Consider the following 139,231-nt stretch of genomic DNA (forward strand, 5'->3'; position numbering starts at 1 on the left):
GTTCTTCGGCTTGCAAGCCACCCCCTTTTTCCTCCAAACATAACGATGGTCATTATGGCCAAACAGTTCTATTTTTGTTTCATCAGACCAGAGGACATTTCTCCAAAAAGTATGATCTTTGTCCCCATGTGCAGTTGCAAACCGTAGTCTGGCTTTTTTATGATGGTTTTGGAGCAGTGGCTTCTTCCTTGCTGAGCGGCCTTTCAGGTTATGCCGATATAGGACTTGTTTTACTGTGCATATAGATACTTTTGTACCTGTTTTCTCCAGCATCTTCACAAGGTCCTTTTGCTGCTGTTCTGGGATTGATTTGCACTTTTCGCATCAAAGTACATTCATCTCTAGGAGACAGAACGCGTCTCCTTCCTGAGCGGTATGACGGCTGCGTGGTCCCATGGTGTTTATACTTGCGTACTATTGTTTGTACAGATGAACGTGGTACTTTCAGGTGTTTGGAAATTGCTCTCAAGGATGAACCAGACTTGTGGAGGTCTTTTTTTTTCTGAGGTCTTGGCTGATTTCTTTTGATTTTCCCATGATGTCAAGCAAAGAGGCACTGAGTTTGAAGGTAGGCCTTGAAATACATCCACAGGTGGACCTTCAATTGACTCAAATTATGTAAATTAGCCTATCAGAAGCTTCTAAAGCCATGACATCATTTTCTGGAATTTTCCAAGCTGTTTAATGGCACAGTCAATTTAGTGTATGTAAACTTCTGACCCACTGGAATTGTGGTACAGTGCATTATAAGTGAAATAATCTGTCTGTAAACAATTGTTGGAAAAATTACTTGTCATGTACAAAGTAATGTCCTAACCGACTTGCCAAAACTATAGTTTGTTAACAAGAAATGTGTGGAGTGGTTGAAAAACGAGTTTTAATGACTCCAATCTAAGTGTATGTAAACTTCCCGACTTCAACTGTATGTATCGATATTTGTGCTACTTAAGCCAAAGCCATGTAAATGTGACAGTGTCTTAGATTTTTGTATGAAAGTTTGGATTAAACTTTGTCATTAGTTGTATGTCCTTCCTTTGGGGAGCCATTTCTTTAGTGTCGTCATAATAGCATGTAAATGTAGGGGTTTTGTTCTACCACAAGGTAACGCTGTTGGATAATTAAATCGGTTCAAAATGGCAGATTGTTTTTTGTTGTAACTCTTCACACATTATTACAGACTGTATTTGATGTTATTCATATCTGAGAGTTGAGCGGTCAATGAAAAATATAAATTATACTCCATAATTTGGCTGATAAATGTAACCGGAACCTCAGTGGCCCATGAGCAGGTGTAGTGCTTGTCAGACTACAGTATAGTACTATTTTCTTCGCAACATAGTAGAAAGTTGATAGTTAATTTCCAAAATCGGAGACACAACAGTCTCCGTTTTAATATGCTGCAATATTAAATAATATCAGATCGGTGGATATGCAAATTTACGATATACGATATTAATCTGTTAAAACGCTCACTTGTAGTAGCAGTTAATACATGAATAAATAGTGGTATGACTTACATAAACCCTCTGATTTTATGCTATCTCCTCATTGTGGAATTTTCTGTTAAACTTAAATCAAACATGTTCTGTGTTATCCTGGGTGCCAATCTGTAGTGATGGGCATTCTGAGTCTTTTCGGTGAGCCGGATCATTTTTGCTCCGTTCACCTGTCGAAGATCTGTCTAAATACAGATCTTCGTTTAGAAATCTCTCCCCACTATTTGTTGTTCATACAGTGAGGATTTACCATCTTCAGATAATGTAAAACAAAGTGGTATCTGATCAAATGTGGATGTTGGATATTTAAATTTATCAGCAGCATCAGGAATTGGAATAACAAAATAAGTTTATTTACGGCTTGCTTTATGTTTTACCATTTGATTTGGGGATGAGATTCATTTTTTTCTGAAGTAGCTAGTTAACCCTACTTGGCCAATTTCTGCCAGCGAGTATTCCACTATGAGCGAGTTCGTTTAACATTGTCAGTTGCCCTGGATGGGCGGATGTTGCATATTTTAGACCATTCCATTGGTGGTTAAGCAACATCTCAACCGACCCGATGCACCAGGGCATGCAAGACGAACTCGCCCACTGACATTCAAACTACGTACGCAACCGGCTAGTGGAGGAGAGCTCGAGCTTCGAGGACTTGTCAGCAGTGCATCTGGAATATTACAAAATAGACAATATTAAAGTTTAGGTGAGTAACAGTTAATGTCACTTTCTCTTTAAGATATTAATTTATCGTTTCTATTCAATTATTGGAATGCAAGAACACTAGCCACACCTAGAAATACTATTGAGTGGCTTGTTTATGAAATGGTCCTGACATGGCTAGCTGGCAAATCCACATGCTAGCTAATGCTAAAGTAATGTAGCTAGTTTGCCGCTGGTAGCAGCTATGATACAAGCCATGACATTTTATCAGGTCTTTGCCATCCGTCCGATTTTCTGATTATACAGGCACATCAAAGGTAACGTTAGGTAATTAATTAAATTAAATCATGAGTATTTCTTAATCAATTGAACCGTTGATGCCATTCGAAATAAGGGTATGTGGAATTAGTGCTGTAGCTAATATGGTTTTGATTACTTAAGAAAAAACACACACACATGTATAGCTCATTTATATGTTGTGGGGGTTGCCTAAAAAGTAAAATATTGTAGCGAACGGTGGACCAAAAATCGAACCCTGGTCACTGGTGTGAAAGGCAACGCATCGCGTCAATAGTGACGTCACTTGGTAGGAATTATAACTGCTGACTCAACACTGCCAAACGGGAAGGCACGTTCCGGTTCTTCGTATGCTTAGCCCCCCTTACAAGTCCGGGCCGTGTGTTCCGATGGCCTCACAGCAGTCATCCCACTTTTGACACGAACGGCAAGGCATCGAACCCGGATCGCTGGCGTGAAAGCCAGACACCCGAGTTGCGTCAATATACAACTCTCTTAGTTGGAATTGTACCGTGGCTCATATAGCAGGATCACTATAATACAATTGCGGTGTCCAGGATTTGTTCCTCTGTGTGTTTATATTGTATCTAGCCAGGATGCTGTGTTTAAAGTATATTTGACTTTTGATTAAAAACCTACTAAAAGGGTGTTTACCACATGAGTGCCTCAATGTACATGAAAATAAGTAAATGCACTCTTTCAGTGTCCAGGATGTTTGCTTCTAGGAAGGAAGCCCCGGGATGCTGTGTTTAACGTGATATCACGATCGGTCTTAGGTAGATTTATGATGGACAATAAACCACTTAAAACAGTTGATTAATCACCGACTTTAAACTCTTCTGATAGTGTAGTCAGGTAATTCTCATTAAACCCGTTTTAACCCTGGCAGTAGTTGAATTACACTGAACTAAAATATAAACGCAACAATTTGAAAGATTTGTATGAGTTTTTTTAAATTTGTTTATTTTTAATTGAACCTTTAACTAGCCAAGTCAGTTAGAACAAATTCTTATTTACAAGGACGGCCTACCTACCGTTCATATAAGGAAATAAATCAACTGAAATAAATAAATTTTAGGCCCTAATCTATGGATTTCATGTGACTGGGAATACAGATATGCATGTGTTGGTCACAGATACCTTTTTAAAAAAGGTAGGGGCATGGATCAGAAAACCAGTCAGTATCTGGTGTGACCACCATTTGCCTCATGCAGTGTGACACATCTCCTTCATATAGAGTTGATCAGGTTGTTTATTATGGCCTGTGGAATGTTGTCCCACTCCTCTTCAATGGCTGTGCGAAGTTGCTGGATATTGGCGGGAACTGGAACACGCTATCGTACACGTCAATCCAGAGCATCCCAAACATGCTCAACAGGTGACATGTCTGGTGGGTATAGCAATAGTGTAATGAGCCTTACGACATAGGGCCGTGCGTTATCATGCTGAAACATGAGGCGATGGTGGCGAATGAATGGCATGACAATTGCCCTCAGGATCTCATCACGTTATCTCTGTGCATTCAAATTGCCATCGAAAAATGCAATTGTGTTTGTTGGCTGTAGCTTATGCCTGCCCATACCATAACCCCACTGACACCATGGGGAACTCTGTTCACAACGTTGACATCAGCAAACCACTCGCTCACACAATGCCATGCACACTGTCTGCCATCTGCCTGGTACAGTTGAAACTGGGATTCATCCGTGAAGAGCACACTTCTCCACCGTGCTAATGAACATCGAAGGTGAGCATTTGCCCACTGAAGTCGGTTTCGATGCCGAACTGCAGTCAGGTCAAGACCCTCTTGAGGGCGACAAGCATGCAAATTAACTTCCCTGAGATGGTTTCAGACAATTTTTGCGAAAATTCTTAGGTTGTGCAAACCCACAGTTCCATCATCTGTCTGGGTGGCTGGTCTCAGACGATCCCGCAGGTAAAGAAGACGGATGTGGAGATCCTGTGCTGGTGTGGTTACACGTGGTCTGCGGTTGTGAGGCCGGTTGGACGTACTGCCAAATTCTCTAAAACGACATTGGTGGCAGCTTATAGTAGAGAAATTAGCATTCAATTCTCTGGCAACAGCTCTGGTGCACATTCCTGCAGTCAACATGCCAATCCCTCAAAATGTGAGACATCTGTGGCATTTTGTGTGGCAAAATTGCACATTTTAGAGTGGCCTTTTATTGCCCCCAGCACAAGGTGCACCTGTGTGATTGTGTTGTTTAATCAGCTTCTTGATATGCCACACCTGTCAGGTGGATGGATTATCTTGGCAAAGGAGAAATTTTCACTAACGGGTATAAACAAATGTGATTTGAATTTAAGAGAAATAAGCTTTTTGTGCATATGGAACATTTCTGGGATCTTTTATTTCCGTACATGGGACCAACAGTTTACATGTTGCATTTATATTTATTCAGTGTAGAAAACCATGATGCATCTTCAACTATCATTCTGAAGACTAAGATGTCTAGTGTCTGATTTAAAATACATTTTACATTTTAACCCCAAATTCTCATTACCGAAATGCGTCCAGATGAAATTCTCAGGTAATTTTTATATACCTGCGTTGGTGGTTGTGGAGGTTGTGGTAAAATGCATAATATCTGATCAAGTGCCAGTTTCGTGAGGGTCACCCACAGCTCTGACTGGTGTTAGGCGGTACTGTCAGCAACTGATATGAGATGATACTGATATGAGTAAATGATGCAGGTAGCTGCTAAAGTCATAAACAGGAATTTAAACAAGACTTAAATAAGTGTTGATACAACATGTATAGGTTATTAATACTACAAGGGCCCAGAGTTTCCCACAGTTAGCCTACTTCTACTTTCCCTACTGAATCTCCTTTTGTAATCCTTTTGTAGCAATCTACTTTTGTAACAGTTCTGAATGGGTTGAGAAAAGACCTGACTGACAAGCTAGCCCTCCCCTTGGTTCACGCCCCTTGGCTAGTTTGGCTTGGTAGCCCTTGATTGGTCGATGAGGAGGCGTTGAAGGAGATTGAAAGACCTATTGGTTGCTGGAGCAGAACTGGTATAGGGTGAAGTTGCCCCTAGATGCTGATCTGGGGTCAGTTTTGCATTTCCCCCACTATTGGTTAAGGTTAGTATCGAGGAAGGGAAGCTTATCCTAGATCTGTATCTAGGGCAGGGATGGGTAACTTCAGCCCTCGGGGGCCGGAGTGGTGTCACACTTTTTCTCCATCCCCTAGCACGCACAGCTGATTAAACTAATTACTCTCTGAACTGAAGTTGATTATTGGAGTCAGGTGTGTTAGCTGGGGCTGGGGCAAAAGTGTAACACCAATCAGAAACTTCACTCCGGAGCAGTGAAACAGAGAGCAGTTAATATCGAGTTATAGTGAGTTAACGGGAACTGGATATCTCATATGACAAATGCCCCTTAAATTGTTAAGGATAACCTTTCTATTTGAAAACTTATATTCTCAACACCGAGTCATTTAGGACACAGAGTTCCATATACATTGAACTGAAACTGAACAGTAGCCCTATTCCTGTCATGTGAGATTTTCCCCTCTATAGATATAACTAGGGACTGTACACACAGTATAGTGAACAGGTTACTTCATGGGTTATGACAGGTCTACTTTGAACAATTTGAACAATTATTTTGAACTTTGGTTCATGCCCTACTCATGCTTGGGTCACCCAGGCACAGTGAAATCTGATAGCACTGACTCTCTTTTTAGGTCACACACTCTGGGCTCTATTTTAACAAACCTAGGCCTAACGCAATGGTAAATCTTAGTGCTGGCGGTAGCGTTATAGGTTTGGGGGTGTGGCAGAAATATTTTCGCTATTTTCACAATCGGAATTATGGGTGCGGTAGTGCGAAAGGACTGGGTTTTGATACATAAATTCGTTGTAGGTGTGTGTAGACTTGACCCCCCCCCTCACTGGCCAATCAGAATGTGCTTCAGGGCTAAATATGTGGTTGCTTCAAGTTGTGTATACAGTCTTTTATGTATTGCATTGCCATCAACTCCAATAAGAATGTTAGTCCGTTACTGCATAGTTTGTTAAATAGGCCTACATAGCCTAGAGAAACTAAATGTATCTCATCTTTCCTAAATAAGTTGAACATGTTTGCGGTCTACATTGTAGGAAGCCTAATTACATGGCTTCAATAAATGGGTTTGGTTGTTTAGCAACAAAACCGACGTGTGTGTGTGTGCGCGCAACTATGGGGCAAAGCAGATGGGGTTGGCTTAGAATGTAAATGATATTTAGTCTCCAATGTTTATTGAAAACAGAAATGCATTTGCACAATGACCACTTGTTGTCTCTCAAATACATTGTTACAGTTGTTGGTTAGCTAGCTTATGAATTGTAGCCATATTAGCATTGCCATGAAATCAGTCAAAACACCTCAAAACAAGACATGGTATCAAGAACAAGATGAAACTAGCTGAAACGAGCCACGTACGATTCCCCACATGGCAGTTTCTTGTCATTGTTGGTAGCCATCTGGCCGTCCAGAATCACAACAACTCTGACTTCTGCCCCATTGAAGCGTGTGCATTGTTTTCGTGACGTTTTCAGCTAGCCCATCTATATGGAAATATACTGAACAAAAATATAAACGCATCATGTAAAGTGTTGGTCCCACGTTTCATGAGCTGAAATAAGATCCCAGAAATGTTTCACACGCACAAAAAGCTTATTTCGCTCAAATTGTGTGCCCAAATTTGTTTACATCCCAGTTACTGAGAATTTCTTCTTTGCCACGATAATCCATCCACCTGGCAGGTGTGGCAAATCAAGAAGCTGATCAAACAGCATTATCATTACACAGGTGCACCTTGTGCTAGGGACAATAAAAGGCCACTATAAAATGTGCAGTATTGTCATGCAATGCTACAGATACAGAACGTTTTGAGAGAGTGTGCAATTGGCATGCTGACTGCAAGAGTGTCCACCAGAGCTGTTGCCAGATAATTGAATGTTCATTTCTCTACCATAAGCCACCTCCAACGTTGTTTTAGAGAATTTGGCAGTACGTCCAACCGGCCTCACAACTGCAGACCACATGTAACCACGCCAGCCCAGGACCTCCACATCCGGCTTCTTCACCTGCGGGATCGTTTGAGACCAGCCATCTGGACAGCTGATGAAACTCAATAGTTTTTCTGAATGTGATGAAGCCTTTTTGTGGGGAAAAACTCATTCTGATTGGCTGGGCTTAGCAACCCAATGGGTGGGCCTATGCCCTCCCAGGCCCATCCATGGCTGCGCCCCTGCCCAGTCTTGTGAAATCCATAGATTAGGGCCTAATTTATTTATTTCAATTGACTGATTTCCTTATATGAACTGGAACTGTAAAATTGTTGAAATTGTTGCATGTTGCGTTTTTATATTTTTCTTCAGTATATATTGTTAAACATAGCATTCACACTGATATAGGGGCTAGACCCACTGTAAATTACATTATGTCTGCCATGTCTGAGCCATGGACTTGTCAAACGTTGTCAATAAGCAAGATTCAATTCACTATTGACAAGGCTTAGAAGAGTGAATAATTCTAATCAAAACGAAACAACTTGTTTTAAATAGGCTATGTTGAAATACAGTTACAGGCACTATAATTGCTCCCTGTGGGCATATAATATTAAAGGAAAAAATCTACCCAAAAAATCTACCCAAAACCACTATTCCTATAGTTTCCAGTGTTAAATAATACTAATCGAAGCTTTACATGGCGTAGCCTAGTTAAAATGCATTAGGGTCTTGCAGGGCCAATAGGTTGATGTGCTTTCTATCTATGTTCAGCTGTATTAGGCAACAGTTGGTTATTATGGTATGTATTAAAAAGCTGTGTAATATAATCTAGCAATGTATGTCATTACTTTATTACTCTCATTTTGAGAAGATTTTTTAACATCTCAGAATAGGACGCTGCCCCTTTAAGACAACAGCCTTTAAAAAGAGATACTGATCTGGCTACAGTATGCTCGCCAAGATTAATGCTAAGTGTCTTTTTGTAGTTTTCTTTGTGCAGACTATCAACAGTAGTTTGCATATTACTAGGATGTTCACAATTGAACGTTTACTTGTAAATCAATTTCCCTAAATTCAGAAAGTAGATTGATGAGAGCTTATTTTTACTCTCGACAGCTCATATGTGCTGTGTAAACGCATCAATTTAGCTATGTACTTCTCGAGAAGTTGTGACTCGCGAGGAGCGTTGTTGAATGAACGTCCAATCATATTGCTCAAATACAAATAGCATGACTTTTTTGCGTGTAGTCTTTAATGATTTTCAATAAATTAGTAAGCTGACAACGTCATGAAAACGATGCACACGCTTCAATGGGGCAGAAGTCTGTGAGTTGTTGTGATTCTGGATGGCCAGATGGCTACCAACAATGACAAACTGCCATGTGGGGAATCGTACGTGACTCGTTTCAAATAGTTTAATCTTGCTCTTGATACCATGTCTTATTTTGAGTTGTTTTGACTGATTTCAGGTCAATTCTAATATGGCTTAAATTCACTAGCTAGCTAAACAACAACTGTAACAATGTATTTGAGAGGAAACAAGTGCTCATTGTGCAAGTGTATTTATGTTTTCAATAAACATTGGAGATGAAATATAGTTGACAAGTTGTCAACAATCTAAGCCAACCCTGTCTGTTTTTCCCCATAGTTGCGCACACGTCGGTTTTGTTGCTAAATAACCAACCGGTCTATGGCAGACAATGACACAGCAGGTAGATGTTGAACTGGTACGCCAAATTACACTGAGAAGTTACTGGCTCCTGGGTGGATGAAACCCACAACAGCAGTGTCATCTGCGTATTTAAAGAATTTGTGGGCTGGATCAGAGGATTGACAATTGTTTGTGTACAGGATAGGCTAAAGTACGCAACTTGCGGGGCTCCAGTATTCACCGTTTTAGATGTGGAGATGGCTGAGTTAAATTTAACATGTTAGTTACGGTTCACAAGGAAACTGTTAATCAAGTTGATCAGTACAACTCATATTCAACTCATATTCACCAGCTTATCCACCGGTAGGTGGGATTGGATGTTATTGAACGCGCTACTGAAGTCAATGAATACCACTTTAACTAGGCTATTTGCCTGTTCTAAGTGTTTGTAAATGCTGTTCAGCATGACCAGTAACATATCAACACCCCTGGTTTGGATTTAATTGAGACACCAGAGAGATGTTTTTGTAATTATTAAAACAAAAAAATTCATAGGTACAGATTACAGGGCATAAGTCATCATTTTCTTTTGGCCTGTTTTTTTTTTACGTACTGGGACAATCAGCAGTTTTTTCCATGAATCTGGAATTATCCCACTTTCCAGTGACTACTTTCTGCTGCGATGTAAAATCACACATCAAACCTGCAATAGAAACTGTTCAAATAATTAGCAGAGACAAAGTCATTATCAACGGTCATGCAATGTCTCTTTGGTTTGCAACCCGTGTTGGTTTGTAGCTTTTGCCAGGCTTTCTTACTGTCATTGTCCTTAAAAAAGTTTTCTAATTTGTCTTTGTATGCTGCCTTGAACTCCTTGATATTGCTTTTGAGTCTTCTCTGAATATTTTTCCTTTGCTCTTTACTGTTTTGTTTTGTACACTTTGTACAAAATAATAAAACGCAGAACTACAGGATGTTTCTTAACATAACTCTTTATTAACTAGCTACAACTACATGTTAGCCTATCTCCAACCACGATCAACTGCCCATGACCTAACCGTCTGGGTGGTCTTAACCAATCACCGCACAGTATGATACGGCGGTAAAATGCATCCAATTATAATTCAGTATGTATTCACATATGAATATTACATCCCCCTTCTTTTAAACAAAATACAAATGTTTTACATATTCTAAGCTTTTCTTTTGGATACATGCTCTGTAGTTTGAACTCAAGGTAAGTAACCATTTATATTGCATAATACACCAACTGAATCAACATAGACTCTGAAACAATGATCCAACTTTTCAAACAAGGGATTCTCAGCAACTCAGCTTTCACTGTAGAAATGACATCTTAACATTTGAAACAAATACAATACCAAAGCATGTCAAGTGAACTTTCAATAACAAGTTTACAGTCTGGAACGCTTTTAGGGCAGCGATCCGCCTACACCCTTTGACATTTCACAGGTCGAGGACAGCTCTGGGCTTGACCTCTCTTCCTGACCTTGTGCGATATGATGTTGAGCATGCTTCTGTGTCAGTCAACAGCTCTTGTGGTGTTGCAGGTAAGTGTGGTGTATGTTGTGCTGTGTGTGTGTTTAGTCCATCACGTTCTCTTTCAGGGGAACAGTTCATCTCATCAGTGTGTTGTTCTTTTGTGTTCAGTAAGTGACGACGATTGCGGCGGTACACTGCTCCTTCTGCTGTGCGGACGTGATATGAACGTTCAGTGTCAGCTGGCTGGATGACGACTGCTGGTTTCCAGAGGCCATGCTCCTGGATTCTAACTGACTCTCCGTCGATCAGTGGTGGCAGTGGTCTAGCTGACCTGTCGTAGTATCGCTTTTGTTCTTGGTGTCTCTGTGCACGTTTTTCATGCATTTCCTTGTAGCTGACAACCTCAGGTTGCAGCTGCTGGTTGGTGCTGGGAAGGGTTGAGCGAAGTCTGCGGCTCATCAACAGCTGGGCTGGTGATTTGAAGTTGTCAACTGGAGTGTTGCGGTATTCAAGGAGACTGAGGTAGGGGTCTCTCTTGTCTGCTTTTGCTTTGTCCATGAGTGATTTAGCAATCTGCACAGATTTTTCAGCAAGGCCATTACTTTGAGGGTAATGTGGGCTTGTGGTGACATGTGTGAACTCCCATGCTTTTGTGAAGGATTCAAACTCATTTGATTTGTAACAGGGCCCATTGTCAGATATTAAAGTCTCTACAATGCCATGCCTGGCGAAGGCTGCTTTCAGCTTGTGTATCACAGCTGCAGATGTGGTGCTGTGAAGCTTGTCGAGTTCGAAGTATCTGCTGTAGTAGTCCACTGTTACGATGTAGTCCTCGTTGTTCCAGGTGAACAGATCGGTTGCCACAACCTGCCAGGGTCGGTCTGGGATACAGTGAGGTAACATTGGCTCTTTGGTGTTTGAGGGGCGTCTTTCAAGACAGATGGTGCATCTACCAACAATGTCCTCTATTTGTTTGCACATTCCAGGCCAAAACAAAATGTCCCGTGCTCTCTGTTTGCACTTTTCCATGCCCATGTGTCCAGCATGGATCTTTGTCAAAATCTCTTCTCTGAGACTGGTAGGAATAATGATTTTCTCTCCTTTGAAAATGATTCCGTTGATCTGTGATAGTTCATCACGATGGTTCCAGAATTCTGAGACTCTCTGAGGGCATTTTCTCCTCTCCTCAGGCCATCCATCCTGTATGACTTTCCTCAGCTGTGTGAGTTGTGAGTCCTTTTCTGTTTCTGCTTGGATCTCCTTCAGTTTCGTGTCACTAACTGGTAAGTTGCTGTACACAGTGTGCACTTGCATGTCCATGCCCTCACTGAGGCTGCTGTCCTTGTAGGTAAGAAACTTCCTGGAGAGTGTGTCTGCGACAGGGATGTCTTTGCCTGGACGGTGAGTGATTGTGAAGTCGTATTTTTGTAGTTGAAGGATCATTCTCTGTAGCCTTGGCGGGGCTGCAGCTAGTGGTTTCCTCATGATTGACTCAAGGGGCTTGTGGTCGGATTCCACAATGACTTGTCGTCCATATACGTACTGATGGAAACGTTTACATCCGAACAGAATGGCATAGAGCTCCTTTTCGATTTGAGCGTAGTTGATTTCACAGTCTGTGAGAGATTTGGAAGCGTAGCCGATGGGCTTTCCTTCTTGCAGTAGCACTGCACCTAGTCCATACTTCGACGCGTCCACTTGGAGTCTGAGCTCTTTGTTGGGGTCGTAGTAGGCAAGGATTGGTCCTGGTTCTCTCGTGATCAAGTCTTTCACATTCTGGAAAGCAATGTCGTGTTGCTTGTCCCAAAGAAACTCACTGGACTGCTTTAGCAGTTGACGCAGGGGTGCATTAGCATTGGAGAGGCTGGGTGCGAACTTGGCTAAGTAGTTGACCATGCCAAGCACTGTTTCCAGCTCTGCACGGTTCTTTGGTGGCTCCATTTCTTTTATGGCTGAGATCTTCTGTGGATCTGGCTTGATTCCATTCGCTGTGAGAAGATGACCGAAGTAGCTGACCTCTGTAGCGCTGACTGTGCTCTTCTCGGGGTTGAGCCGGACTCCTCTCTCGCGGGACCTTTGCAGCATCGCGCGGAGGTTTCGGTCGTGCTCCTCTTTGGTTCGACCATAAACAAGGATGTCGTCCACAATTGCCACAACTCCGTCGAGGCCTTCATATACTTCGTCAATCTTTCGCTGAAACTCGTCTTGGGCTGAGATAATCCCAAAAGGCAGGCGACGGAACCTGTAGCGTCCAAACGGTGTGTTGAATGTTGTGAGCTTAGATGACTCTTCTGTGAGCTTGATAGCCCAGTAGCCTGATCTAGCGTCCATGACACTGAAGTAGTGTGCTCCCGCTAGCTTGTGCGTGATACCATCTAGCGTCGGTAAAGGGTAATGGGGCCGTTTGATAGCCTTGTTCAAGTCTCTTGGGTCGAGGCATACTCGGAGCTTGCCTGTGCGTGGTTTCTCCACCACCACTAACGCGTTTACCCAGTCAGTCGGTTCTGTAACCTTGGTGACTATGTCAGATTGCTCCATGCTCTCCAACTCTTTCTTCAGACGGGCACGGAGAGCAAGGGGAATCTTTCTCGGTGGGTAGACCACAGGGGTTGCGTCTGGGTCAAGGTGAATGGTACATTCTCCTGGGAATAATCCTATTCCTGTAAAGACATCAGCAAACTCCTCCAGTACATTTTCTGTCTCTACTGGTGCTGTTACTGATAAAACTAGCTTGATGAGGTCCATGTCTAAACATGCTTTAAGACCTAGCACTGCAGGTGCTCTAGTGTCAACAACGTAAAAGTCCAACATCATGTCACTTTCCTTGTATTTGCATTTGAAAGTGCATGTGCCTTTTACTGGGAGCTGTTCACCACCATAACCATTCAGTCTGCGCATGGTGGGCTGTAGCTCGCACTCAGATGTCAAGCTGCGGTACTTATTCAGAGGAATAATGTTTACTTGTGCACCAGTGTCTAGTTTGAACTTTAGCTTTGTGCCTTGTGTTCCTATCTCAATGTCAGCAAAGGCTTGCTCTGTCTCTGATATGTGACTTTTCTGTGTCACTGAATCAATAAACAGTTCATCATCATTTGACTCTTTGATTGACATTTCATCTTCACTCACTGTGTGTACTGTTTTTCCACGGTAAGCTCTGCACACTTTTGCAAAGTGATTCCATTTACCACATTTAGTACACTGTTTGCCTTTAGCTGGGCAATTTCCTTGTTCGCCATGCACTTTGTATCCACAATATCCACATGTTTTGGGGCGTTTTGAGTCTGTGTCGCTCTGTTTTGGAGTTATGTCTCTCTCCGTTCTGAAACGCTCTCTCTGGGCACCGGAGGTGTGCTTTGATGTCTGCCTGACTGCGTGCACTGCTTGTTCACGTGATGCGCTCGTGCTGCGGCGCGAAATGGTTTTCATCTGAGCCTGTGCTAGCTCGTGAGATCTGGCTATGTCGATAGCTTTGTCCAGCGTTAGCTCAGACCCAACATTCAAAAGTTTCTCTCTCACTCGCGGTGAGTGTATTCCAAATACAATACGGTCCCTGACCATCTCATCCTTGTTTGCATAATCACAGTCTTTCACAAGCAGACGCAGCTCAGTCACAAACTGTTCAAAAGACTCGCTAGCTCCCTGTACTTTCTCATGGAATTTGTACCTATCGAAAATTGTATTAGTCTTCGGCACAACATATGCTTCAAAACGATCGTAGTATGTTTTCAGTACCTTTGATTCAGCCTCGGTAAGTGTCCATGTGTTGTAAATATCTCTCCCTTTTTCACCGATCCAGAGGAGCAGGTAGCTACATTTTTCCTCTTCTCCTCTTTCCTTCAGGGGACCCGTGAACATTAGCTCCACATGCTGTTTGTACTTACGCCATGCATCGGGTAAGTTTGTAGACTCCCAGTCCATTCGAGGTGAAGGAACTCCAGAAAAATCCATCTTTTAAGACCATTTACTCTGACACCATGTTTTGTTTTGTACACTTTGTACAAAATAATAAAACGCAGAACTACAGGATGTTTCTTAACATAACTCTTTATTAACTAGCTACAACTACATGTTAGCCTATCTCCAACCACGATCAACTGCCCATGACCTAACCGTCTGGGTGGTCTTAACCAATCACCGCACAGTATGATACGGCGGTAAAATGCATCCAATTATAATTCAGTATGTATTCACATATGAATAAACACTTGCTTTTTCTTATTGAGGAGCTCTTTTAATTCCCAAGTCACCCACGGTTTATTATTGGGGAAAATGTTGACTTTCTTTTGGGGAATAGCGAGATCCTCACAGAAATGGATGTACTCCAAGACAGCCTCTTCCAGGTCGTCGGCGCTGTCCGTCAGGGCGGCCCAGTCAGTGGCGGTCCCGCCCAGTCAGGAGTCCAGCTTTTAATCTCCACCTATTTAGCTGCAGTCGCGGTTTGTAGACTGGGATGAGCCGAACCATGTTATGAGCCGAATCCTCGAGATTGGGTAGTGTCTTGGAGGAATACGCACCTGGGATGTTACCATAACAGAGGTCCAGACAGGCTTAAATTCGGGTAGGACATGTAAAATATTGCTGGTATGATGGTAAATGTTCAGATTGACTGCACATGTTAAAGTCTCCCGTGATCATCTTTACTGCGTCAGGTGACCGTTTCAGCCTGGGATACAAGGTCATGGATCATGTCGGCAGCTGTGGGCTATGTAAACAAACAGTCGGGCTTGATTTATTTCCTGTGGCAGGTAGTATAGCTGTAGGTTAAGAGCAAGGAGTTCAATGTCTTTAGTACAGACCTGGTGCTTCGTTGTGATATGGGCTGAATTACAGTATTTCTTGTTGATGAACTCCTCTGCCTTTCCTCTTACCGGAGTTGATGCTTCGGTCCATTCTAATGATTGTGTAGCCGTCCAGCTCCACTGCAGAGTCGGGTTCCTGTTCCATAAGCCAGGTCTCAGACAGATCAGGCAGGATTGTCGGTACTCGGAAAGGTATTGCCTGTAGGTCGTCAGTAGGCTTGGACGGTATACCGTATACTGGGGTATTTGGAAATAGCCACGGGATGGTTTTCAATACTGTTGAAATTATTTTTTCAATGTTTTTTTTTTTTTCAATCAATTTTCATTTTTGTAGCTACTTTTTAAGCAAATCCCTGTAGGTAACTTGTGCAATACGTTAGGAGATAAAGCAGATCACATTCTTCATTTCACCTGTCACATTATTTTACGTTATGAAACGTATTGTTGTTCCCCAGTCGAGCCAGTCACATGTTTGTTTGTAAATAGCACAACGTGAGAAAGCGGGAGCAGGTGAGTCTAGCTGTGTATTGACAGTTATCACATTTTATATTGAAAGTCCATTGTAGTGTAAACTTGCAGCCAAGGGTCGGAGATTAAGCAGGATATCTTGTGTATGATATCTGCGGTTGCGGCTCGCTATATCCATTGATGGTTAGGTCGACAGCTTGATTGGTGCATTTCACTTAAAACATATTTTTTTTAAACTAACAACAAAAGTACTGCTATTTGCCTCATTATTAGCTATCTGATTTCATACCACTAAAAACTTGGTTGATTGGGGTGGATCGCAACTTTTAAAACACATTAAATAAACAAGCACGAAAATGACAAGCACAAATGACCGTGTCTCTGCAAGAGGAGCCCCCATACATAATATGTTTTATAAACATCATGGAAGGATCATACAGATTGCATTCACTCACTGTTTTGCTGCTCCTAAATGTGATCTTTTAATAAAGCTTTGGTGATTTAATATTTATTTAAAGCAGTCTCACAACCAAATCCTTTGTTGATAGGCTGCTATTTGGGAATGCATTGGGCATGACAAAAAAACCCGGCTACGCTGAAATGAAAAACCAAGCAATCTGTGTTATTGTTAAGACCTGCTTTTGGTTGGACTCAACTTTTGTGCTGCATGCAATTGTCACTTTTGTGCTTGCTTTAACGACATACCTCAAATATTGCCACCCCTCCCACCTCAGCACAAGTGGGCTGATGTGAGACAGGTAAATTGCCAAACCTGGCATAATGGATGGAAAATGCCAGTGTGCCAGTTTTTACATGACAAAATTGCAAACCAAAAAATGGAGTCCTTGATGTTCAATTTCACACACATCTTGGATACAACTATGATTACAGATCTCAGGTACAGATCTACCATGTTATAATATGACAGAACAGTAGGGTCAGCATTTCTCACGAGGCAGTTGACTGTTAAAAAGAACGACATCCATGTTTTGTACAGGTCCATGTTATGGGTATGTTTTTAAATGAGATGTTCATGTTAGGGGAAGGTGTATATTTGTGCTTCTTGTTTATTAATTGTACTTCTTTCCCCTCAGACTACCAACACCAATGCAATGCTGCTCCTCAGACACTGTCGATGCCTAACCAGAGTTGGCCTTCTCAAGACTCAAAGGTAGTCAGAAAATAAGCTGCATTTGTTACCTTTCATAAAACATATCACTAACTGCATTGCCATTCTGGCAGACCTGGCATCTGCCTTGTCTCCTTATTGCTATAGTCCACTTTAATGACCTGTTTATGTCTTGCCTAGTCAAAGGTCTGAGTCGGAACAGCCACTAAAAAGATCTTACATGTCTTAAAAAAAATGTTTTTTATACACCAGCCACCCAGGGCTGTCAGCCAGCAAAGTGCAAGGCAGGGCCAGTATGTCATTTTCACTACGGCTAACTGCGTCCCAAATGTCATGCTATTCCTTAGCATTCGGAAATTATTCAGAACCTTGACTTTTTAAACATTTTGTTAAGTTACAGCCTTATTCTAAAATGGATTAAATTGTTTTTTTCCCTTCATCAGTCTACACAGAATAACCCATAATGATAAAGCAAAAACCGTCTTTTAGAAATTTTTGCACATTTCTAAAAAATTATATTTAAAAGATATAACATTTACATAAGTATTCAGACCCTTTACTCAGTACTTTGTTGAAGCACCTTTGGCAGCGATTACAGCCTCGTGTCCTCTTGGGTATTACATTTTTACATTTACATTTAAGTCATTTAGCAGACGCTCTTATCCAGAGCGACTTACAAAATGGTGCATTCACCTTATGATATCCAGTGGAACAACCACTTTACAATAGTGCATCTAAATTTTTTAAAGGGGGGGGGTTAGAAGGATTACTTTATCCTATCCTAGGTATTCCTTAAAGAGGTGGGGTTTCAGGTGTCTCCGGAAGGTGGTGATTGACTCCGCTGTCCTGGCGTCGTGAGGGAGCTTGTTCCACCATTGGGGTGCCAGAGCAGCGAACAGTTTTGACTGGGCTGAGCGGGAACTGTGCTTCCTCAGAGGTAGGGGGCCAGCAGGCCAGTGGTGGATGAACGCAGTGCCCTTGTTTGGGTGTAGGGCCTGATCAGAGCCTGAAGGTATGGAGGTGCCGTTCCCTTCACAGCTCCGTAGGCAATCACCATGGTCTTGTAGCGGATGCGAGCTTCAACTGGAAGCCAGTGGAGAGAGCGGAGGAGCGGGGTGACGTGAGAGAACTTGGGAAGGTTGAACACCAGACGGGCTGCGGCGTTCTGGATGAGTTGTAGGGGTTTAATGGCACAGGCAGGGAGCCCAGCCAACAGCGAGTTGCAGTAATCCAGACGGGAGATGACAAGTGCCTGGATTAGGACCTGCGCCGCTTCCTGTGTGAGGCAGGGTCGTACTCTGCGAATGTTGTAGAGCATGAACCTACAGGATCGGGTCACCGCCTTGATGTTAGTGGAGAACGACAGGGTGTTGCCAAGGTTCTTAGCACTCTGGGAGGAGGACACAAGGGAGTTGTCAACCGTGATGGCTAGATCATGGAACGGGCAGTCCTTCCCCGGGAGGAAGAGCAGCTCCGTCTTGCCGAGGTTCAGCTTGAGCTGGTGATCCGTCATCCACACTGATATGTCTGACAGACATGCAGAGATGCGATTCGCCGCCTGGTTATCAGAAGGGGGAAAGGAGAAGATTAATTGTGTGTCGTCTGCATAGCAATGATAGGAGAGACCATGTGAGGATATGACAGAGCCAAGTGACTTGGTGTATAGCGAGAATAGGAGAGGGCCTAGAACAGAGCCCTGGGGGACACCAGTGGTGAGAGCGCATGGTGCGGAGACAGATTCTCGCCACGCCACCTGGTAGGAGCGACCTGTCAGGTAGGACGCAATCCAAGCGTGGGCCGCGCCGGAGATGCCCAACTCGGAGAGGGTGGAGAGGAGGATCTGATGGTTCACAGTATCAAAGGCAGCAGATAGGTCTAGAAGGATGAGAGCAGAGGAGAGAGAGTTAGCTTTAGCAGTGCGGAGAGCCTCCGTGACACAGAGAAGAGCAGTCTCAGTTGAATGCCCAGTCTTGAAACCTGACTGATTAGGATCAAGAAGGTCATTCTGAGAGAGATAGCAGGAGAGCTGGCCAAGGACGGCACGTTCAAGAGTTTTGGAGAGAAAAGAAAGAAGGGATACTGGTCTGTAGTTGTTGACATCGGAGGGATCGAGTGTAGGCTTTTTCAGAAGGGGTGCAACTCTCGCTCTCTTGAAGACGGAAGGGACGTAGCCAGCGGTCAAGGATGAGTTGATGAGCGAGGTGAGGAAGGGGAGAAGGTCTCCGGAAATGGTCTGGAGAAGAGAGGAGGGGATAGGGTCAAGTGGGCAGGTTGTTGGGCGGCCGGCCGTCACAAGACGCAAGATTTCATCTGGAGAGAGAGGGGAGAAAGAGGTCAAAGCACAGGGTAGGGCAGTGTGAGCAGGACCAGCGGTGTCGTTTGACTTAGCAAACGAGGATCGGATATCGTCAACCTTCTTTTCAAAATGGTTGACGAAGTCATCCGCAGAGAGAGGGAGGAGGGGGGGGAAGGAGGATTCAGGAGGGAGGAGAAGGTAGCAAAGAGCTTCCTAGGGTTAGAGGCAGATGCTTGGAATTTAGAGTGGTAGAAAGTGGCTTTAGCAGCAGAGACAGAAGAGGAGAATGTAGAGAGGAGTGAGTGAAAGGATGCCAGGTCCGCAGGGAGGCGAGTTTTCCTCCATTTCCGCTCGGCTGCCCGGAGCCTTGTTCTGTGAGCTCGTAGTGAGTCGTCGAGCCACGGAGCAGGAGGGGAGGACCGAGCCGGCCTGGAGGATAGGGGACAGAGAAAATCAAAGGATGCAGAAAGGGAGGAGAGGAGGGTTGAGGAGGCAGAATCAGGAGATAGGTTGGAGAAGGTTTGAGCAGAGGGAAGAGATGATAGGATGGAAGAGGAGAGAGTAGCGGGAGAGAGAGAGCGAAGGTTGGGACGGCGCAATAATGGTATGACACTATAAGCTTGGCACACCTGTATTTGGGGAGTTTCTCCCCATTCTTCTCTGCAGATCCTCTCAAGCTCTGTCAGGTTGAATGGCGAGCGTCGCTGCACAGCTATTTTTATGTCTCTCCGAAGATGTTCGATCGGGTTCAAGTCCGGGCTCTGGTTGGGTCACTCAAGGACATTCAGAGACTTGTCCTGAAGCCACTCCTGCGTTGTCTTGGCTGTGTGCTTAGGGTTGTTGTCCTGTTGAAAGGTGAACCTTCTCCCCAGTCTGAGGTCCTGAGCACTCTGGAACATGTTTTCCTCAAGGATCTCTCTGTACTTTGCTCCGTTCATCATTCTCTCGATCTTGACTAGTCTCCCAGTCCCTGCCACTGAAAAACATCCACACAGCATGATGCTGCCACCACCATGCTTCACCGTAGGGATGGTGCCACGTTTCCTCCCGACGTGACTCTTGGCATTCAGCCCAAAGAATTCAATCTTGGTTTCATCAGACCAGAGAATCTGGTTTCTCAAGGTCTGCGAGTCCTTTAGGTGCCTTTTGGCAAACACCAAATGGGCTGTCATGTGCCTTTTACTGAGGAGTGGCTTCCGTCTGGCCACTCTACCATAAATGCCTGATTGGTGGAGTGCTGCAGAGATTGTTGTCCTTCTGGAAGGTTCTCCCATCTCCACAGAGGAACTCTGGAGCTCTGTCAGAGTGATCTCTGTCTACAAAATGTAGAAAATGTCAAGGGGTCTAAATACTTTCCAAATGTACTGTACATAGTGCACTACTTTTGACCAGGACCCAAAGTAAAAAGTAATCAAAGGTAGTGCACTAAATAGGAATGCGGCCCTAGTGTCAGAAGCTGGGTTAATGATTTCCAAGCAGGAGCAGAGATAATCAATTACCTCCTTATCAAACGAGCTTCTGAAATACAGATTTGTCTCCCCCTTTATTTGTTTAGTTAGTCTTATTGCTTATTGATATGAACTGTAACCAGTTTGCCTGACCTCTAACATCTTTAAGGAGTGGAGTCTCCTAGGAGAGGCCTCTGTCTGGCTTATCAGGTGAAATCTGGACCATAGAAACCATTTTAACAAGTCAGTTAAGTCTAATGGGCCGAAACCTTTTAGAATAGCCCTCTGGTCCATGAATAGAAAAAGCTTTTGTCAGTTGCATAGTTATGCCTTATCTTACAGCAGGATCTACTCAAGTATATTTGCACTGCCTACCATAACTTGTCCTTTGTATGGACATGGGTGTAACTATCTGTAACATGAATGCATTCAGTACATGAGTAAATTGCTAGGTGTGTCTCAAATGACTCCCTATATAGTGCACTGCTTTTGGCCAGAGCCATTTGGGATGCACCCCTAGTGTTTGTCTGATTGTGACACTGATCTGTGTGTCTCCTACAGGGTGCAGTTGTTGCAGGGTGTGGCCCTTCCTGTGGCAGTGTGTAGCAGTCACAGGGGGCATAAGTCAGGGCAGTACCAACGCAGCCATGGCCCCAACTGGAGACATGCCCTGGCAGGGCTGCTGGCTGGGACAGGGGCTGTACTGGCCTATGGCCTCCACCACAGCCAGGTGAGAGGGACAGTCTGCGTACTAATAGCAGGTGTGATGGAAGTTGTGGTGCATTTATGCTATGATACTGTTGGAGAAATCTATCCTTTAACAGCATTTATAGTTTTTCAAGGCTGTATATCGTTTTGTTACCTGTTTTGTAGCATGAATAATGTCAAATTACTTTTCGGTATGTTTCTACTCCTTTTTTTTCTGTAGCTGATATTTGGCTGTTATTTGTCTTCTCTCCAGACTGAGCAGGCAGCCACCACTATAGTCCAGCCCATAGCCCCAGCCTCCTCTCTGCCCATCTACACCCAGGACGAGGTCACCAAACACCGCTCTGTTGAGGAGGGCGTCTGGGTCACCTACAAGGGCAGTGTCTATGACATCACAGAGTTTGTGTCCATGCACCCTGGTGGTGATAAGATCCTGCTAGCAGCAGGTGGGGCTCTGGAGCCCTTCTGGGCGCTGTACGCCGTTCACAGCCAAGACCACGTGCTGGAGATCCTGTCTGAGTATAAGGTGGGTGAGCTGTGTGTGGTCTGTTATCTGGTCTGCGCAAGTGTGAATAATTCTAATTTTGCTACGACAGCATATCTTCCGATAACCAATTCTTATTATGAAACCTTTGTTGCAATTGACTCTTATGTTATTTAGATAAAAACAATAAAATGTATACAGTGCCTTCAGAAAGTTTTCAGACCCCTTGACTTTTTCCACATTTTGTTACATTACAGCCTTATTCTAAAATGGATTTTAAAAAATTAACAAATCCTCAGCAACCTACACACACTACCCCATAATGACGAAGCAAAACTGTTATTTTTTTTTTGTTGCAAATGTATTAAATTAAAAACGCATACCTAATTTACATAAGTATTCAGACCCTTTGCTATGAGACTTGAAATTGAGCTCAGGTGAATCCTGTTTCCATTGATCATCCTTGAGATGCTTCTACAACTTGGAGTCCCCCTGTGGCAAATTCAATTGATTGGACATAATTTGGAAAGGCACATACCTGTCTAAATAATGTCCCACAGTTGACAGTGCATGTCAGAGCAAAAAACAAGCCATGAGGCTGAAGGGATTGCCCGTAGAGCTCCAAGACACGATTGTGTCAAGGCACAGATCTGGGGAAGGGTACCAAAACATTTCTGCAGCATTGAAGGTCCCCAAGAACACAGTAGCCTCCATCATTCTTAAATGGAAGGAGTTTTGAACCACCATGACTCTTCCTAGAGCTGGCCACATGGCCAAACTGAACAATCGGGGGAGAAGGGCCCTGGTCAGGGAGGTGACCAAGAACCTGATGGTCACTCTGACAGAGCTCCTGTGTTCCTCTTGGAATTTCCCAAAAGGCACCTAAAGACTCTCAGACCATGAGAAACAAGATTCTCTGGTCTGATGAAACCAAGATTGAACTCTTTGGCCTGAATGCCAAGCGTCACATCTGGAGGAAACCTGGCACCATCCCTACGGTGAAGCGTGGTGGTAGCATCATGCTGTGGGGATGTTTTCTGTGGCAGAGACTGGGAAACTAGTCAGGATTGAGGGAAAGATGAACGGAGCAAAGTACAAAGAGATCCTTGATGAAAACCTGCTCCAGAGTTCTCAGGACCTCAGACTGGGGTATAGGTTCACTTTCCAACAGGACAAGGACCCTAAGCACACAGCCAAGACAACGCAGGAGTGGCTTCGGGACAAGTCTCAATGTCCTTGAGTGGTCCGGCCAGAGCCCGGACCTGAACTCAATCTAACATCTCTGGAGAGACCTGAAAACAGCCGTGCAGCAACTCTCCCCATCCAACCTGACAGAGCTTTAGAGGATCTGTAGAGAAGAATGGGAGAAACTCCCCAAATACAAATGTGCCAAGCTTGTAGTGTCATACCCAAGATGACTCTAGTCTGTAATCGCTGCCAAAGGTGCTTCAAGAAAGTACTGAGTAAAGGATCAGAATACTTATGTGAATGTGATATTTCAGTTTATTTAATAAATTAACAAACATTTCTAAAATCCTATTTTTGCTTTGTCATTATGGGGTATTGTGTGTAGATTGAGGAAAAAATAAACAATTTTAATCAATTTTAGAATAAGGCTGTAACCTAACAACATTTGGAAAAAGTCAAGGGGTCTGGATACTTTCTGAAGGTGTTGTGTGTGTACTTTTTTTTTTTTTTTACTTGTACTTTAAAAAAAAATTTTTAAAGGTGGGTGAGCTGAGTGCGGAGGACCGGCGGATGCAACAAAGCGTGAAATCCACGGACCCCTACTCCACCGACCCGGAGCGGCACCCTGCCCTGCGCATCAACAGCCTCAAGCCCTTCAATGCCGAGCCCCCAGCCGAAATCCTCTCCGACAACTACATCACCCCTTCAGCCATCTTCTTTAAGAGGAACCACCTGCCTGTGCCACAAGTAGACCCAAAATCCTACCGGCTGCAGGTGGAGGGTGTGCCTGGTGGAGCACCTCTGAGCCTCTCTCTGGAGGAGCTGAAGACATGCTTCCCCAAACACACAGTCACGGCCACGCTGCAGTGTGCTGGCAACCGCCGCTCGGAGATGAACAAAGTCAAGCAGGTGAAAGGGCTTAACTGGGGCATCGCTGCGATAAGTAATGCTACGTGGAGCGGCGCCAGGCTGAAGGATGTGCTGCTGGCAGCTGGCTACATGCCAGAGGTGGTCCGGCAGACATCCCACGTTCAATTTGAAGGCCTTGACAGTGACGTGACCGGCACCACCTACGGGGCATCTATCCCGCTCAACAAGGCGGTCAGTGAAGAGGGCGACGTGCTGCTGGCATACCAGATGAATGGAGAAGACCTACCTGCTGACCACGGCTATCCCGTACGGGTGGTGGTGCCGGGAACGGTGGGCGCCCGCAATGTCAAGTGGCTGGGAAAGATCATAGTGAGTGAGGAGGAGAGCAGCAGCCACTGGCAGCAGAATGACTACAAGGGCTTCTCCCCCGCCACTGACTGGGACACGGTGGATTTCAAGTCGGCCCCAGCCATCCAGGAGCTGCCCATCCAGTCGGCCATCACCCAGCCAGCGGAGGGAGCCGTGGTGGAACGCAGCGCAGAGGAGGTGACGGTGAAGGGCTACGCTTGGAGCGGGGGTGGCCGGGAGGTGGTGCGTGTCGATGTGTCTCTGGATGGGGGGCGGACCTGGCAAGTGGCGCAGCTACAGAGCAGTGAGAAGGGGCAGGTCCCGGCCCCCTCGCCACCACCCGGCAGAGCCTGGGCCTGGAAGCTGTGGGAGCTGACAGCCCCGCTGCCCCCCGCGGCCCAGGAACTGGAGATTGTGTGCAAGGCGGTGGACAACAGCTACAACATGCAGCCAGACTCAGTGGCACCTATCTGGAACCTGAGGGGAGTTTTGAGTAACGCCTGGCACAGGGTGAAAGTCACAGTCAAGGAGGATGAGGAAGAGCAGAAACTGTTGTGATTTAGGGGGTTGTGTTCAAGTCTTACAGAGTGTAGAGAGAAACAGCTGATGATGTTTTAACCTGCCCATCTCCAGACAGACGGCGTGTAACACGCTAAAGCTCTGGGGGAACTGAAACTAAAAACCCCTCTGTTGACTTGTTGCGCCGCAAAACAGCTAATTCTGTTCAGTGGAGATGGAAAAAATAAAAATCGGCATTCATCTGTGTGCAGCTAATGTTGAGCGCTTAAAGAACATTGTGGCCAGGTGGGTTAAAAAGAATCCCAAATGCACCACAAAACAAGTTAACAGAAGCAAATCTGTTGGTGTCAACAGTTGCTCAAGGACAAGCAAAAACACCTTGCCAGTGCTGTCCTTTTCATATCCTAAAATCGATTCACTAACTTCTTTGGCTTGGATGACAAGCTTGCTTCCATTTCATGATTTTATATGGGTGTCATTTGCAGGATCCAGAGAATATTCTAATTCTTTGATTTGCATTGTCTTAATCCATATTGATTATAGCAATTGATAAATTGTCTATCGTATAACTAATTATTCATTGTGTAAGATCAAAAGCACTTTGATCTTGTAAGTTTCAGCTAGTGTTATCTGCTGCATTAAGCAAGGTACCATATTGTTTTGATTTTCACAGAAGTTCTCAGTTATATTTTTGAGAGAAATTGTTTTGCACGCAATGTATGCATTTAAATGAATCAGCAATACTGCTTTTGTCAAGTGTGATAAAGCATATTTCTCCACCTATCTGGTTACATGCTACATGATTGATTAGGAGCTTTAAATGAACATGTAATAAAAAAACGTATTTAGAAATAACACAATGTTAAATATTAAACTTACACTACATGACCAAAAGTGTGTTCGTCGAACATCTCATTCCAAAACAATGGGCATTAATATGGAGTTGGTCCCCCCCCCTTTACTGCTATAACAGCCTCCACTCTTCTGGGAAGGCTTTCCACTAGATGTTGGAACATTGCTGCAGGGATTTGCTTCCATTCAGCCACGAGCATTAGTGAGGTTGGGCACTGATGTTGGGCGATTAGGCCTGGCTCGCAGTCGACGTTTCAATTCATCCCAAAGGTGTTCGATGGGGTTGAGGTCAGGGCTCGTGCAGGCCATTTAAGTTCTTCCACAAAGACACTCTAATGTACTTGTCCTTTTGCTCAGTTGTGTACCGGGGCCTCCCACTCCTCTTTCTATTCTCGTTAGAGACCGTTTGCGCTGTTCTGTGAAGGGAGTAGTACACAGTGTTGTACGAGACCTTCAGTTTCTTGGCAATTTCTCGCATGGAATAGCCTTCATTTCTCAGAACAAGAATAGACTGACGAGTTTCAGAAGAAAGTTCTTTGTTTCTGGCCATTTTAAGCCTGTAATCGAACCCACAAATGCTGATGCTCCAGATACTCAAGTAGTCTAAAGAAGACCCGTTTTATTATTTCTTTAATCGGAACGACAGTTTTCAGCTGTGCTAACATAATTGCAAAAGGGTTTTCTAATGATCAATTAGCCTTTAAAATTATAAACTTGGATTAGCTAACACAATGTGCCATTGGAACACAGGTGTGATGGCTGCTGATAATGGGCCTCTGTATGCCAATGTAGATATTCCATACAAAATCTGCTGTTTCCAGCTACAATAGTCATTTACAACATTAACAATATCTACACTGTATTTCTGATAAATGTGATGTTATTTTAATGGACAAAAAATGTGCTTTTCTTTCAAAAACAATGACATTTCTAAGTGACCCCAAACTTTTGAACGGTAGTGTACATATTACCTTGACTAACCAGTGCCCCCGCACATTGGGTACCGGTACAGTCAATGTACACTGCTCAAAAAAATAAAGGGAACACTTAAACAACACAATGTAACTCCAAGTCAATCACGCTTCTGTGAAATCAAACTGTCCACTTAGGAAGCAAGACTGATTGACAATACATTTCACATGCTGTTGTGCAAATGGAATAGACAACAGGTGGAAATTATAGGCAATTAGCAAGACACCCCCAATAAAGGAGTGGTTCTGCAGGTGGGGACCACAGACCACTTCTCAGTTCCTATGCTTCCTGGTTGATGTTTTGGTCACTTTTGAATGCTGGCGGTGCTTTCACTCTAGTGGTAGCATGAGACGGAGTCTACAACCCACACAAGTGGCTCAGGTAGTGCAGCTCATCCAGGATGACACATCAATGCAAGCTGTGGCAAGAAGGTTTGCTGTGTCTGTCAGCATCGTGTCCAGAGCATGGAGGCGCTACCAGGAAACAGGCCAGTACATCAGGAGATGTGGAGGAGGCCGTAGAAGGGCAACAACCCAGCAGCAGGACCGCTACCTCCGCCTTTGTGCAAGGAGGAGCAGGAGAAGCACTGCCAGAGCCCTGCAAAATGACCTCCAGCAGGCCACAAATGTGCATGTGTCTGCTCAAACGGTCAGAAACAGACTCCATGAGGGTGGTATGAGGGCCCGACGTCCACAGGTGGGGGTTGTGCTTACAGTCCAACACCGTGCAGGACGTTTGGCATTTGCCCGAGAACACCAAGATTGGCAAATTTGCCACTGGCGCCCTGTGCTCTTCACAGATGAAAGCAGGTTCACACTGAGCATGTGACAGACGTGACAGAATCTGGAGACGCCATGGAGAACGTTCTGCTGTCTGCAACATCCTCCAGCATGACCGGTTTGGCGGTGGGTCAGTCATGGTGTGGGGTGGCATTTCTTTGGGGGGCCGCACAGCCCTCCATGTGCTCGCCAGAGGTAGCCTGACTGCCATTAGGTACCGAGATGAGCTCCTCAGACCCCTTGTGAGACCATATGCTGGTGCGGTTGGCCCTGGGTTCCTCCTAATGCAAGACAATGCTAAACCTCATGGGGCTGGAGTGTGTCAGCAGTTCCTGCAAGAGGAAGGCATTGATGCTATGGACTGGCCCGCCCGTTCCCCAGACCTGAATCCAATTGAGCACATCTGGGACATCATGTCTCGCTCCATCCACCAACGCCACGTTGCACCACAGACTGTCCAGGAGTTGGCGGATGCTTTAGTCCAGGTCTGGGAGGAGATCCCTCAGGAGACCATCCGCCACCTCATCAGGAGCATGCCCAGGCGTTGTAGGGAGGTCATACAGGCACGTGGAGGCCACACACACTACTGAACCTCATTTTGACTTGTTTTAAGGACATTACATCAAAGTTGGATCAGCCTGTAGTGTGGTTTTCCACTTTCATTTTGAGTGTGACTCCAAATCCAGACCTCCATGGGTTGATAAATTGGATTTCCATTGATTATTTTTGTGTGATTTTGTTGTCAGCACATTCAACTATGTAAAGAAAAAAGTATTTAATAAGATTATTTCTTTCATTCAGATCTAGGATGTGTTGTTTAAGTGTTCCCTTTATTTTTTTGAGCAGTATATATGGCCTCGCTAATGTTATTTTACTGCTGCTCTTTTAAAAAAGTAATACATATATATATATATATTATATTTTTTACTTATCTATTTTTCTTAACTGCATTGTTGGTTAAAGGCTTGTAAGTAAGTATTTCACTTTAAGGTCTACCTGTTGTTTTCGGCGCATAACATTTGACAAATAATATTTGACTACATAGAAATTGTGCTGGCAGAGCAATATCATTATTATGTTTATCAGATACAGAACACTTGACCAGAAATCTGCATGTTTTTGCACATGCTATTTATTTTTTATAGTAGGATGAATAAATACAGGAATTAAGCAAATCAATAGATGTTTTTGCATGGGGGCATCTGGTTGTGAACCCATTGCTCTAACTCACGGCTGGTCAACTGATGGCCCGCGCCCCTCCTTTTGAAGGCCCATGGATCAATTTCCAAAATGTTTGTGCATCAGCAGTTTTTCTCTTGTTATGTCAGTCACTGACATTCACTCAATTAGCGAACGTCAGCAAAAACAACATTTTAGGGCCCCCAAAAGGCTAGGGTCGGCTCTGACTGCGTGGATGTGGGTATGCAGACCCACTCATGATAAGTTCAGATTTTTTGTAGCACCCACTCCCATCAAAGTTGCCCATCCCTTCTCTAACTTCTTCACTTTAATGGCTGTTGCAAACTATGCTCCAGACAGAACATGCACCATCACACACATTTACCAGAATCTAACATCGTGCCCAGGGAAGAGAGAGCCGGCTGGTGGACAAAATGACTCAATCTTAATTGAAAGGAGTAGCTTTTCTGCTTGCATGACCTCAAGTACTCACATCACCACAAACACTCCCCGTGAAGCCTGGACCATGCCAAAACCACACAAAGCCTCCTCTCCACCCGGTTTCTCCACTGTTTGCAGCTTGTAAAGCTGATGACAGTGATTTGGAGGAGGTACAGTATATGTTAGAGTGGATCTTAATGATGGCTGACAACTTCTCTATCCCAGTAGGCCCCATTATACCTGTGCCACCCCATAACTCCACTGGCACCAGCATAACTCTATTCCAGCATGGCACACGACAATAAAATAGACTAGCATGCCTCTTTCCATCCCCACACACTGTTTTCACACCTCTGTCTTGTTAGGCTATTGTACAACTAACTGATGTGTGCTTCAGTAAATAGACATGGGAGCCAGCTACACTCTTAGAAAAAAGGGTTCAAAAAGGGTTCTTCGGCTGTCCCCATAGGAGAACCCTTTTTGGTTACTAGGAGAACCCTTTTTTGGGTTCCACGTAGAACCCTTTTGGGTTCCATGTAGAACCCTCTGTGGAAAGGGTCCTTCATGGAACCCAAAAGGGTTCTACCTGGAACCAAAAAGGGTTCTTCAAAGGGTCCCCCATTGGGGACAGCCAAAGAACCCTTTCAGGTTTTTCTTTTTTTTTTCTTCAATTTTACCGCTACTCAAACTATCCTATGGCGCTAGCGGTTAGGCTCAGAGAACCTGCTGCAAACATCAGTTGCACCATCCAGAAAATGGCTGCTCTTTGTCTTTGTCTTCCACACCCTCTCCCTGCCCTGGCCTGTGAAAGCACAGTTGAAAGGATTAAGGACAGATGTTGTACTATCAGACTGGAGATTGTAAGTATGGACCCAGTGTGTGCCAGCTCTAACATTCCCGCTACACACACACACTCAAGGGGAAGAGAAGCAAGGATATGCATTTCAGGTACCAAGACTAGATACATGCTTGTTTGGTGTTTTAACCACTGTGTGGTTGAAGGAAAATGTATTAAAATATATTTATTTGGTAGCTGAGAAAGCAAACCCGATTCAATGTGATTCACTTCCTTGTTAATCATGGATGGGCATTCACACAGAACCCCCATAGCCATCAAACAGATACATGAGATAAATGTCCCTACAAACAGCTGTAGAATGCAATTATGATTGAGTTGATGACATTGTACTTAGGTTCACCCTGCACATACTCAATAAGTATGACTCTTTCTCTTGGAAGCCTACAGGCTGGCCAAACAGATACATTGTGAATAGATCTCTTTGTTAAGTGTAGTTTTCCAATCTATTTAGCATGATGCTTTCTTGACTAGACGTTACACAAAATTAAAAAGGCAGTAAGGCACATTTCCACATATGACCAAATTCTAAGTTTTTGCTTACCGTTTCATACACATCTACAGTGTCTTCAGAAAGTATTCACACCCCTTGATTTTTCAAAATGTTGTGTTACAGTCTGAAATTTAAATGGATTCAATTGACATATCTTGGTCACTGGCTTACACACAATACCCCATAATGTCAACGTGGAATTATGTTTTTCTCAAAAAATGCAATTGAAAACAAAATGAAAAGGTGAAATATGTTGAGTCAATATGAATTCAATCCCTTTGTTATGGCAAGCCTAAATAAATTCAGGAGTAAAAATGTGCTTAACAAGTCACATAATAAATGGCATTTAACATGATTTTTTTTAACGATTACTGAAATTTAATTGTTCAGGTTTTTGGACCAATCACGGCTTGACTGCTCTCAAAGCGGATTTTTGACCACATAGATGAAAGGGGACAGTGTTTTGAGTGTAATTGCATGCACATTTAGACATTTCGATAGTTTGCATAGAAAATAGATTGCCTGCTAGGGTGCGTTGCCATTTAACTATCTTGTGTCGATAAAAACAGCTGGACGTAATAACGTCACACATTTTCCCAAAAACCTAGTGTCTATATTTTTTTACTGGTTGATGTTTCCATTACCCATTTAGGCAAATTGTGTAATAAATTGGCAACAGCACTATGGCCTCCCACCTATCTGTTTCATGTCTCAGGTAGCCCGTGAAAGCCAGCATGGATAGAATGTAATAATTGAGTAATATTTGTCATATTCTCAAAACTCTCATATGTCTAACATATCGCCAAGAATCTAGGCTAGGAAAGTCAGGACAAAATAGATTTTGCAGGCAGTAGGCTAAGCATTCACATCACGTGCCCCGCATACCTTCGGCAATCATCATTTATTGTAAAAACTACGTTTCCATCATAATTTGTCGCATTAATGAAAGTTCGACAAAATAAAAATCCACCTGTCAAACGATAATTTTTTTTATGTTTAGAAAATGTCTCCTATATCTGCCGTTTCCATTACATATGTCACAATAATATTTTGGGTGGCGGCATTGCTTTTGTCCAATAAATCTGGGTCAATGGACACCTGAATAAACCTTGGTCAATGGACACCTGAATAAACCTTGGTCAATGGAAACCTGCCTATAGTGTTTGATCGTGCAGTGATGTTTCACCTCCCTCGCGTGCGCCATCTAATGCATGTTCGATTTTTGAACCAGATTTGACTCCATACAGTTGCTTCATAGATCAATGGTTGTGAGTTCTAATCTCACATGGGGCAGATATCATTTTTTTCTGTCCAAATCCTTTATTTACAATATTCATCCCATGCCCACACACATCTCATTCTGAAAAGTGAAAGCATACCTGTGAGAGGGGTCCCCCTGGTAGTAGTTGTAGGTTTTTATACAGTACCCAAAACCAATCTGTGAATTAATTTGACCATTGGAAAAATAGTTACTGAGCAAATACTGCAATGGGGGTTGGATTGAACTGAGCCCTTCATCTTCATTTTCAAGGTGATGATTGGACTTTTCTTTCCAACACAATACCGCAATAAAAGTCCACATTTCACCCTTTTTTTGTGTCCCATTGGGGATTTGAATTTACAACACAAGTGGAAATAAAGGCAATACACATAATTGTATTATCAGACAGTGCCAGTGGACTTCTGGTAAATATGTTTTAGTGAGCAATGTTGGGATCAGGTACAACTATGTTTACCCACCTCCAAAATGAATATTTATGAGCAATTCCCCTCCCATCCACAACTTCTCACCTGAATACATTTTTTGAAAATTTGAAAGGGTTGGGTAAAGGCTGAAATTTGGGTTGAGATAGTTACCCTTTAAACATTGTATGTTTGAACTACAGACTTCTGTTGTACTATTAGATTGGTCTATTCTTCTGCATCTATTGATACCAACCATTCGTCTGTGTGATTAACAGGGGCTGAACTAGAGCGGTGTTTGTGAGACAAGGACAGATCCCGAAGGGGCCTGGGGCTGGGTCTTTTACAAAAACGTCTGTAGAGTCCGAATGGTTTGAGCTACAAACTATAAAACGCCATATATGAAAAACTGAGCCTCATGTTTTTCTCTATGACGCTCACAAGCTACACAAGAGTCGTTACAAGGTAAGGAGTTCTTCTACATAGAAGTGCATAGGAAATCCCTTGACATAGTGACTTTAAAACTGTAATAAGCAAACATAGTTAATGTCACACACTCCAAACTCTACACAGTTGTTACTGACTAGTTGGACATTAATTTCCCCATGAGCAAACAATTTCTGTACTTATAGCATTCATTTAAATTCATTTTTATTTTTATTTTTATTAGGTTGCTTTGGCTGACCTTTTTTAAAAATGTACATGTGTCAATAAACTCATGGATTAAACTGTTTATGTCAAATTGTTTTGTGTTCAACATGTAGCCCTGTATTCCTGAAAATAATATGGTAAAACACCTCACTGTGAGGCTAAATATAAGGGCTGGACAACAAGTCAGATAAATGAAAAGACGATTTCTGCTTGGGTCTCGGGACTGATAGGGTTAACAAGACCATTGCCAAATAAGGCGCGCTGTCACTTGGTTTGCGTTCAGTAAGTATTTACTTTCTGGAACGTTCAATTAAACAAAAACGGTTCTGTACTGAACGACCATTTGAGAAACGGGGAGGGGTTGGTTTGTGGGTTGAGGAGCAGTGTCAGCATGGCCACTGCCCTTTAAATTAATCGCTCTTTGCTTGAATTCATACCTCGCCAGTCGCCACCAGTGGTCGCTGCACCCACCAAACTACAGCAAATGTACAGTACCTTAAAGTCTGTTCAAGAACGTATAAGAACGTTTTGGGGAAATGTGTAATTCAGTACAAACCGTTCTGCAAAGTAGCAAACGTTGAAGTGAACTGAACGCACCTCTGCTTTTATAGTAAGCCTTCAGTTGGTACCACCAAGCACATCTAGAAGGGAATGCATTTCAAACCGAACCCCTCCCTTGAGCTGATGTAGTGCCTCTTCATCACGATTTCAATGTTAGAGTTGAGCCACTAGGGGCAAAAATAGCTATATTTACCTCTAAAAGACCAAAATATATCACTTTTGCAACTAGCTGTCAAAATGAAGACAAGAATTGATGTATTTCACTATAACTAAGCCTAAAACATCTGTATTTTGATGAGAGAATTTTTTTTTTCTTCATGAAAGCTATTCTTTAAAAGGGGTTAGATGCCCAAAACACGTCGGCGTTAGGGTGGAACTCATTGGGTTAAGCTGCAGAACTGATTTCTGAAACGCAAACCTTAGTACACCCTTGAAAAGTGTGTGGGGGTTTTAACATTATTGTAGCATATACTCCTAATGATGACAAGGTGGAGGAGGATGAAATGCTACATAAAAAGGGTCTCCAAAGCTGTCCAGTCAGAATGAGAAACTAACGACTGAGACTATTGTTTTTGATGTTGCACTTACTGTATATTAGCACATTTTTGCATTCTCACACTCTGGCTTCAAACCAGTGCACTGTATTTCTGGCGCTGAGGTAGTTCTGTGGTTTGGTCAGCAGTATATGTCAATGGCACCTTGTTGAATGCTGAGGAATGTGCAGCTGTGCAGTGCAGCTATGGTGTGGACTTCAATTCAGCATTTCTCCAGTGTCTATTTAAGCCCTCAGGGCACCAGGACTGTGTGAAAATCTATGCAGGACCGACCATGACCTTGTTAACATAAATGTATCAAACATCGCAAAATCAAAACAGTTATGATGGATAATAATGGAAGACTTACTACCCTTGCATAGGTCAAATGATTGACGTTGAATATGGGCTTGCTTGCGCAGCTACTTGAAAGGAACACTTGATCAAATGTGGTCTATAAAGGCCTATTACCCCACGTACTTTCTATTCAAGGCATAATGACAAAGTTTAACATTCATTCATTAACTATTTTATATTCACTTGACAAAGTCTTGGAATGTGCTTGATAGGCCTATGCCATCACTATCACATCCTGATCCTACTGCTGCAAGGTTATATTTTAACCACCACATAGTGACTGACACCTGGCTGACACAGCTGCTTGGGCTTGGGCATTACTGTATTATGGAAAAGCTTTGCTTAGTGACCAATTGTGCAGTGTTACAACTCCTTTCTGCCATTGACGTGGTAAATATTAGCCTACATGTGGTGAGCACTGTCAGGAATTGATGTGAAACGTTGCCATTTTCTCTCATGCCTTGACGCTTGTAGCTCCCTGCGGTGTCCCTGTGGAGGAAACAATTATCAGGATCTTACAACAACAACAAAAAATCAACAATGTAGGCCTAAGTCACATTTGGCGTTGCTGGAAACGTAGAAACAATCCCATAGGTACTGGGGAAATATAGGCCTATAGGCTGAAGTCTCCCACCTATGCGTCCTTCATGAGAAGGAGGAGGCACATGGGAGTGTGTGAGAGTGTCAAAAAATGGTCGACAGCTGCATCATTTTACTGTTTCAAAGTGAATCTCTCTTTTGTCCGTTGCTCTTGGCCAATTCCTCAGAGATGGGTCATCAAAGTGGGTTGGGGCTGACTCAATCGGCACTTGAGTTATAAAACTCCAGAACACACGGAAGAAAACCAGTAGAGTAAAGTTTTGGGAGAGTAACGGATAACAGTGAAGGACAAATCATTTTTTCTCCCTAAAGATGTTTGATAAATATATATTTCTCTAAGTATGTAAGACAAGAGCGTCCGGCAAAGTCTGTTACGAACCTCATATTTGCTTGGCTTTCCTAACATTTACAGCTGTTTTTCCTGTGTAGAACTTTGGCGAAATGGGTGACCTTCAGCAGATGACAGTGCTCATGGCTATAATGCAGTGCGTAATGACAGGAGTGATGGACAGGAGGATGGAGGTCACTGAAGCAACGGTAGGAATTTACCAGCTTCTTTCAAATGTATTATAATATACACTATATATACAAAAGTATGTGGACACCCCTTCAAATTAGTGGATTCGGCTATTTCAGCCACACCTGTTGTTGACTGGTTTATCAAATCGAGAACACAGCCATGCAATTTCCATAGACAAACATTTGCAGTAGAATGGCCTTACTGAAGAGCTCAGTGACTTTCAACATGGCACCAGAATAGGATTCCACCTTTCTAACAAGTCAGTTAGTCAAATTTCTACCCTGCTAGAGCTGCCCCGGTCAACTGTAAGTGCTGACATTGTGAAGTGGAAACGTCTAGGAGCAACAATTGCTCAGTCGCAAAGTCATAGGTCAAACAAGCTCACAAAACGGGACCCCTGTCCTCGGTTGCAACACTCACTACCGAGTTCCAAACTGCCTCTGGAAGCAACGTCAGCACAAGAACTGTTCGCCTGGAGCTTCATGAAATGGGTTTCCATGGCTGAGCAGCCACACACAAGCCACATCTGGCAGTCCAACGGACTGGTTTGGCGGATGCCAGGAGAACGATACCTGCCCCAATGCATAGTCCGGGGTTGTTTTTCATGATTCGGGCTAGGCCCCATAGTTCCAGTGGAGGGAAATCTAACACTATAGCATACAATGACATTCTAGACGATTCTGTGCTTCCAACTTTGTGGAAACAGTTTGGGGAAGGCCCTTTCCTGTTTCAGCATGACAATGCCCCCGTGCACAAAGCGAGGCCCATACAGAAATGGTTTGTCAAGATCGGTGTGGAAGAACTTGGCTGGCCTGCACAGAGCCCTGACCTCAACCCCACCGAACACCTTTGGGATGAATTGGAACACTGACTGCGAGCCACACCTAATGGCCCAATATCATACCCTGATGAAGACAGCTTTGCTGTCGAAACGTTGGTTATTAGGTTATTCAATTTTTGCATCTGAGCTCTTAGAGTGTGCGGCTTTCCCTTATTTTCTAGTTTTCTACTCCGCTAGCCAGCACCTCGCCTTTATAGGTGTGCGTTTCTTTTTTCCAATATCAGTGCCCAACATCACTAATGCACTTGTGGCTGAATGGAAGCAAGTCCCCGCAGCAATGTTCCAACATCTAATGGAAAGCCTTCCCAGAAGAGTGGAGGCTTTTATAGCAGTGTATCTATCTTTCTCCATTATTTTAATTGCAGTGCAACTTCTGAATACTGTGCATTATTGTCATAATATAATACAAACTTTATCTGAACTGGACCATGTATATACCAATTGTATGATGCAAAGTGCCATATGTACAACCTGTGGCTTTTACAGTCTTTCTGGTAGACTGCAACTGAATCAGCATTGGTTTCTGTTGTGGCTGTTGTCATTCACAATGTTACAGGTGAATAATATCACTTTTAAACTTCTAAAGTTAACCCTTGTAACCCACTGTGATTATTGTGTTACCAGGAATACCTGATGAAGTATGGCTATCTGCACACTTCACTGGATCCTCAGAACCAGGGCTTCCAGAAAGAAGATGTAATTGAGGCACTCAGGTAAAGTAGATCCACAGCAACACAAACTACAATCTATGAACACAACAACAACTTACACGTGTAATTCTTCATGGCAATGTGTGATTCCTCTTCCCCCAACACAACAAATCTGAACACACTTATTCTAAATGCCCCTTTATCAATACAGATCCAAACACAGCTCTATTGTATAGCCTTTTGCAAGTCACATTGATACATTTACTACAATCAATGCAATTCTTTAGCATAACATTTCCCATTGGAAGGAAATGTTTCCTTGCCTTACATTTACACTACACACATGCTGTATCTGCTATTGGAGCTTTCAGTCCTTCCTTTCCCTAGGGTGTTCCAGAGGGTGACAGACCTGCCTGTCACTGGAGTGATTGACAAGGCCACCCTAGAGATGATGAGACAGTCTCGCTGTGGCATAGAGGACCCCTTCAATCAGAAAACCCTCAAGTACAGAGTGCTGGGTGAGTGAAAACATGTGGACAGGATATTGTATGCGGGGTGGGATGGACCAGTGTTTCCCAGATGGTTGGTTGGGACTTAAAACTTTGGGAGACACTATGCACATTAAATGATAATAATAATCCTCATCTAATAAAAATAATCTTCACTTACACACTTGTAGTTTCTCGTCTAGACGTGTTTGTAGTAAAATGCATGTTTTTGGCTCTACTGTAGGCTACTGGCGCAAGAGAAGCCTGACCTGGCGCATCTACAACTACACTCCAGACATGCCGAAGAGTGAGACAAAGAGGGCCATCCGCTCTGCATTTAAGTATTGGAGCGATGTGGCTCCCCTGAGCTGCCGCGAGGTTGAGTATGGACGAGCCGACATCAGAATCTCATTCCACGCGAAAGATGCCACTTGTGCCGTGCCTTTTGACGGGAGGGGTGAGTCTGCCTATGGGCCGGATACAATTGGGTTGGAGTTACAATAGCCTAACACACACACAGTAGGAGTAACCCTAATTGCCATTGGAATATAAAATAATATAAAATATTTTAAATCTGTAGGTCACGTGCTGGCCCATGCTGAACACCCACAGTCAGGGATTGTTCATTTTGACGAGGATGAATTTTGGACCGAGGGCATGTTCTACGGCACTAACCTGCGTATCATCGCTGCCCATGAGATAGGCCACGCCCTGGGCTTAGGCCACTCACAATACAGAAGTGCTCTGATGGCCCCTCTTTACACTGGTTACCGTAGCAACTTCCGTCTGCATCCCGACGACGTAAAAGGCATCCAAGCTATGTATGGTGAGTGGAGCCTGAGTTTGACCTGAGGATTTTCTGACCTGCTGGCTTTCCATACACAGTAGTACCTCCTTATCAGAATACTTTATTATTACAATAGGGCTCAAATGTCACATATAATGCTTTTATCCTCTAAGTCTTATCCCTTCCACCAATTATGTCTGTTTTAGGTAAACGTGGTGCAAGTGTTCCAGTTGAGCCCACAGTGACACTCCTCACAGACAGCCTCCCTGATGCTGAGGGAGACATCCCAGACCCCTGCACTGCCAGGCTAGATGCCATCATGTTGGGTAAGCTGTCTGCGCACAATACTGGCCAGTGATATACAGTCAGGGAAAAAAGTATTTGATCCCCTGCTGATTTTGTACGTTTGCCCACTGACAAAGAAATGATCAGTCTATAATTTTAACGTTAGGTTTGTTTGAACAGTGAGAGACAGAATAACAACAAACATATCCAGAAAAACGCATGTCAAAAATGTTATAAATTGATTTGCATTTTAATGAGGGAAATAAGTATTTGACACCCTCTCAATCAGAAAGATTTCTGGCTCCCAGGTGTCTTTTATACAGTTAACGAGCTGAGATTAGGAGCACAATCTTAAAGGGAGTGCTCCTAATCTCAGTTTGTTACCTGTATAAAAGACACCTGTCCACAGAAGCAATCAATCAATCAATCAGATTTCGAACTCTCCACCATGGCCAAGACCAAAGAGCTCCCCAAGGATGTCAGGGACAAGATTGTAGACCTACACAAGGCTGGAATGGGCTACAAGACCATCGCCAAGCAGCTTGGTGAGAAGGTGACAACAGTTGGTGCGATTATTCGCAAGTGGAAGAAACACAAAAGAACTGTCAATCTCCCTCGGCCTGGGGCTCCATGCAAGATCTCACCTTGTGGAGTTGCAATGATCATGAGAACGGTGAGGAATCAGCCCAGAACTACACGTGAGGATCTTGTCAATGATCTCAAGGCAGCTGGGACCATAGTCACCAAGAAAACAATTGGTAACACTACGCCGTGAAGGACTGAAATCCTGCGCGCCCGCAAGGTCCCCCTGCTCAAGAAAGCACATATACATGCCTGTCTGAAGTTTGCCAGTGAACATCTGAATGATTCAGAGGACAACTGGGTGAAAGTGCTGTGGTCAGATGAGACCAAAATGGAGCTCTTTGGCATCAACTCAACTCGCCGTGTTTGGAGGAGGAGGAATGCTGCCTATGACCCCAAGAACACCATCCCCACCGTCAAACATGGAGGTGGAAACATTATGCTTTGGGGGTGTTATTCTGCTAAGGGGACAGGACAACTTCACCGCATCAAAGGGACGATGGACGGGGCCATGTACCGTGAAATCTTGGGTGAGAACCTCCTTCCCTCAGCCAGGGCATTGAAAACTAACCTTATTTTACTCCCTTCATTGGAACTGAAGATGGGATATGACAGGTTGACATCACACTCTGATTGGACCTTCAGTGTTTTATTTCATGCCCCTCTTTCTCATCAGGTCCATGGAGGAAGACATTTGCATTCAGTGGTGATTATGCATGGACGGTCTCTGACATGGGGCACAATGCACCCATGAAGATCGATCGGCTGTGGATTGGACTGCCTGGGAACCTGAACGCAGCCGTTTACTCTCAGAGAACCAACAAAACATACTTTTTTAAAGGTACAATATTTTCTCGACTTTAAAATGTATTATGTTTTTGATTAACAAATAGGTAAAGTGAGATGATTTTTAAAGAAAGACATAGTATGAACTGTGTAATACTTGTGTTAAATGACTTGACAGTGATCCGGCCCAGAATGTGTGAATGTGTTACTGTTAATCTCACTTCATTTCAGCCTACTCACCAAAACTGGTTCTGACCACAGGTGATCAAGTGTGGAGATACACCAGTTTTCTCCTGGACTACGGGTATCCCAAAGAGCTGAAACGCCTCCCACCTAATATTGATTCCGCTTTGTACTTAGAGAAGAATAAGAAGCTGGTGTTTTTTAAGGTAGTTGAACACAACACAGCACAATTATATCAATACTTTTTAACAAGTAAACTCAACATTGTTAAAAATGACAACTGAGCTTTATGGTTTCAGTAAGTTGTGATAATAGATTAATGATAACAACTGAAGCCGTAGCATTTTTACCACCGCTTGAATGTGATGAATATGCCAAATAACCACCTTAAAAAAATGTTTGTACTAATCATCTTTGTCCTCTGTTGTCCGTCTCCTCAGGGTACAGGGTACTGGCAGTGGGATGAGCTGCGTTCCAGTAACCTCAACGTGTACCCCAAACCCTTGTCTAACCTCTTCAATGGGGTGCCCTCCAGCCCTGATGCTGCCTTTACCTGGACCAATGGAAAGATCTACTTCTTCAAGAGAGACAAGTACTGGCGTGTGAACAGTCTACTGAGCGTAGACAAAGGCTATCCACTCAGCAAGAGTGAGCGCTGGATGCACTGTTAGGAGCAAGACACTAGAGGGAAGCAGACACCATAAGCCTTGATAGGGTGCTCGTGTGACGTGTGCTCTATTGACAGTTCAGGGAACCACAACAGCAACCACACTGTGATAACATTGTGTTCACACTGTGAGGTGTCTGGAATCCATATAAACATATGGCCATGTACTGGTACATGATTTCAAGTGAGGATTGAGTTAGGTACAGTCAAAGTACATTAAACTGAAATGTTATATCAAATTAATTCTTTTTGAAACACAATAACTTTTATCAGGTTGAGTATTGAGTGTTGTCCCACATAAGTAAAATGCATTTCTTGTTCTGGAGCAGTAACCTGCTGGGTTTGTTCATATCTTTATGGCCTAGCTCTCTGTTTCCATGAAACACAAGCAGGACCTCCAGCTGTATTAATCTGCTCTTTTCTTCCAACAGCCCAAACGTGTTAGGCTTAGATCAGACTGTGTGTGTGCGTGTGTGTGCGTGTGTGTGTGTGTGTGTGTGTGTGTGTGTGTGTGTGTGTGTGTGTGTGTGTGTGTGTGTGTGTATTTGTTATGATCTTAGGGGGCATTCCAGGGGGGGGCATTTTCTCCCTCACCACAGATGTGGATTGGATTATTCAGTTGTTGTGTGTCCTCTTTTCAGTATGTGTACTGATTTCAACGGTGTTCCAGTTAGAAACTTCTCGTTTTCTTTTGACGTTTCACTTGCAGATACTGTGGGCGGGTCTGAAAAAGTATTTGTGAGTTCATTGTCGTCATGTTATGCATTTCTAGGACTATGGTGTGTATATGTTATCACTGCCCACAAAGAGAAACATGATATCATTGGTGTTCAGACACCAGCTTTCACAGGTCTACATTTTATAACTGGTTTATAATTGTGTACTAATGTTGCTGTTGAACCTCATCATGCTTATTGATGTGGCTCATACAAGCTCAAGGGAATTCACATTTCAGTGTATAGGCCTAACATTTGAAAATAAAAATTGTACTCTGAACAAAAATATAAATGCAACATGCAACAATTTCAAAGATTTTACTGAGTTATAGTTCATGTAAGGAAATCAGTCAATTGAAATACATTCATTAGGCCCTAATCTATGGATTCCACATGACTGGGAATACAGATATGCATTTGTTGGTCACAGATACCTTAAAAAAAAGGTAGGGGCGTGGATCAGAAAAGTGTCATGTGTGACCACCATTTTCCTCATGCAACACGACACATCTCCTTCACATAGCATTGATCAGGCTATTGATTGTGGCCTGTGGAATGTTTTCCCACTCCTCTTCAATGGCTGTGCGAAGGTGCTGGATATTGGCAGGAACTGGAACACACTGTCGTACACATCGATCCAGAGCATCCCAAACATGCTCAATGGGTGACATGTCTGGTGAGTATGCACACCATAGAAGAACTGGGACATTTTCAGCTACCAGGAATTGTGTACAGATCCTTACGACATGGGGCTGTGCACTATCATGCTGAAACATGAGGTGATGGCGGCGGATGAATGGCACGACAATGGGCCTGAGGATCTCGTCCTGGTATCTCTGTGCATTCAAATTGCCATCGATAAAATGCTATTGTGTTTGTTGTCTGTAGCTTATGCCTGCCCATACCATATCCCCACCGCCGTCATGGGGCACTGTGTTCACATCAGCAAACCGCTCACCCACATGACGCCATACACGCCGTCTGCTCGGTATAGTTGAAACCGGGATTCATCCATGAAGAGCACACTTCTCCAGCGTGCCAGTGGCCATCGAAGGTGAGCATTTGCCCACTGCAGTCGATTACGACGGCAAACTGCAGTCAGGCCAAGACCCTGGTGAGGACAACGAGCAGATGAGCTTCCCTGAGACGGTTTCCGACAGTTTATGCAGAAATTGTTTTGGTTGTGCAAACCCACAGTTTCATCAGATGTCCGAATGGCTGGTCTCAGACGATCCCACAGGAGAAGAAGCCGGATGTTGAGGTCCTGGGCTGGCGTGGTTACAGGTGGTCTGCGGTTGTGAGGCCGGTTGCAGGCACTGCCAAATTCTCTAAAACGACATTGGTAGAGGAATTAACATTAAATTATCTGGCAACAGCTCTGGTGGACATTCCTGCAGTCAGCATGCCAATTGCACACTCCCTCAAAACTTGAGACATCTGTGGCATTGTGTTGTGTGACAAAACTGCACATTTTAGAGTGGCCTTTAATTGTCCCCAGCACAAGATGAATCTGTGTAATGATCATGCTGTTTAATCAGCTTGTTGATATGCCACACCTGTCAGGTGGATGATTATATTGGCAAATGAGAAATGCTCAGTAACAGGGATGTAAACAAATTTGTGGACAACATTTGAGAGAAAAAAGCTTTTTGTGAGTATGGCAAATGTCTGGGATCTCGAGTGGCACGTAAGGCACTGCATCTCAGTGCTAGAGGCATCACTACAGACACCCTGGTTCGAATCCAGGCTGTATCACAACCGGCCGTGATTGGGAGTCCCATAGGGCGGCGCACAATTGGCCCAGCGTTGTCCGGGTTTGGCCGGTGTAGGCTGTCAATGTAAATAAGAATGTGTTCTTAAATGACTTGCTTAGTTAAATTGAAGAAAAAAAATTCAGCTCATGAAACATGGGACCAGCTCTTTAAAAAATAGTTTTTCGTTCAGAATATATGTATGCAATTACTTTTTTCATCTAAGACAGTTGTGCAAATTAGTCATGACAGTCAACAATAAAACAGGCATTGTTTCCTTTATGATGTAAACCTACTCTGATCTCATTGCAATGGCTAATGAACAACAGAGACACCAAGATTAGTGAAATACTTGAGGTCATTGTAGCCTATGACGAGAGCCATGTGCTTTCATGCATGATACTTGTGGGCTGCTAAAGTTCGGAGCTGCCACAGCAACACCACTGCTTAAACCAATCAGGGAGCAGGAAATCACCCCCATTTGTTGCCTTCAAGACCCTCTGTGTTTCTGATTCCAAGGCAGAATTTGGCAACTGATGTTGCTAGGTGACCAGTGAGGGAAAATAGAGCCATTTAGCCTCAGACAAATGACTCAGACAGCTTTTGTTTTTAAACTAATTTAATGGTTTATCTTTCAATTTCCTATTGACAATTCTGTACAGATTCAGAATAGTTGAGTACTGAGTGAGAGTAGGCCTACTGTCCCTCTAAAATTCTAAAACAAAAGTAAATTACAATTTTAAAAACACTGATAATTCCTTAGTAACCTAGAGTACAGCAAATGTATGCTAAAATATTTTCCATAGCACATTCCTTCAATGTTATTGTTCATATACATTACTGAATACAGGTACTACACAGGTAAAACTGCCTAGAAATTGTAATGAAAACAAGCCACTGCTCAAAAATAACTGGCATAACCAAGTATGGTTTAAAACAACATTGTATAGTATTGCAGTATTGCTACCGCTAAAAATGGCACTGCAGTTCCAATGAAAACAAACGTAAATGTCACTTGTAACAGTTGCCCATGTAATCTCTATTGTATTTAGGCACAAAATGGCTGCCGTGTATCTCTCTGGACCTGAACCTTCTACACTCAACTATACAGGCAGTTACTTCGAAAAAGGGACAAGTAAACAGTAATGCACACACCTTAACATTACAAATGCACACACACTCACACAGACAGAAAACACTGGTCAGAGAAATGTGTCTCGAAATGTCCTCTTCTTTGTCCCGTCACAGTGCCTTGTCAACATCAGCTGGTGTCCTGTTCTGTGAGGCGGTTGACCCGAGTTTACACACCACTGGTTCATTTCAAGTCATTAAAGCACAGTTAACTCCAATTATAAAAGTTGAAATCACTCGGGGAGGTAGCTCTCGCAAAAACAAGTCTGTTTTCATCAGTCAAGTGATTTCTCCTACATGTAATCAAACAATCACATAATGGCACCAGAGAAAGTATACGACCTCAGAAGTCAGATGAGATCATTTCTGCTCCTTCTTCTTCTTCCGACTGTGTACTCTGCTCTGTCCTAACCCCATAGCATTTCAGTTCTCACTCTCTGTTTGTTTCTCTCTAGCAGAAGTGGCCTTCAGACTTTTCACATGTACCTGCCACCGCTCAGAGCAGACAACACAGGGAAAGGCCACACAGGCCCAGTCTATTGAAAGAGTGATTACAGCACACATCAAACGGGGGGCCAAACACCAACCACTCTCAGGGAACAGCTCACAGATGGAGGAACCATTACATCGCCTTCCAGTCTGCCATTCCAAACGAGGTACAGTACAGTACACTGGAGGTGTGCTTTGATCTTCACTTGGACAGCATTCAAGGCCCTTTTCCAAGTCAATGTAAGGAACGTCCATTATTCAATAGACTCTCACATTGCCTGAAAGAGTAGTCTGTAGGGTCAACAGTACACTACATAGGGAGGAGGACTGTGGTGGAGGGACAAGAAACAAGTGGTCGTCCCCTGTTTGTCCCTCGGTGCATCAGACCCTGTTGACAGGTGTGGTGACGGTGAGGGGTACGGTGGAGCTTGTCTCGTTGTCAAAGTCGATTATTGTGTGGTTGGTAGTGCCCAGGCTGCTGAGGGAGTTGCCTGTGCCCATCTGTCTGTCCCTAAGACTCTGCAGGTAGCTCTGAGAGAAGGAATAAAGGAGAGAGGGGAAGAAGAGAGGAGAGAGGGAATATAATCAGAATCAACCCGGGTTCTACATGTTGGAATTCAAATAGAATAGAGTGTGTATGTGTCAGAGGAGGCTGGTGGGAGGAGCTATAGGAGGACAGGCTCATTGTAATGTCTGGAATGGAATACATGGAACTGTATCAAACACATCAAACATATGGAAACAACATTTTTGACTCTGTTGCATTTATTCCATTCCAGCTATTACAATGAGCCCATCCTCCTATAGCTCCTCCCACCAGCCTCCTCTGGAGTTTGTGTGTGTGTGTGTGTGTGTGTGTGTAGAGAGAGAGACTGACCGGTGCCAGTAGGTCTCCGGCATAGCGTTTGACAGGGGTGGGCTTGCGACGGTATGTGCCCTCCTGCCCACTGTTCTGCTGGCGCTTCTTGACATCTTTCTGTCTGATCCGCATCAACTGGACCCGTTTCTGCCTCCTGCTGATGATGACTGAAACGAGAGAGATAAGAGAGAGATATGAGCCAGAGGAGAGCCAGAGGAGAGCCAGAGGAGAGCCAGAGGAGAGCCAGAGGAGAGCCAGAGGAGAGCCAGAGGAGAGAGGTGTGTTTACTCAGTGAATCATTTCTTAGTAATTCTACAGAGCACACGAGAGCTTTAGGGGAACATTTGACATTCTTAAATCACATGAAATGTAATATAAACAGCTGACTTGGGAGACAATCTGTTTTGTGTCAATACCAGGACAATGTTCTCTAACACCATAAAACCACTGTAGCAGTGAAGAGAACATAATATAACCCATAGTCCATATTGAGATATACAGATGCATCATACTCTACAAACAGCTTCCTCTACCTCCCATGCTTACCACAGAGATCCTATACATTACGTCTATATGGAATTCTATGATGCTTACCCTCAGTGTGTGAGAACCCCACGGCTGTCAGCTTCCACTGCACCAGCACCCCCATGAAGCTGAGTGCCGGCCAGATACCCATGATCACCCAGCTGTACCAGCAGAGCGACGGCGCCGGTGACAGCCTCAAGCACTGATACGCGTGTCTGGCCAGCGCCAGCATCTCCACAAAGTAGTCGGCGCACACCGTCATAATGGCCGCCCCGAACACAGACGTAGACAACACGGTGAAGAGCTTCTGCCACTGTAGGGTGAGCACGGCGAACAGCATACCCGTGCCCAGCAGCACCCCTAGGGGCACCCAGACGGTGGTGGGTGTGTAGAACTGGTGGGTGACCAGCAGGGTGGCGAGGGCAAGTAGCAGGCCCAGTAACAGACCCGTCATGAAGAGACCCACGGAGCGCACCAGCATGGTGACCAGGCCACACAGCAGGCCGATGCCGAGGCCGATACCCGCCGAGGCCTCCACACTCAGCTGGGTGTCCAGCACCCGCTCCTTGTGGCACAGCAGGAAGATTATGACAGAGCCGAACATCAGGCCCGACAGGAACATGACTGCCTTGAAGCAGCGATATCCTGGGAGAGAAGAGAGGTGAAGAGGGAAAGGTGAGGGACAGAGTAGAGAGAGGGAATGGTGAGGGAGAGATGAGAGGGGAGAGGGGTAGAGAGGGAATGGTGAGAGAGAGTGGAAAGGGGTAGAGAGGGAGAGAGGAGAGGGGTTGAGAGAGGGGTGAAAAGAAAACAATACTTATTTAAAGTTGTACTTCACTTCAATAGGGGGAGATTCAATAGCCTGAGGAATCTAACAGTAAAGAAATATGCAGGTGATAAGTTAGGACTTAAAGATAAAGTTAAATTGCAGAGGCTAGGGCACTCAGAATATCAACTGTAAGCAATGTAATGCCGTATAAATGACCCTACAGTTAAAACTAAAAAGAGAGGCGGTATGGAGGAGAAAGAAGCAATTGTGGTTATTAAGTTGGATTTGGTGAGAAAAATATAATGAATAAATAAAGTGTGTTTTTACTCTATTTGTTATCATTTAAGGCCAGACACCACACCCTAATATGATTATTGTTTTGCTGTAGATTGCAGGAAAATCCTGGGGAGAACCCTGCTGTATAACACATTAGCAGACATATGATACGTCTGAATACACATTCCCTATCCCCTGCTCTAGTACATTATTTGCGTCCCAAATGGCACCCTATTCCCCACATATGGCTCTGTTCAAAAGTTGTGCACCATGGCCTTGGTCAAAAGTAGTGCACTATATAAGGAATGGGGTTCCATTTGGGATGCAGCCCTTGTTATTGAAGATTTATTTTATTCGTTGACGTGACGTGGTTGGGGTACGACTTGTGGCCTTGACCCCGTGGTGACCTTACCAATGAAGCAGTAGATGATGCCGAACAGGCAGCACATGGAGCAGATGACGGCAGGGATGAGCTCATACTTCCTCTCGATCTCCAGGCTGCAGGCGTTCACCTCGGCCAGGCCATCCCCTTCAGCCACGTCAGGGTCTGTCATCCTGGGGCTCCCTCCGACCGACCAGACCACCGGGGAGACAAGGAGGTGGTGGTGGTTGAAGGTTGGGACTGAAGGATAAGGAGTGGTGCTGTTATCTGAAGTTCATCAGAACAACTTGGGCGCCTGTAACATGAAAGATAAATATCTGAGTAAGTCATAGATCATCACAGGCCATCACAATGGGTTAACTCACAATGCAATAAAGTGGCTTACAGTATTTATTTGTCTCTGTTAAGACTTTAGGGCACAGTACTGGCAAAGAGGACTGAGAAGGCATCTTGGCTCAACTTTAAAATCTAGGGCTAGGTTAACAAACACTGCCTTACCCACAAAATAGAGAACACAAAGTGGTGAGTTGCGAGACTCCATTGATGCTTAACATGGTGCATGTAGGACACTCTAGAACCCCCCTCCGCCTCACCCCTCCACCCCTGATTCAGACCTCTGACCCCTCACCCCCGCCAGTGTTCCCCGAGGCTTCAGGAGAAGTGTGAAATCTGCCGGCCATCTGTGACTTCTCCCTGGTGACTCTGCATATAGGCCTGCCAGACACTCCATATGCTGCTAGCCCAGCCCCCCATGATAACCCACAGTACTGTATACCACACATACACCCTGTTGCCATGACTACAGTATCATGGGAGTACATAAACATGGACAACCACATACTACAGAGACATCCTGTAGTACATAATGAAAGAAAACTGTACCAAAAACGCCTATAGACACCAGTACCGAGTATTGGAACGTCCTATAGAATATTGAATTATTGCAGTGTCTGTCTACTCTACTGTATTTTTGTAATTATGACCATTCTAATCAACATAGCAGCAGATGTCCAGTGTCGACTCAAGTCCACTCAAACACCATCATTTTCAGTGAGCATATTCAACACTGATTTCATATCGGCAGCAAACACCCACTCAAGTTTACTGGGGTCCAAGTTTTATTTTTTTTTTTACAACTCTCCTAAATTGAACTTGGGGTGTCAATGTCAGGTATTTAAAATAGGCTATGTAGTAAAAAGGTCTGGGTGAAAGTAAATGACTATACTAAAAGTAGGGCTACTACGGACATCGAGTGGTGCTAGTGAAGGGTTAATCAGGCAGCCCCACTCCCCTCCCAGTGTGCCTGTTGGGGAGGATGTGTAGGGCTCATTGCTCAGGGTGGGCTGCTGGCCAGCCTTCTTTATGATCTCACCCCAGTTCTGATCCGATTACAGCAAACTCACGTTTCCAGGCTCAGGAGAAAAACAGTAACAGAGCTGGGTGCCTGCTCTCCTGATCTGCTCTTTCACTTCTCAGTCCCCCCCCTCCCTCCATTCTCCCAAACTTCTGCTTTTAAACTCCTCTTCCCACCCACCCCTCTCCCTCTCCCTCTCTGTCTGAGATACATTATGACCTGGACATGACTTGACATGGAAAAAATGAGGGCCCGTTGGAAAGTAGCTCTCTGGTTCCCTCTCTTTTTCCAGAGCTAGAGGAAGAGTTCTCACTTCATTCACTCAGTCCTTCACATGTCTGCCTCTCTGTCTCGGCCAGATAGTCCCCTCTGTTCTGTCTCACTTGTTTTCAAAAGGCCAAGGACAACTCAAGACAAATGATCTAGCCATCAGAGCTCTACAGTCCCACTGGTCTGCTGTGTCTGTGGCACGACTTTCCAAGTAGGTCTGAGAGGATGAAGCCAGGACAATGAATGCTTTAGAATGAGACTGAAATCTGATATACAGAAGTCATACAGTATTTAGGCTAATAATGTGCGGTGCAGTATCACCCTTATTGAAAGCATGAGGGCATTTCACCTTGAGGCTATAGTATGGACTTCTCTTTCATCATATTCAGTTATGATGACATGGATGGATTTGTGGCATTACCTCCAACCTGCCCTAGTCAAAGTTAACACACTAACAGGAACTTTTATTGAAGTTCATGCCAAAAAAATATCCTCTGATTGTGCAAGACAGAACTTTTGCAAACTATTAAATATATCTGTTTACAGTCAAAATTCTACTCAAACTTCACCATTCAGCTGGACCAAAAACAGGAATAGGAGAAAGTTTGAAGAGCAAGGGAAAGCTAAGATAACTGCTCACCTCTGAAGGCATTAAAAAGTGACTGCGAGGGTGTTGTGGGTAATCCATCAAGTTGCACAACTTGTTCATCCGACCGCACACACACCAACTCTCTCCCACGTCCATGTGTCTGTCCCCACATTGTCCCTGTGTGAGTCACAATGGTGGCCAGTGTGTGTGTGAGGCCTGGAGTCCGTGCCGTTCAGGGAGAATGGTGCCATTATGGGGCGGCACAAAGGCTATAAAACCCCAGCATTGACCTCTACTGGCACACACAGCAAAGCATGCTGGGAGATAGGGCATATCACATAGAGGTGGAGGGACCCCGGGAAAGGAGGTGGTGTCTGAGTGTGTATGTGTGTGTGCCATGGCATTGAGCGTGTGGGTGGATGAAGGATCCCACTGGGCACACACTGGTTGAATCAACGTTGTTTTCACGTCATTTCAATGAAATTAAGTTGAACCAACGTGGAATAGACGTTGAATTCACATCTGTGCCCAGTGGGATAAAGGGGTCTAGCTGGTAGCTGTCCAGAAGGCTGATATTGTCACCCATTCTCACCAGATAAGGAGGAAGTGACGTGGCTCCATGTTTTATCTCGGAGCTCAAGGCACAGAAGTAGAAGTTGAGAAATAGTCTCTTTCGATACATTTTGATGAAGTACATCTTGAATGACCTCATTCCAATATGACATTGTGTGTGTTGTCTTGACAACAGGTATAATAAGGTTGCTGCTAGTGCTGTATATGTAAATATAGTCACACTTATAGATGACTGAGTATGTTGGTATGAAATGACCTTGGAACAAATTGCTTTAGAATGTTGCCTAACACACTTACTTCACAAACATCATGGATGGATGGATGGATGGAGGGAGGGGTGGGCTGGAGGGAGGGAGGGAGGGGTGGGCTGGAGGGAGGGAGCTCAAGCCTCAACAGCTGAGAGACGGGCAGAGCCATGCCCAGGTTCCCCACATAGCTAATTTGGGTGGGTTTCATTAACCACTGATGGGGGTGCAGGGGTGTGAGAGAGGTCAGGGATTCCAAGGGTGCTCTGGCTTTAAGGCAGAGGGCAGCTGAGAACTAAACGTTATACAGCCCAGCTGTATGGTGGCACAGCTTGGCACAGGGGGGTATGCGAGACTGCCATTTGCCATGGTTTCCCCCTGACTGGGCATGATGCCTGTTGATCTACAGATCCGGCCCCCACCCTTATAGCTGCAGCTATAAAACTAATTCTCCATGATTCCAAATGCCAAACACCGTGCCCAATGTGTCCTGCTCGTTGGGCATGGTGGAGACTGGAGAATAGTATGGACATGATAGGACCAACCTACTCCATGGTGTCCACCTTGTGCCAACTGTGGTTGCCTATTAACCATAAGAGAAACACTCTCTCATTGGCAGGAAGCTGTGGCCAAGAGGAGAAAGTGGAGATCAGTGGCGGGGCTGTGCTGGAGGTGACTTTTCCCTCAGGGCGAGGAAGCAGAGCAGGAAAGTTAGAGTTGGATTTGGAGGCTGAAGCGTCAACACCGACACTCTTATTTTCTGGTTTAATCCAACATAACAGGCTAAAAAAAAAAAAACTTGCTGATATCGTGTTGAATGCCTATTAGAACATGATGATGACAATGGGTTCTGCTACAACTGTGGGTTATGATCTCTAAACAAGTCAAATAAAACACTCCACCCTCAGTCCACATGTTCAAAATGATCTCACAACTGGATTGTGTTTATATGAGCCTTTCATCATGGATTCAGATGCACTCACTCATGCTCTAATATGTGAAACATTATGATATCAACATTCACAACTGAGAGAGAATGCTCTCTGGCTGGCAACTTGAACAGAACTTGTGTACAGATAAAGCCAATTTTTTATGTGGTCAAATAGGTGAAACACGCTTTCTGGATAGATTTACCAATCCTCCTGAACTTGAATAACACCTCTCACTGACCTGTCCAAACCATTACCAACCAAACCTGGTCCTTAAATACTTGTAATTAAATCAAATAGACATCATCAAATACATGTTGATATATGGTGCAATGAGACATCTTCCATTTTGTTTCTTATGAAGTAAAATTGCTGCACTTAATAGACCTTGTCGTTACTAAATAGACCTTGTCGTTACTAAATAGACCTTGTTAGTTATTGAGGAATGCTAATCAGATTAAAAGCAGTCCTGAAGAGTGTTATGTAAATGGCTGTTTTGAGCAGGGAGAGAAAAACTGAAAAACCTGCTGCATTTGGGAGCTCATTTGACTGGGAAATGAAGGGACAAGACTCGTTTGTCATCTCAGCTCATCTCAAAAACAGGGAGCAAATGAGATGCACTCCACATGATATGTGACAGTGTTTGAAAGTGGTCTACTGAGAGACAGCCTCCCTTTCATCTCTTAAAAGGCAAATAATTGACACTATGTTCTATTGAGGAAGAACATAAATACCATGGTTACAAGTCATTAAGTGCATTTCAACAGATTTATTATCATGACTAGACCACTATGGTAAAATCACAAATCTTTGATAACCTTTACTCATCCATGCTGACTAACGAAGGAAATGATGAATCTGAAGATGAAACGAGGATAGAATGATCTACCAGTCATAAAGACATCCTTAATTATTTTTGTATTTTTATTTAACTAGGCAAGTCAGTTAAGAACACATTCTTATTTACAATGACGGACTACACACAGGCCAAACCCGGGCGACGCTGGGCCAATTGTGTGCCGCCCTATTGGACTCCCAATGACAGCCAGTTGTGATACAGCCTGGAATCGAGCCAGGGTGTCTGTAGTGACGCCTCTAGCACTGAGATGCAGTGCCTTAGACCACTATGCCACTCGGGAGCCCTCAAACCTCATCTACACTCCTTTCACATCCAGACATTTTTATTAAGTTGGTGATAAAGTCACAGCTCTCCACCATTCTCTCTCTCAGCCTGTCTCTGTATCATTTCTCCTCTAAATCTCTGACCAGTCCCTCTCAAACAACACTTTGTTCCTCAAGAGTGAATGAGGCGGAGGGGGGACCTGCAATGATTTTGGCACTGCCGCACCGTCTCCCACTCCCCTCCCTCCATGCCTCCAGTCTTTCTTTAGCCAGGCTTGGACCGAGAGCAGAGAGCAGAGAGCTTTCGGTCCAAGTTCTGGACCAGGCTCTGGACCCTACTGTGCTCTTTAAAGAGAGCGAGGGAGGGAGGGAGGGAGGGAGGGAGGGAGGGATAATGTAGTCTGTAACCCCTTCAGAGAGCAGTAATTACAGAGTGAGAATATATAGAAAGTGATTTGAGGGGCAGTAAGTTTACGACAAAGCCTAACACTGACATGAACTCTAAGACCATACACAATGACCTTTCTAACATGTGCAGATGTGCCAAAATAACAAACCTCTAAAGTAATCATAAAAGATAATACATCACTATCAAACCCCCCAAACCATCTACCTCCCAATCGCCACGTAGGAAAAGTTATGGTCACGTTTCTCCTTTAAACTCCAATGTAGTTTATAGGCCTACATTTCTTCACTTACAGACACGCAAACAACTGTCTCTGATGGCAAGCACACATGTTTTATATTATGTCTGAATGAGTATCCAGGAAACCCACTATTTAGCATACTGTATATCCTTTTAAATATTGTAATAGTTTTATCAGTCTCAGAAAGAGATCCTATTCTCCCTCAAGCCCTTCCACTCCATGCCTGCCTTTGTGAAAGGCCCAAACAATGGAGGCCTTTCAATTCTGATTGTAGAGAGTTCCTTACAAAAAAGGAGAAAAAAACAGTAAGTAGAAGAACAGAGAAACAATGAGAAGCCTTTTCGAGAGGCAGTCACGTGTATGATACACATGTAGACACACACCCCTATTTCCATGCACACTCACACAACAGACACACAAACGTCACACACACACACTCATGCAAATATAACAACTCCAATCCACACATTATAATCATCCCCACCATGCACATCGACAATTCCGTGTTTGTACAAATAGGGATGCTTTTTTTCTAGAGACTGGCAATGTCAATGTAGTTCAGAGAGCCAGAAATGCCACCGACCTCCTTAATAATCCTTAATAATTGCATTCAGTTGTTAAAATAGCCTACAACAAAATAAATGGGCTGGATAGTAAATGTAGTCTGTGGTGGAAAAAGTAGCCAATTATCATACTTGAGTAAAAGGTACCTTAAAAGAAAATGACTCAAGTAAAAGTGAGTCACATGGTAAAATACTACTTGAGTAAAAGTTAAAGTATTTGCTTTTAAATATACTTAAGTATTAAAGGTATAAATTATTTCAAATTCCTTATATTAAGCAAACCAGATGGCACAATGTGTCACAGTTGTCTTCGTCTTCAGAAGAAATAGAGAAGTCCTCATCTGACAAAGTAGACCAATACGCAGCGGAGGTCGCGTTCATCTTTGAATTTAATTAATCAATAACGTGAACACTATACAAAACAAGAAACAACGACAGTGCAACAGTTTTGCAGGCTATACAAACACAGTGCAAAAACAACTACCCACAAAGACAAACACACCCTATTATATAGGACTCCCAAACGAAGGCAACTCTACACACCTGCCTTCAATTGGGAGTCCCATCCCAATTAACTATACATAGAAAACGAACCTAGAACCTATACCCACAACTAACTAACTAAACATAGAAATACATAAACACAGAGCAGTGCCCAAAACCCCCGGAATACATAAATAAAACGACCTACTACCTACACCACCACCCCAAACCATATAAAACAAATACCCTCTGCCACATCCTGACCAAACTACAACAACACATAACCCTTAACTGGTCAGGACGTGACACAATGTGTTCATTTTTTAATTACATATAGCCATGGACACACTGCAACACTCAGACATCATTTACAAATGAAGCGTTTGTGTTTAGTGAGTCCGCCAGATCAGAGGCAGTAGAGATGACCAGGGATGTTCTCTTGATAAGTGTGTGAATTGGACCATTTTCTTGTCATGCTAAGCATTCCAAATGTAACGAGTACTTTTGGGTGTCAGGGAAAATGCATGGAGTAAAAAGTACATTATTTTCTTTAGGAATGTAGTGAAGTAAAAGTTGTCAAAAATATAAATAGTAAAGTAAAGTACAGATACCCCCAAAAACCACTTATGTAGTACTTTGAAGTAATTTTACTTAAGTACTTTACACCACTGAATGTAGTATACTTATCATTACACAGAGTTAAAGAGTGATGGCGGGTCTTTATGAGAGAAAACATCGAATGCAAGAATTAGGTCTACACGTTACACGGTTTAGAACTAGCAGACTATAAGAAACAAATTGGACATATAGTGTCATTACAAAGCCAGACTAGGCTATACAGGGAGTGGAGTGTGATGGAGTCACTATGAACACAAAAACAAAGGACTGGATGCCTAGCCTCACCTACAGTGCCTTCAGAAAGTATTCACACCCCTTGTTTTCTTCCACATTTTGTTGTGTTACAGCCTGAATTTCAAATAGATTAAATTCAGATTTTGTGCCACTGATCTACACACAATAAATACCCCACGATGACAAAATTGTATTTTGTTAGAAATTTTTACAAATGAATACAAAATTAGACGCTGAAATGTCTTGACTTTGAATGATTACCCCATCTCTGAGCCCCACACATACAATTATCTGCAAGGTCTCTCAGTCGAGTAGGGAATTTCATGCACAGATTTAACCACAAAGACCAGGGACGTTTTCCAATGCCTCGCTAAGAAGGGCACCTATTTGGTATATAGGTTTTTTAAAAAGCAGACACTGAATATCCCTTTGAGCATGGTGAAGTAATTAATTACGCTTTGGATGGTGTATCAATACAATCCTTCCTAACTCAGTTGCAGGGGGGGTAAGGAAACCACTCAGGGATTTAACCATGAGGCCAATGGTGATTTTAAAACAGTTACAGAGTTTAATGGCCATGGTAGGAGAAAATTGAGGATGGATCAACTACATTGTAGTTACTCCACAATACTAACCTAAATTACAGAGTAAAAAGGAAGTCTGTACAGAATAAAAATATTACAAAACATGCACCCCATCTACAACAACGCACTAAAGTAAAACTACAAAAACTGTGGGAAAGAAAATGTACTTTATTTCCTGTATACAAAGCGTTATATTTGGGGCAAATCCAACACAGTTCCACTCTTCATATTTTCAAGCATGGTGGCTTCATCATCTTGGGACTACGGAGTTTTTTGATAAAAAGAAACGGAATAGAGCTAAGCACAGGCAAAATCCTAGAGTAAAACCTGGTTCAGTCTGCTTTCCAACAGACACTGGAGACAAACTCACCTTTCAGCAGGACAATAATCTAAAACTCAAGGCCGAATATACACTGGAGTTGCTTACCAAGATGACATTGAATGTTCCTGAGTGGCCTAGTTACAGTTTTGACTTAAATCTACTTGAAAATCTATGGCAAGACTTGAAAATGGCTGTCTAACAATGATCAACAACCAACTTGACAGAGCTTGAAGCGTTTCTGCCACTTCAAGGTCATCTCTGTCATTTACAGCAGCGCAGAGCAGTTCTTCCATTCCACCCAACATCTGTCTGGTGCCAGGGTATACGTGTACCTCCTTAAGGTCTCTCCCATCCTAAAATACCTCCTTCGTGTACACTTCTAGGATTCTCTGGCATCCCCTAAGCCAGGGGAAAACTACATCACCCAATACTTTGAGTTTCTCTATGAATGGATGTTTGTGGATCTCCAAGACCCCAAAAACCCCTACTATTCCTTTTGGATGCTCAGCTCAGGCAATGAGACAGCAGAACTATTCCACACCCAAATACTTTGACTGCCCTTACTAGACTAATGCTACAGGAGAAGACTCTCTCCATCTCCCGGCCTAACCCACAACAAGCATCTCCTCTTGCCAACAGGGTTCATCATAGACTCTATTTCCAGGGTCTTTTAACTGAGGGGGCTCATTTGTGTGAGATCCTCATGTGTTCAGTGTATAAATACACTACCAGTGCAGGACCAACACAGTACAGTACATTGGAGTATAGACTACTCCAAGGCAGTAGTAGTATGCCTAAATCAGTCCTTGGCTTGTAGAGCAATGCCTGACAACCATGGGATATGATGGAAATCAGGATAGTAACTCATTCAGTCAATTTAATCCATTTTGAATTCAGGCTGTAACACAACAAAATGTGGAATAAGTAAAGGGGTATGAATACTTTCTGAAGGCACTGTGCTTTTAACAAAGTTAGCCTTGTTCTTCTGAGCTCATGTCCTATGAACTAGCTACTTGAAGGTCTGTGACACAAAGAAACTAGACAGTGAGACGGATTGAGTAGACTATGTTGGGATTATTGAGACACTTCAGAATGTGACTTGGTATTATAATCAATTAAATGCATCTGGTAATAAACATTTCATGACGAATATTGTTATCATGATAGACTGTCCTTTTCTGTATAGACAAGGAAGTATGCTCTGTGCATTCAGTTTTACTGTAACGAATTTAACATTGCAGACATAGATACAGCAATAACATTACAGGGGCCAAAGAAACTGGGATATCCAGACCAGGTCTATGAAGAGAGGTCCCTGGAAATGATAATAAATAAAAAGATAGAGCATCTATCAATCACAGGACTTCTCCTGAAATAGCCTGATGTAGAGAACACATGAGAAAGGCTTGTCAGATCATGGAAAGTTAAACTTCAACAAAACTTCCCGTTCTAAATTATCTCAAAACTGTCAGCACAGCAAAAAAGGCCCAGATTTCGAACTGCATTACAGATCAACAGGACAGGGAGCATGCCTCGGAGTCTGATGGTATACATGCCTCGGAGGCTGATCCTCATTGATGGTATACACAGCTGCCCAAGCTTTGCAACAGCAGTCTTATTTACACACGACCCATCGTTGCCCCCTCGCTCCTCCTACAGATGAAGAGACGCTAAGCTAAAGTTGAGACCTTTCAACTCTGACAGGTCACATTGTTGGCTGGACCATACGAGTCTTGGCAGGGTTGACCTCTGCTACCACAGCTGAGGGTCTCTTTTTTATTTCACATTTATTTAACCAGGTAGGCCAGTTGAGAACAAGTTAACATTTACAACTGCGACCTGGCCAAGATAAAGCAAAGCAGTGCGACACAAACAACACAGAGTTACACATGGAATAAGCAAAGGTACAGTCAATAACACAAAGAAAATCTATATACAGTGTGTACAAATGGATTAAGGAGGTAAGGTAATAAATAGGCCATAGTAGCGAAGTAATTACAATTTAGCAAATTAACACTGGAGTGATAGATGTGCAAGTAGAAATACTGGTGTGCAAAAAAGAAAAAAGTAAATAAAAACAATATGGGGACGAGGTAGGTAGATTGGATGGGCTATTTACAGATGGACTGTGTACAGCTGCAGCGATCGGTAAGCTGCTCAGATAGCTGATGCTTAAAGTTAAAGTCTCCAACTTCAGCGATTTTTGCAATTTGTTCAAGTCATTGGCAGCAAAGAACTGTAAGGAAAGGCGGCCAAAGGAGGTGTTGGCTTTGGGGATGACCAGTGAGATATACCTGCTGGAGCAGTGCTACGAGTGGGTGCTGTTATGGTGACCAGTGAGCTGAGATAAGGTGGAGCTTAACCTAGCAAAGGCTTATAGATGACCTGGAGCCAGTGTGTCTGGCCACGAATATGTAGCGAGGGCCAGCCGACGAGAGCATACAGGTCGCAGTGGTGGGTAGTATATGGGGCTTTGGTGACAAAACGGATGGCACTGTGATAGACTGCATCCAGTTTGCTGAGTAGTGTTGGAGGCTATTATGTAAATGACATCGCCAAAGTCGAGGATCGGTACTATAGTCAGTTTTACGAGGGTATGTTTGGCAGCGTGAGTGAAAGATGCTTTGTTTGCGAAATAGGAAGCCGATTCTAGATTTAATTTTGGATTGGAGATGTTTAATATGAGTCTGGAAGGAGAGTTTACAGTCTAGCCAGACACCTAGGTATTTGTAGTTGTCCACATATTCTAAGTCAGAACCATCCAGAGTATTGATGCTAGTCGGGCGGGCGGGTGTGGGCAGCGATCGGTTGAAAAGCATGCATTTAGTTTTACTAGCGTTTAAGAGCAGTTGGAGGCCATGGAAGGAGTGTTGTATGGCATTGAAGCTCGTTTGGAGGTTTGTTAACATAGTGTCCAAAGAAGGGCCAGTTCTATACAGAATGGTGTCATCTGCGTAGAAGTGGATCAAGGAATCACCAGCAGCAAGAGCGACATCGTTGATATATACAGAGAAAAGAGTCAGCCCGAGAATTGAACCCTGTGGCACCCCCATAGAGACTGCCAGAGTTCCGGAAAACAGGCCCTCCGATTTGACACACATCTAAGAAGTAGTTGGTGAACCAGGCGAGGCAGTCATTTGATTAACCAAGGCTGTTGAGTCTGCCGATAAGAACACGGTGATTGACAGAGTCGAAAGCCTTGGCCAGGTCGATGAAGACGGCTGCACAGTACTGTCTTTTATCGATGGCGGTTATGATATTGTTTAATAACTTGAGCGTGGCTGAGGTGCACCCATGACCAGCTCGGAAACCCGAAGTGTACAGCGGAGAAAGTACGTGGGATTCGAAATGGTCAGTGATCTGTTTGTTAACTTGGCTTTCGAAGACTTTAGAAAGGCAGGGCAGGATGAATATAGGTCTGTAACAGTTTGGGTCTAGAGTGTCACCCTCTTTGAAGAGGGGGAGGACCGAGGCAGCTTTCCAATCTTTAGGGATCTCGGATGATACGAAAGACAGGTTGAACAGACTGGTAATAGGGGTTGTAACAATGGTGGCGGATCATTTTAGAAAGAGAGGGTCCAGATTGTCTAGCCCCTGTACGGGTCCAGGTTTTGCAGCTCTTTCAGAACATCTGCTATCTGGATTTGGGTGAAGGAGAAGCTGGGGAGGCTTGGGCAAGTAGCTGCGGGGGATGCGGAGCTGTTGGCCGGGGTTGGGATAGCCGGGAGGAAAGCATGGCCAGCCGTAGAGAAATGCTTATTGAAATTCTCGATTATTGTGGATTTATCGGTGGTGACAGTGTTTCCTAGCCTCAGTGCAGTGGGCAGCTGGGAGGAGGTGCTCTTATTCTCCATGGACTGAACAGTGTCCCAAAACTTTTTGGAGTTAGAGCTACAGGATGCAAATTTCTGTTTGAAAAAGCTAGCCTTTGCTTTCCTAACTGACTGCGTGTATTGGTTCCTGACTTCCCTGAAAAGTTGCATATCGCGGGGACTATTCGATGCTAGTGCAGTCCGCCACAGGATGTTTTTGTGCTGGTCGAGGGCAGTCAGGTCTGGAGTGAACCAAGGGCTTGTCACGTCCTGACCAGCAGAGGGAGTAGTTGTGTAGTATTTTGGTCAGGACGTGGCAGAAGAAGTCTGTGTATGTGTTTTCTAGTATGTCTGTTTCTTTGTTGGTCTGTGTGGCTCCCGATCAGGAACAGCTGGTTATCGTTGTTCCTGATTGGGAGTCATATATTAGGAGTGTGTTATTCACCTGGGGTTTGTGGGTTGTTGTTTTTCGCACTGCTAGATTCTGTATAGCCTGTGAAACTGTCACCTGTCGTTCTTCGTTTTCTTGTTTTCTGTGTTCACTTTATTCTAATTAAATATAAAGATGAGCATTCATATCCCGTCTGCGTTTTGGTCATCCATTCCCAACGACAGTCGTTACAGAACAACCCACCAAACAAAGACCAAGCAGCAGAGGAAGGAGCAGCAGGTGGAGTATATGGACTATAGAGAGAGATGGACTTGGGAACAGATTCTGGCCGGAGAGGGCCCGTGGAAGAAGGCTGGGGAGGACCGGGAACGCTACCGGGGAACACGACTGGCGAGGAAGCCGGAGAGGCACCCCCAATAATGTTTTGGGGGGGGCACACGGGTAGTTTGGCTGGGCCAAGGAAGAGCCATAAGCCAGCTACCCGTGATTATATGGAGGAGCGGATGGAGTGGAGGGCGCCGTGTTTTGCTGAGGTGTGCACAATCTCGCCCATACGCACACACAGTCCAGTGCGAGCTATTCCAGCCCCTCACAGATGCCGTGCTAGAGTGGGCATCCAGCCTGGTAGGAGGATGCTTGCGCAGCGCGTCTGGTCGCCGGTACGCCTCCTAGGACCAGGCTACCCTACGCCCGCACTACGCACAGTAACCATCAAGCCCCTGCACAGCCCAGTTCGCCCTGTACTAGCACCCCGCTCGTACAGGGCTGCTAGTTCCACCCAGCCAGGACGGGTTGGGCAGGAGGTGCGAGCAAGACCACCTGTGCGCCTCCTTGGCCCAGTCTGTCCGGTTCCCGCCTCTCGTGCTGACCCGGAAGTGAGTACCTCCAGTCTGGCATGACCAGTACCAGCACCATGAATCAAGCTTCCCATGAGTCAGCCTAGTCCTATTCAGCCTGTTCCCGCTCCTCGCACTAGCCCTGAGGTGCGTGTCCCCAGGCTGGTACCTCCACTACCAGCCCCACGCATCAGGCTTCCAGTGCGTCAGACCAGGCCAGAGTGTCCGGCAACAGTGCCTCGTCCAGAGTGTCCGGCAGCAGTGCCTCGTCCAGAGTGTCCGGCAGCAGTGCCTCGTCCAGAGTGTCCGGCAACAGTGCCTTGTCAAGAGTGTCCGGAACCAGGGGAGACGGCCCACTGTCCTGAACCAGGGGAGACGGCCCACTGTCCTGAACCAGGGGAGACGGCCCACTGTCCTGAACCAGGGGAGACGGCCCACTGTCCTGAACCAGGGGAGACGGCCCACTGTCCGGAACCAGGGGAGACGGTCCACTGTCCGGAACCAGGGGAGACGGCCCACTGTCCTGAACCAGGGGAGACGGCCCACTGTCCTGAACCAGGGGAGACGGCCCACTGTCTGGAACCAGGGGAGACGGCCCACTGTCTGGAACCAGGGGAGACGGCCCACTGTCCGGAACCAGGGGAGACGGCCCACTGTCCGGAACCAGGGGAGACGGCCCACTGTCCGGAACCGGTTGAGTCTGCCCACTGTCCGAAACCGGTTGAGTCTGCCCACTGTCCGGAACCGGTTGAGTCTGCCTGCGACCCGGAACCGGTTGAGTCTGCCTGCGACCCGGAACCGGTTGAGTCTGCCTGCGACCCGGAACCGGTTGAGTCTGCCTGCGACCCGGAACCTGTTGAGTCTGCCTGCGACCCGGAACCAAGTGAGTCTGTCAGCAATCCGGAACCAAGTGAGTCTATTTACGATCCGGAATTGAATAAGTGTATATTTAACTGTGAACTAAATGAGTCTGCCTACAGTCTGGAGGGCAGTAGGCCGGAACCAGAGCCACCTCCAGGATAGGTGGGTTGGGGAGGGGGGGTGTAGCACTAGTGCCGTCGTTGACGGCAGCCACCCTCCCTTCCTTCCCTTTTTGTTTAGGGGGTATTATTTTTGTTGTGGTATTGGGGATTTTTGTGGGGGGGGGGTACTGTCACGTCCTGACCAGCAGAGGGAGTAGTTGTGTAGTATTTTGGTCAGGACGTGGCAGAAGACGTCTGTGTATGTGTTTTCTAGTATGTCTGTTTCTTTGTTGGTCTGTGTGGCTCCCGATCAGGAACAGCTGGTTATCGTTGTTCCTGATTGGGAGTCATATATTAGGAGTGTGTTTTTCACTTGTTGTTTTTCGCACTGCTAGATTCTGTATAGCCTGTGAAACTGTCACCTGTCGTTCTTCGTTTTCTTGTTTTCTGTGTTCACTTTATTCTAATTAAATATAAAGATGAGCATTCATATCCCGTCTGCGTTTTGGTCATCCATTCCCAACGACAGTCGTTACAGGGCTATATCTGTTCTTAGTTCTACATTTTTTGAAAGGGGCATGCTTATTTTTTGGGGGCGGCAGGGTAGCCTAGTGGTTAGAGCGTTGGGCTAGTAACCAAAGGTTACAAGTTCGAATCTCCGAGCTGACAAGGTAAAAATTTGTCGTTCTGCCCCTGAACAAGGCAGTTAACCCACTGTTCCTAGGCCATCATTGAAAATATGAATTTGTTCTTAACTGACTTGCCTAGTTAAATAAAGGTAAAATAATAAAAAAAAATTTAAATGTAAGATGGTGAGGAAATTACTTTTAAAGAACGACCAGGCATCCTCTACTGATGGGATGAGGTCAATATCCTTCCAGGATACCTGGGCCTGGTCGATTAGAAAGGCCCCTCTAATGGGGGCGTGGAGTGTACAGTCAGTAAAGACAATAGAGTAGAAGACTATTCAACTCACTATGACACCACCAGTAGAAGTGTTTCCACAATAAGACCTGACGCCCATGACTATTATGGATAATATACACACTGTCATCATGGGTCAGGGCTACATTAAGGCCATACAAGGGTGTCTCACCTCTCCTTTCCACCCTGACCCTATTTCAACCCTGGTACTTAGCAGGGTTGACAGTTGACACCATTCGGGTTGAAAATCTCATCAACCAGTTTGTCTTTGAGTCACCCTGAGTTGAAAATGGCTATTGGTGAACACCCTGGGATGGAGTTCCAATTTACCTCTCAGATCTACAGGTGGTGAGTGAAAGTAGACAATGAAAGGAAAGTAGTTCAGAATGATTAGTTTTCTAACCAGACAGAACTAGGCAGTTACAATACCCCTGGAGACTGAGGGTTATTGGTGCCACCGAGGCTGCCTCCTAAGGTCAAGAACAAGGCTCCTGATTGGAGGGACGATGAGTGCTTCAGTACTAATTGAAAAACAGAATAACACAGTACACTACAGACCCTCAAGGACTAGGAGTTAAGTAACACACCCCAGCATTGACCGCCTGCTCTTTCCCCCTCATATGCCTCTCTCTCCCTTAGCAGGGAAGGGCCCCATCACGGCATTTTCCCAGGGTGGTTTAGGCAAAGCCATCTGGCCCTAGCTAGCCGACTGGCTTGGGTGTAGGAGGGGGAAGAGCATTGAGGGGGGTGTAACTAGAGATCACTCCTTTGCCACAGAGGGACACAAGCTATCATTACTACTACCCCCCCCCCCAAAAAAAAAACAAGGCACACCCCCACCAGTAAACACACTGGGCCACAAGGCCAAGGTTCTTTCATGTCCTGTCTGAGACTATGGTGGAGGAAAAATGGATGAAAACAAATAGAAAAAAAGGAATATGTGAAAATAACTAAGCATGTTTACAATGGGTGTTGTTTGTATGTAGTTGTATAGCTGTCAAGGACAAAACACAGAACAACGCTTATCTGGTCAATAGGATCAAGGAGTGCACATGTCTGACTATGATAACAATCGTTAACGATAACAATCAATGCATTTCAGGCTTTTCTCCATAAAATGGCTAATTGCCTAAGTTGTTTACATTGTTATCTTCTGTATAGTAACCCAATAGGTTCTACTATAATTATCTTGAAACAGAGCCCACACATTCATTTACTGGAGAGTGACATCAAAATGATATGATAAATTACTGAATGAATAAATTAAAAAAGTTTAGCCTATACTTACTCTATGGAATTCATTATTAAAATCGTGTTTTTGCCTTCAAAACGGTGTACTAGTCACTAACACAAGTTTATGAGCATCCCACCCTGACTTTTTCAAACAGCAGCTCTTCTACAGGAATTAACGTTACATTGATTGTTCAATTTCATTGAGTGATTCAGTTACATTGTATCTTTCTCTTGTTTGAAGGAGCCTAAAGATCATAAATAGTGTTGTCTGCGGTGCGAATATAATCCTTCATAGCCAATGATATGGCTGTAATTTACATGCTGTAAAGGTTCATCATTTATTTACACACTGTACAGAAGAACACTTACCGACTGCGTTCGGCTACGTGGATCTGTTTTCCGTGAAAACTGTCAGGCATGAACACAACGGAAAACAACAGAAAATCGAAGCAGCAGTGGAAAAACCGGTTCCAATGCACATAGGCTATAGTCACAGTGAGCAAAAAAAGTTTTCCCTTCAATGTTTTAAGCACAAAAGTAGGTTATTGAAAATGAATCAGCCTCGCGTTCTCGTCATCTTCAAAAACGGTCTAAAATTATAAATCGTTCTTTGCAGTCTCAACGGAGGAACTTAAGTGAGTTATTTCGGTTGATAACATGTATTTCTAAGTTCCACGGCATTGTATTAAAAATCAGTTTGTCAGTTGGCTAGTTAGTCATGTCTGACAGAAGCTAGTTGCAGCAAGCCAAAATGTTTGTCCTCCAACCCTTTTCTTTTACACGCCTCCTCTTTCCCTCTTTCTGGCGTAGACTGTTGTTGATACCCAAGGGGTTTTAGTTCTCTCGAGTTCTAAACTCATAAAAAAAGAGTAGGCCTATTATTTTTCTCCGTGAGAGTCCAACCTTTCTCCCTCTCTCCCACTCCCTCCCTCTCTCCCTCTCTCTCTCTCTCTCTCTCTCTCTTCCCCTCCCTCCCTCTCTCTCTCTCTCTCTCTCTCCCCCTCTCTCTCTCTCTCCCCCTCCCTCCCTCTCTCTCTCTCTCTCTCTCTCTCCATCTCCCTCTCCCCCTCTCTCTCTCTCTCTCTCTCCCCCTCCCTCTCTCCCCCTCCCTCTCTCTCCCTCTCTCCCTCTCTCTCCCCCTCCCTCCCTCTCTCCCTCTCCCCCTCTCTCTCTCTCCCTCCCTCCCTCCCTCCCTCCCTCCCTCTCTCTCTCTCTCTCCATCTCCCCTCTCCCTCTCTCGCTCGCTCTCCCTCTCTCTCTCTCCCTCCCTCTCCCCTCCCTCTCTCTCTCTTCCTCTCCCCCTCCCTCCCTCTCTCTCTCTCTCTCCCTCCCTCCCTCCCTCCCTCCCTCTCTCTCTCTCTCTCTCTCTCTCTCTCTCTCTCTCTCTCTCTCTCTCTCTCTCTCTCCCTCCAACTTTCAGCCAACAGCTGAAAACGCTTGACATCATAGCCAACAGACCATCTGTTATTGTTGCCCGGTTGAATTCAAATTTGGGACTGGAAGGGCAAGGTAGGGGAACGATGTTTGGATGGGACTGAGTTGGTCTTCTATAATAATAATAATAATAATAATAATAATAATAATAGATTAAGTGTAATAACATAGTTAGGCCTACTGCACTGTGTGTGTGTATGAAATGTTACATTTCGTATGGTATATATTAATTTTGGATGTCCAGTACCCATTCTGTATGATATGCTACGAATTACAATTCGTATTATATGTTACGAATTTTCTAAACGTACAATGTTACACATTTGAAAAACATACAATATGTTAAGAATTTGCTAAATGTATGATATGTTACAAATTCTAGCTAGGTGGCTAACATTAGCTAGCTCGCTAACTTTAGCTAGGCTAGTGGTTAGTGTTACGGTTAAGGTTAGGGTTAAGTCTAGGAGATAGGTTAAAGGGTTAAGGTTAGGGGAAGGGTTAGGCGAGGGTTAGCTAACACGCTAAGTAGTCGCAAAGTAGCTAAAAAGTAGTTGAAAAGTTGCTAATCAGCAAAAATAATGAAGTTGTCTGTGATGAGAGTCAAACACCCACCCATCCACCCAACTTTTGTTTTTGCCTTAAGTAACCATCTGTCTTATGTAACCATACCAAATGTAACATATCATACTAAATGGAGTGTCACGGATTTACGTACAGAATAATACTAAATGCTCCGTGACCAGGTTCCAAGCCAAAAAGACATTAGGAACAGGCAGGGGACCTGGTGCACCCGAATGGTGTCACCCGATTAGCCATCGGGTGCACCCGATGACACTTTGTATTCTTCTCTCTCAGCTCTGTACAGTCCTGGGGTTACTGTGGATTTGTAACCATCTGCCATGAAAGACATGCAGCATGGCCAGACGTGGTCTATAGTGGGTTGATGGTGTCGGAGCAGTTGGTTAGTGTTTTGTAGACGATACACATGGCACACATATGGGTACACAAGAAGAAGTGGGATTTGATGTGTTCATGTTTACAAGGCAATCTGTTTGACTGGAGGTGCAAAGGCTTTGAACTGCCTATAAAACTACAGTTTTTCTGTACTGCAGCACAGGGAGGTGCTGCAGTACAAAAGAGTAAATCAGTCCATGAGGGAACAGAAGATAGAAAGAGAATTTATAGAAAGAGAATCAGAGAACTGTGGTAGACAATATGCCCACTTCTTGAAAATATCCTTCACAAAATGTCCTCTTGTATATCTCTACACAGTCTTATAGACACATTTTTTTTTTCTTCTTTTAAAAAAATAATATTTTACCCCTTTTTCATGGTATCCAATTGGTAGTAGTTACTGTCTTGTCTCATCGCTGCAACTCCCGTACGGACTCAGGAGAGGCGAAGGTCAAGAGCCATGCATCCTCCGAAACACAACCCAACCAAGCCGCACTGCTTCTTGACACAACGCACATCCAACCCAGAAGCCAGCCACACCAATGTCAGAGGAAACACCATACACCTGGCGACCTGGTCAGCGTGCACTGCACCCAGCCCACCACAGGAGTTGCTAGTGCGCGATGAGACAAGGATATCCCTGTCTGCCAAATCCTCCCTAACCCGGACAATTGTGCGTTGCCCCATGAGCCTCCCGGTCACAGCCGGCTGCGACAGAGCCTGGGCTCAAACCCAGAATCTCTGGTGGCACAGCTAGCACTGCGATGCAGTGCCTTAGACCACTGCACCACCCAGGAGGCCCTAGACATGTCTTTTGACATTACAACTTGAAATATGTTTGTTTATTCACACACTCCCTCCCGTAAAGCGTAACATTTTAAAACAAAGTTAATTCTACCATCTAGTATGCTACTCTACAGTTTCTTTATATCCCTCATTGCAAAAACAAAAACCTGGAAATCATAACTCTTTGATCTGTCAGTCAATTTTTTATATCTGGGTCACTATTCTTGTAACAGGACACACACACACTTGTCGTGTTTGTACAGGCCCAGATCACTGCTGTGCTTCTCCCTCTCCCATCCCGGCTCTGGGTCTGTGGGATTGGGGTCTGACCGGATGCTAGCGACAGGAAGTGGCTAACACGCTCCAGATGTGGGGACCAGGGGGACCACCCCCGCCGAACTGGGAAAGGTGGTAGACAACAGGCCCTGATTGTAAACATACTGGGATTCCTGTGAACCCAACCACTTTCTCCCTTCTCTCGTCCTTACAGAAACAGGGTCTCGTCCTTACAGAAACAGGGTCTGGGGAAATAGAGATAGGTAAGTTGACGGGTAGAACCCTGAAGAAGACAGAAATTAAGTCTACGGTACAGCAGACTTCTTTTGCTCATTTGAGATAATAGTAGGGGTGATAGTAATGTGTGGGGGATACATTTTATTTGTCACATGCTTCATAAACAACAGGCGTAGACTAACAATGAAATGCTTATTTACGTGCCCTTCCCAACAATAAAGAGAGAAAGAAAAGATAAATAATAGAAAAGTGAAACCTAATAAAACAAGTAATAATAAATACACAATGAGTAATGATAACTTAGCTATATACAGTTGAAGTCGGAAGATTACATACACTTAGGTTGCAGTCATTAAAACTCGTTTTTCAACCACTCCACAAATTTCTTGTTAACAAACTATAGCTTTGGCAAGTCGGTTAGGACATCTACTTTGTCCATGACACAAGTCATTTTTCCAACAATTGTTTACAGACAGATTATTTCACTTATAATTCACTGTATCACAATTCCAGTGGGTCAGAAGTTTACATACACTAAGTTGACTGTGCCTTTAAACAGCTTGGAAAATTCCAGAAAATGATGTTATGGCTTTAGAAGCTTCTCATAGGATAATTGACATCATTTGAGTCAATTGAAGGTGTACCTGTGGATTAGAGGTCGACCGATTAATCGGTATGGCTGATTAATTAGAGCCGATTTCAAGTTTTCGTAACAATCGGTAATCGGCATTTTTGGACGCCGATTACATTGCATTCGACGAGGAAACTGCATGGCAGGCCGACCACCTGTTACACAAGTGCAGCAAAGAGCCAAGGTAAGTTGCTAGCTAGTAGTAAACTTATCTTATAAAAAACAATCAATCTTCACATAATCACTAGTTAACTACACATGGTTGATATTATTAGTTTAACTAGCTTGTCCTGCGTTGCATATAATCAATGCGGTGCCTGTTAATTTATCATCAAATCACAGCCTACTTTGCCAAACGGGGGATGATTTAACAAATGCGTATTCGCGAAAAAAGCACAATCGTTGCATGAATGTACCTAACCATAAACATCAATGCTTTTCTTAAAATCAATACACAGAAGTATATATTTTTAAACCTGCATATTTAGTTACAAGAAATTCATGTTAGCAGGCAATATTAAATAGGGAAATTGTGTCACTTCTCTTGCGTTCATTGCACGCAGAGTCAGGGTGTATGCAACCGTTTGGGCCGCCTGGCTCGTAGCGAACTAATTTGCCAGAATTTTACATAATTATGACATAACATTGAAGGTTGTGCAATGTAATAGCAATATTTAGACTTAGGGATGCCACCCGTTCGATAAAATACGGAACAGTTCCGTATTTCACTGAAAGAATAAACATTTTGTTTTCGAAATAAATAGTTTCCGGATTTGACCATAATAATGACCATAGGCTCGTATTTCTGTGTTTATTATATTATAATTAAGTCTATGATTTGATATTTCATAGAGCAGTCTGACTGAGCGGTGGTAGGCGGCAGCAGGCTCGTAAGCATTCATTCAAACTGTACTGCGTTTGCCAGCAGCTCTTAGCAACTCAAGCCTATTAACTCCTGAGATTAGGCTGGCAGTACTAAAGTGCCTATTAGAACATCCAATAGTCAAAAGTATATGAAATACAAATGGTATAGAGAGAAATAGTCGAATCTTCATAATTCCTATAATAACTACAACCTAAAACTTCTTAACTGGGAATATTGAAGAACTGGGAATATTGAACCACCAGCTTTCATATGTTCTCATGTTATGAGAACATGGCACATATTGCACTTTTACTTTCTTCTCCAACACTGTGTTTTTGCATTATTTAAACCAAATTGAGCATGTTTCATTATTTATTTGAGACTAAATAGATTTTATTAATGTATAATATTAAGTTAAAATAAAAGTGCTCATTCAATTTTGTTGTAGTTGTCATTATTACAAAAATATATAAAAATCATCCGATTAATCGGTACCGGCTTTATTTGGTCCTCCAATAATCGGTATCGGAGTTGAAAAATCATAATCGGTCGACCTCTACTGTGGATGTATTTCGAGGCCTACCTTCAAACTCAGTGCCTCTTTACTTGACATCATGGGAAAATCAAAAGAAATCAGTCAAGACCTCAGTAAAGAATTGTAGACCTCCACAAGTCTGGTTCATCCTTGGGAGCAATTTCCAAATGCCTGAAGGTACCACGATCATCTGTACAAACAATAGTCCGCAAGTATAAACACCATGGAACCACTCAGCCGCCATACCGCTCAGGAAGGAGACGCGTTCTGTCTCCTAGAGATGAACGTACTTTGGTGCGAAAAGTGCAAATCAATTCCAGAACAACAGCAAAGGACCTTGTGAAGATGCTGGAGGAAACAGGTACAAAAGTATCTATATCCACAGTGAAACGAGTCCTATATCAACATCCTGAAAGGCCGCTCAGCAAGGAAGAAGCCATTGCTCCAAAACCGCCATAAAAAAAAAACTGACTACGGTTTGCAACTGCAGATGGGGACAAAGATCATACTTTTTGCAAAAATGTCCTCTGGTCTGATGAAATAAAAATAGACCTGTTTGGCCATAATGACCATCGTTATGTTTGGAGGAAAAAGGGGGAGGCTTGCAAGCTGAAGAACACCATCCCAACCGTGAAGCGCGGGGGTGGCAGCATCATGTTGTGGGGGTGCTTTGCTGCAGAAGGGACTGGTGCACTTCCCAAAATAGATGCCATCATGAGGGAGGAAAATTATGTGGATATATTGAAGCAACAACTCAAGACATCAGTCAAGAAGTTAAAGTTTGGTCGCAAATAGGTCTTCCAAATGGACAATGACCCCAAGCAAACTTCCAAAGTTGTGACAAAATGGCTTAAGGACAACAAAGTCAAGGTATTGGAGTGGCCATCACAAAGCCCTGACCTCAATCCCATAGAAAATTTGTGGGCAGAACTGAAAATGCGTGTGTGAGCAAAGAGGCCTACAAACCTGACTCAGTTACACCAGCTCTGTCAGGAGGAATGGGACAAAATTCACCCAACTTATTGTTGGAAGTTTGTGGAAGGCTACCCAAAACGTTTGACCCAAGTTAAACAATTTAAAGGCAATGCTACCAAATACTTATTGACTGTATGAAAACTTCTGACCCACTGGGAATGTGATAAAAGAAATAAAAGCGGAAATAAATCATTCTCTCTACTATTATTTTGACATTTCACATTCTTAAAATAAAGTGGTGATCCTAACTGACCTAAGACAGGGAATTTGTATTAGGATTAAATGTCAGGAATTGTGAAAAACTGAGTTAAAATGTATTTGGCTCAGGTGTATGTAAACTTCCGACTTCAACTGTACACTGGGTACCAGTACCCGAGTTGATGTGCAGGGGTAGGAGTTAATTGAGGTAGATACATGTACAGTGCATTTGAAAGAATTCAGACCCCTTTCCTTTTCCCTCATTTTGTTACATTACAGTCTTATTCTAAAATTTATGAAATTGTTTCCTCATCAAGCTGCACACACAAAAAAAACAGAAATACCTTATTTACATAAGTATTCAGACCCTTTGCTATGAGACTTGAAATTGAGCTCAGGTGCATCCTGTTTACAATGATCATCCATGAGATGTTTCTACAACTTGGAGTCCACCAAGGCACACACCTGTCTATAGAAGGTCCCACAGTTGCAGTGCATGTCAGAGCAAAAAAACAAGCCATGAGGCTGAAGGAATTGTCCATAGAGCTCCGAGACACAGATTTGGGGAAGGGTACCAAAAAATGTCTGCAGCATTGAAGGTCCCCAAGAACACAGTGGCCTCCATCATTCTTAAATGGAAGAAGTTTGAAATCACCAAAATCTTCCTAGAGCTGGCTGTCCAGCCAAACTGAGCAATCAGGATAGAAGAGCCTTGGTCAGGGAGGTGACCAAGAACCCGATGGTCACTCTGACAGCTCCTCTGTGGAGATGGGAGAACCTTCCAGAAGGACAACCATCTCTGCAGCACTCCACCAATCAGGCCTTTATGGTAGAGTGGCAAGACGGAAGCCACTCCTCAGTAAAAGGCACATGGTAGCCCGCTTGGAGTTTGCCAAAAGGCACCTAAACGACTCTCTGACCATGAGAAACAAGATTCTCTGGTCTGATGAAACCAAGATTGAACTCTGTCCTGAATGCCAAGTGTCACGTCTGGAGGAAACCTGGCACCATCCTAATGTGAATCATGGTGGTGAAAGCATCATGCTGTGGGGACTGTGAGCAGGGGCGGAGCCAGAGGGGTGTCCGGGGTGGCACTGGACACCCCTGACATCTGATTGGCCACCCTGGGTGCCACCCCAAAATGTATTTCGCTACTGGCAGTTTGATGCTGGTTGACATCTCATTTCACCTTTTGTTGAAAGAAGCATTTATTTTGACGTTTTCAAATCGAGGACGAGGAAGAGAGCATTTTAAAGTTGGTTGCTAGATACAGAAGAATAAGAATAAAAAGAACATACAGAAGAAGAGAGAATATTTCCACAGCTTCACAAGCTCATTGGCGAAAGCATCATATTTGAACTAAGTTTTAAAGTTTAGCATCAGTTTTAGGTTTCCTGAACAACTTTTACGAAAGTTGAGTCGCTGTGTAAGTTAAGCTTAGACCTTTGGCTCCATTAACAGACAGTTAATCAGATAAGCGAGATCAGTTCCCAATTGAGCCTAACATTATGTTTACATCTGTGCTAGTAATACAAACGCATATACAGTGCAGTGTCGTAAGTTGCAGTATACAAATGTTTAGCTAATGTGGGGTAACTAGTAGGCTACATCTGTCAGTATTCAGCAAGTTAACATTCAGCAATTTGAAATCCATTAACTCAGTTAGAGTTTCGTACTTGAACTCAAAACGAACAATTGTTATTATCAATCTGTTAACGTTACTCAAAAGATTACCACAATTTGCAGATAGCCTGTTTCTATCGTAAAGGTGTAAGAAATTATAGCTAGCTCAGTTACTTACTGCAGAGTAGGGCTAGCCATGATCTAACTAGTAACTTAGGCTGGTAGTTCATTTTAAGGTACAGTTATGATAATGGGGATTTGTAATTAAGATTGATATTGGATTTAAATGTGGGTAATTGGATGCTTAGATGTAACCATAGACTGTCTTATTTTTGCATAGGGTCAATTAAACATGAAAAGAAAGGGAGATATATCAGACTTATTTTTAAAGAAGCACAAACAGGCAGATCAGGTGCAAACAGACCCCAGCCCTTGCATCACCACCGGACCTCAGAGCAGCTTCCTACCTGAGGCTGGTAGTCAGAGTCAGTGGTCAGACTTCACAAGGACCCAGTCTACCACCACCAGCTCAGAGCATCTACCAGGCAGTCAGTCACATGCCCAGTTCAGAATTTAAGTTTAGCTTCAGCTTGCAATAGATGATTTTGTCAGATTAAGCCTCACTTCAAAATGTTGGTTGTTGATTCATATGTGTTCTTGTTTTGATGGCTGTGGCATTTTTATTTTGATTATACACTAATAGTTCTTGTGTTATTTTAATGTAATAGATGTATCAAGGGATGACACAGAGACCTCTGGCTCTGAGCAAGACAGTGAGCCAGAGCTGTCAGGAGATGTCATCGAGCCCCTCCCAACTGCATCAAGTACCAGGTATGCTGTTCCAAAGGGATGCAATGGTAGGCCAGGCCTATACTTTAAACTACACATTTTAGTTAGCAGCTGTTAGTATCTAATATTAATGGATGTAACGCTTGATGTAATGGGTGTGGAGTCAGGCGCAGGAAACAAGAGCGTTTGCTATCGTGCTTTAATAAATGCACCGTCAAAGAGAGTATACACCCAAAAATAACAACAGGGTGTAATCAAAATATACAAGGACCCAGAACACGTTTCACTTACATAAACACAGTGAAAGACAGAAATAAGCCCGCACACAGAACAGGTGGGGAAACGGGCTTAAATTCCCAACTAATCACTAATGGTACACAGGTGAAACCAATACAGACAAAACCAACAGAAAAGGAAAAAGGGATCGGTGGCAGCTAGTAGGCCGGTGACGACGACCGCCGAGCGCCACCCGAACAGGGAGAGGAGTCACCCTCGGCAGGAGTCGTGACAATGGATCCCTTAATTATACATTTCCATAGAGATACGACACATATTTAACATGTATTTCAGACATTTCAAGATCCAGAGAAGAAGGTCCTGTACAGCTGTGTTTGAAAACATTTCCCAGAACTCAGCATGGTATTAGGAAAATGGCTTTCAATAATTTTTCTCTGCCCAATACACCTGAATCTGCCTTCACATCCCAGTCAGGTTTTTGTAAGTGGAAAAAGGCGCTGTTTAAAGATTCTGGGTTTAAGATCCATTCGAAGGCAGAGCATCATATCAATGCTATGTATGCTTGGAATCAGCATAAAAGGGCTATTGACAGCAACTCATCAATGTTAGATGTCATACATGAGGACCAGAAAAAGAATGTGGAGGAAAATGGTACTTACATTTAAACAACTGCAGGTGTGCTCCTATTAACTGCCACTCAAAATATAGTGCAGGTCATCGAGAGTCTGATGACTCTCACAACAAGGGTCATTTTTTTACAATCTTAGAAGAAATAGCAAAGCATGACCCTCTCATAGAGAAAAGGATGAATGCATGTGGCAATGCTAAGTACACAAGCCACCAAATCCAGAACGAAGTTCTTGAGGGCTTAGCTGAGATGGTACAAAGTTAAATAATAAGAGAAGTAAAGTTTTTAGTGTAATTGCATATGAAACCAAAGATTTAAAGAAAAAATAACAAATGTCTTTAGATGTGAGGTACTATTACTACGGGGCCATCCACGAAAGCTTTTTACACTTTCAGTCAGCTGAAAGCTTAGATGCAGCAGGTCTCACAAAGATTATAATTGATTGCCTTGAAAAACATGGTCTGGACTACAGAAATAGTCTTGTTGGGCAAGGCTATGACGGTGCATCCGTCATGATCGGAAAGCATTCTGGTGTGTCTGCACGGATGAAAAACAGTGCAAGGTTTGCATTTTATGTGCACTGTAGTGCACATTGTTCGAATTTGGTTCTTGTCAATGCTGTAAAATCAGGGCCTAAGGCAGCCACGCTCAAGGTCCTAAACGATATCATAACTGCCATCGATAAAAGACAGTACTGTGCAGCCGTATTCATCGACCTGGCCAAGGCTTTCGACTCTGTCAATCACCGTGTTCTTATCGGCAGACTCAACAGCCTTGGTTTCTCAAATGACTGCTTCACCTGGTTCACCAACTACTTCTCAGACAGAGTTCAGTGTGTCAAATCGGAGGGCCTGTTGTCGGGACCTCTGGCAGTCTCTATGGGGGTGCCACAGGGTTCAATTCTTGGGCCAACTCTTTTCTCTGTATACATCAATGATGTCGCTCTTGCTGCTGGTGATTCTCTGATCGACCTCTATGCAGACGACACCATTCTGTATACTTCTGGCCCTTCTTTGGACACTGTGTTAACAAACCTCCAGACGAGCTTCAATGCCATAAAACTCTCTTTCCGTGGCCTCCAACTGCTCTTAAATGCTAGTAAAACTAAATGCATGCTCTTCAACCGATTGCTGCCCGCACCTGCCCGCCCGTCCAGCATCACTACTCTGGACCGTTCTGACTTAGAATATGTGGACAACTACAAATACCTAGGTGTCTGGTTAGACTGTAAACTCTCCTTCCAGACTCACATTAAGCATCTCCAATCCAAAATTAAATCTAGAATCGGCTTCCTATTTCGCAACAAAGCATCCTTCACTCATGCTGCCAAACATACCCTCGTAAAACTGACTATCCTACCAATCCTTGACTTCGGCGATGTAATTTATAAAATAGCCTCCAACACTCTACTCAGCAAATTGGATGCAGTCTATCACAGTGCCATCCGTTTTGTCACCAAAGCCCCATATACTACCCACTACTGCGACCTGTTTGCTTTCGTTGGCTGGCCCTCGCGTCATATTTGTCACCAAACCAAATGGCTCCAGGTCATCTATAAGTCTTTGCTAGGTAAAGCCCCCCTTATCTCAGCTCACTGGTCACCATAGCAGCACCCACCCGTAGCACGCGCTCCAGCAGGTATATTTCACTGGTCACCCCCAAAGCCTATTCCTCTTTTGGCCGCCTTTCCTTCCAGTTCTCTGCTGTCAATGACTGGAACAAATTGAAAAAAATCACTGAAGCTGGAGACTCAAATCTCCCTCACTAACTTTAAGCATCAGCTATCTGAGCAGCTCACAGATCACTGCACCTGTACATAGCCCATCTGTAAATAGCCCATCCAACTACCTCATCCCCATATTCTTATTTTTTGTTGTTGTTGCTCCTTTGCATCCCAGTATCTCTACTTGCACATTCATCTTCTGCACATCTATGACTCCAGTGTTTAACCTGTTTAGGATAGGGGGCAGTATTTTCACGGCCGGATAAAAAACGTTCCCGATTTAATCTGGTTATTACTTCTGCCCAGAAACTAGAATATGCATATAGTTGTTTGATTTGGATAGAAAACACCCTAAAGTTTCTAAAACTGTTTGAATGGTGTCTGTGAGTATAACAGAACTCATATGCAGGCCAAAACCTGAGAAGATTCTATACAGGAAGTGCCCTCTCTGACCATTTCTTGGCCTTCTATAGCCTCTTTATCGAAAACAGAGGATCTCTGCTGTAACGTGACATTTTCTAAGGCTCCCATAGGCTCTCAGAAGGCACCAGAACGGGGAATGATGACTCTGCAGTCCCTGGGCGGAAAACAGTAGCGCATTTGGATAGTGGTCGATCTCAGAACAATGACACGGGTGCGCGCGTGCACGTGAAGAGTCCATTTTACATTTTCAGTCTTTGAACGAAAACAACGTCTACCGGTCGGAATATTATCGCTATTTTACGAGAAAAATCGCATAAAATTGATTTTAAACAGCGTTTGACATGCTTCGAAGTACGGTAATGGAATATTTTGAATTTTTTTGTCACGATATGCGCCGGCGCGTCACCCTTTGGATAGTGTCTTGAACGCAAGAACAAAACGCCGCTATTTGGATATAACTATGGATTATTTGGAACTCAAACAACATTGGGTGTAAAGTAGAAGTCCTGGGAGTGCATTCTGACGAAGAACAGCAAAGGTAATCCAATTATTCTTATAGTAAATCTGAGTTTGGTGAGTGCCAAACTTGGTGGGTGTCAAAATAGCTAGCCATGATGGCCGGGCTATCTACTCAGAATATTGCAAAATGTGCTTTCACCGAGAAGCTATTTTAAAATCGGACACCGCGATTGCATAAAGGAGTTCTGTATCTATAATTCTTAAAATAATTGTTTGCGGTGGGTATGCTAGTTCTGAACGTCACATGCTAATGTAAAAAGCAGTTTTTTGATATAAATATGAACTTGATTGAACAAAACATGCATGTATTGTATAACATAATGTCCTAGGAGTGTCATCTGATGAAGATCATCAAAGGTTAGGGCTGCATTTAGTTGTGGTTGTGGTTTTTGTGACATTATATGCTAGCTTGAAAAATGGGTGTGTGATTATTTCTGGCTGGGTACTCTCCTGACATAATCTAATATTTTGCTTTCGTTGTAAAGCCTTTTTGAAATCGGACAATGTGGTTAGATAAAGGAGAGTCTTGTCTTTAAAATGGTGTAAAATAGTCATATGTTTGAAAAATTGAAGTTTTGGGATTTTTGAGGAGTTTGTAATTCGCACCATGCCCTATCATTGGATATTGGAGCGGTGTTCCGCTAGCGGAACATCTAGATGTAAATTAGTTGCTAAATTGTAATTACTTCGCCACTACGGCCTATTTGTTGCCTTAATCTTACCTCATTTGCACACACTGTATATAGATTTTTTTCTATTGTGTTATTGACTGTACCTTTGTTTATTTCATGTGTAACTCTGTGTTGTTGTTTGTGTCGCACTGCTTTGCTCTATCTTGGCCAGGTCACAGTTGTAAATGAGAACTTGTTCTCAACTGGCCTACCTAGTTAAATAAAGGTGAAATAAATAACATTTAAAAAAATGTTCTTGACAGTCTGACAGCTGAGCTGCAGAGGCGTTTTTCAAAGAAGAATTGCGAGATATTGCAAGGGGTCCAGTCTCAACCCAAAGAGTACAACATTCTTGAATGAGGAGCCTCTGTTTGCCTTTGCTCAGACCTTTGAGTCAGATTTAGAGGACCTCAAACATGAGGTTCATCAAACCAAGAGGCTTCTTGATAGGAGAGAGAAAAGTGGAAGGGACAGACAGTCTACTCTCCTTGACTTTGTTGTGTTTCTAGAACCTTGTAAATGTTTCATTTTTTACATTTTATTTCACCTTTATTTAACCAGGTAGGCCAGTTGAGAACAAGTTCTCATTTACAACTGCGAACTGGCAGTTGTCTTCCATGAGCTATTTCGACTTTGTAAGATTTCTGTTGTTACACCAGTCAGCAGTGCTTCTTGCGAGAGAAGGTTCTCAGCTTTAAAACTGATTAAAACCCACCTTAGGACAACAGTGGTTGATGACAGGTTGTCACCTCAGAATTCTCAGTGTTGAGTCAAGGAGGGCATGCTCCCTCAACAAGGATGAGTTCGTGGAACATTTTGCCAGTTCTCACCAGAACCGCAGAATTATGCTGTTTTAAATCTACCTAGGATAATTTGCCACTTAGGCGGTCCCTCTGGTCATGATTAAAACATGCACTGTGTACTAACTAGTACACTGACATTCTAAAATGATCAATCCAAAGGGTACCATGTCACACAGGTTTAATTTGCTCTTGATTAGGCCAATTCCAAAACGTTGCTTTGCTATTAGTTAACATAATATATATGAGCATAAATATGATACTGTAAGTTTGTAATATTGATGGGCACCAAAATAATTTGTATTTTTCAAGTCCATTTCTGCTTGATACCTGGTATGTAAAATTGCAGTGTTTTTTTGTGAATTAAATGTTTTGTATGTTAAAACTTCTTAAGGACAGAACGAGTGTGGTGGTGTGACAGGTTAAAGGAAATACTCATAGCCTGTTATACATTAAAAAGTATTAGTAAGTTCATAGTATGTGAGGATCTTAAAACATCTAAGGTTAAAAAGATAATGCATTCTGTATTAGTTGATAGAGATTGATAACATTCATAATTGTGTTAAAGTTAAAATCCATCAAGCGTACAAAAGGTAAGAATTGTAAAAGGAATGTGTAAACGTTATATTGATTACTTTATTTTGTGGTGCCTAATTGAAGGGGAAAAGTGTTCATCTGTGATCTACTAAATGCTCTTGAATCTATGAGCCTGAGATCGATTGCTCTGGTCTCCACCCAAGTTCGCGGGGAAATCGCGGTCTTTTCCTCATTACAGTAAAAGTTCTCACTGAGGAAATAATACCGTATCACTCTCGTGATTATTTCTCCCCTTTTTCAGGGGCGTAACATTTTTGGAGGCTCCGCTGAGATTGCTGCTCAGATGTCCAGTTTCCACATCCTGGTCGCTGAATTCCGAGCCAGCTAAATCTCCACATAACAACTCAGGCAGGCTGCAGTGAGGAAAGTGTTGCTGTTCGAGGGGAGCTGGAAGTTGGTGGTTAAGTACGTGTCAGCTGAGGCCATTGATCGACCATCAGAGACAGTAAGGACCATCTAATTCAGAGTCAACTCCTGCACAGTAAAAGTTCCTCCTGTTCTGTCAACATGACGACCGCCTTGGGAGAACTACAGGAAGAGGTAGTAGGAGAATTGCACACCCTGACTAAAGACAAGTTACTAGAGATATGTGATTTCCTTGACATCTCAGGCGAACAGAGAAGAGATGTTCAAGATAAATCCTGCATATCATTGATGACTCACATTATGAGGTTCCTTGAAAGAGAGGAAGCTGCAGAGTTAGAAGATGGCGGCATGTCGGAATTGTTGCTACTTAAAGACAAAATGACAGAGATGATCAGTGGCATAGATAACAAAACAGGGCAAACTGACCAGGATATTGAAACAGCCGGAACACATCACAGAATAGAGGAACTGAGAACTGCAACCCCACAACAAGGGGTGGGAACTGAGCAGATTACTGCAGCCAAAGCCAGTGATTCTCTGCGTCAGCCCCAACCCCATGCTAATCTTCAGGTGAGCGTGCCGCTCTCACCCAGTGCACAGCCCAGCTCATACTGGCGCAAAGAGTTTAACATTTCTGGTCAGATAGGTGAACCGGGCCAGAAAGATAAACTGATTTTTTCCAGCCTTGCCCATCAGATCGAGAATGGACTTAACAGAGGCTATCTCGAGGTAGAAATAGTAGACGCAGTAGTCAGGGCTATTTCTCCAGGCTCACAGCTACGCAGCTACTTGGAGGGTAAACCCCAGCTAACTCTTCCCACACTTAGATGTATCCTGCGTTCCCACTTCCAAGAGAAGAGTGCAACAGAGCTTTACAAACAGCTAGCTTCAGAAGCACAGCATAGCAAGGAGACCCCTCAAAGCTTCCTGATGCGCGTCTTAGATTTGAGGCAGAAAGTACTGTTTGCATCCCAGGAGTCGGAATCAGGGCTTAAGTATGACCCTGCTCTAGTCCAGCGCATGTGTTTACACACAGTCCTTACAGGTCTCCAGAGTGACAGTATCAGGATAGACATGCAGCCTCTCCTGCTAGATAGCGAAACATCAGATGAGGTTTTGCTAGAGAAGCTTAACATTGCTTGTGCTAATGAGATAGAAAGACGAAACAAAAGGCGGTTTAATTCCCCACAGCCTGCTACAACGGTAAATGTAGTCCAGTTAGAAGATACGCCATCTGCAAAGTGCCCTGTGAAGGAAGCCAAAGCTAAGATACCCGCAGAACTGTTAACAGAGTTAGCTGAACTTAAGACAGGTGTAGCTTCTCTAAAAGGTCTCAGTGCAGAGATTGCTCAGATTAAGGAGACATTACAGCAGCCTATGTTTCAGTCACCGCCTTGTGTCTATGCCCCACCTCCAGTTAGGAGGCCAGATAGGGACCCCCAAGATTCATTTGAGAACCTGAAATAATGTTCATCATGTAAAGAGACACTGTACTGTTCCAAAGTATGTCAAAACCAACATTGGACTAAACATAGGGAAAAATGCACTCACCTGAAAATTGACTCTACCAGGGAAAGGTTTTCCTGCACAGAGGAAAATGCCCACTCTTTACCATCCCTAGCTCAAGGTTGCCACCCCCGTAAGGTCACCTCGCTAGTCGGCAGACAGTGCCTTATTGAGTGTCACCTGAATCGCCACCACCTCCAAGCTCTATGGGACACAGGCTCTCAGGTATCGGTCATTGATGAACGATGGAAAGAGAAATCTCTCCCAAACGTAAGGCTGAGAGATGTTTCAGAAATCCTGGACTCACCTGATGGTCTAAGGTTGACTGCAGCAAATGGGACTGAAATGCCGTACCTGGGATGGATTGAAACAACTTTTCGGCTAGCCTCTGAAACTGACCAAACAAAGGAACTGATCATCCCAGTGCTGGTAATGAAAGGCTGTCACCTATCTCATCCCATCATAGGTTTCAATGTTATCGAGCACATCCTGACAATGACCGACAAGACTAAACAATACAGTACAGTAAAAACAGCTTTCCCAAGCCTCAAAAGAAACAAGGTGAGAGCTTTTATACAGGCTGTTAGCGCAGAACAGACAGATGAATATGCAGTGAAAACCAAGAAAGAGAAGGTTGCTGTACCAAAACACAGAAGCATTCAGATTGAGTGCCGTGTAGCTTCCCAGCCTTTCAAAGAGGACATGACAATGCTTTTCCAGCCAGACCTGAACCCGCAGTGGCCAGACGACCTTGAGTTCTTTGACACACTAGTCAGAGTCAGGAAAGGTGTTTTTCCAGTTATCATGCTTGATGTCTCTAACCCCACTGACCACGACATTGCCCTGCTAGGACGCACAATAATCGGTACAGTACAAACCATTATGACTGTGTTACATGCCCAGGTCTTTGAAAAAACTGTCACCCCAGCCACCGTGAATCACACAAGCGTTCAAACCCCATGTACTGCTACTGAACAGTGGGATCCACCAGTAGGTTTAAATCACCTAACCGAAGAGCAGAGAGAAGTTGTTAGGCAAATGCTTAGAGAAGAGTGTCACTCCTTCTCCAGATCAGACAATGACATTGGCTGTATTGAACGATTGAAAATGACTATTTCTCTAAAGGACTCTGAACCAGTCAAGCGCACATACATGTCAGTGCCCAGGCAACTGTATCAGGAGATGAAGGGTTATCTTTATGACCTCATAGCCCAGGGCTGGGTTAGGAAGTCAAACTCTTCATATTCTTCACCTGTCGTGTGCGTTCGGAAGAAGGACGGGACCCTCCGGTTGTGTATAGATTACAGAGACCTGAACAGAAAGACACATCCCGACCGCCAGCCTATCCCTCGGGTCCAAGACATCATGGACAGTTTAGGTGGTAATTCCTTGTTCTCCCTTTTAGATCAGGGAAAAGCATATCACCAGGGCTTCATCTCTGAAGAAAGCAGACAACTGACAGCATTTGTGACCCCATGGGGACTCTATGAGTGGATACGTATGCCATTCGGCCTCATGAACGCTCCTGCAGCTTTTCAGCGGTCTATGGAGGAGTGTTTGGAAGGGCTCCGGGATAACATCTGCATTCCTTATCTGGACGACACGCTAGTTTTCAGTAAAACATTCGACAGCCATGTGAATGATGTGCGAAAAGTTTTGCAGCGTCTCAGAGAGTATGGCATTAAACTCAAACCAAGTAAGTGTGATCTCTTTAAACCCCAGGTCCGTTATTTGGGCAGAATAGTGTCTGCAGAGGGCAGCCGAGTTGACCCAGCTGATTTTGAAGCAGTAAGAGCATTGAAAGAAATCAGACCAGAGACTGTGGGCCAGCTCAGAAAAATGCTTGGTTTACTCACTTACTACAGACAGTACATCAAAGACTTTTCTAGGAGGGCCAGCTGCCTCACCACCCACGGAAAACAAAAACAAAGAAAGCAAGTCATGTGGTGCCCTCAAACAAGCCAATCCTGTGGACTGACCAGCATCAACAGGCACTTGAACAGCTGATTGAGTGTTTGCTTCACCCACCAGTCTTAGGGTTCCCTGATTTCACTCAGCCATTTGTTGTACACACTGATGCGTCACACCAAGGCTTGGGAGCAGTTCTGTATCAAAAGCAAGATGGGAAGCTTAGGGTCATTGCTTATGGCTCTCAAACCTTAACAGCCGCTGAGAAGAACTATCACTACCACTCGGGCAAGCTAGAATTTCTAGCTCTAAAATGGGCAATCACTGATAAGTTCCGTGATTATTTGTACTATGCTCCGACCTTCACTGTATACAGCGATAACAACCCGCTCAGCTACATTCTGTCTACGGCGGTACTGAGTGTGGCGGCGGCGGTACTGAGTGTGGCGGCGGCGGTACCGAGTGTGGCGGCGGCGGCGGTACCGAGTGTGGCGGCGGCGGTACTGAGTGTGGCGGCGGTGGTACCGAGTGTGGCGGCGGCGGTACCGAGTGTGGCGGCGGCGGCGGAACGCCTCACCAATGTCCAATGGTAGAGCGTGGAGCGAAATACAAATACCTCAAAAATGCTATAACTTCAATTTCTCAAACATATGACTATTTTACACCATTTTAAAGACAAGACTCTCGTAAATCTAACAACATTGTCCGATTTCAAAAAGGCTTTACAGCGAAAGCAAAACATTAGATTATGTCAGGAGAGTACCCTGCCAAAAATAATCACACAGCCATTTTCAAAGCAAGCATATATGTCACAAAAACCAAAACCACAGCTAAATGCAGCACTAACCTTTGATGATCTTCATCAGATGACACTCCTAGGACATTATGTTATACAATACATGCATGTTTTGTTCAATGAAGTTCATATTTATATCAAAAACCAGCTTTTTACATTAGCATGTGATGTTCAGAACTAGCATACCCACCGCAAACTTCCGGTGAATTTACTAAATTACTCATGATAAACGTTCACAAAATACATAACAATTATTTTAAGAATTATAGATACAGAACTCCTTTATGCAATCGCGGTGTCAGATTTTAAAATAGCTTTTCGGCGAAAGCACATTTTGCAATATTCTGAGTACATAGCCCGGCCATCACGGCTAGCTATTTTGACACCCACCAAGTTTGGGACAACCTAAACTCAGAATTACTTTTAGAAAAATTGGATTACCTTTGCTGTTCTTTGTCAGAATGCACTCCCAGGACTTCTACTTCAACAACAAATGCTGTTTTGGTTCCAAATAATCCATAGTTATATTCAAATAGCTCTGTTTTGTTCATGCGTTCATGTCACTATCCGAAGGGTGACGCGCGAGCACATTTCGTGACAAAAAAATTCAAAATATTCCATTACCGTACTTCGAAGCATGTCAAACGCTGTTTAAAATAAATGTTTATGCTATTTTTCTCGTAAAATAGCGATAATATTCCAACTGGGAAACGTTGTATTCATTCAAAGGCTGAAAGAAAAAAATTGAGAATTCTCGTGAACGCGCCTCTCAGTCTCACTGTTGCCAGGCTGACCACTAACAAATTCTCCTGCTGTTCTTCGCCCAGAGACAGCAGACACCCCATTCCACTTTCTGGCGCCTTCTGAGACCCAATGGAAGCTTTAGAAAATGTCACGTTACAGCACAGATGCTGTATTTTTGATAGAGATGCAACAGAAGGACAACAAATTGTCAGACAGGGCACTTCCTGTATGGAATCTTCTCAGATTTTCGCCTGCCATATGAGTTCTGTTATACTCACAGACACAATTCAAACAGTTTTAGAAACTTTAGAGTGTTTTCTATCCAAATCTACTAATTATATGCATATTCTAGTTTCTGGGCAGGAGTAGTAAGCAGATTAAATCGGGTACGTTTTTTATCCGGCCGTGAAAATACTGCCCCCTATCCCAAACAGGTTAAAGAATTCTAGTGAAGTAACCCTTTTGGACCACACTATCTGCCACATTGAAGATCTCTGGGTTAAGTGAATTATCACTTCTACCTCTAATCAGCAATCATAGGATTCATTCATGCTCCTTATATGCCAGGTTAGGGTTACACACACATTTTCTGTCATGGTCTATGGACCCCCTGAAGTAGCCTTGGCCACGCCCTGGCCACCCCATGTATAAAACTGTAGTTCCGCCACTGACTGGGAGACTAGTCAGGATCGAGGGAAAGATGAACGGAGCAAGTACAGAGAGATCCTTGATGAAAACTGCTCCAGAACGCTCAGGATCTCAGACTGGGGCAAAGGTTCACCTTCCAACAGGACAACGACCCAAAGCACACAACGCAGGAGTGGCTTTGGGACAAGTCTCAATGTCCTTGAGTGGCCCAGCCAGAGCCCGGACTTGAACCCGATCTAACATCTCTGGAGAGAGCTGAAAATAGCTTTGCAGCGACGCTCCCCATCCAACCTGACAGAGCTTTGGAGAATCTGCAGAGAAGAATGGGAGAAACTCCCCAAATACAGGTGTGCCAAGCTTGTATCGTCATACCCTGGAAAACTTGAGGCTGTAATCACTGCCAAATGTGCTTCAACAAAGTACTGAGTAAAGGGTCTCTATACTTGTGTAAATGTGATGTCAGTAGCAGCTTATGTGATGACCAAAAGGTTAGTGCAACAAAAAAAATAGTTAACCAAATAGCTACACGGACTAACTATTTACCTGTCTTATGGCTTGGGGGTTCAAGGTCCTGTTGGTTCCAGACATTGGTGCATCGGTACCGCTTACCGTGTGATCGCAGAGAGAACAGTCTATGACTTGAGTGGCTGGAGTCTATGACCATTTTTAGGGCCTTTCTGACACCATCTGGTATAGAGGTCATGGATGGCAGGGAGCTTGGCCCCAGTTATGTACTGGGCTGTACGTACTACCCTATGTAGCGCCTTGTGGTCACCAAGCAGTTTCAAATCAAATTGTATTTGTCACATGCGCCGAATACAAACGGTGTAGACCTTACCGTGAAATGCTTTCTTAGAAGCCCTTAACCAACAATGTAGTTCAAGAAATAGTTTCCATAACAAGCGGTGATGCAGCCAGTCAAGATGCTCTCAATGGTGAAGCTGTAGACTTTTTTGAGGATCCGAAGGCCCATGCCAAATCGTTTCAGTTTCCTGAGGGAGAAGAGGCGTTGTCGTGCCCTCTTCACGACTGTGTTGTTTGTGTATGGACCACGATAGATCATTAGTGATGTGGACACCGAGAAACTTGAACATTCCCGACTCGCTCCACTACAGCCATGTCAATGTGTTTCCTGTAGTCCACAATCAGCTCCTTTGTTTTGCTGACATTGAGGGAGAGGTTGATGTTCTGGCACCACACTGCCAGGTTGCTGACCTCCTCCCTACAGGCTGTCTCATCATCGTCGGTGATCAGGCCTACCACCGTTGTGTCGTAAGCAAACTTAATGGTTTTGGAGTTGTGAATGGCCACGCAGCCATGGGTGAACAGGGAGTACAGGAAAGGACTAAGGACGCACCCCTGAGGGGCCCCCGTGTTGAAGGTCAGTTTGGCAAATGTGTTGTTGCCTACCTTCACCACCTGGGTGCGGCCCATCAGGAAATCCAGGATCCAGTTGCAGAGGTAGGTGTTCAGTCCCAAGTTCCTTAGCTTAGTGATGAGTTTGGAGGGCACTATGGTGTTGAATGCTGAGCTGTAGTCAATGAACACCATTCTCACATAGGTGCACCTCTTGTCCAAGTGGGAAAGGGCAGTGTGGAGTGCAATAGAGATTGCATCATCTGTGCATCTGTTAGGGGAGTATGTGAATTGAAGTGGGTCCAGGGTCTCTGGGATGATGGTGTTGATGTGAGCCATGACCAGACTTTCAAAGCATTTCATGGCTAAACGTACAGTTGAAGTCAGAAGTTTACATACACCTTAGCCAAATACATTTAAACTCAGTTTTTCACAATTCCTGACATTTAATCCTAGTAAAAAATCCCTGTCTTAGGTCAGTTAGGATCACCACTTTATTTTAAGAATGTGAAATGTGAAAATAATAGTAGAGCAAATTATTTATTTCAGCTTTATTTCTTTCATCACATTCCCAGTGGGTCAGAAGTTTACATACACTCAATTAGAATTTGGTAGCACTGCCTTTAAATGGTTTAACTTGGGTCAAATGTTTTGGGTAGCCTTCCACAAGCTTTCCACAATAAGTTGGGTGAATTTTGTCCCATTCCTCCTGACAGAGCTGGTGTAACTGAGTCAGGTTTGTAGGCCACCTTGCTCACACACGCTTTTTCAGTTCTGCCCACAACTTTTCTACAGGATTGAGGTCAGGGCTTTGTGATGGCCACTCCAATACCTTGACTTTGTTGTCCTTAAGCCATCTTGCCACAACTTTGAAAGTTTGCTTGGGGTCATTGTCCATTTGGAAGACCCATTTGCGACCAAGCTTTAACTTCCTGACTGATGTCTTGAGATGTTGCTTCAATATATCCACATAATTTTCCTTTCCTCATGATGGCATGTATTTTGTGAAGTGCACCAGTCCCTCCTGCAGAAAAGCACCCCCACAACATGATACTGCCACCCCCGTGCTTCACGGTTGGGATGATGTTCTTCAGCTTGCAAGCCTCCCCCTTTTTCCTCCAAACATAACGATGGTCATTATAGCCAAACAGGTCTATTTTTGTTTATCAGACCAGAGGACATTTCTCCAAAAAGTACGATCTTTGTCCCCATGTGCAGTTGCAAACCGTAGTCTGGCTTTTTTATGGCGGTTTTGGAGCAGTGGCTTCTTCCTTGCTGAGCGGCTTTTCAGGCTATGTTGATATAGGACTCGTTTTACTGTAGATATAGATACTTTTGTACCTGTTTCCTCCAGCATCTTCACAAGGTCCTTTGTTGTTGTTCTGGGATTGATTTGCACTTTTCGCACCAAAGTACGTTCATCTCTAGGAGACAGAACACATCTCCTTCCTGAGCAGTATGAAGGCTGCGTGGTCCCATGGTGTTTATACTTGCGGACTATTGTTTGTACAGCTGAACGTGGTACCTTCAGGCATTTGGAAATTGCTCCCAAGGATGAACCAGACTTGTGGAGGTCTACAAATATTTTTCTGAGGTCTTGACTGATTTCTTTTGATTTTCCCATGATGTCAAGCAAAGAGGCACTGAGTTTGAAGGTAGGCCTTGAAATACATCCACAGGTACACCTTCAATCGACTCAAATGATGTCAATTAGCCTATCAGAAGCTTCTAAAGCCATGACATCATTTTCTGGAATTTTCCAAGCTGTTTAAAAGGCACAGTCAACTTAGTGTATGTAAACTTCTGACCCACTGGAATTGTGATACAGTGAATTATAAGTGAAATAATCTGTAAACAAAAAACATTTACTTGTGTCATGCACAAAGTAGATGTCCTAACCAACTTTCCAAAACTATAGTTTGTTAACAAGAAATTTGTGGAGTGGTTGAAAAACGAGTTTTAATGACTCCAACCTAAGTGTATGTAAACTTCCGACTTCAACTGTAGATATTACAGACTGGGTCAGGGAGAGGTTTAAAATATCAGTGAAGACACTTGCCAGCACATGTTCTGAGTACGCATCCTGGTTATCCGTCTGGCCCTGCAGCTTTGTGAATGTTACTCATATCGACTATGGAGAGCGTGATCACACAGTCATCCAGAACAGCTGGTAATCTCTTGCAGGGTTCAGTGTTGCTTGCCTCGAATCAAGCATAGAAGGCATTTAGCTCGGGTCACTGGGCAGCTCGCTGCTGAGTTTCCGTTTGTAATCCGTGATAGTTTGCAAGCCCCGCCACATCCGAGTGTCAGAGCCGGTGTAGTAGGATTCGATGTTAGTCCTGTATTGATGCCTTTCCGGTTTGATGTTTCTGCAGAGGGCGTAGTGGGTTTTCTTATAAGTGTCCCGCTACTTGAAAGCGACTGCTGTAGCCTTTAGCTTTGTGCAGATGTTACCCATCATTTTACCCATGGTTTATGGTTGGGATATGTACATACGGTCACTGTGGGGACGAAGTCATTGGTAAACTCTTCAATGGCATCGGATGAACCCCAGAACGTATTCCAAACTGCGCTAGCGAAACAGTCCTGTAGTTTAGCATCGGCAACATTGGACCACTTCCGCATTGAGCAAGTCACTGGTGCTTTTGTTTGTAAGCAGGAATCAGAAAGATAGAATTATGGTCAGATTTGCCAAATGGAGGGTGTAGAGCTTTGTATGCGTTTCAGTGTGTGGAGTAAAGTTGGTCTTGAGTTTTTTTGCCTCTAGTTGCACATGTGACATGCTGGTAGTAATTAGGAAAAACAGATGGTATGTTGTAAAGCTTAAGGATCTTGAAATGTTTAAGGATTAAGAAATTGCACAAATGCTCATCTCTTCAATAATAGAGGAATACTTTTAACATCGGTTCTTTCATGTGCTTAAAAATGTTCTGCTTGGCTCCTGAACAAATCCACCAGGAAATTGAGTTTGTGGTTGACAGATAATCTACTCTACATTGTCATGTGCCCCCTAGTGGTGAAAAGGGTGTGCTGGTGTACTCGAGCACACCCTTTTTTATTCATCAACATGCGCAGGTTTTACCTTGAACTGTAAAAACAGCAGATATTTTATTTCCCCAAAAGTGATTAAAGTTAACCAGTAATCTGCTTATTACAATATTGAGTTTATATGGACTGCCTCGAAATGCCACTTTCCACCCTATGGACCCTGATCCAAAGTAGTGCACTATAAAGGGAATAGGGTGCCATTTGGGACAAATCCATGGAAAGAAACATCTCTTTTTTTAATTCTTAAACCTGGGCATTGACAGTACAATCCCTGTATTGGCTAGACCTTTGAAAGACATACAGAACATTGAATACTGAAGAGAAAGACTGAAGAATATAATGACAAGCCCATCAAATGCATCATGTTTCCAATAAACCTGGAGCTATCTCGCTCTCTGGTCTTTGGATTTTCTCTAAGACTTGTTTACCGCCTTCTCAGAAATATTTGGTAAGTGAAGGTCCAGCTTTCCCCATCCTCAGTCCCCATACAGCCCTGTAGAGGCATTGTGTAAGATGATGCTTCAATCATATTGGGTCCAACTGGATTCCTCAGATTGGTGGAGGATGAGGGGAGTTTCCCCCATTCCATGTAAAACACTGAGCACCTAAGTGGAAAAGCTGGATATAAATAAAATGAATCAAACTGAAGACTTCTCCTCTAATCATCATCTTGCTCATTGTCAATCAAAACCATCTGTCGTCTGCCCTTGGCAGGGGCGGACTGCGTCCCTGTCAGCCCCGAGGTCCAGAGTGAGGGAGTCCTCTATCAGGAGAGGAGACAGCAATGCTAGCAAAACATGTCGTACTAATAATTTTGTCGCCTGGATGCCAGTCCGTTTCTTCTTTAACAAATGCCAGTCATTGTCATTCTTGCCAAACAAAGGCAAAGGAGTTTGTGGGTAAAACTAACAGGACTAGATTATGATTAGGTTAAAGCACAGTATCTCCATCCTCGTCGCTGTCAACAGCACTCTGCTTCTCTTGCTGGAGGTCTTCTTATTCTCTGAAGATCTGTGATGGTCAAGGAGAGGAGAAAACAGGCAGAAAATAAACAGGCAGCGCTATGCTATTGCATAAGAAATACACTGTGTACAGAATGGAGAACTCTCACCTCTGAGGTGCACTGTCTGAATCTATATCCTCAACAGGTGTGAAATCTGAAGAGAAAGAAATGGCTTGTCAGATATAAGTGGATGTTTGCGCATATACAGTAGTTAATCGCATTCCGATTTTTGGTAACACAAAATAGCATCAGTAAAACAACGTACATTTGTGAAGAGTTTGATGGAAATATTACATCCTCTAATAAAGTTACGGTTAACTAAGCAACAACCTTGGATCAATTCTATGAGATCTCCACAATTCAGAGTTATCAATGGAGTATGAGATAATGGCTATTCACTAGTGCACTACTTTTGAACACAGCCAATAGGGTTTTGGTCAAAAGTAGTGCACTATATAGTGAATTGGGTGCCATTTCAGACACATCCAATGTCTTTAATCTGCTGACCTTTGTGTTCTGCTGAGGCAGATGGCTATTTCCTCTTGTGGGCCAGCAGCAGGCCTCGGAGGGCCTGGGCTCTCTGCTCATGGGAGTCTGCCTCCACCTGCGGCTGCTCCTGGATGGGGCTCCTTGGGAATGGCCGCTCTGATCCCTCTCCCCCTACCGTCGGGGATCCCCTTAACTGGGACGGGTTCATCTTGGCTGGGATCCTCCAGAACGTCTCCTAATCGATCATCAGACACACATTACCTATACAGTAGTCTATGGGAAAGCCTGCCGAAGTTTTGAAAAACACAGACATCACTTCAATTCCTTTTATTAATGCAACATTTACAAAGTTGTGTGCCTCATAAGCTGCATCTTGCCTTAAAGTTGGAATCCTTAATCGTGAAACTACCACGTCCGTTTGTGATAATACAACAACAAAGTGACTGCAAGCAATGCTGTTTTTTCTCTCGGACATCAATGAACACACGCGGAATAGAACAGCAGAATATGTACTGCAATTTTTGGGTGCGCATTGCGACACTCACCTCCGCTCAACAACAAAAAAACGATAATGTCCACTGTGCCGACAGTGGCAGTTTCCCCTACTGCGGATTCCACCTTTTAACTAAGTAAATACTTTTGGGGCTTAGTCCTGCAATTTAATGTGGGTAAGACAAAAAAAAATGATATAAAAATATATATTTTTATATAGCTGAGTTTCCGCCTAAATCCCACCTGCTCATCGGCTGGTACTCGAACCCCTATTTGTGCTTGGACCCCTATTTTCCGTAGTAACCTCTGGAAGCTCCTTTTCTCCATTGCGTCCTCATTCTCCTCCGTCAGAGGGACAGGTGGTACAGGCTGAGACAAGCCTGATGACGAAAATAGAACATTAACTGCCACAATAAATCACAAATGTCCTCAACCACACTTCAAAGATGCAGCAATTCACAATGATAAAGGAATACATACTAAGTGTCCCCCTCCCCCAGTACTTTTAGTCATTTTTTACCTGAATTTCCACTCACCTTCTTCCTCACGGTCATCTGCTGTTCTGTTCAGGCAGTTCTGTAGCCACAACAGGGGTCCTGACATACCTATAACAAAATAATACAGCTTTAGGGACCATTTTTCAAATGTTGACAAACAAACTGTTTTGGGGCCTTCTTGCCAATGGGAAATCTTCTTTGATTTTGTGTAATGTTAAAATGAAAAGAACCTCCTACTATACTGATACCTAGATGGGGTAGTCTGTAAAAATATGAACATGAATGCCCTGCTCTCACCTTCCTGCCGTAGAGTGTACACCATGGTCCCCAAGCTGGCATTCTTCTCAACCGTGCTTTCCCGCTCTGCTACCCTGCTTTTCCTCCATCTGGCTCCCTGAGCCTGCCTCTCCTGCTCCTCCCCCTCGCTCTCCTCCTAGTGCATCATCATTATCTCAGCCCATGGATGGGCTCTTCTGTTAGACCGCCATGAGGTCAGCCAGAAACTCTTCTTCAGTTTAACAGATTACACACCAATACTTTGACTTTCTTCAGTCATAATAGTAGTGCTACTTTTATGACATTTCTAGACTGCCAACCTATTCGATACTGGACACCCAATACAATAAGAGTCAACAAATGTGAAATAAATTCCCCTCACCATTCCAATCCCAGAGCTCTTCCCCGGAGCGTTAGGGTTGCGGCATCTTCTTCTTGTGGAGTTCCTGTCAGTCGGAGACTAGGCCCATGCTGAGCAGCTTTTCCACCAAGCGGGCACGGGACCGTTTAGCCACCAACCTCTTCAGGATGTTCCCCAGCACGTCTACGGAAATATAACAATCACTCAGAACTGGGTTCAAATATTATCTGAATTCAAAATACTTTAGCTGGGCTTGATTGAGCTTCCCTGGCACAATGGAACCAATAGAATGAGCGCAAAACGGCAAACTGAAAGATTTCAAATAGTAATTTAACCCAGGTCTGCAACCATTATCACCACGGAGACGAAGAATACTGCAACCCTTATCAACATGGTAACATTGTCTAGCGTCGGAATCAAGAAAACCTTCAAAACGTACCATCCGAGTCTCTGAACTCCTCAAACAGCATCTGTAGCTCTTCCTCCTGTTCCTCTGTCCACAGGACAATATGAGTGCCTTTCCTTCAGGGAAGTCAGATCACAGGTTACAGGTCAGGTTTTGTCCTTTCAATACTCTAACTAGTACTGACATGTAAACAGTATGTTACATCCACAGACATTAATATAGAATCTCAAATGGTAAAACCTAGCAGGTTACAGGATGTAGCCTAGACATGATGGCCCCCAGACAGACACTGACTGACCTCAGTTTCTTCAGGTCTTTGACACCGTCCACCAGTCCCATCGCCACCAACTGGGCCACCACTTGCTGACGCTGATGGGTGGTGTTGCTAAGCAACGGCAGCAGAGTCTCCACAATGTGTGGCACTGTGAAAGTCAAAAGTTCAAGGACAGAATATGGGACAAGCATATCTATGTATGGAATGGTTACCATAAAACACCAGTTAAATGAAATGATTGGTGATAAAATGTCAGGAAATTAAAAATGAGTGGTGCCGTTTGTTTACCTTCAGAGTCGCGGTGCTCCTTGTAGAGTGTTCACAGCGTCTCCTCTTCCTCTGGCATCCATTTTGCTTTCTTCTTGGACCCCTCTCTGAAACAAACATGAGAACAATAAATCACTTTTAAAAATGGAAACCTTGAAAAGCGCATAGTAAATGCGCACACACTTATTTAATTGACACCCAGGCACATACACACACCCTTCTCCAGGCTTGCTGTTGCCTTCTGTCATCTCACGTACAGCTCCCACATTCTTCAAGAAGAGCAGCTCTACGTAGGCCTTGTTTTTGGCCGCCAGGGCAAGGAATCGGTTCAGCACAAACTTAGCAAAGGTCACCAGCTCCTGTAGGAGGAAGAGAAAAACATGAACTTGTAATTGTATTATAGTCCTTGTGCCTGGGTTAACCCTCTAGAGTAGATGTCCCCATGTAAATTGAATTAGCATAATAAAAAAAATCAGTCTGTTTAAGCTAGAGATCTTTTTTGCATGGGCTCAATCCACCGCATCCGCCAATGGCAGCCTTCCGCATCTGCGGTGGAAGGTGGCCGAGCTACAAGTGTCACGTCTGCTCCTGCCATGCCCTCTAGTGATCATCCTGTGTCTCCTTGACCTGCCGCCGCTCCCCCAGTGCTCTCTCCCTCTCTGTGTGTGTGTGTGTGTGATTGTGTGGGTGGAGACAGGTGTGCTGGAGTCAGAGCAGATCCCCATCAGCTGCAACCTGATCCATTATCAAGACCTCTACAAATACTCAGTCCTGCCACTTCCACACTGCCAGATCGTAATCTCTGCTCAGTTAGTCCATGTTTCTAGCCGTTTCTTCCTGTTTTCCCTTGCCTGACGAGGTTTTCATCTCCACTACAGTTGAGCCTGCTCTGACTTTGATCCCTGTCTCCAGTCCGACTTCTCATCAGTCCTACTACTCTGTCCTGGATTCCCCATTCTACGCTCCCTTGGATTCCCCTCCGGACCTGCTTACCCTGTCCCAAAACCTCTCGCTCCAACCTCAGCCTCCGCACCTGGTTTCCGGCAACCCGCCCGAGCTTCCCCTGGCCTGCACTCAATCTTCCCCCCATGTTTCAATAAATACCCTGGTAGTGTTTGTCAGACCCCGAGACAAAAACTTCTGTAGCGCCTGAACAGTTTTGGCTACACACTGATATGACTCGCACAAACACGTACGTGTCGGTTGTTTTGCTCTAGGACGCTCACAAGCCTCATCTGAAGGTAGCCCGGGAGCCAGTTATAAAAAAGAATATGGAAGCATACTCAGTGTACTAAACATTAGGAACACCTTCCTAATATTGAGTTGCCCTCGTCAGGGCATGGACTCTACAAGGTGTCGAAAGCGTTCCACAGGGATGCTGGCCCATGTTGACTCCAATGCTTCTGACATTTGTGTCAAGTTGGTTGAATGTGATTTGGGTGGTGGACCATTCTTGACACACACGGGAAACTTAAGCGTGGAAAAACCCGGCAGTGTTGCAGTTCTTCATACAGTCAAACCGGTGAGCTTGGCACCTACTAACCCATTGAAAGGCACTAAAATCTTTTGTCTTGTTCATTCACCCTCTGAATGGCACACATACACAACCCATGTCTCAATTGTCTCAAGGCTTTAAAATCCTTCTTTAACCCATCTCCTCCCCTTCATCTACACTGATTGAAGTGGATTTAACAGGCGACATGAATAAGGGATCATAGCTTTCACCTGGTCAGTTTCATGGAAAGAGCAGGTGTTCATAATGTTTTGTACACTCTGTATATGGAAATAGTTTAGTGGCTAGAAAAAGGGGGTTAATATGTGTAAAAAAATATGTAAATAATTTCCTGATCTTTCTTATCTCTTAGATATAGGCCAGACATTTTAAAACAAGCTTCCTTTTAATTAATTTTTTGACTTTCCATGAATGAATCGCTTATTCAAAGCTTTTCTATGGGCTAATCATTTGTTAATATTTGTTTTGATACATAAAGTGGTCATCAAATATCAAATAATATGTAAATGATCCTTGGTATGACAATTTTAAAACAATTCCAAATGTTAGCTTAATAGAACCCCCCCCCCCCCCAGCTTAGACTGAAGGATTTTTCACCCAAAGGGGCTTGATCTCAATGAATATAATTTGAGTTACCTCCTCATCCATCCTACGTTCAGGGGGGATGGGTCCCTGGGAACAAAACAAACAGTGTCTCTTCATGGAAAGAACGCACATCCAAATGCGCATCAGCCCAGCTTGAAAAAAAAGGAAAAAAAGGGGGTTCTAGTCATTTTAGTACATATGAATGTATCTGCTACTGTACATCTGTCAGATTAAATCATATTGATCCCATGTTTTATAAAGTACCACAGACAGACACTCACTGGGCAGGTTGGCTAACGGGATCTGTTTGAGGAGCTCCAGTTCCTCCTCTTGCTCCACATCAGCTGAACCAAACACATCTCCCTCCGGCCACACCTCCCTGTGAACAGTAATATTTAGAGAGACAATTATGACAACATTACTTTTTGTGATTACAAAGTCAATGGTCCAAAAAGTAGGCTCAGATCAAGATGCTGTTTTGACCATTGGTGGATTGACCCACGTGGATGTAGGGCACTTTGAGTTTAAGAAAAGGACATTCAAATAAAATTAACAAGTATTAGTATTCAATGGCAGATGCATCTACAGTATAATAGACTTTCCAAAAATAAGTCTACGGGAGCTAAGTCAAATTGAGTGGGACTGACCTGGCGGCTCGGAGCAGGCCCAGAGCCTCAGGGCCCAGTCTGTTGAACAGGGAATCCTGGATACGCACCATGGCCTCCGTCCTCTGCTCCTCCAGGGGAGTGTCTGACGCAGCGTCAAACGGCACAGCGCCCTCTGTCAGAGCCTCCGACAACTGCAGCCACACAGAAAGTGAGACCCAGATTCAGCACTCGTACACATGCTGACAGCAACACAATAGGGCTGCATCTCAAATCAAATTGTATTTGTCACATGCGCCTAACACAACAGGTGTAGACCTTATTGTGAAAAGCTTACTATAAGCCCTTAATAAAGCAGTTAAGAAAATAGATGTAAGAAATAACTTACTAAATAAACAAAAGTAAAAAATAAAATAAAAAAGTAACAAAACATTTATGAGGCTATATACAGGGAGTACCGGTACCGAGTCAGTGTGCGGGGTAGGTAGGGGTAAAGTGACTATGCAAAGATAATAAACAGCGAGTAGCAGCAGTGTAAAAATAAATGGGGGTGGCCATTTGATTAATTGTTCAGCAGTCTTATGGCTTGGGGGTAGAAGCTGTTAAGGAGCCTTTTGGACCTAGACGTGGCGCTCCGGTACCGCTTGCCATGTGGAAGCAGAGAGAACAGTCTATAACTTGGGTGACTGGAGTCTTTGACCATTTTTTGGGCTTTCCTCTGACACCGCCTACTATATAGATCCTGGATGGCAGGAAGCTTGGCCCCAGTGATGTACTGGGCCATACGCACTACCCTCTGTAGCGCCATACGGTCGGATGCCGAGCAGTTGCCATACCAGGCGGTGATGCAACCGGTTAGGATGCTCTCGATGGTGCAGCTGTGGAACTTTTTGAGGATCTGGGGACCCATGACAAATCTTTTCAGTCTCCTGAGGGGGAACGGCATTGTCGTGTCCTCTTCACAACTTTCTTGGTGTGTTTGGACCATGATAGTTTGTTGGTGATGTGGACACCAAGGAACTTGAAACTCTCGACCCGCTCCACTACAGCCCCGTCGATGTGAATAGGGGTATGTTCAGCCCTCCTTTTCCTGTAGTCTACGATCATCTCCTTTGTCTTGCTGACATTGAGGAAGAGGTTGTTGTCCTGGCACCACACTGCCAGGTCTCTGACCTCCTCCCTATAGGCTGTCTACCTCAATAGATGAAACAGTCTTCCTCTACTTGTCTCATGTAATACATCTGCACTGATCTGATCTACACATACATAGGGGAAAGCAATATGGTATTTGATTATTTGCTGTCACCAGTCCAGCTCTTTCAGACTAGTCAATATTATGAAGGAAACAAGACAAGGAGAGGAATCCACTTTAGACAGATGCACCCATGAACTCTTCCCTAGCTGTTTGTTGCAGTCTAATACTACAAGGTGAAGCCATGAGGGCAGCAATGCAACCATCTGGCTCAGTGAATGGAATGGACTGGTGGAGAGTAGACAAGAAAAGCTAGCTGCTCCACATGTTAACTGTCCCCTGGCTGACCCTAAGGCTGATCCCCAACAATGACCTTAAAGCCGGTGGCCTTCAGCTCCTCTGCCACGGCCCCCCATGTCACTAGGGACAAAGGGTTGGGCCGTCAATTGATGTTTGTATGTTCAAATCAACAACAATCGGTTTTCAAAAACATACGTCTTTGGCAAAAGATAGCAAAATTGCTAAACTATGTGATTCACTATTCCCACTCATTCCTTCAGCCCGTCACCCCTCTAGGGCCCCCTATCTGTCTGTGAGTAGAGGTTGAGGCTCACCTGCACCACCAGGTTGTTGCGTCCCTTGCAGAAACGCAGGAAGAGATGGGTGGACTCTAACAGGTCCCTGATGAAGGAACGCAGCTGCTTGATCTCATCAAACTTCCTCAGCAGAGTCAAGAAGATCTCCCTGTACTCCATCAGGTAGAAGATGTTACCTAGAGGGGAGAGAAAGGATTTAGATGTTTAGTTTAGAAAAATTATGAAAGAGAAAACAAAGAGGTGATGAAACAAGAAAAAAGGAGGAGAGGAAGAGAGGGGTCTCACTCGATGACGTTGACGCCCTGTCTAATGTTCTCGTCTCAGGAGCGGTCCATCTCGTTCACCGTCAGCAGCAGCTCCTGGCACGCCTTCAGAGCCAGGTGCATCCTGGGAGAAAAATACAAAAATGTATTTCTTACGTTCAAAACCAAAGATATACAAATATTTATAAGTTATCCTCCATGTGGGCCCCAAATGGTCCATTATGATAACATTCCAGTTTGACTTCAAACTTTTGGTGCCAACATGGCGGCCTTAAAACAGTTATAACCCAGTTCGCCACATCCACCTACAGGACCAGGACATGGCCTCCTTGCGGTCAGTGAGCATCATCATGTAATAGTTGGTGATGTTGCGCTCGATGAAGTGGAAGACACGGATGCACATGGTTTAGGAGACCAGGTCGGCACGGAAACAGTTGACGCGGTTGAAGGCCATGAAGAAGCTGAGGGCCCAGAGATAGTAGGTCTCGTCATACTGCTGCGCCTGTTCCCTGATCAGCCCTTCCTGTGGAACCAGACAGAGACCGGGGGTGCTTTCAGTTCACTTGAACATTTGTGGAATGGTTTGTACTGAGCGACACGTTTTTCCAAAACGTTCTTGAACAGACTTGGAGATTCCTAAGCTCCGTTCGGTGGGTGTGCTGGGGTGGGGCTTGTTGCAATGAGCGGCGTATTTAAAAAGCACTAAGCATTTTGAACCCACAATCCCTCCCCATTTTTCAACTGGTCATTTAGAACAGCACTGTTTCAGTTCAATTGAAAATTTCTATTACGTTTTTATGTACGGAACGCAGCCCAGCTATCACTGCTGTGGCAAACTGCACTTAGATCAGATCTGTTTACATATGTAGGCCTGAGAGATGGCACCGAAGAATATGGCTGACGTTTTACATTCTCCCAACCAATTGTGCAATTTTGTTATTTTTCTTGCGTTTTGTGTAACTTATTTTTTTACTTATTGTGTACATAATGTTGCTGCTACCGTCTCTTATGACCAAAAATAACTTCTGGACATCAGAAAAGCGATTACTCACCACGGACTGGAAGAAACCTTTTCCTTTAACGAGTCTGATGAGAAGGATATCCTGCTTTCACAGGAACAGGCCCAAATCCACGCCTTTTGCGTGAAGAACATACGCCGGAAAAGGGGACGCAGATCGGGGATCCTTCTGAGAATCTGGAGGCGAGCAAGTAAACTCCCAATGCCTTCCAGTCTCCTTGCTAACGTCCAATCGATAGAAAATAAAATTGATGACCTATTATTAAGATTATCCTACCAACGGGACATTAAAAACTGTAACATCCTATGTTTCACAGAGACGTGGCTGAACGAAGAAATGGACAATATAGAGCTGGCAGGATTTTCCATGCACCGGCAGAACAGAGACGCTACCTCTGGTAAGATGAGGGGTGGGGGTGTGTGTCTTTTTGTCAATAACAGCTGGTGCGCGATGTCTAATATTAAAGAAGTCTCAAGGTATTGCTCACCTGAGGTAGAGTACCTTATGATAAGTTGTCGGCAACACTATCTACCAAGAGAGTTCTCATCTGTATTATTCGTAGCCGTCTATTTACCACAACAAAGCGAAGCTGGCACTAAGACCGCTCTCGACCAACTCTAAGGCCATAAGCAAAGAAGAAAATGCTCACCCAGAAGCGGAGCTCCAAGTGGCCGGGGACTTTAATGCAGGCAAACAAATCAGTTTTATAAAATTTTTACCAACATGTCACAAAAAAATCCTAGACCACCTTTACTCCACACACAGAGATGCATACCTTCTCACTGGTCAGGACATGACTGCCATGGATTACAGGCAACATCCGCATCGAGTTAAAGGCTAGAGCTGCCGCTTTCAAGGAGCGGGAGACTAATCCGGATGCTTATAAGAAATCCGCTATGCCCTCAGATGAACCATCAAACAAACAAAGCATCAATACAGGATTAAGATTGAATCCTGCTACACCGGCTCTGATGCGAGCCTACCAGACGAGCTAAATGCCTTTTATGCTCGCTTCGAGGCAAGCAACACTGAAGCACGCACGAGAGCACCAGCTGTTCTGGATGACTGTGATAACGCTCTCGGTAGCCGATGTGAACAAAACCTTTAAACAGATTACCAGGATGTATACTCAAAGCATGCGCGGACCAACTGTCAAGTGTCTTCACTGATATTTTCAACCTCTCCCTGACCGAATCTGTAATACCTACATGTTTCAAGCAGACCACCATAGTCCCTGTGCCCAAGGACACTAAGGTAACCTGCCTAAATGATTACCGCCCTGTGGCACTCGCATCGGTAGCCATGAAGTGCTTTGAAAGGCTGGACATGGCTCACATCAACATCATCCTCCCGGACACCCTAGACCCACTCCAATTCGCATACAGCCCCAACAGATCCACAGATTACGCAATCTCAATCGCACTCCACACCGCCCTTTCCCACCTGGACAAAAGGAACACCTATGTGAGAATGCTGTTCATTGACTACAGCTTAGCGTTCAACACCATAGTGCCCTCAAAGCTCATCACTAAGCTAAGGACTCTGGGACTAAGCATCTCCCTCTGCAACTGGATCCTGCACCCTCAGGGGTGTGTACTTAGTCCCCTCCTGTATTCCCTGTTCACCCACGACTGTGTGGTCAAACACGACTCCAACACCAACAGTGGTAGGCCTGATCACCGACAACAATGACATGGCCTATAGGGAGGAGGTCAGAGAACTGACAGTGTGGTGCCAGGACAACAACCTCTCCCTCGATGTGAGCAAGACAAACAAGCTGATCATGGACTACAGGAAAAGACGGGCCAATTTACTGAATGGGGTTACAGCACGACCTAACACAGTGAACTCTGACCTTCTCCTCGTAGGGGTCAGCGGAGACAGGCAGTACATTCCTGACCAGCAGCAGAATCCTCTCTATCAGCAGGTTGTCCTCCTCCTGCCTCTGCTCCCAGTCCTGGGAGACGAGAGCGAGAAGAAGCAGATAGAGGGAGAGAGGGAATTTTTTAACACATGGCCAATGCTTCTCACTCTCTTTTTTGGAAAATATTATTTGTGGAGGACTCTATTCTGTGGTGTTGGTCTGAAAGTGCAACACTCACTAGTTGCAGCAGATTGTACAGGGTTTTACTCAGAACTACAAAAACACTCTCATTGGCAAAGGTCTGAGAGATGGGGAGAACAGTCAATCACACCGTAGTCCTCCACTCTTCCCCACTAGAGTGGGCTCAAATAGATAATCATCACAGATTATGCATCCCAAATGGAACCCTATTCCCTATATAGTGCACTACTTTTGACCAAGGCCCATAGGGAGGGGATATTCGATCAAGCAACCTTTCGGTTACTGGCCCAATGCTCTAACCACTAGGTTACCTGCCGCCCAAAAATTAACCAATAATTGAGGGGAGAAAATACACAACGATAGAAGAAATGCCTAAATAATTTATATATAAATAGATCTGGGCAAATGGCTCTGGTTGTAACTCAAAGCTGTAAACGAAAAGCATCTGAAAGTCATTTCCAATTGCCTTTTACAAATCTGAATCTGAAAAAAATTCAAACAGTCCCTTTACAAGTCAGAATGTTGAATAAACGTCATTTGAACTTACTCCACCTGTTGTCTGTGTGGTTGGTACTTTTGTCTCCTGAAACTTGAGACAAAAGCGATTCACCCATTCTAACCAGGGGTTTATATTTTGCGCAGGGCAGTACCAGCTTTTTAAAAAGGTCGGTTTAATAATACTTTCCTGTGGATGTGGATATTCTCTCAAATTTGAAAGACAAAAGAACCAACCGCACAGACAATAGTTAAAGTTCAAATGAAGTGTATTAATCTTTCTGGCTTGTAAAGGTCACTTTCCACATTTTTGCAGTGTTTTGTTTCAGACTGTGTAACCAAGGTATCACAGACTGATGTATTAGGCAACATCTCCAAGAAGCAGTCAATGTTTACTTCTCGAAGCCTAAATGTTCTCAGGTATGGGTGAACCTAGAAATTCACACCTCAAGTCATTCTAGCAAACCAAGTTCCTTCTGGCATACATCAATGCCTATTCCATGTTTCCATTAGCCTACAACCTCAATATGCGTAAAGTAAATTGGGTGGACTTAGTCTTAATTGTTTAGGTGAAAATTAACAGTATAAAAATGCAATAACCTAGCCCAAGAATATTTAACTCAAGAGTTTAAAAATGAGATTACACAAATGTATACTACTAACAAAATGTCAACTCTCCTATGTTACACACATTGCATGCATTACTTTTCCAGAAGTTGCATAAAGGCTCTCAACCACAAATTAGACACTAACACAGTCAGCTACTGGAAAAAAAACATCCCAAATACACAGTATCATGAGGACTAAAAAAGTAGGCTTAACTGCAAACAGAACATGTCTCATGTCATAATACAGGTGTTGTGCCAAAAATCTCCCCCCTGACAGAATTCTCCTCCCCTTAGCAAAAAATGCAAAATGCAACAATTTCAAAGATTTTACTGAGTTTCAGTTCATATGATGAAATCAGTCAATTGAAATGAATTAATTACGCCCTAATCTATGGATTTCACATGACTGGGAATACAGATATGCATCTGTTGGTCACAGATATCTTTAAAAAAAAAATGTACCTCAGGATCTTATCACGGTATCTCTGTGCATTGCAATTGCCATCTATAAAATGCAATTGTAGCTTATGCCTGCCCATACCATAACCCCACCTCCACTTTGGGGCACTCGATTCACAACGTAGACATTACCATACACGTGGTCTGCGGTTGTGAGGCCGGTTGGACGTACTGCAAAATTCTCTAAAAGGACATTGGAGGAAGCTTATGGTAGAAAAATGAACATTAAATTATCTGGCAAAAGCTCTGGTGGACATTCCTGCAGTCAGCATGCCAATTGCACACTCTCTCAAGACTTGGGACATCTGTGGCATTGTGGTGTGTGACAAAACTGAACATTTTATAGTGACCTTTTATTGTCCCCAGCACAAGGTGCACCTGTGTAATGATTGTGCTGTCTAATCAGCTTATTGATATGCCACACCAGTCAGATGGATGGAGTATCTTGGCAAATAATAAATGGTTACTAACAGTGATGTAAACTAATTTGTGAACAAAATGTGAGAGAAATAAACATGGAAAATCTTTTGGAAAATTTCTGCAATCTTTTATTTCAGCTCATGAAACATAGGACCAACACTTTACGTGTTGCATTTATATTTTGTTCAGTGTATCTAATGTTAGCTAAATATGGTAATTAATCAATTGGCTACATTTCTTTCAATTTACCTGTTAGCAAAGGTGCCAGCTAGAGATGACGTGCAGGAGCTTGCAGGGACTTGTAGTCTTGCATGATGTGATGCAAATTAGCATTTTTGAATTGAGCACAAATAGAGCCAAATATATTGATAAAAGTCACCTTGTCCAAGAGAGATTTACATGGTTATCAAAACATCATGGCAGGGTAAGCCTACACGAAACACAGCCCTTATTTTAAGTGTTTCTAAAATCTCCTATGGGAAAAATGTATGGTAGAAAAAAGGATTGGAACAATTTCCTTGTTTAACCGCTAGGTTTTGTGGGTATTATGACACCTCCATTGGTGGGGCTCTTTTGAGTCTTCACATAGGAATGGTGTCACGTGATCGATGGCTTTGTCCATTAATTTAATACAGTCATTGTTAGTTGAATGGCAGCGAGTTTCACTCCACTGTTATGGAAGATTTAACAGTTATGAGACACACTCGATTCCTATAACAGAAACAATGAATCTCATGGTTTGCTGTCCAAATTGTTTGCTAAGTTAGCTAGCTAGCAAATAATGGCCTGTGTTTGTTCGTTTACACAATCATTCAATCACACAATTTTGGCAATTATACATACCAGACCAAGCCGTAGTGATGACAAAAGGGACCTTTGTGGTCAGACTACATTAATCAGTATCAATATATTTCCTTAGATATTAGCGAATTAAAATACAATAAGAGTCCATGCACTATCCAGTTTAGCGCCAAATCTCGCGCCTAAACGATTCATGACGATTCTAGCAGTGTTACCAACTCCTCAGTAAGGAAAGTAGCTATTGGCTGTCCTAAAAGTCGCTAGAAGTTGCTAAATGACATCATCACCTAATTTGCATAATTGGCCATGTGCATGTAATTGTGATGGATGCTGTAGGAGAGAGGAATAACGTCATGGGAGAGACAAAAAGTGAGTAAAAAACACCCTAAATGTTTAGAACTACAAATTAACTTTCTTCTGTCGATTCTTGTTTTGTTTAAATGTCACAATTCCAACCCTCCTTCTTTATCCGGGCTTGAGACTGGCAAAAGTGACCCAAAAGAGACACTCTGGCGGAGTTACTTTGTTTTTTATTAAATAATTTTTTGTTGTTTAGTTTTTTACATTTACATCCCGCCCTGAATGTAAGCCAGGGTGGGATCAGCCAGCGGCGGCTTCCCGCATGCACGATTCATTTGCAGTCTGGATGCGGAGGGGTGAACATCTCCTGCTCTGACTGCAGCTGGGAGGGACTGCTGCGCGAGGACTGGGCCGCCTGTGAGTGCTTTGGGACGGGGGTGGGGCCCACGGCAGAACCCGCTGCTCGTTGAGAAGAGTAAGAACGATACGTGCTTTCACGTCAGCATCTCCGAAAGTCTCCAATAACACCAGAAAAAGTCCCTAGATTTGTCGCTAGTCGCTTTTTTGAAAATGTGTCGCTAGAGGGGTCTGAATACTCGCTAAATATAGCAACAAAGTCGCTAAGTTGGCAACACTGGATTGTAGTCGGATGTTCATCTTCTTTGGGATTTGTTTGGAGGACCGCATCCAACTTTTTGGTGCATACACAGCCGCCTAACATACTGGAGTGTGAGGCCAGTCACGGCCTACCAACATAAAATCCACTTCATTAGTCCTATTCCTCTAAAAAAGTGAAATATAGCCCTAGACACCACCACCTACACTAATTAAACACACACTATCGCCATTCCACTACTTTGACCCTATCTGCTCCTGCACCATGCCAACGGCCTGGGAGGACGGGACACCACCCCTCAACACACCCTGTAACTCTTCTGAAGTCAAATCTTGTATACCCAAATACTTCTCTGGAGATACTGCTACAACATCTATTTTCTGTGATTTACACTCCATTTCTGTGGTACAGTTGATAACCATTGATATGAACGATAAGAAGCCAACCGTATTGAAGCATAAATCACTCGTCGTTGGCCCTCTGTTCTGGCACAACTCTACTACTCACTGAAATCCTTTCAGGATCCCTCACCCTTGACCCATCCTCCTCTACTTTCTTCACTGCCTCAGCACACAACACTTTCTGCACTACTTTGACTCTGGCCACTTCAGTCTGCCTCTCTCGCACTGGACACTTCCGATCCCCAGCAACATGGGCACCCCTACAGTTAACACACACAATTTTACCGAAACTACACAATCCTCTGTCTCATGCCCTCCTGCATACTTCCCACATCTTTGAATCTCCTTCCTACACACTGCTGCGACATGACCATAAAATGTTGCACCTGAAACACCACAGTGGATTCGGCACAAAAGCTCTAACTGGATAACTGATTTATCCTAACATGACTTTGTTGACTTTGAAAGGCAGCGAACAAGTACACAGTAAATTATACAGTGTTAAATCAACAGTGTTTGTGTTAAATTTAACACTGGTCCAGTGTCTATTCGGGTCCACACTTTTCAGTGTTAAATTAACACACTGTTTAATGACAGCCTTATTTGCATATTTCCCAGGGTGCCTTGCCTTTTGAGTGAATTGTAGAGTTACTCCCCTTGACTGTATTTGTTAGTGACAGAGACATGGTTGTTGCATTCATTCATTTTCAGTCCTGTCGCCTTCACCAAGTCAGATCCTACACAAATATGTTATCGTTAAAATCCAATTATTTAAGATGATAAGATACATTTTCAGAAGGACTTATTTTGAGTATTTATTTCTCATGTCACTATTTTAAAAAACTATTTATCTTTAACTCTGCATTGTTGGAAAATAACCGGTAAGGAAGCATTTCACTGTTCTACAACTGTTGTTTACGAAGCATATGACAAATACATTTTGATTTGAGTTTTTGTATTCAGAATTACTGCCAGGGTTGGGAAGACAATATGAGAGGAATTTGGCCCGGTGGCCAGTAAAATTGTGCCTTTTTAAGTTGCGCATCGCACAGATTTCGGACCCGAATGTTAACCTGGATAGTAGAAATAACAGTTTACTAACCCAGCTGGCCAGTGCCCCAAAATCCTTGTCGAGATGGGTGTGAAAGAGCTTGACTGGCCTGCACAGAGCCCTGACCTCAACCCTCATCGAACACCTTTGGGATGAATTGGAACGCCGACTGTGAGCCAGGCCTAATCGCCCCACATCAGTGCCTGATCTCAGTAATGTTCTTGTGGCTGAATGGAAGCTAGTCCCCACGGCAATGTTCCAACATCTAGTGGAAAGCCTTCCCAGAAGAGTGGAGGCTGTTATAGCAGCAAAGGGGGACCAACTCCGAGCAGGTGACCGCAAACTTTTAGTCATGTAGTGTATATGAAAACGGCGCATAAAAAAAGTAAGACATTTTAAAAACTGTGATTTTCACTTTAAGATTTGCGGTGATGTGGGGAGCAAGAAAATAACCTACCTTGGGCTAGAAACTCTGTCTTTTTATAATAATAATTTATTACATTTCTTTAGCACTTTTCATAGAATCTCAAAGCTCTAAAAGAACAAAAAAATTAAATAAAACCAATATATCATGACAGGTCAACCAATAGAGGCCAAGTCTTTGAAAGCTGCATCCTCCAAAGATGGAGAATGTCAGTTCATGGCTTGAGCGAAGGGAGCTAGACAGAGGATGGTAGATGACGGTGAAGTAGTCTGCTGATGATCTTGTATTGGGCAAGTCTGGGAACCAGCCTGAATCTTATAGCCACTGGACTTCTTTTTATTATGGGGGTGGGGGGTTTACCACGGATCATAGAAATGCGCTGTTTTCACATACAGTGCCTTCAGAAAGTATTCAGACCTCTTGAATTTTTACTACATTTTGTTACATTACAGCCTTATTCTAAAATGGATTAAATAAACATTTTCCTCAGCGATCTACACACAATACCCCATAATGACAAATCGCAAACAGGTTTTTATACCTTTTAGCAAATGTATTAAAAATAAAAAACAGTAATACCTTCTTTACATAAGTATTCAGACCCTTTGCTATGAGACTCGACATTGAGATCAGGTGCATCCTGTTTCAATTGATCATCCTTGAGATGTTTCTACAACTTGATTGGTGTCCACCTGTGGTAAATTCATTTGATTGGACATGATTTGGAAAGGCACACACCTGTCTATATAGGCAGACGGAAGCCATTCCTCAGTAAAAGGCACATGACAGCCCACTTGGAGTTTGCCATAAGGCACCTCAAGACTCCAGCAAGATTTTCTGGTCTGATGAAACCAAGATTGAACTCTTTGGCCTGAATGCCAAGTGTCACGTCTGGAGGAAACCTGGCACCATCCCTACGGTGAAGCATGGTGGTGGCAGTATCATGCTGTGGAGATGTTTTTCAGAGGCAGGGACTGGGAGACTAGTCAGGATCGAGTGAAAGATGAACGGAGCAAAGTACAGAGAGATCCTTGAGGAAAACATGCTCCAGAGCACTCAGGACCTCAGACTGGGGTGAAGGTTCACCTTCCAACAGCACAACGATCCTAAGCACAGAGCCAAGACAACGCAGGAGTGGCTTCGTTACAAGTCTCTGAATGTCCTTGAGTGGCCCAGCCAGAGCCCAGACTTGAACGCGATTGAACATCTCTGGAGAGACCTGAAAATAGCTGTGCAAATCAAATGAAATCAAAGTTTATTTGTCACGTTCGCCGAATACAACAGGTGTAGACCTTACAGTGAAATGCTTACTTACAGGCTCTAACCAATAGTGCTGAAAAAAAGGTATGTGTGTGTGTAGGTAAGTAAAGAAATAAAACAACAGTAAAAAGACATTTGAAACTAACAGTAGCAAGGCTATATACAGACACCGGTTAGTCAGGCTTATTGAGGTAGTATGTACATGTAGGTATGGTTAAAGTGACTATGCATTAATGATGAACAGAGAGTAGCAGTAGCGTAAAAAGAGGGGTTGGCGGGTGGTGGGACACAATGCAGATAGCCCGGTTATCCAATGTGCGGAAGCACTGGTTGGTCGGGCCAATTGAGGTAGTATGTACATGAATGTATAGTTAAAGTGACTATGTATATATGATAAACAGAAAGTAGCAGCAGCGTAAAAGAGGGGTTGGGGGGGGCACACAATGCAAACCATTCAGGAGTCAACCTGTTCAGGAGTCTTATGGCTTGGGAGTAAAAACTGTTGAGAAGCCTTTTTGTCCTAGACTTGGCACTCCGGTACCGCTTGCCATGCAGTAGTAGAGAGAACAGTCTATGACTGGGGTGGCTGGGGTCTTTGACAATTTTTAGGGCCTTCCTCTGACACCACCTGGTGTAGAGGTCCTGGATGGCAGGCAGCCATACGCACTACCCTCTGAAGTGCCTTGCGGTCAGAGGCCGAGCAATTGCCGTACCAGGCAGTGATGCAACCAGTCAGGATGCTCTCGATGTTGCAGCTGTAGAACCTTTTGACGATCTCAGGACCCATGCCAAATCTTTTTAGTTTCATGAGGGGGAATAGGCTTTGTCGTGCCCTCTTCACAACTGTCTTGGTGTGTTTGGACCATTCTAGTTTGTTGTTGATGTGGACACCAAGGAACTTGAAGCTCTCAACCTGCTCCACTACAGCCCCATTGATGAGAATGCTCCTTTTCCTGTAGTCCACAATAATCTCCTTAGTCTTGGTTACGTTGAGGGATAGGTTGTTATTCTTGCACCACCCGGCCAGGTCTCTGACCTCCTCCCTATAGGCTGTCTCGTCGTTGTCGGTGATCAGGCCTACCACTGTTGTGTCGTCTGCAAACTTAATGATGGTGTTGGAGTCGTGCCTGGCCATGCAGTCGTGGGTGAACAGGGAGTACATGAGGGGACTGAGCATGCATCCCTGGGGAGCTCCAGTGTTGTGGATCAGCGTGGCAGATATGTTGCTACCTACCCTCACCACCTGGGGGCGGCCGGTCAGGAAGTCCAGGATCCAGTTGCAGAGGGAGGTGTTTAGTCCCAGGTTCCTTAGCTTAGTAATGAGCTTTGAGGGTACTATGGTGTTGAACGCTGAGCTGTAATCAATGAATAGCATTCTCACATAGGTGTTCCTTTTGTCCAGGTGGGAAAGGGCGGTGTGGAGTGCAATAGAGATTGCATCATCTGTGGATCTGTTTGGGCGGTATGCAAATTGGAGTGTGTCTAGGGTTTCTGGGATAATGGTGTTGATGTGAGCCATGACCAGCCTTTCAAAGCACTTCATGGCTACGGACGTGAGTGCTACGGGTCTGTAGTCATTTAGGCAGGTTGCCTTTGTGTTCTTGGGCACAGGGACTATGGTGGTCTGCTTGAAACATGTTGGTATTACAGACTCAATCAGGGATATGTTGAAAAAGTCAGTGAAGACACCTGCCAGTTGGTCAGCACATGCCCGGAGCACACGTCCTGGTAATCCGTCTGGCCCCGCAGCCTTGTGTATGTTGACCTGTTTAAAGGTCTTACTCACGTTGGCTACGGGGAGCCTGATCACACAGTCGTCCGGAACAGCTGATGCTCTCATGCATGTGTCAGTGTTGCTTGCCTCGAAGCGAGCATAGAAGTGATTTAGCTCGTCTGGTCGGCTTTTGTCACTGGGCAGCTCGCAGCTGTGCTTCCCTTTGTTGCCTGTAATCCATGGCTTCTGGTTGGGGTATGTACGTACAGTCACTGTGGGGACGACGTCCTCGATGCACTTATTGATAAAGCCAGTGACTGATGTGATGTATTCCTAAATGTCATCGGAAGAATCCCGGAACATGTTCCAGTCTGTGATAGCAAAACAGTCCAGTAATTTAGCATCTGCTTCATTTGACCACTTTTTTATAGACCGAGTCACTGGTGCTTCCTGCTTTAATTTTTGCTTGTAAGCAGGAATCAGGAGGATAGAGTTGTGGTCGGATTTACCAAATGGAAGGTGAGGGAGAGCTTTGCACGCGTCTCTGTGTGGGAGTACAGGTGATCTAGATTTTTTTCCCTCTGGTTGCACATTAAACATGTTGATAGAGATTTGGTAGAACTGATTAAAATTTCCCTGCATTAAAGTCTCCGGCCACTAGGAGCGCCACCTCTGGGTGAGTGGTTTCCTGTTTGCTTATTTCCTTATACAGCTGACTGAGTGCGTTCTTAGTGCCAGCATCTGTTTGTGGTGGTAAATAAACAGCCACGAAAAGTATAGCTGAGAACTCTCTAGGCAAGTAGTGTGGCCTGCAATTTATCACAATATACTCTACTTCAGGCGAGCAAAATCTAGAGACTTCCTTACATTTACAAATATGCACAGACTGCCCCCCCACCTCGTCTTACCGGAGTGTGCTGTTCTATCCTGCTGGTGCAGTGTATATCCCGCTAGCTGAATATCCATGTCGTCATTCAGCCATGATTCCGGGAAACATAGGATATTACAGTTTTTGATGTCCCGTTGGTAAGATATTCGTGATCATACCTCGTCTAATATATTGTCCAATGATTGCACTTTGGCGAGTAATATTGATGGTAACGGCAGCTTTCCTACTCGCCTTCTGGGGTTCCTGATGAGGCATCTGGCTCTTCGTCCTCTGTACCTGCGTCGCTTCCTCTTGCGAATAACTGGGATGTCGGCCCTGCCGGGTGATTGAAGAATATCATGTGAGTCTTGCTTGTTGTTGAAAAAATATTTGTCTAATCCGAGGTGAGTGATCGCTGTCCTGATATCCAGAAGCTCTTTTCTGCATAAGATACAGTTGCAGAAACATTATGTACAAAATAAGTTACAAATAACGCGAAAAAAACCACATAATAACACAATTGTTTGGGCGCCCGTAAAACTGCTGCCATTTCTTCCGGCGCCATTTTACTAGTGCAGCGACGCTTCCCATCCAACCTGATAGAGCTTGAGAGGATCTGCAGAGAAGATTGAGGAAACTCCCCAAATACAGGTGTGCCAAGCTTAGAGCGTCATACTCAAGAAGACTCAAGGTTGTAATCACTGCCAAAGGTAAAGGGTCTGAGCTTGTTTTATAAGCTCATGCGGGCTGGGAATCCTGCATTTTTTTTTAATGAGGAAAAAAAAACAATTTTATCAATTTTAGAATAAGGCTGTAATGTAACAAAATGTGGAAAAAGTCAAGGTGTCTGAATACTTTCCGAATACACTGTATTACCTCAACAACCTGGTACCCCTGCCCATTGACTCAGTACCAGCACTCATTTTATATATCCTCGTTATTGTTATTTTATTGTGTAACTATTCTTTTTGCTAATCTTTTTACTTTTTAACTCTACATTGTTGGGAAAGGGCTCGTAAGCATTTCACAGTAAATTCTAAAGATGTCATATTCGGGCTACTTCTCTTCCCCCGCATCGTCCTTATGATTGTGCCATTGATCTCTTCCCCGGCAACACTTCACCTCGTGGTCGGCTATATTCTCTGTCCAGCCGGAGACCAAGGCCATGGAGGAGTACATTGAGGATTCTCTGGCTACTGGAGGCATCCGTCCGTCTGCATCTCCTGCCGACGTGGGGTTTTTCTTTGTGGAGAAGGACAAGACCCTGCGTCCATGCATTGACTACGGGGGTCTTAATGATATAACGATCAAGAATTGTTACCCCCTACCACTCCTCTCCTCAGCTTTCGAACCTCTCCAGGGGGCCACCATTTTTTCCAAGCTGGACCTTCGGAATGCCTACCACCTGGTTTGGATACGCGATGGAGATGAGTGGAAGACAGCATTTAACACAGCCAGCGGACATTATGAGTACCAGGTCATGCCGTTTGGACTCACCAACGCCACCGCTGTCTTCCAGGCCCTGGTAAACGATGTGCTCCGGGACATGCTAAATCATTTTGTGTTCGTCTACCTTGACGACATCCTGTTTTGTTTCCCAGTCTGCCCAAGAACATGTTCTCCATGTCAGACAAGTCCTTCAGAGCCTCCTGGAGAACCAGTTGTTTGTGAAAGCCGAGAAGTGTGAGTTCCACCGCTCTACAATCTCCTTTCTGGGATAGGTCATTGCGAATGGAAATGTCCAAATGGATCCTGAAAAGGTGAAAGCAGTGGTAGATTGGCCTCAACCTACATCCAGGGTGCAGTTACAACGTTTCCTGTGGTTCGCTAACTTCTACCGCCGTCTCATTCAGGGAAACAGCACCCTGGCGGCCCCCTCTTTGCACTCACCTCTCCCAAAGTACCATTCACATGGTCTCCAGCTGTTGATAGAGCCTTTGTGCACCTGAAGCATCGGTTCACCACAGCACCCATCCTCGTCCATCCGGACCCGTCCCGTCAATTTGTGGTAGAGGTTGATGCTTCTGATGTTGGAGTGGGGGCCATCCTGTTCCAGCAATCTGCCCAGGACCAAAAGCTCCATCCCTGTGCCTTCCTGTCCCATCGTCTCAATCCTGCAGGAAGGAACTACGACGTAGGCAACCGAGAACTTCTGGTGGTCAAGATGGCGCTGGAAGAGTAGAGGCACTGGCTGGAAGGACCGACCATAAAAATGTGGAATATCTCCGTACAGCCAAGCACCTTAACTCCAGGCAGATCTGGTGGGCTTTGTTATTTACAAAATTCAACTTCACCATTTCCTACCGCCCAGGGTCCAAAAATGTGAAGCCTGATGCCCTCTCCTGCCTATACAGTTCCTCTGCCACACGCTCGGTCTCCGAAACCATTCTCCCTACCTCCTGCCTTGCGGCTTCAGTGGGTTTGGGTATTGAAACCTTGGTTCCCAAGGCACAACGTTCCCAGCCTGAACCTGAAGGGGGCCCAGCTAACCGGTTGTTTGTCCCTAACTCAGTCCGGTCCCGGGTCCTGGAATGGGCTCATTCCTCCAGGCTGACCTGTCATCCAGGTTCTCGTCGAACCCTAGCCTTCCTCCGACAATGTTTCTGGTGGCCCACAATGGTTCCTGACGTCTCTGTCTTCGTCACCGCGTGCACTGTGTGTGCTCAGAACAAGACTCCACGGCAAGCTCCTTCTGGCCTCCTTCAGCCACTACCTGTCCCTCATTGTCCCTGGTCCCATATCTCTCTGGACTTTGTCACTGGGTTACCTCTGTCTGATGGCAACACCGTCATTCTGACGGTAGTGGATCGGTTCTCCAAGGCCGCCCATTTCATCCCTCTCCCCAAACTACCCTCTGCCAAGGAGACGGCCCAGCTCATTATCAGCAGGTCTTCTGGATCCATGGACTGCCGGTGGACATTGTCTCCGACCGGGGTCCTCAGTTCTCGTCTCAGTTCTGCAAGGCGTTCTGCACTCTTACTGGGTCATCGGCCAGCCTATCCTCCGGATTCCATCCCAATCCAACTGCCAGTCGGAGCGAGCTAACCAGGACCTGAAACCACCCTAAGATGCCTGGTCTCAACCAACCCCACTACCTGGAGCTGGCAACTGGTCTGGGTGGAGAATGCCCGGAACACCCTTCCCTGTTCAGCCACGGGACTCTCCCCTTTTGAGTGCTCCATGGGGTATCAGCCTCTGCTCTTCCCAGAACAAGAGCAGGAAGTCAATGTACCCTCGGCCCAGATGTTTGTCCGCCGTTGCCGACGTACCTGGAGAAGAGCTCGGGCAGCACTTCTCAAGACCAACTCCAGGTATCATCAACAAGTGGATCGCCGTCGGACTCCAGCTCCCCGCTACCACATTGGGCAGAGGGTATGGCTTTCCACACAGGACCTGCCCCTTCGGGTGGAGTCCCGCAAACTGTCCCTCCATTTCATTGGTCCATTTTCATCTCTAGAGTCCTTAGTTCCACTGCTGTCCATCTCTTGTTACCCCGTACCTTCCGTATTCACCGTACTTTCCATGTGTCTAGGATTAAGCCCCTCTTTCACAGCCCTTTGTCTTCTGTCTCCAGACCCACCCCTCCTCCTCGGGTCATCGATGGCCAGCCGGCATACACGGTGAGACGCCTCCTGGGTGTTCGACCACGGGGCTGGGGTTTCCAGTACCTGGTTGACTGGGAGGTTTACAGCCCGGAGGAGAGGTGCTGGGTTCCCACTAGAGACATCCTGGATCCAGCCCTCATCGCCGACTTCCAACGCCGACACCCCGGTCAACCAGGTATGCGCCCAGGTAGGATGCCAGGTGGCGCCCTTAGAGGGGGGGTACTGTCATACTCTGATCTGTTTAATCTGTCCTTGTGCTTGTCTCCACCCCCTCCAGGTGTCGCTTATTATCCCTGGTGTATTTATCCCTGTGTTTTCTGTCTCTCTGTACCAGTTCGTCTTGTTTGTCAAGTTAACCAGCGTTTTTGTGTCTCAGCTCCTGCTTTTTCCAGTCTCTCTTTTCTCGCCCTCCTGGTTTTGACCCTTGCCTGTCGTGACTCTGAGCCCGCCTGCCTGACCACTCTGCCTGCCCCTGACCTCGAGCCTGCCTATTGTCTTGTACCGTTTGGACTCCGACCTGGTTTATGAACTATCGCCTGTACCCGACCTGCCTTTTGCCTACCCCTTCTGCTATAATAAATATCGGAGCTCAACCATCTGCCTCCTGTGTCTGTATTTGGGTCTCGCTTTGTGCCCTTATACAATGTATTGAATTTACCACAATCAAGTTGTAGAAACATCTCAAGGATGATCAATGGAAACAGGATGCACCTGAACTCGATTTCAAGTCTTATAGCAAAGGGTCTGAATACTTATGTAAATAAGGTATTTCAGTTTTTTTATTTGTAATACATTTTCAAACATTTAAAAATACAACTTTTTTCGCTTTGTCATTATGCGGTATTGTGTGTAGATTGATGAAGAAAATGTTTAATTTAATGAATTTTAGAATAAGGCTGTAACGTAACAAAATGTGGAAAAAGTCAAGAGGTTTGAATACTTTCCGAATGCACTATATGTACATGTAGGTATGGGTAAATGTGACTACGCAATAAGGATAGATAATAAACAGAGTAGCAGCAGCATATGTGTGTGTGTGTGTGTGTGTGTGTGTGTGTGTGTGTGTGTGTGTGTGTGTGTGTGTGTGTGTGTGTGTGTGTGTGTGTGTGTGTGTGTGTGTGTGTGTGTGTGTGTGTGACGTCAATATCCATGTGATGTGTGTTTTGTGTGTGTGAGAGTTTATGTATTGTGTGAGTGTATTGAAGTGTCAGTGTAGTATGTGTGAGTCTGTTAAGTCCCAGGGTTCTTAGTTTAGTGATGCATTTGAAGGGTACTATGGTGTTGAATGCTGAGTTATAGTCAATGAACAACATTCTCAAATAGGTGTTCCATTTGTCCAGGTGGGAAAGGGCAGTGTGGAGTGCAATAGAGATTGCGTCATCTGTGGATCTGTTGGGGTGGTATACGAATTGGAGTGGGTCCAGAGTGTCTGGGAGGATGGTGATGATGTGAGACATGACCAGCATTTCAAAGCATTTCATGGCTACAGACGTGAGTGCTATGGGGCGATAGTCATTTAGACAGGTTACCTTGGCGTTCTTGGGCACAGGGACTATGGTGGTCTGCTTGAAATATGTAGGTATTACAGACTGGGTCAGGGAGAGGTTGAAAATGTCAGTGAAGACGTGTGGATCTACTAATAAAATCTTTCTAGAGGGGGCTTCAGCACTGTCTCGCCCCTCCTTGGAGCTGCCCATGGGTAGTAATATGAGAGGAATACACATGAATGACAAGACAAACCCCATAGCTCTGTTCCAGTTTACTTTAATTGCATTTGTATTTTTTTGTATTCTCTATAGCTGTCAGAAACACACATTCTCATATGTTCGCATAGCACATTTCCCTGTAAGGTTTTTGTCTTTTGAGCAGAGCGCAATGTGCAGAGTATGTGGTGCAGCAAGTGCAGTATTCTACCATCAATCCCATTGGTGGCCCTTCTCTGGCAGGATATTTGACATTGAGAGTTCCATGGCGCTATACAGAGACATTTTCCCTTTAAACTGTTCCTTATTGATATCCACTGTCTCTCAAAGCTACATCAGATTGTGTCCTTCTACTGGAGAGAATATGTCAGAGAAAAGCTTTTTCTGTGGAGGGATCACTAAAACCCTGTTGCTTTGTTATGCCACTTTCTATTTCCCCTTGGTGAACGATAAGCAGCTACAAAACATGTTATGTAAGGGATTTCAATGTAAATTAAGGCCTCAAGTGATGTATCAATAAAAATGTTTGATTTGCAGCAAGAGCTACTCAAGTTTGCGTTCATTCACTGCTTGATAGCACTATCGTGTCTGTGTATGCTCATGTAAGGCTGTCTTTGTCTTTTTTCTTCAATGAGGAATGATTGGTTATTAAAAATAACCCCACGGTCACATCCTGTGACTAAGTTTGCTATCTAAGAGATTTCTTCAAGTTTTAACATTGCACAAATATCTACTACAGGCTCTCTGCTCAACAGAAAATATCTGTTAAAGGGTGAAAGGTGAGAAGCAATTAAGGAGCTTTAAACTATTTATTTTACTTCTTGCTTTTCTTGTTTCCCTCTGTTGTGTTGTATTGTTACATCTACATCTGGAACAGACGATTGGTACCTAACTATTCTAGTCATCCCTGCCATTCCTATCATGGTCCCTGTCATTCCTGCCATGGCTGCCATCCATCTCGCTCCTCTCCTTCTCCGTCTTTGACTCCTTCACCACCTGAAGGAAGAGAAGAAGCGAAACAGACCTCAGTCAAATTACATCACTTCCAGCAAATGCTGTATAGTGAAATTACACTGTGTAGTGAATATCATCATGGGGACATGGAAAGTATGGAACACATTTTCTTGATACCAGGAAATGTTTTGAATGTTTACCTCTCCATCACGAGTCTCCACTGTCTTAATCACCACGGGCTTTCTTTTAGGGGTGTCTGGGGTGTGGTCATAGGCTATGAGGTGATAAGTCTGATTTAGTAACATTGATACTGTGCATGATCATTTATATCAATTTAATCAATGATGGATATGTTAAATCTAAAGATGATACTGACAAGTATCTGTGTATTTGCTTGGAGAAGGAAATAAAGTAATAGTAGAAGAGAGAGAAAAAAAGACTAGTATTATTGGCAATATGATGTATCTCACCCCTATCACCACTACGGCCGTACTGGGAGGGGTGCATGGGAACAATAATCCTAAAGAGAAATTAAGCAATAGGATGTTAGCTCAGGAACATGTTCATAATCAAACACAAGTAAGGATGTCCTAACCCTTATCCTCCTCACCTGCTCTCCTCTCCCTCCAGCAGCTTGCGGTAAGTGGCGATCTCTATGTCCAGGGCCATCTTGACATTGAGCAGGTCCTGGTACTCCCTCAGGTGGCGGGCCATCTCGTCCTTCAGGTGGTGTATCTCCTCCTCCAGGCGACCCACGTTGTCCTGGTAGTTATTGGCCTCCACGCCAAACTGGTCTTCCATCTCACGCATCTGCCTCAGCAGAGCCTCGTTCTGAAAAATACACACATACTGTACATATGAGGACAATTGTTGGGGGAAGATTCTGTGGGAGATTTTTTGGGGAGGAAATTATGAGGGATTTTGCTCACTCGCATCATCCTCTACTTACATGCGTGACCCACTTGGGTGATTCATGGCTGGCAGCCATTTTGGGCTAAGCCTGAGATCAATGTACTCTAGTTCCTCACTCGGCCAGTGTAAACTGGGGGTGATTACAGATAAATAGGAAGGTTCTGTGAGGCCTCACCGTGCTCTTCAGTGCATCGATCTCACAGCTGAGGGACTGCATCTGCCTCCGGTGCTCATTTTGCTCCTGCTTGGCCTGCCTCAGAGCATCAGTGTTACGCTTGGCAGAGTCCGTCAGGTCAGCAAACTCCGGGAGCACAGAAAAAACACACAAATAAGGACAGGTGTTACTCTGCGTGTGTGCATGCATGAGTGTGTGTATGTGTCTGTGTATTGTTCCCCCCTCACCTTGGACTTGTACCACTCCTCAGACTCATGCATGTTCTTGGAGGCGATGTTCTCGTACTGGGCCCTGATGTCCTTGAGGGCAGCAGCCAGGTCAGGCCTGGCAGTCTGTTCCACCTCCATCTTCATCTGCTGGGTCTGGACACTCACCTGCACGTCCTGGATCTCCTGAAAAGACCGCAGAGCAAGTGAGAAGTTTAGTGGAAAAAAAGGCCTCTAAATGGCAGGTACAATCCAGAAAGGTATGATGCAAATATACTTTAGTGAACTATTCACAAAAATATGTACAGAAATAAATGCAAGTAGGAGCAGATCAGCTTACCAAATGACAGGTAATACACCAGGACCATAACATGGCCATCAGGACCACAGTTTTATTGTTATTCATAAGGATCATAGTGGACTATAATGGGCCATCACAAGATCATGATTTGTGCTCAACCATCTCAGCAGCGGCATCTACCTCTTCATGCAGCTTTTTGAGGAACTCAATCTCATCCATCAGAGACTCGATCTTCCTCTCCAGCTCCAGGCGAGACAGAGTTGCATCATCCACATCCTGGTTTTAGATCAAAGTACTATTAGTAAGTAATTCATCAACCCCAAAACAGGTAAACAAATGCTATTGTCTTGGTTAGATAACACTAAACAGTGGGTAGGTTGCATATGGTAATATATCAACAATGCAGTGCTATCAATATTGTGTTTTGTCATTGTTATAACCCACTGGGCACAGACGTCAATTCAACGTCTATTCCACGTTGGTTCAACGTCATTTCATTGAAATGACGTGGAAACAATGTTGATTCAACCAGTGTGTGCACAGTGGGAAGTATCTTGGGTTGTATTCATTCGTGCACACTGTTGCAAACCGTAGAAGAATGTTTTGCAATGAAAACAAACATTTCTTATTGGAGAAGTTCAGATTAGTTCTTCACCGTTTCAGCCTGTTTGTTTCTGTTTGGTTCTTAGTGAATATACCCCTGATTTCCGGGTTCTCAGAGCTGCCATGTTATCATAATAATCAGCTCTATCTCAGCGAACCAGAAGATGTCACTGTTATGCAGGGCTATGAGGAAAAATATGCTTTGGGTTGCATCATAACTGGTGTGTGATTCAATCAGACTTTTACAGTCAACTATCGACTCGCTGCCCAAAATATTGATTTGGTGTACAGTGTGATGGTTTGAGTCTAGGGTGTGTTTACTTTGCGGAAGACAATCAGGTTACTCTCAGCCTCAGCTCTCTTCTGATTCTCCTCATCCAGCCTGTATGAAGAGGGTGGGGGGTTAGGGTGTGGTCACACATACAAGGAGAACATATATATTACAATCATGCATAGGCCTACTGTTGTAAATTCATGTTGTGATTTCATGTTATCTATTTAGGGGACTCCTTAGAATAAATAAATACATTAATGGAAAATAAATATACATTACATGAAATATATAAGACAATATATTTTGTAGTTAATAAACACACATCCTCTGTATCTCTTTATGGCACTTAATAACTTTTTTATATCGTTTACAATGCTTGGGCTTTAGTCTAGGTTAAGTCCTGCTCTGGACAAAGGAAGCTGAAGCATTGGGACAAGGCTGAACACAGTGCTAATCGCATAAGTGCTATCCAAGGTGTCATCCCAAATGGCACACTATTCCCTATATAGTGCATCCCCCATATGGCTCTGATCAAGAGTAGTGCATTATATAGGGAATAGGGTGTCATTTGGGACAGAGACCAAAAATGTCTGACTGGGTATCATAGGCCTCCTCTGGAAGAAGCATCAGCTGGCAAAAGAAGCCTCTGGATCAATTTGGTAATTCAGAAGTCCTGTAAAAGGGTTAGGGTTAGCGTATCCAACGGGGTCAGCAGCTGCTACTCCAAACACATTTTGGCAAATCACTTGTTAGAGGTCATGTGGACTGCACACACCCTGTTTTAATCCTGACAGCTCTGGGCATTCTGCTGCCAAAGACAAAACTATGTAAGCCTATTGTATACTGACTGATCTGACTAAGCCTTCCCTTTCCCAAACGTGAAATATACTTTATGCTGCCTCATCTCATCTTTAATTCATGCTGTGTTGCAGGGGTCCTTTTTTCCTAATGGGGTCCCTGGCATTGTCCCATCAGCACAAGAAGACACTGAACACCCGCCCCCTAATGGAGCCACTTTCATTGAGCCACATAGATTTTTCCAGATACAATTTTCTCCCCGCCTACACCCAATTTCCCGACCCCTCCTCCTCTTCCTTCTCTTCCGCCTCCTCCCTCTCTCATCACTCTCCCTACTTCTTTCCTGGCTCCACCTTGTGCACAGTCTATCCATCCTCTTCTGTCATCTCTCTCTCTCTCTCTCTCTCTGGGTCAGGGATGTGTATGTGTATTTACATGTAGCTAGTGTGTCTACAGAAATTGTTTACGATAATCTAAGTAACTCAAGTGGGGAAAAATACTGTTTCCCATAACTGGTTGTCTGATTCTTCTAAATGTTAGCTTTCAAAGCTAAATATTGTGATTTGGTTTGAAAGGGCTGATGGAACTGCAGCGTAATTTCAAATTACATGTGTAATTGTGTCTATATTTAAATTCCATGCATGCAGGGACTTTCATCTTCCTTTTAATTAAATGTGTTTCATTTAATAAAACTGCATGTACTGGATGTGGGGGTTTGCTGCCTCATCTCATCTTTAATACATGCCGTGTCACAGGGTTCCTTTTTCCCCAATGGGGTCCCTGGCACCGCCCACCTGGCACCGCCCCATCAACACAAGGAGACACTGAACACCCACCCCCTAATGGAGCCACTCTTATTCAATCACATTGATTTAACCAGATGCTATTTTTCTCTGCACCTACACAACCTCTCCCCACCCCCTCCTCTTCTTCCTCCTCTTATGCCCCCTCCCTCTCTTATCCCCCTCCCTACTTTTTTCCTGGCGCCACCCTGTGCGCAGTCTATCCATCCTCCTCTTCTGTCATCTCTCTCTCTCTCTAGGGGCGGGAATAGACATGGGGAGTGTTTGTGTATTAATATGTAACTAGTATGTCTACAGAAATTGTTCTGATAATCAAACTCAAATGGGGAAAAATACTGTTTCACATAACTAGTTGTCTGAATTTTCTCTAATTTAAGTTTCAAAGCAAAGTATTGTGGTTTGGTATGAAAGGGCTGACAGAACTGCAGCATCACTTCAAATCAAATGTACTGTGTCCATATTTACATCCAATGCATGAGGAAGTTTCATCTTCCTTTTAATTACATTTCTTGATTTAATAAAACAGATTTAATAAAATAATCTGCAGATGCTCAACAAATGCTGAGATGTTCAGGGAAAGTTTTTAAATGCTGCTAATGTACACATGTTCGGCTAATGTACAAATGTTCTGCTACTGTATCCAATGCCTTGTTTTCCTTGGTGTCCCATTCGTTGCTTGGTTATGATATGCTGAAGCACTACATCTTGTTTTTTTTGTTGGATTCTGTCCATTGCCATGACATTCAGCATGCACACACACACACACACACTCACACTGCAGTAAACCACAGTGTGGTAGTATGCTGCGGTGCTTTTGTTTCTGTCCTTCCAAAGTGCCACGCCCCAGCTAGACAGCCACTGCTGAGGGGAGAGTGGTGGTGATGTGGTGAAAGTCACAGACTGTCCACAGTCACACGCCCTGCCCATGTCCCCTCCCCGACAGGCTCTGCCCAGAATGTGTCAATCAACATCAGAGCCCAAAAAACAGCCAGTCCCCTGCCACCTCTGCCAACTTCCTAAAATACACTTCCAATTGTTACACCCACCTTTCCAAACACCACTACCACCCAAAATGTATCTGCGTCACTCATGCACATCCCCAACTATAACCCCCCACCTTCCTTACCCTAACCCTCACTTCCCAAATCTACCCAACCATCCTCCATACCCCACCCCATCCTAACCTCCCTCTCCCTCCTCTGTGTCACCCACCTCTGTTTGAGGAGATTCATGTCTTCGGCCAGGTTGTCCCTCTCAACCTGGTACTGGTCCCTCTCCTTGCCCACGTGGTCCAGCTGGCGCCTCAGCTCCCTCAACTCCTCCTGGAAGAGCTCGGTGGCCCGGTTGGGCTTTCCCTCCTGCAGCTGGCCCTTGAACTGGCTCAGCTCTTGCTGCAGCCCGCTGTTCTGCTGCTCCAGGTAGTGCACCTTGTCAATGAAGCTGGCGAAGCGGTCGTTGAGGTCCTGCAGCTCCACCTTCTCGTTGCTGCGGGTGGCCAGGAACTCGGCGTTGACCGCATCGGCCAGCTGGAAGTCCACCTTTTCGTAGGTGAGACGGGGCAGCTGGGTGCTGGAGCGCTGCCGCTGCTGGTGGTGGTAGTTGGAGGAGCGAGAGGACACCACGGGTGATATGGAGCGCATGTAGCGCCCGCTGGACATTGGCTTGCGGGAGTTGACAGACGAGTAGGAAGGCGAGTAGGAGGACATGGAGATGGGGTTGGGGACCCCGAACGTGCGGCGATAAGAAGTGGAGGTGCGGCCTGAATGGTGGATCATTGAAGGGTGGCTCATGGTTGAGGTTTGGTGGTCTCTAATTCTGCTAACTATCTAATTCTTGCTATCTATCTTTCTAGCTCTCCTTCTTGCTGTCTCTGTTTGTTGGAGCCAAAGGTGCCTCAGAGCAGGGAGTGAAGCAACAGGACGTCCGACTGAGGAGTGCCGGAGCTTTTATACACACGACATCCCATCCTCCTCACCCCCACCCCCCGCTGCCTCTCTGCAAACAGCTCCTCCCCACCCCCACCCTCCCTCCCTCTTTTCTAGTCTCCAGATCCCCTGCCTCCTTCCTCTATCCATCACTCCTCAACATACATGCAGTCTTAGGCCACACCCCGGCCTACAGTAGCAGGCCCTCCTCCCTCCCTGTGTTTTCTTTCTCTCTCTCTCTCTCTCTCTCATTTTCCATCTGCCCCTCCCTTTTATCCGTAGCACATGGCAGGAGGCCAAACTGTCTCCCACGTTAATGTCTGTATCTCTAAAGATGTCTCCATCGCCAAGCCACCTCCCTCTCCTCACATTGACAGCTGATACAGTGTATCCTCTGTAGGATGCTGTGTCCGCTTCCTGCATTTCTTTCTCTACTTTTCCTCTCTTGATTTATCAGTACATCTCCTCCTATTGCTCTGTCCCACTCCTTATCACCATCAACTTCTCTTTCACTGTTAATGTCCTTAATTTACTGTTCATGTAATGGTAGATATACATAAGTGATATCATCAATGTGATTATGTAAGACATTTTAAAGCTGTTCAACAAAGTAGTTTGTCCAAATAAATCCCAAAACCAACAAAAATCTTTATTATTCAGGTTCTTATATCACAAAGCTCATTTGGTTATCACTGCAGAGCTGAATGTATTTCCTCGCTCTGTATCTTCCCTTTATTTCCACTGTAATGGAATATTATATTGATATTCTGGGAGGCGAGGGCAGAGCAACTACGGTGCAATTCTATCCCGTATGGCTAGTGTGCACAGACTGGTATCGAGTGATCTGTGTTTGAATCCTATTTTGTAAATTAGGATTGGCAAGATCTCCTCAGCAGCTGAACAGATTTCAGAGGAACACTTTGTTTTGTGTGGATCCAGTCATGTCCTCTGAGCCCAGACACAATGACAAGATCAAAATTTCATATTTTCATTTTTTTTGTGGGTACTTCGGGTAAATCATATTTTTATTGTAACAAAAATAATATAAATACATAATGCTTAACCTACAGTACATGGGTAGACTCTGGACTGAGTAAGGGACAGATCGAAATTTACTGGGGGAGGGGTAGTCCAAACATTTTTTGTTGCTTAGTGAAGAGTTGTGTGTTTTTTTATTGGGCACAGGGGAGGGTAGTGCGTTTTTTACCTGGTTACCTATTTTCCCTATAAACCCTAATAAAGGTTAGAAACATTTGTGAAGGTTTGGTATGGGGTGGCTATAATTAAGCTTTAGCTACTGCAGGCCGATGATATGAAGGCAGTGTGCCCCGGTGCGCCAACTTGGACTTGAGGAGAGGAAGTCTGTTTCAGGCCTACCAGAGTTACTCCTATTTAAAAAATATATATTTTAAAATTTTATTTAACCTTTATTTAACTAGGCAAGTCAGTTAAGAACAAATTATTTACAATGACAGCCTACCCGGACGGCCAAACCCGGACAACGCTGGGCCAATTGGGCGCTGCCCTATGGGACTCCCAATCACAGCCAGATGTGATTCAGCCTGGATTCAAACCAGGGACTGTATAATCTAAGAATATAATTGAAAATTAACAAATTAGCCTCCTTCTGTATGTCTATATCTGTATAGCAGACGCAGTAGCCATCTGACATAAATAAATGCATGTCAGCATCAGCGTATCTCTATCTCTCTCTCTGGGGTTAGGCCTAAGCTTCTCTACATATATATATGGTACAGACACCTTTTTCAGAGACCAATGACCAATATGTGGTGCTCTTTGTTTCTGCATTTATTCATGACAAATGTACAGAGAAGTGTTCAGTGTGAAAGAGCCAGTGGCTCTCTGGTCTCAGTACCAGTAAAAAGTTTGGACACACCTACTCATTCCAGTTTGTTTTTATCGTTCATATTTTCTACATTGACATCAAAACCACGAAATAACACATATGGAATCATATAGTAACCAAAAAGTGTTAAACAAATCAAAATATATTTTATATTTGAGATTCTTCAAAGAAGCCACTCTTTGTCTTGATGACAGCTTTGCACACTCTTGGCATTCTCTCAAGCAGCTTCACCTGGAATGCTTTTCCAACAGTCTTGAAGGAGTTCCAACATATGCTGAGCACTTGTTGGCTGCTTTTCCTTAACTCTGCAATCCAACTCATTCCAAACCATCTCAATTGGGTTGAGGTCAAGTGATTGTGGAGGCCAGGCCATCTGATGCAGCACTCCATCACTCTCCTTCTTGGTCAAATAGCCCTTACACAGCCTGGAGGTGTATTGGGTCATTGTTCTGTTGAAAAAGCACAAACCAGATGGGATGGAGTATCGCTGCAGAATGCTATGGTAGCCATGCTGGTTAAGCGTGCCTTGAATTCTAAATAAATCACAGACAGTATCACCAGCAAAGCACCCCCACACCATCACACCCCCTCCATGCTTCACGGTGGGAATCACACATGCGGAGATCATCCGTTCACCTACTCTGCGTCTCACAAAGACACGGCGGTTGGAACCAAAAATCTCAAATTTGGACTACTCAGACCAAAGGACAGATTTCCACAACTAATGTCCATTGCTCGTGTTTCTTGGCCCAAGCAAGTCTCTTCCTATTGGTGTCCTTTAGAAATTGTTTATTTGCAGCAATTTCACCATGAAGGCCTGATTCACGCCATCTCCTCTGAACAGTTGATGTTGAGATGTGTCTGTTACTTGAACTCCATGAAGCATTTATTTGATCTGTGATTTCTGAGGCGTGTAACTCTCATGAACTTATCCTCTGCAGCAGAGGTAACTCTGGGTCTTCCTTTTATGTGGCGGTCCTCATGAGAGCCAGTTTCATCATAGCGCTTGATGGTTTTTGCGACTGCACTTGAAGAAACATTCAAAGTTCTTGAAATTTTCCGCTTTGACTGACCTTCATCCTACTGTCGTTTCTCTTTGCTTATTTGAGCTTTTCTTGCCATAATATGTACTTGGTCTTTTACCAAATAGGGCTATTTTCTGTATAACACCCCTACCTTGTCACAACACAACTGATTGGCTCAAACGCATTAAGAAGGAAAGAAATTCCACAAATTAACTTTTAACAAGGCACACCTGTTAATTGAAATGCATTCCAGGTGACTACCTCATGAAGCTGCTTGAGAGAATGCCAAGACTTTGTAAAGCTGTCATCAAGGGAAAGGGTAGCTACTTTGAAGAATCTCAAATATAAAATATATTTTGATTTGTTTAACACTCTTTTGGTTACCACATGATTCCATATGTGTTATTTCATAGTTTTGATGTCTTCACTATTATTCTACAATGTAGAAAATATGAATGATAAAAACCCTTGAATGAGTAAGTGTGTCCAAACTTTTGACTGGTACTGTATATTAAAATATTAATATCATAGAGTGGACACCTAAGCCTACTGTATAGGCCTATGCATGCAATTAAGTTATATATTTAGTGCTCAAATCCCTGACAGCTGAACCGTGACAATTATGATTTTTGGAAAGTAGCTTCAAAACACAAGGAATAATGTTTTTGTAGTTTGTTATTGCTGTTTTTAAGGGCACGTAAATGTGACCAACATTGTCACACCCAAATCTGTTTCAGCTGTCTTTGTGCTTGTCTCTACCCCCATCCAGGTGTCGCCCATCTTCCTCGTTATCCCCAGTGTATTTATACCTGTGTTCTCTGTTGGTCTGTTGCCAGTTCGTTTTGATACGTCTAGCGTTTTTTCAGAGGTCCTTTCTGTCTCTAGTTCCTATTCATCTGGAGGTTGAGCATTTTTCATCTCTATCTATTTAATTGTATATGTACAGTTTATTCAGAAAGTATTCAGACCCTTTGACTTTTTACCACATTTTGTTATGTTACAGCCTTATTCTAAAATGGATTACATTTATCTTAAATCATCATCAATCTACACACAATACCACACAATGACAAAGCAAAAACAGTTTTTTAGAAATTCTGATCAATGTATAAAAAACCGAAATACCTTATTTACATAAGCATTCAAACCCTTTGCCATGAGACTGGAAATTGAGCTCAGGTGCAGCCTGTTTCCATTTATCATCCTTGAGATGTTTCTACAACTGGGTTGGAGTCCACCTGTGCTAAATTAAATTGATTGGACAAGATTTGGAAAGGCACAACTGTCTATATAAGGTCCCACATTTGACAGTGCATGTCAGAGCAAAAACCAGGCCACGATGTCCAAGGAGTTGTCCGTAGAGCTTCGAGACATGATTGTGTTGAGGCACAGGTTTGGGGAAGGGTACCAAAAAACTGTCTGCAGCATTGAAGGTACCCAAGAACACAGTGGCCTCCATCATTCTTAAATGGCAGAAGTTTGGTACCACCAAGTCTCTTCCGAGAGCTGGCCACATGGCCAAACTGAGCAATCGGGGGAGAAGGGCCTTGGTCAGGGAGGTGACCAAGAACCTGATGGTCACTCTGAATGAGCTCTAGAGTTCCTCTGTGGAGATGGGATAACCTTCCAGAAGGACAACCATCTCTGCAGTACTCCACCAATCAGGCCACTCCTCAGTAAAATGCACATGACAGACCGCTTGGAGTTTGCCAAAAGGCACCTAAAGACAAGATTCTCTGGTCTGATGAAGCAAGATTGAACTCTTTGGCCTGAATGCCAAGCGTCACATCTGGAGGAAACCTGGCAACATTCCTTCGGGGGAAGCATGGTGGTGGCAGCATCATTCTGTGGGGATGTTTTTCAGCGGCAGGGACTGGGAGACTAGTCAGGATCGAGGCGAAGATGAACGGAGCAAAGTGCAGAGAGATCCTTGATGAAAACCTGCTCCAGAGCGCTCAGGACCTTAGACTGGGACGAAGGTTCACCTTCCAACAGGACAACGACCTTAACCTGTTAGGGCTAGGGGGCAGTATTGACACGGCCGGATAAAAAACGTACGCGATTTAATCTGGTTACTACTCCTGCCCAGTAACTAGAATATGCATATAATTATTGGCTTTGGATCGAAAACACCCTAAAGGTTCTAAAACTGTTTGAATGGTGTCTGTGAGTATAACAGAACTCATATGGCAGGCCAAAACCTGAGAAGATTCCATGCAGGAAGTGGCCTGTCTGACAAGTTGTGTTTCATCTTGGCTCTTTTTATAGAAGACTGAGGATCTTTGCTATAACGTGACACTTCCTACGGCTCCCATAGGCTCTCAGAGCCCGGGAAAAAGCTGAACGATATCAAGGCAGCCTCTGGCTGAAACACATTATCGCGTTTGGCAAGTGGCCGATCAGAGTACTATGGGCTTAGGCGTGTGCCCGTCTTGAACGCACGAACAAAACGCCGCTATTTGGATATAACAATGGATTATTTGGGACCAAACCAACATTTGTTATTGAAGTAGAAGTCCTGGGAGTGCATTCTGACGAAGACAGCAAAGGTAATAACATTTTTCTTATAGTAAATCTGACTTTGGTAAGTGCTAAACTTGCTGGGTGTCTAAATAGCTAGCCCTGTGATGCCGGGCTATCTACTGAGAATATTGCAAAATGTGCTTTCACCGAAAAGCTATTTTAAAATCGGACATATCGAGTGCATAGAGGAGTTCTGTATCTATAATTCTTAAAATAATTGTTATGCTTTTTGTGAACGTTTATCATGAGTAATTTAGTAAATTCACCGGCAGTGTTCGGTGGGAATGCTAGTCACATGCTAGTCACATGCTAATGTAAAAAGCTGGTTTTTGATATAAATATGAACTTGATTGAACAAAACATGCATGTATTGTTTAACATAATGTCCTAGGGTTGTCATCTGATGAAGATCATCAAAGGTTAGTGCTACATTTAGCTGTGGTTTGGGTTTATGTGACAGTCTGATTATTTCTGGCTGGGTACTCTGCTGACATAATCTAATGTTTTTCTTTCGTTGTAAAGCCTTTTTGAAATCGGACAGTGTGGTTAGATTAACGAGAGTCTTGTCTTTAAAATGTGTAAAATAGTCATATGTTTGAAAAATTGAAGTTTTTGCATTTTTGAGGTATTTGAATAACGCGCCACGGGATTACACTGGCTGTTGAGTAGGTGGGACGCAAGCGTCCCACCTAGCCCATAGAGGCTAAGCAAACAGCCAAGACAACACAGGAGTGGCTTCAGGACAAGTCTCTAAATATCCTCGACTAGACTCCAACACCTCCTTGATTACCTGCCCTATATACAGTTGAAGTCGGGAAGTTTACATACACTTAGGTTGGAGTCATTAAAACTTGTTTTTCAACCACTCCACAAATTTCTTGTTAACAAACTATAGTTTTGGCAACTCGGTTAGGACATCTACTTTGTGCATGACACAAGTAATTTTTCCAACAATTGTTTACAGACAGATTATTTCACTTATAATTCACTGTATCACAATTCCAGTGGATCAAAAGTTTACATACACTAAGTTGACTGTGCCTTTAAACAGCTTGGAAAATTCCAGAAAATGATGTCATGGCTTTAGAAGCTTCTGATAGGCTAACTGACATCATTTGAGTCAATTGGAAGTGTACCTGTGGATGTATTTCAAGGCCTACCTTCAAATTCACTCGCCTACGAATTCTCAGAAGGCAGCCCGATCTCCGCCCCCCTTTTCTCTATCTTTTCTTCACGCAAATGATAGGGATTTGGGCCCGTTCCCGAGAAAACAGTAAATCCTTCGCGTCAGACACGTTAAAGAAAACATCTTTGTCCAGTTCAAGGTGAGTAATCGCTGTTCTGATGTCCAGAAGTTATTTTCAGCCATAAGTGACGGTAGGAGCAACATTATGTACAAAATAAGTAAAAAATAAGTTACAAACAACGCGAAAAAATTAACAAAATAGCACAGTTGGTTAGGAGCACGTAAAATGGCAGCCATCCCCTCTGGCACCATTATTGTCCTGTCTGCAGAGAAGAATGGGAGAAACTCCCCAAATACAGGTGTGCCGAGCTTGTAGCGTCATTCCCAAGAAGACTCAAGGCTGTAATCGCTGCCAAAGGTGCTTCAACAAAGTACTGAGTAAAGGGTCTGAATACTTTTGTAAATGTCATATTTCCAGGGTTTTTTGTATTTGTTTTTTTAGCATTTGCTTTGCTTTGTCATTATGGGGTATTGTGTGTAGATTGATGAGGGGGGAAACTATTTAATCCATTTTAGAATAATGCTGTAACCTAACAACATGTGGAAAAAGTCAAGGGGTCTGAATACTTTCCGAAGGCACTGTATATGTAAAAAATAGGGACCACAATGGAAATAAGTCCCCGACTTTATTCTGCCAATTGATGAATGGAAAGAGACATCCGTTACAAAACCCCCAAAAAGTTTAACGACATTCAGAGATTGTCAAGCCAAGCTTTGATACTGGGTAAGCCTATAAGGTAGGGAGGGATGTAATTTCTATTTGTCAAGATTGACAGTCTATTTATTGTGGTGTTGAAAACGCAAACCATGATATCGAAGTGCCCGAAGTTGGTATGCTTTGTTTATTGGTTGTGTGGTGCATTGGCATAGAAAATGTTGCATATATTTTATATAATTATAAATATGGCATGACAATGTTGAAAATCGATTTCCCCTCGCTGATCGTTGTCTGCAGCCAGTGCTGCTCGTAGTGTAATGAAGGGAGAGTGAGCTCGTCTGTGATGGTCGGTGAACCCTCAACCTTATGGCCTGTAGCTCTGCGTGGCATCAAATGTGCAACAAAAGCATGCTGAAGTGGCAAAGTCTATATCCACGTTTATAAACACAGGTTCGCTATAGTTATTGTTTTTTTTATCATAAAAACGTCTTTGGGAAAAGTGGGGCGCTAGCGCACCATCTCGACAACATCCGGTGAAATTGCAGAGCGCGAAATTCAAAATACAAAAATTGTAATATTAAACATTCATGAAAAGACAAGTGTCTTACATCGTTTAAAAGCTTAACTTCTTGTTAATCCAGCCGTTTTCTCAGATTTCAAAAAGGCTTTACGGCGAAAGCATACCATGCGATTATCTGAGGACAGCGCCCCGGGTACAAATTCATTAAAAACATTTTCCAAACAAGCAGAGGCGTCACGAAAGTCAGAAATAGCGATAAAATAAATCACTTACCTTTGAAGATCTTCCTCTGTTTGCAATCCCAAGGGTCCCAGCTACATAACAAATGGTCGTTTTGTTCGATAAAGTCCTTTTTTATATCCCAAAAAAGTCTGTTTAGTTGGCACGCTTGATTCAGTAATCCACCTGTTCCCCTCGTTCAAAATGCATACAAAGGAATCCCAAAAGTTACCAATAAACTTAGTCCAAACAAGTCAAACAACATTTCTAATCAATCATCAGGTACCCTAATATGTAAATAAACGATAAAATTTAAGACAGAGAATAGTATGTTCATTACCGGAGATAAATAACGAAGTGTGCGCCCTCATCCACATGCGCCACAAGACTACAGTCAAAATGAGAGCCACCTAGAAAAACTACAAATTCTAGCTAATTTTTCAAAAAATAAGCCTGAAACTCTTTCTAAAGACTGTTGACATCTAGTGGAAGCCCTAGGAACTGTAATCTGGGAGGTATTCCTTTGGTTTTCCCATAGACAGCCATTTGAATGGGTGGTAACCTCAAAAAAAAGAAATTCCGGATGGATTCTCCTCGGGTTTTCGCCTGCCATATCAGTTCTGTTATACTCACAGACATTGTTTTAACAGTTTTAGAAACTTCAGAGTGTTTTCTATTCAATACTACCAATTATATGCATATCCTAGCCTCTGGGCCTGAGTAACAGGCAGTTTACGTTGGGCACGTCATTCATCCGAATTTCAGAATACTGCCCCCTATCCCTAAAAAGATAAACATTATTTTAGTTAATTCTATGAGAGGGAGGGTGTTCAATTTATTTTACAGGACAAGAGGAGGGTCAGGTGAAAATATTTTTTATGTTGGGGAGGTGGGTGCATTTTCTTTCTGACACCTTGAGTTGGACCAGCCAGTAAATCTGTCCCTAAACCTTGAGAATCTGAGGAAGAAGCATCAAGTTTCCAAGGTGATAGACTTCTTCATGTGTTTCTTATGAGTACAGGGTGTGCTGCTGCAGGACAGAGAATTATGGCATCAGCATGCTTCAGTTCAGCTGGTGCCTAGCCAAACTCGGCTATCCGAACCGAACAAGTGTGCTCGCATACTCCCTTAAAAGACCTTCGCTTGAAAAACGAAAGCAATAGTACTGTTTGTCCATTTTGAGACGCCGTAGCTCAAAATAGTCAAAATTAATCTAAAATAACTCAAGAAATCTGTCATTAATTTGACGTTTAGTCAAATAATTTTACATCTAACTAAGATGTTGGTGCAGTATTTCTCAATGAAAAAAATTGCATGAAAACGAGTCATCTCTCGTTGAATGACAACAAAGACTTATTTTAAAATCCCTACAGTCACAGATGAACGTACGTAGACTTCAGCTCTGAACTTTGGCTTGCCTTCAGAAAAAAATGTGTGTGCCCGAACAGATGACAAAATCCTCACCAAAACATCACAAAATGTAGTCATAACAGTTTCAGCTGGAAAGCCTTTATAGGCCTTTATAAGCCTTTATAGGTCTGGAGACAAAGAATGCAGGAAGTGACTAGGAGTAATCCTGTATGGTGTCATTAGCAAAAATCACCCCCGGTACTGACAATGTGACATAAAAAACATTGACTTCAACATTTACAAGGAATCTAAGAAAATAAGTAAAAATTGACATTTTAAACAATTGTCATATTCAAAGTATACAGAAGCATAATAGGTTGATACTGAGTGAAATAATACCTTGCTAGTAAGTAAAATTACGTTGAAAACACATTTTTTCCGGATGTCAAAAAGATTTATTTTTCAGACATTGAAAATATGTAGTTTCCGGAGGTTGAAAATAAATATTTTCCTAACGTTGAAGTCAGGTACAATTTAGGTGCTGAATGAAAGGTGAAAAGACGTAGTTTCCGAATGACAAAAACGTATTTTCTGCACGTCTAAAAACACTTATATTCCAGACTTTGAAAATACGTATTTTACAGAAGTTGAAATCAGGTGCATTTTTGGTGCTGAATGAAAGGTGAAAATACATATTTTTCCGGAAGTTGAAAATCATTAATTGATTCTAAAGCCAAATTTCAACTGCATATACAGTGCATTCGGAAAGTATTCAGACCCCTTGATTTTTCCACATTTTGTAACGTTACAGATTTATATATCCCATAATGACAAAGCAAAAACAGGCATAGAATATAGGTCAATTTTGAGTCTCATATCAAGTCTACTCCAGCCAAACCCGGACGACGCTGGGCCAATTGTGTGCCGCCCTAGGGGACTCCCAATCACAGCCGGATGGGATACAGCCTGGATTCGAACCAGGTACTGTAGTGACGCCTCTTGCACTGAGATGCAGTGCCTTAGACACTTGCAAAGCATGCTGGGTATTATTTGAAAGTCAACATTTGGTCTGTGTGGACCAGAGCCAAATCTGAAATGATCATAGATGTCTACGCTATGTTTCACAAGTTTGAACAGCACAGTAGAGCACAGTACAGTAAAGTACAGTACAGTAAAGTACAGTACAGTATGGCATGATACGGGGGAAGATAGTAGAGTTTTATTCAGAATAGTTGAGTACAGTAGAGTAGAGTAGAGTTTAATTCAGTAGAGTTCAGTACAATGCAATGCAGTTTAGTATAGTTCAGTAGAGTAGAGTATATTAGAGTAAAGTAGGGTACAATACACCACACTATACTTTACTTTTATTTATTTTACTGTACTCTACTGTATTGCACTCCCCTGTACTGTATCGTACTGTACTATACTCTACTTTTCTTTAAGGTACTGTGTACAGTATTATGTAAAGTACTGTACTCTGCTGCACTCTACTGTACTTAGGGCTGGGTGGTATACTGTATTTTACTATACACCGCTATTGATGCACGGACAGGTTTGGGTTTTTACTTTACCTTCTATAACGGTATTTGAATGTTAAATGTGATATGCCATGTGTAATGTCAATTTTTATAGATTAGACCGCTACTTGAGTCATCCCTCTCCGCTCTCTCTCTCTCTCTCTCTATGCCGCTTTCCACACAGACCTAGCCCTGCCCCCTGTCACTCAAGGAGCGCATTTGTTGTTGCTTGACCACGAGACACTTGCCTTCAGTCTGCATGGTCAATGCAGCATATGCAAAACGTCAGTACAGAGACAAAGTGGAGTCGCAATTCAACGACTCAGACACGAGACATATGTGGCAGGGTCTACAGACAATCACGGATTACAAAGGGAAAATGAGCCACGTCGCGGACACCGACATCTTGCTCACAGACAAGCTAAACACCTTCGTAAGACATTTAAGCGTGTTGTCGTGTCTTTGGCATCATTAAAACTGAAGACATATTTATCAAATAACTCTCTGTAATTATTATTACGCGACTAACCTGATTAATCATGTAACTGTAATTAACTAGGAAGGCGGGGCACCAAGGAAAATATTCAGATTACAACGTTATAATTTTCCTAATATAACTTTCAGAAATTTTCATATCTGATCAATTAGTCTTCGAATGAATGACTTATTTACCTCACGTCAGTCTCATTCCAAACGTCGTAAATTGTTGGTTATCTGCACGAACCCTGTCTTCACTATGAGTCATCCATACATCAATTGTCTTAAAATCATTTATGTACTAAGTAATTCACAGAAATGCATAACAAACAGTAGATATCGTTACAAAGAAATGATAGAGGAATGTGCCCTAGTGGGCTAAACCGGCATGGCGGCTTCTTAGACAAAAGGGGAGTGGGGGTCAGCTGAGGAGGCACTACAGAGTTGATAATTATAACAATTGAAATGGTAATCCTTTGCACATGAACGCTCACTCATTCGGGAACAATTGAAATCAATATGTATATTTACGCTCAGTGTGTTGTCGGGATCTCTGTTGAAAAGTTTGTTTCTGTTGGAGAGTCTGTCCGCTCTCTCTCTCTCTCTCTCTCTCTCTGTCGTGGTTAGAATGGGTAGTTCAGAGTGACATTCATTAATGTCGTTATAGGACAGATGTTTCGGCGGTTGTCGGTCTATGCGTTCAATAATACCAAATTCCTAGCTGCAGACTAGTAATTAATATCAAAGACTTGTTCTTATTCTGTCGGTATCGATAGTCTAAGAGTTTAACCACATGGTATGGTTAAAAGTTCAGCAAGAGGAAAGCTTGGTCTCCTCTCAAACCTTGGCCCTCTCGTTATCGAGGTAAGCTGGTCTCCAACCTTTAGCCATCTCGTAATTGAGGTAAGCTCGGTCTGGTGATAGAAAAACCTAGGTGGGGGTTTTATTTGGAAGAGCAGAAAAGGGCCTGTCCCATGTCCCCAGACCATAACTGTGCTCATGGGCGGTCCTCTGATTTAGTTAAATTCCAAAGGGAATTGGAGTTTCCTTCATTAAACAGTCCAAAATCACATTACACAATTTCACAAACAGTTCCATCCTTTATTCATTCATTTTATACAACCATTTAGACGTAAGTCTCATAGCTGAGGCTATCATATAAACATGATTATGGTAATGTGGCCATATTGTCTCTCATGAGTTTCACAAAATTGTACCAAACGGACCAGTTCATAGCTGGATTCTTCACAGATCTGTTATACCTTCTCCAGAACCTGAATATTGTTCGGTTGTCAAGTTCTGTGAGGTAGAAGAAATTCCTTGGTGTGGTCTATGAAAACTCATTGTCTCTATACTGTGGCCATGAGGAGAGAATCTCCTCATAGGAATTTATGACCTCTTCTTTCAAAGCCTGGTGTCAGGAGTATAGAGGTCGGGGGGATGGTGCATAGAAAATGGCTGGTGCAGAGGGAGGGGGGTCACTTGTGCTCACTGTACCCAAAGAGGGCAACATCATGACAGTGTTAAACCTCGCAAGACGGCATCCCTAGCCGCGTCCTCAGAGCGTGCGCAGACAAGCTGGCTGGAGTGTTTACGAACATATTCAATCTCTCCCTATCCCAGTCTGCTGTCCCCACTTGCTTCAAGATGTACACCATTATTCCTGTACCCAAGAAAGCAAAGATAACTGAGCTAAATGACTATCGCCCCGTAGCACTCACTTCTGTCATCATGAAGTGCTTTGAGAGTGTCACGTCCTGACCAGTATAAAGGGTTATACCCGGAACCGAGGGGGTCTGCCTGTGACCCGGAACCGAAGGGGTCTGCCTGTGACCCAGAACCAGGTGAGTCTGCCTATGACCCGGAATCAAAGGAGTCTAGCAGCAACCCGGAACTGAGTAAGTCTATTGACAATCCAGAACTAAATATGAGTAATGGTGTATCAAATAAGTCTGCCTACAGTGTGGAGTGGAAGAGGTCTGCCTACGATCCGGAACGAGGGGAGTCTGCCTACGGCCCGAAACGGATTAAGTCTGTCAGCATTCTGGAGGACAGTAGGCCGGAGCCTGAGGGGGGGTGTAGCACAAGCCTGAGGGGGGGTGTAGCACAAGTGCCGTCGGTGACGGCAGCCACCCTCCCTTCCCTCCCTTTAGTTTAGGGGGATTTTTGTGTTGTTTTTTTTGGGTTTTTTTAGGTACATCCGGGGTCTGCACCTTTAGGGGGGGGGTACTGTCACATCCTGACCAGTATAAAGGGTTATTTGTTATGGTAGTTTGGTCAGGACGTGGCAGAGGGTATTTGTTTTATGTGGTTCGGGGTGGTGGTTTATTTAGTAGGGCGTTTGATTTATTATTTCCGGGTTTTTGGTCTATGTTCTATGTTTTGGTATTTCTATGTTCTTTCTGGTTTGTTGTATTTCTATGTTTAGGTTAACGGGGGGTTGGACTCTCAATTGGAGGCAGGTGCTTTCTCGTTGCCTCTGATTGAGAGTCCTATATATGGGTAATTGTTTGGTGTAGTGTTTGTGGGAGATTGTTTCTTGTTTTGCTGAGTGTGCCTGACAAGACTGTTTCATTGTTCGTGAGTTCGTTTTGTTTTGTTGTTTTTTGGTGTTCTTGTTATTTAAATAAATATACAAGATGAGCATCCACATTCCTGCTGCGTTTTGGTCCTCCATTCCAGACGACAACCGTGACAGAGAGTCTAGTTAAGGATCATATCACCTCCACCTTACCTGACACCCTAGATCCACTTCAATTTGCTTTCCGCCCCAATAGATCCACAGACGATGCAATCGCCATCGCACTGGACACTGCCCTATCCCATCTGGACAAGAAGAATACCTACGTCAGAATGCTGTTCATTGACTACAGCTCAGCCTTCAACACCATAGTACCCTCCAAGCTCATCATTAAGCTTGGGGCCCTGGGTCTGAACCCCGCCCTGTGCAACTGGGTCCTGGACTTCCTGACGGCCGCTCCCAGGTGGTGAAGGTAGGAAACAACACCTCCACTTCGCTGATACTCAACACAGGGGGCCCACAAGGGTGTGTGTTCAGCCCCCTCCTGTACTCCCTGTTCACCCATGACTGTGTGGCCATGCATGCCTCCAATTCAATCATCAGGTTTGCAGATGACACAACAGTAGGCCTGATTACCAACAATGACGGACAGCCTACAGGGAGGAGGTGAGGGCCCTGTGAGTGTGGTGCCAGGCAAATAACCTCTCCCTCAACGTCAACAAAACAAAGGAGCTGATCGTGGAATTCTGGAAATAGCAGAGGGTGCACACCCGTATCCACATCAACAGGACCGCAGTTGAGAAGGTGGAAAGCTTCAAGTTCCTGGGGTACATATCACTGACAATCTGAAATGGTCCACCCACACAGACAGTGTGGTGAAGAAGGCGCAATTTGGCTTGGCCCTTAAGACCATCAGAATTTTTTACAGATGCACAATTGAGAGCATCCTGTCGGGCTGTATCACTGCCTGGTACGGCAACTGCACCGCCCGCAACGGCTGGGCTCTCCAGAGGGTGCGGTCAGCCCAACTCATCACCAGGGGCACACTACCTGCCCTCCAGGACACTTACAGCACCCAATGTCACAGGAAGGCTAAAAAGATCATCAATGACAACCATGGTCTGTTCACCCGCTATCATCCAGAAGGCGAGGTCAGTACAGGTGCATCAAAGCTGGGATTGAGAGACTGGTAAACAGCTTCTGTCTCAAGGCCATCAAACTGTTAAATAGCCATCACTAGCCGGCTACCACCCGGTTACTCAACCCTGCACTTTAGAGGCTGCTGCCCTATATACATAGACATGGAATCATTGGTCACTGTAATAATGGTACACTAGTCACTTTAATAATGTTTACTTACTGCTTTACTCATTTCAAATGTATATACTTTATTCTATTCTACTGTATTTTAGTCAAAGCCACTGACATTGCTCTTCCTAATATTTATATATTTCTTAATTCCATTATATTATTTTTAGATTTTTGTATTGTTGTGAATTGTTAGATACTACTGCACTGTTGGAGCTAGGAACACAAGCATTTCGCTACACTCGCAATAACATTTGCTAATATGTGTATGTGACCAATACGTTTGATTTGATTTGACATGTAACAACATTGGTTGAAGTTGAATTGAACAGTATTAAACAATTAGAATGGAGAAAGACCCATTGAAATCACTTAGAATGTACAGTATGTGTTGCCACCGTAGGATCACGCACTACTCATAAAGCAAATTTTGAACTTTTATTATTCAAAAACATAAAATACCGTCAAATACCGTCATACCGCCAATTTTTTTTAAAATACTGTGATATGATATTTTGGCCATTTCGCCCAGCCCTAACCGTACTGTACTGTGCTGTGCTGTCCAAACGTGAAACATGGATGTCTATGATTGGTCCAAATCTGAACCAAACATAGTCCTTGGACATTGAAATCAAGGCCCGGACTGCACAAAAAATATATATATACAAACAAAAAGACGGTCAGTCCGGATAGGACCAAAAAAAGACGTCCTAAGGACGTTGCCGTCAGTAAATGCTTACTGGGTTGTTACTGTATTGAAAAGGGTATATCACACTGCCTGTGCTCAGCTGTTGCTCAACGTTATTGTACTGCAGAGCAAAATTTAGAAAAGTACTCTCTGTGAAATTTTCAGAGGCCAACATGTATTCTACGGCAGAGGCAAATTAGTTGGCAGCTCTGTGTGCTGGGTTGTGTGGGTTAGTGT

General features: G+C 43.9%; 4 protein-coding genes and 1 pseudogene across 8 annotated transcripts; 2 read left to right on the forward strand and 3 right to left on the reverse strand.

The window, feature by feature from the left end:
- Positions 1-1,994: 1,994 nt before the first annotated feature.
- Positions 1,995-25,782, forward strand: suox (sulfite oxidase). Of its 5 annotated transcripts, none has more exons than XM_014167252.2 (5): positions 1,995-2,199; positions 16,993-17,069; positions 21,333-21,501; positions 21,733-22,005; positions 23,692-25,782. In XM_014167252.2, the coding sequence occupies exons 2-5, from the start codon at positions 17,011-17,013 to the stop codon at positions 24,925-24,927; spliced, it is 1,737 nt and encodes a 578-aa protein (XP_014022727.1). In that variant the 5' UTR covers positions 1,995-2,199; positions 16,993-17,010; the 3' UTR covers positions 24,928-25,782. The 5 variants fall into 5 exon arrangements, with proteins under 5 accessions (XP_014022727.1, XP_014022726.1, XP_014022729.1 ...); XM_014167251.2 differs by lacking the exon at positions 1,995-2,199 and adding an exon at positions 14,471-14,524; XM_014167254.2 differs by lacking the exon at positions 1,995-2,199 and adding an exon at positions 15,040-15,189.
- A 9,302-nt stretch (positions 25,783-35,084) lies between these two features.
- On the forward strand, positions 35,085-41,638 carry LOC106583252 (matrix metalloproteinase-19). The gene is made up of 10 exons (XM_014167201.2): positions 35,085-35,184; positions 35,275-35,382; positions 36,831-36,919; positions 37,244-37,374; positions 37,589-37,801; positions 37,925-38,170; positions 38,338-38,457; positions 39,675-39,839; positions 40,046-40,173; positions 40,408-41,638. Exons 2-10 carry the CDS (start codon positions 35,287-35,289, stop codon positions 40,636-40,638), a joined length of 1,419 nt encoding a protein of 472 aa, XP_014022676.2. The 5' UTR covers positions 35,085-35,184; positions 35,275-35,286; the 3' UTR covers positions 40,639-41,638.
- A 2,064-nt stretch (positions 41,639-43,702) lies between these two features.
- LOC106583281 (transmembrane protein 198) lies at positions 43,703-65,164 on the reverse strand. The gene is made up of 5 exons (XM_014167250.2): positions 64,593-65,164; positions 47,563-47,827; positions 46,175-46,750; positions 45,599-45,747; positions 43,703-45,252 (listed from the first exon to the last, which is right to left on the reverse strand). Exons 2-5 carry the CDS (start codon positions 47,702-47,704, stop codon positions 45,103-45,105), a joined length of 1,017 nt encoding a protein of 338 aa, XP_014022725.2. The 5' UTR covers positions 47,705-47,827; positions 64,593-65,164; the 3' UTR covers positions 43,703-45,102.
- A 25,144-nt stretch (positions 65,165-90,308) lies between these two features.
- Positions 90,309-111,983, reverse strand: LOC106583246 (protein timeless homolog; annotated as a pseudogene).
- Positions 111,984-116,169: 4,186 nt separating this feature from the next.
- On the reverse strand, positions 116,170-123,043 carry prph (peripherin). Its single transcript, NM_001173891.1, is given in 9 exon segments — positions 116,170-117,120; positions 117,279-117,352; positions 117,549-117,598; positions 117,689-117,909; positions 118,166-118,291; positions 118,393-118,557; positions 118,853-118,948; positions 119,597-119,657; positions 122,363-123,043. Coding segments are annotated over 9 exon segments (1,470 nt in total). The 5' UTR covers positions 122,941-123,043; the 3' UTR covers positions 116,170-117,021.
- Positions 123,044-139,231: the final 16,188 nt, after the last annotated feature.

Source organism: Salmo salar, chromosome ssa22 (genome assembly GCF_905237065.1).
Source record: "Salmo salar chromosome ssa22, Ssal_v3.1, whole genome shotgun sequence".
Classification (NCBI taxonomy): Eukaryota; Metazoa; Chordata; class Actinopteri; order Salmoniformes; family Salmonidae; genus Salmo; species Salmo salar.

What these genes read in the sequence shown, in the direction of transcription:
- suox (XM_014167251.2), top strand. An exon ending in GGCCTTCTCAAGACTCAAAG is followed by an intron (nt 17,070 to 21,332) that starts GTAGTCAGAAAA and finishes TGTCTCCTACAG; the next exon opens with GGTGCAGTTGTTGCAGGGTG. An exon ending in AGATCCTGTCTGAGTATAAG is followed by an intron (nt 22,006 to 23,691) that starts GTGGGTGAGCTG and finishes AAATTTTTAAAG; the next exon opens with GTGGGTGAGCTGAGTGCGGA.
- LOC106583252 (XM_014167201.2), top strand. Translation starts at nt 35,287, where the DNA reads ATGGGTGACCTTCAGCAGATGACAGTGCTCATGGCTATAATGCAGTGC. An exon ending in GATGTAATTGAGGCACTCAG is followed by an intron (nt 36,920 to 37,243) that starts GTAAAGTAGATC and finishes TCCTTTCCCTAG; the next exon opens with GGTGTTCCAGAGGGTGACAG. An exon ending in CAAAACATACTTTTTTAAAG is followed by an intron (nt 39,840 to 40,045) that starts GTACAATATTTT and finishes TTCTGACCACAG; the next exon opens with GTGATCAAGTGTGGAGATAC.
- LOC106583281 (XM_014167250.2), bottom strand. Translation starts at nt 47,704, where the DNA reads ATGACAGACCCTGACGTGGCTGAAGGGGATGGCCTGGCCGAGGTGAAC. An exon ending in CATCATCTACTGCTTCATTG is followed by an intron (nt 46,751 to 47,562) that starts GTAAGGTCACCA and finishes CTTCTCTCCCAG; the next exon opens with GATATCGCTGCTTCAAGGCA. An exon ending in CCGGAGACCTACTGGCACCG is followed by an intron (nt 45,253 to 45,598) that starts GTCAGTCTCTCT and finishes TCCTTCTCTCAG; the next exon opens with AGCTACCTGCAGAGTCTTAG.